Here is a 135,359-nt window from a genome sequence, read left to right as displayed (position 1 = left end):
TGTATAATGATGTGCTAAATAGTCCACCAGTGACAGTGGGAGAGGTTACATTGGTATCTCTTGTTTCTGAAGTGTATGTTGAAGTCGAGTATTTCTAAAGCAGACTGAGCACTCCTCTTGTATTTATGTAAAAGATTTAGGAATGACTTCTTTAAATAAACCTTTGTATGTCTTAATTTTGAAACTGCAGTAACTTGTAATTTTACCACAATAGTGTGTTAGGTGAATATATCATTGTAATTTTCCAAACTGTATACAGGTAGCCCTGTATTTAAATATACTTTATACAGTATTATATAGAGCATGCCCTTCTTTCTACTAATTTCTTTTCATCTAACTTCCCCCTTGTCATATCTCTCTTTTATTTTTATTTTCTTGTGCTCTTCACTTTCTTTGCAAACCACGCTGCCATTTTAGCCCTTAAAGGGTTAGTTCTAGAGGAGATTCAGGGGGGATTTTGTTGCATGGCGACAAATCGCCTCTTCTTCTGGGCAACAATCTCCCCGAACTGCCTCCGCGTGTCTTCCCATCCGCTATAATGAAAAGTCGCCTGCGCTAAAGCACATGCGGCGCTTCGTTTTCCGAAGCCGCCCGAAGTTTCCTCGTGTGAACTAACCAAATGCACAGATGTTGAATACATTTTACAACTGCAGATACCCAAAGAGAAAATAGAGTTGAGTAAATAAGACAAACCTTGACTGCCTTTTCCTTTTTTGTTTTCTGTTCTCAATTTCCATTTTTACATTATCTATTATGTCTATCTATTATGTCTTCCATAGTGATCTAGCCCCTGCTTTTTTCCCCAATTCTCTTTTTGACACTCTTCTTCAATGTTTCTTTTTTTAATCCTCTCCTCTTTTGCTTAATTTCTTTTCTCTTCTTCAACATTTTTACTGTACTTTTTTCTGATTCCTAATTTTTCTACCCCATATCTGCTTTTTTGCACAATAGCAAAAAAAAACCCTGCAATTATTGAGATTAATTTCAAGCTTTATAAACAAAGCGCTAATCAAGTTTTATATTTGCCACAATTGTGGTTTTTGATAGTCCCGAGCTGTTAAAATCGGGACTATCCCGCAGAAAGAGGACATTTGGGAGGAATGCATTTCTTGCCATAGTCTCTATGTACCTTCCCAAGGTTAAGAACACCAAGAAGTAACACCATAACTATGGATGTCTATACAAATGTCTATGGTTTGTGGCAGTGATTACCTGTGATAGACAGTCCTTGGCATTTTGCATTTTTTGCTGCTTAGATTAATGACCTAAATAAAACAAAAAGTCAATGTTGCAGTTTTTCTTACATATATGTCCTGGTAATTGTACTATACATTATATTACATGAAACTTTTTATAATCATATTAAAATCATTATGGGCTAAAGTAAAACTTGGTGTTTTCTGTTATGTTCCTTTGAGGCCTATTTATAAAGGTCAGATTTAGTGGTAGGTTATTAGAAACCACAAAGCATTAAGGGCAGAGACACACGCTGCGATTCGGGGAGATTAGTCGCCCGGGGTGTCTAATCTCCCTGAACTGCCTTCCCGCTGGCTAGAATGTAAATTGCCGACGGGATGGCACTCGGAGCGCTTCGTTTTCCGAAGTCTTCGGAAAAGGAAGCGCTCCGAGTGCCATCCCGCCGGCGATTGAATTTTATGGGTTTGACGAGGTCACCAAATGAGCTGATCTCTCCCCAAAGATCCGACTGGTATTTTAAACCTGCCGATTGACATCTGGATGACTTTGAGCCAGATATCGATTGGGGAAGCCCGTCGGAGGGCCCCATACACTGCCCAATAAGCTCATGACTTAATCTTTTGGCAGTTTATATCTGCTTGTGTATGGGGACTTTAAATGGGTTGTTCACCTTTGAGATAACTGTTAGTATGATGTAGAGAGTGATATTCTGAGACAATTTGCAATTTATTTTCATTTTTTATTATTGAAGGTTTTTGAGTTATTTAGCTTTTTATTCAGCAGCTCTTCAATTTGCATCTTAAGCAATCTGGTTAAAAGGGTCCAAATCACCCTAGCAACCATGAATTGATTTGAATAAGAGACTGAAATGTGAATATAAGAGGGTCTGAATAGAAGGATCAGTGATAAAAATACATTTGTAGCCTTAAAGAGCATTTGTTTTTTTAGTCAGAAGAAAAAGGCAAATAACTATAAAAAAAAAATAATGAAAACCAATGGAAAAGTTGCTTACAATTGCCCGTTCTATAACATAATAAAAGTTACCTTAAAGGTGAACCACCCCTTTAAGTGAAGTGTACATGTAAATTTACTGGTTTTGTAGTAAATATGCATAGCAGATATATATCACACATATGTACTTGCAGGACAAAAGCAGCTGAACATAAAAAACATCAATGTGTAGGGGTCATCCCACCAAGACATTGGGGGACATATTGTAAAGGAAACTTCGAAAAAATGTTCAGTGATTTTTCATTTACATCAATATCATATTTTGTTTGAATATCAGCCAGGAGCAGTTGTCTCCAAAACCACCCCATTCTGTGTTGATGCACATTTTGCCTTCATCTCCATCCACTAACTCAATATTTTTCATTTCTTCCATGTAACAGACATTGCTTCTGGTCCCTAAAAGAAAGAGGAGCCTTCATTTACATCATCACCTGATACCAACCTGTTGTAAATATATTTACTTTATGTAGAATGTTTTAACCAGTGGTGTAGTAACAAAGGAAGCAAATCCTGTGACTGCTGGGGGCAGGGCAGCAGGTATCTTGCTGTCATGCTAAAAACATTTTTCATTACAGTTTCCTTTTAGGGCAGAGACACACGGCAGATTCAGGGAAATCGCCCGGCAACAAAAATCCTCTTCTTCTGGGCAACTAATCTCCCCTGACTGCCTTCCCCCACTTTCCTGCCGTCCAGAATGAAAATCGCTGACGGGATGGCACTCGTGAGGCAACTTCACGCGACATCGGAAAACGAATCGCTCCGTGTGCCATCCCCCTGGATATTTTTTTTCATTCTGGACAGCAGGAAAGCGGGCGAAGGCAGTTTGGGGAGATTGATCGCCATGAAGAAGAGGAGATTTGTCGCCGGGCGACTAATCTCCCCAAATCTGACCATGTGTCCCTGCCCTAAGCAATTCAAAAAGGATTCTGAAATTCAAGACCCACTTTATTTAAGGGACCTGGGTATTGCAGACTTAAAGGAGAAGGAAAGGCTAACATTAAAGGGCACTGATGAATATTGTTTCCAAAGATTAGGAAAACCATAGAATGTTTTTTGCTATGGGAACCAATCCATGCTCCCACAGCAAAAATCACTTCAACTTTGAGAAGAAATTTTGTATAAACATTAATTGAAACTGCTTATTAGTCAGTGCCCCACTGGGTCCCCTAGCAGCCATGACAGATGCATGGCAATGGCACTAGCGGTGCTTTGATTTCTGGAATTGCCCGAAGAAACTTTGGGCGGCTCGGAAATTGAAAAGCCGCGAGTGCATTGGTGCTGGCGCTTTCTCATTATAACAGGCGGAAGGCAGTTCAGGGAGATTATTGCCCCGAAGAAGAGGCGATTAGTCGCCAGGTGACTAAATCTCCCCGAATCTGCCCATGTGCCCCTGTCCTAAGATGACATTCCACACTTCTGGGGTGAGATGAGGGATATCTTGCAACCACTTATCAAACAGCTTTTTAAGTATGGGGTCTTTTGGTGTGTTTAGGAGATCTTGAGGCTGGTTTAGATAGGTAGGGGATTATCAGATACCAGTAATATGATAATCAATTTACATGTACCAAGAAGAGGATACAGTGCATAACGTGGTGCCATTACCTTATCAATTCAATCTTGCTTGCAAGGAAAGGAGAATATGAAACCCAGTGGTAAAGGGGCACCTTTAATTCCCATGTAGTCAAAGAGCTAGAAGACAATAGAGAATATAAGGTGCAATATGTCAAACAAACAAAAAAAAAAACAGACATGCAAGTGAAACTGTCATCACATGAATGATCCTTTTTTATTTATAGTACCATGTGTTTTTTTACACAGGCTTTAATGGTGTTTTTTTTTTTTACAGTCACTAAGGTTTCATTAACATATAAAAGTTCATTGTAACTGTTTACTTTGCTTCAGCTAAGCTTCCTTATCTCTTAAATCAGCCACAGGCTTTCCAAGCAGTATTGTAATAAATGTTAATAAGTCAATAATGTATGTTTGCCTGAAAGCAACTAGAAATACCTGGGTACCAGGAAATGAATTTCTCAGTATAACGCTAGTGTTGCACACAGAGTTTACTACCCCAACATTGGAGCAAATGCTGATCCACTGCCTTCCCAATACATCATTCAGAGCATCCGCCTGTCTTCTCAATAACAATGTTTAAAATTCCAAGTAACCTCTTCACCTGTTCCTTGCATGATTTCCAGGGGAATTGCAAAGATCTTGTTGTACATCCTCACACATTTTCTCCGTCCACTTTGTATTTTCACAAGTAGGACTCGGAAATTGAAGGCCTATTCGATGTACCTTAACTAATCATTGCTGTATCAAAAATGACAAAGTGTTTATACATTCCTAATGTCTCAATTGTACCCTAACCTTTTAGTTTGTAAACCCTATTGTACTCTGTAATCCTTGTCTGTTATCCACCATTTATTCCCTGTTTGCTATAACTGCAGTAAAGCACTGCGTATCTTGACAGCGCTATATAAATAAATGATGATGATGATGATGATGATGATGATGAAATTGGTTCCACCAAGATCGAGGGCCAAGAACTTACCCCATTCTGCAATGCAGGTATTTCATCACTGAAAGGCACTGGGATACCAGTAAAAGTCATATGCTAACAACTATCAATATAAAGCATGTATAATGGAAGAAGGAATAGCTCAGTGGTTAGTATTGCTGCATGGCAGCTCGGGGCTCTTATGTTTCATTCTTCCTTGGGCTGTGTCTGTGCTTCAAACCACTATTACCGCTGCGGAGCACTGATCAAAGCATTTTTGGAGTCTGGTATAATTAATATCAATGTATCGGTTTTATTTATGCGCTTTAAAAATTACAAAGTAATTATTTTTCAAATTAATACACACACAATCATGAGATTGGTATTATATTTAGAAATAATGAGTGTCACTTTTATACAAGTATTAATTTGCATTCTATATATAATTCTATGAATTTGTTTTTTCACTAGAATGTTCTTCATCTTTAAATTACTAATGATATGCACGCATGTCTTATTTAAACACTAATAGTGTGCACTAATCACTCTGATGAAGTGTCAAGTCTTTTGACACGAAACGCGTTAGATGTAAATCCCCTCCTTTGTAATTTGTAAAGGGCATAAATAAAGCCGATACATTGATATTAATTATACCAGACTCCAAGAATGCTTTGATGAGCTCCGCCATTGCCAAATCGCTGTTTCTTGTCTGTATCTGTGCTTGCCTGGGTTTCCTCTGGTTTCCTCTCACCCTCCAAAAACATGCTTATCTGCAACATCAAAAATGTTTTTAAAAAAATTGCAATTTGAAAAAGTTCTGATTCAACTGGGGATTTAGTCAAATATTTTGTGACAAATTCAATATTTTGTGGCTCATTAATCAAGGGCTTGGCACAGGTCCAGGACCAATAAAGCCACACAATGAAATCCCTTGTATTCCAAACACAAAGCACTTATGCAGTATATTCTGCACTTTGCACCAAATTGAAAATCAGAGAGGTGCAAGCAGGCAGTAAGTAAAAGTTTTCCTGAGACCCTTTCCGGGTCGCGGGCTTCCGACTTCCAAGTTGAACTTTTATAGACGCGCACCTGCCCCTTTTGGGAAGTCATTGGCGGGGCGGCACGGGAAAATCCCGACCCGCACATCACTATTCCTGATGCCTTGCATCTCCCAGTGCTCCTGGTTAGCAATATCAGGAATAATGGAAAATATATGGCCATGGCTGGGGTACAGCCATGAGCTGGCCATATCCAACCCCATAACTCCCAAACAGAAAATGGGCTAAAAAGATTTGGGGCATGAAATTTTTGTGGTCACGCCTATTTTTGTGGCCACACCCGCTAATTACCATGTTCATTTTACATAATTTGGCGGGTTATGAACATTTGAACACATTTCTGTGTTTTTTTTTATATGTTATTACAGTTTTGCAAATGAAGGTGAATTGCCCTTTAAGCTGTGAGTCTTAAGTTCTTATCTTATCAAACTGTCACAAAAGTATGTCAAGTATCTATTCTGGGCTGTCTGCCAAGACGCAATTAAGTTAGAAACTTTGTATCTGTTTCTGGCTGTTCAGTGCAGCAGCTCAAAGAGAAACCCAGGACTTATCAGTACAAATCCGGACTGAGAAATAAAATAGGCCCTGCCATTTAAGGTACACAGAGGCCCAAACAGCCCAAACAGAGGCCCAAACAGCCCCCACCAGCCCACTAAATACTGATTTTCTATGGCACCTTATAGCAGCCCCTCTCGCATTTGCCAGAACCCACAGATTGCCAGTCCGGGCCTGGTTGGGAGGTATGCAACCCCTCTATGTGCCATATTGCCAAGAGCAGGCAGAACTGCATGCAGCACAACATGACACCTTAAACCTGTTTCTTTTGCAACTTGCCCTTGGTAAATCAGTCCTGTTGTCTATAAATACAAAATACGGGTCAATCACTGGTATGGTACATGCAGTCTAGTACAGGACATTTAGCAAGTGGTACAACCATTCCGGGCATGTCTGTACATGAATGTCCATTAATATAGGGCGTGTCTTTGTCACATAGTGACCACACCATTTATTCAATATAAATATTTGTTGTATGTGTATTTGTACCTGTTCCATCTGGTGTACCATACACAAATGTTGGCAGCATTTTCACTGTTGCTGAATCACGAGTTTCTTTCTTCAGTCCATTTTTAAGTTCTGTCATCATTCTCCCCTTAATGTAAAAAAGCTTTTCATCAGAGAGCTGAAGCGAAGCCAGGATCTCATCGATTTGCTTGTGCTGTGACAATTGTCTGCATTCCACCGCTGTCACCATAGCTTTTGCCACTGACGCTTTCTGAGAGTAGAAATCGTACAATCACAGTTTGGAACAAGTCTCCTTACAACTTTGTGCAAGCGCTAAAAAAGGTATAATAAATTAAAACTTATACTGTGGCCAAAGCACAAATTCTTTTATAATGCTTTTATTAAAAAAAAGTCTATTAAACTTTACTGGATTCTTAAGTCACCCCCAATCCTGGTATTGATAGCCCTGTGCTCTTAATTGGTGATGTCCTATGGCAGAAGTACACAAAGCATATTCCAAGTATTGTAATCGGGGCACATACCATGTTACTGGCAGGACTCCAGATTTCATTTGATATTTTTGGTTGTATTGGGCTACTGTACATGGGATGTCATAAATCATCTGAATGTTATAAAATAATACTGTCCTTTGTTTAAACAGATCAACATTTTTAAGAGCATAATATTGGGGCAAAAGTTTCAATAAACTGGTAATAGAAGGAGCTAGCGTTCCTTGAAGTGGAGGCAATACAATCTACAATGTGATTTAATATTACATCATGAAGGGCATGATTCCTTGTGCTTAGTACAGAATCCAACATGACTGTTTTTTATAAACAGTTCTATCCATCCCTACTGTAGTCCTCATCCACTGTAACTTCTTATTCTCCCTAAGGGTAGGACTACACAAGCATTTTCGGCGCGATCGGACGCGCTGCACAAAATCGCAGGCATCAAGTCGGATGCGACAGAAATAAGGTAAGTGAATGCGAATGGTGTCGCAGCGTTGATCCGACGCAACACAACTGTCGGATGCAGATGCTGCATGCTGCGTCTGCATCTGACAGTCGTGTCGGATCAACACTGCGACTTCGTCCAACATTTCCATTACTTACCTTATTTCTGTCGCATCTGACGTAACGACTACGTTTTTTGTGCAGCGAGTCAAATCGTGCCAAAAATGCCTGTGTAATCCGACCCTTAGTTGGTTAAGTATTGCAGCAAGTGCAGTTCTGGAATGGAAGGCTGACCGGAATGAGACAATGGTGCAAACATGCTGAACAGCTATGCAGTCGTCTAGTGAAATTAATATCTGATTTGTGTTATACAGACCTTCCCTGTACCTGATTTTGAAAACAAAAAGAAGCTGGTTATATATCCCTCTACAACTGAATGAGCACTCATTTGGGTCTGTAACCAGAGCCACTGTGTTTACTAGAGATGTCGCGAACTGTTCGCCGGCGAACTTGTTCGCGCGAACATCGGGTGTTCGCACTCGCCGGAAGTTCGCGAACGTCGCGCGACGTTCGCCATTTTGGGTTCGCCATTGTTGGCGCTTTTTTTTGCCCTCTCACCCCAGACCAGCAGGTACATGGCAGCCAATCAGGAAGCTCTCCCCTGGACCACTCCCCTTCCCTATAAAAACCGAAGCCCTGCAGCGTTTTTCACTCTGCCTGTGTGTGCTGAAGAGATAGTGTAGGGAGAGAGCTGCTGCCTGTTAGTGATTTCAGGGACAGTTGAAAGTTTGCTGGCTAGTAATCGTTTTGATACTGCTCTGTTATTGGAGGGACAGAAGTCTGCAGGGGTTTGAGGGACATTTTAGCTTAGGTAGCTTTGCTGGCTAGTAATCTACCTTCTACTGCAGTGCTCTGTATGTAGCTGCAGTGGGCAGCTGTCCTGCTTCTGATCTCATCTGCTGACTGCTGCAATAACAGTAGTCCTTGTAAGGACTGCTTTTATTTATTTTTTTGTTGTTTTACTACTACTACTACTACTACTACTATAAGAGCCCAGTGCTATTAGTCTAGCAGTGTTGGGGAGTGGGACTGGTGTGCTAATCTGCTGCTCCTAGTAGTTCAGCAGCACCAACTTTAATTTTTTTTTTTAATATTCATTTTTTTTTATTTTACTTTTTTTATTTTACTACCGCTGTAGTAGTGTATAAGTTGACCTTTTAGGCATTATTTGCCCTGTAGGCATTATTTGCACACTGTTTTCTTCAACCCGCCATCGAGCTGTGTGACCTTGTTCCCATTCTGTCTAAATATCCATAATATTACCGTCTCCAGAAAAAACACCGGAGTCACTTTTTTCAAGCAGCCATAATATATTTTACGTAATCCGTATCCACCGCTGTAGTAGTGTATACGTTGGCCTTGTAGGCATTATTTGCACACTGTTTTCTTCAACCCGCCATCGAGCTGTGTGACCTTGTTCCCATTCTGTCTAAATATCCATAATATTACCGTCTCCAGAAAAAACACCGGAGTCACTTTTTTCAAGCAGCCATAATATATTTTACGTAATCCGTATCCACCGCTGTAGTAGTGTATACGTTGGCCTTGTAGGCATTATTTGCACACTGTTTTCTTCAACCCGCCATCGAGCTGTGTGACCTTGTTCCCATTCTGTCTAAATATCCATAATATTACCGTCTCCAGAAAAAACACCGGAGTCACTTTTTTCAAGCAGCCATAATATATTTTACGTAATCCGTATCCACCGCTGTAGTAGTGTATACGTTGGCCTTGTAGGCATTATTTGCACACTGTTTTCTTCAACCCGCCATCGAGCTGTGTGACCTTGTTCCCATTCTGTCTAAATATCCATAATATTACCGTCTCCAGAAAAAACACCGGAGTCACTTTTTTCAAGCAGCCATAATATATTTTACGTAATCCGTATCCACCGCTGTAGTAGTGTATACGTTGGCCTTGTAGGCATTATTTGCACACTGTTTTCTTCAACCCGCCATCGAGCTGTGTGACCTTGTTCCCATTCTGTCTAAATATCCATAATATTACCGTCTCCAGAAAAAACACCGGAGTCACTTTTTTCAAGCAGCCATAATATATTTTACGTAATCCGTATCCACCGCTGTAGTAGTGTATACGTTGGCCTTGTAGGCATTATTTGCACACTGTTTTCTTCAACCCGCCATCGAGCTGTGTGACCTTGTTCCCATTCTGTCTAAATATCCATAATATTACCGTCTCCAGAAAAAACACCGGAGTCACTTTTTTCAAGCAGCCATAATATATTTTACGTAATCCGTATCCACCGCTGTAGTAGTGTATACGTTGGCCTTGTAGGCATTATTTGCACACTGTTTTCTTCAACCCGCCATCGAGCTGTGTGACCTTGTTCCCATTCTGTCTATATATCCATAATATTACCGTCTCCAGAAAAAACACCGGAGTCACTTTTTTCAAGCAGCCATAATATATTTTACGTAATCCGTATCCACCGCTGTAGTAGTGTATACGTTGGCCTTGTAGGCATTATTTGCACACTGTTTTCTTCAACCCGCCATCGAGCTGTGTGACCTTGTTCCCATTCTGTCTAAATATCCATAATATTACCGTCTCCAGAAAAAACACCGGAGTCACTTTTTTCAAGCAGCCATAATATATTTTACGTAATCCGTATCCACCGCTGTAGTAGTGTATACGTTGGCCTTGTAGGCATTATTTGCACACTGTTTTCTTCAACCCGCCATCGAGCTGTGTGACCTTGTTCCCATTCTGTCTAAATATCCATAATATTACCGTCTCCAGAAAAAACACCGGAGTCACTTTTTTCAAGCAGCCATAATATATTTTACGTAATCCGTATCCACCGCTGTAGTAGTGTATACGTTGGCCTTGTAGGCATTATTTGCACACTGTTTTCTTCAACCCGCCATCGAGCTGTGTGAGCTTGTTCACATTTTGTCTAAATATTGATAATATTATCGTCTCTAGAAAAACCACTTGAGTTACTTTTTTTCAAGCAGCATTCATATATTTTACGTAATCCGTATCCACCGCTGTAGTAGTGTATACGTTGACCTTGTAGGCATTATTTGCACACTGTTTTCTTCAACCCGCCATCGAGCTGTGTGACCTTGTTCACATTTTGTCTAAATATTGATAATATTATCGTCTCTAGAAAAACCACTTGAGTTACTTTTTTTCAAGCAGCATTCATATATTTTACGTAATCCGTATCCACCGCTGTAGTAGTGTATACGTTGACCTTGTAGGCATTATTTGCACAGTGTTTTCTTCAACCCGCCATCGAGCTGTGTGACCTTGTTCACATTTTGTCTAAATATTGATAATATTATCGTCTCTAGAAAAACCACTTGAGTTACTTTTTTTCAAGCAGCATTCATATATTTTACGTAATCCGTATCCACCGCTGTAGTAGTGTATACGTTGACTTTGTAGGCATTATTTGCACAGTGTTTTCTTCAACCCGCCATCTAGCTGTGTGTATTATCGTTTCCAGAAAAACCAACTGAGTTTTTGTTGTTGTTGTTGTTTTTTTAAAAATAATGCCAGGCAAAGGCAGGCCGCCACGCAGAGGCCGTGCTAGGGGCCGTGCTGCTATGCAATCCTGTGGCCCTAGCAAATTGCCCAGTTTTAAAAAGCCAATGACCCTGAACTCCCAAAATGCTGAAGAGGTAGTTGACTGGCTTACACAGCACACCCCATCCTCTACCGTTTCTAACTTTACCACAACATCCTCCTCATCCTCCACTGCTATGGCCACCCCACGTAACACTTCCTCCACCACCGGTGCCCCTTCTTCACTGGGGTCAGAGGAGTTATTTTCCAATGAGTTTCTTGAACTGAGTAATGCGCAACCATTATTGCCAGAAGAAGATGAAGGAGATGAGGACCTTACACCAGATTTAATTCTGGCAGAGAACACGATAGAGATGGACATAATGAGTGATGAGGAGGAGGTCCCCGCTGCTGCTTCCTTCTGTGATGTGTCAGAAGAAATTGATGCATCTGAGGAGAATGATGATGAGGAGATTGATGTTTTGTGGGTGCCTAGTAGAAGAGAGCAAGAGGAGGGTAGTTCAGATGGAGAGACGGAGAGTCAGAGAGGCAGTAGGAGAATAAGACTTAGAAGAAGCAGGGAGGACAGCCCGCAGGGATCAGTAGGGCAACAACATGTATCGGCACCTGTGTTCAGCCGGCCAACGCACCCGCCATTGCCGCCAATACCGCAAACTCCGCCAACTTCTACTGTTACCGCCAGATCGCACACTTCCAAAAAGTCAGCAGTGTGGGATTTTTTTAATGTGTGTGCCTCTGACAAAAGCATTGTAATTTGCAATGAGTGCAGTCAGAAACTGAGCCTTGGTAAGCCCAACAGCCACATAGGTACAACTTCTATGCGAAGGCACATGAGCGGCAAGCACAAAGCACTTTGGGAGCAACACCTCAAAGGCAACAGGCAAACTAAAAGCCACACTCCTTCTGGTCCAGCATCTTACTGCTCTACCTCTGCTCTCCTTGACCCGTCTGAACCACCCTCCACTCCGCCTTCCACCTTGACCACCTGTTCCCATTCCCAGTCATCTGCCACCAGCCAAGTTTCTGTGAAGGCCATGTTTGAGCGTAAGAAGCCAATGTCTGACTGTCACCCCCTTGCCCGGCGTCTGACAGCTGGCTTGTCTGCACTCTTAGCCCGCCAGCTTTTACCATACCAGCTGGTGGACTCTGAGGCCTTCCGCAAATTTGTAGCAATTGGGACACCGCAGTGGAAGGTACCCAGCCGCAATTTTTTTTCTAAAAAGGGAATACCACACCTGTACCAACATGTGCAGAGCCAAGTTACCGCATCTCTGTCACTTAGTGTTGGGCCAAAGGTCCATATGACTACTGACGCATGGTCCTCCAAGCATGGTCAGGGCAGGTATGTCACCTACACTGCCCACTGGGTGAACTTGGTAATGGCTGGGAAGCAGGGAATGGGTAGCTCAACAACAACAGTGGAGTTGGTGTCACCGCCACGGATTGCACGCGGTTCTGCCACCACCTCTACTCCTCCATCGCTCTCTACCTCGTCTTCTTCTTCTTCTTACTCTGCTGCTGGGTCCTCCTTCTCCTCCTCCACACCTGTGCACCCCCAGCTCCCCCTAGGCTATTCGACGTGCCAGGTACGCCGTTGTCACGCTGTCTTGGGGATGACGTGCCTGGAAAGCAAAAACCATACCGGATCTGTACTCCTGTCATCTCTGCAGTCACAGGCCGATCGGTGGCTGACCCCACACCAACTGCAGATCGGAAAAGTGGTGTGTGACAATGGAAGCAATCTGTTGGCAGCGTTGAGACTAGGCAATTTAACACATGTGCCCTGCATGGCACATGTGTTAAATTTAATAGTCCAACGTTTTGTCTCCAAGTACCCAGGATTCCAGGACGTTCTCACCCAGTCCAGAAAGGTGTCGGCCCATTTCAGACGTTCCTACACAGCCATGGCACGCCTTGCTGACATTCAGCAGCGCTACAACATGCCAGTCAGGCGTTTGATTTCTGACAGCCAGACTCGCTGGAATTCAACGCTCCTTATGTTGGAACGTCTGCTGCAACAACAAAGGGCCGTCAACGAGTACCTTTTTGAACTGGGTGGTAGGACTGGATCTGCACAGCTGGGGATTTTTTTCCCCCGTTACTGGGTGCTTATGCGCGATGCCTGCAGGCTCATGCGACCTTTTGAAGAGGTGACAAATATGGTCAGTCGCACCGAAGGCACCATCAGCGACCTAATACCCTTCGCTTTCTTCCTGGAGCGTGCCGTGCGACGAGTGACAGATGAGGCTGTAGACCAGCGTGACGAGGAGCTGGAAGCGCGCGATTTCTGGTCGGAATCACCAGAACGAACCCAGGCACCTGCTGCAACGCAGGGAGAGGTGCCAGAAGTGGAGTCAGAGGAGGAAGGTGGCTTTGTGGAGGAGGAGGAGGAGGACCAACAGGAGCAGGCTTCCCAGGGGGCTAGTGGTGACCTTTTGGGGACCCCTGGTCTTGTACGTGGCTGGGGGGAGGAGACCGTGGATGATGCAGTCCTTGATAATGAGGAAGCGGAGATGGATAGCTCTGCATCCAACCTTGTGAGAATGGGGTCTTTCATGCTGTCATGCCTGTTGAAGGACCCCCGTATCAAGAGGCTTAAGGAGAAGGACCTGTACTGGGTCGCAACGCTACTAGACCCTCGGTACAAGCATAAAGTGTCAGAAATGTTACCAACATACCACAAGTCCGAAAAGATGCGGCATTTACAAACCAGCCTGCAAAACATGTTGTACAATGCTTTTAAGGGTGATGTCACTTCAGGAACTCATCAACATTCCAGGGGCAGAGGTGCCAGTAATCCTGCCACGAGCACACCTGCAAGGACAAAGCCCTTTGGCCAGTCTGTAACGTCAGACATGCAAATGTTTTTCTGTCCAAGGCAGCGCCACAACCCTTCTGGATCCACCCTCAAAGAACGCCTCGACCGGCAGGTAGCGGACTACCTGGCATTAACTGCAGATATCGACACTCTGAGGAGCGATGAACCCCTGGACTACTGGGTGCGCAGGCTTGATCTGTGGCCAGAGCTGTCACAATTTGCCATGAACCTCTTGTCTTGCCCAGCCTCAAGTGTGCTCTCAGAAAGGACCTTCAGTGCAGCAGGAGGGATTGTAACTGAGAAGAGAACTCGCCTAGGTCACAAAAGTGTCGATTACCTGACCTTTATTAAAATGAATGAGGGGTGGATCTCGGAGGGTTACTGCACGCCGGAAGACTTGTTCTGACTTCTATGCAGCTGTCCTTCTCTTCAAGCCTCATGACTCCACACACAGCTGTCCTTTAGCGTCCTCCTCCTCCCTCCGCCACCGTTACAAACTAGGGTGCAAACCCTACTGGTTTAATTTTTTCTGGCCTCTGTGCTTCAGTGGCTGCGACCAAAAAAATGCCTATTTTCTGCATTTATATGACATAATTTTTCTGGCCTCTGTGCTTCAGTGGCTGCAACCAAAAAAATTTATATTTTCAGCATTTATATGGCATAATTTTTCTGTCAACTGTGCTTCAGTGGCTGCGACCAAACAAATGCATATTTTCTGCATTTATATGGCATAATTTTTCTGGCCTCTGTGCTTCAGTGGCTGCAACCAAAAAAATTACTATTTTCAGCATTTATATGGCATATTTTTTCTGGCAACTGTGCTTCAGTGGCTGCGACCAAAAAAATGCATATTTTCTGCATTTATATGGCATAATTTTTCTGGCCTCTGTGCTTCAGTGGCTGCAACCAAAAAAATTTATATTTTCAGCATTTATATGGCATAATTTTTCTGGCAACTGTGCTTCAGTGGCTGCGACCAAAAAAATGACTATTTTCAGCATTTATATGGCATATTTTTTCTGGCCTCTGTGCTTCAGTGGCTGTGGCCAAAAAAACTGGGCAAACAATGCCTACAAGGTCAACGACGTTGACCTTGTAGGCATTGTTTGCCCAGTTTTTTTGGCCACAGCCACTGAAGCACAGAGGCCAGAAAAAATATGCCATATAAATGCTGAAAATAGTCATTTTTTGCCATACGTTGACTCAACGTATATGGCAAAAAATGACTATTTTCAGCATTTATGTGGCATATTTTTTCTGGCAACTGTGCTTCAGTGGCTGCAACCAAAAAAACTGGGCAAACAATGTCTACAAGGTCAACGTATGGCGAAAAATGACTATTTTCAGCATTTATATGGCATATTTTTTCTGGCAACTGTGCTTCAGTGGCTGCGTCCAAAAAAACTGGGCAAACAATGTCTACAAGGTCAACGTATGGCGAAAAATGACTATTTTCAGCATTTATATGGCATATTTTTTCTGGCAACTGTGCTTCAGTGGCTGCGTCCAAAAAAACTGGGCAAACAATGCCTACAAGGTCAACGTATGGCAGTTGTTTAAAGAGAACAGTAGATTACTAGCCAGCAAAGCTACCTAAGCTAAAATGTCCCTCAAATCCCTGCAGACTTCTGTCCCTCCAATACAGAGCAGTATCAAGCAGATTACTAGCCAGCAAACTTACTATCATCTGTCCCTGAAATCACTAACAGCTCTCCCCCTACACTATCTCTTCCAAGCACACACAGGCAGATTTTTCAGATACATTTTTGCCCTTGATCCCCCTCTGGCATGCCACTGTCCAGGTCGTTGCACCCTTTAAACAACTTTAAAATCATTTTTCTGGCCAGAAATGTCTTTTCTAGATGTTAAAGTTCGCCTTCCCATTGAAGTCTATGGGGTTCGCGAACCGTTCGCGAACCGCTCGCATTTTTGCGCAAGTTCGCGAATATGTTCGCGAACTTTTTTTCCGACGTTCGCTACATCCCTAGTGTTTACCTTGGTGCAGGCACATGGAGTGAATTTCTGAACCAAAAATACATGAGCGAAATTCGCCTTGTGTGCCTGCACCCGGCTGACGCGTTGGGTCTGGGTGCAGACACAGAAGAACGCTAATCCAAGCATAGGGGCTGATTCTCATCTGAAATACATATCACATCACGTAAAATAATCTTGTAGATGTATGGTAATGCATTAATTGAATGATTCCTAAGCATATTTATATACAGAAATCATACAGTAGCACATCATTTAACAATATGCATTCCCATATAAAAGCAATAGTAGCATGCAGGAACATGGCACAGTGTATCAAAGCTTTCTAATATTGCATGCACTAATCAAGGCCATTATGAATGAAACATTGTATCTATAATAATCATTATTTTTGAAGTTTTCTTGTGCACAGTTCCCTCTCCATAGATAGATAAATAGATAGAAATAAATGCAACCTTATGCATTCTAACAAAAAACTTTGGAAAGCTGAAGCAATCCGAGTGCCATCCCGCCGGAGATTTACATTCTAGCCGGTGGGAAGGCAGTTCGGGGAGATTAGTCACCCGAAGAAGAAGCGATTTGTCGCTGGGCGACTAATCTCCCAAAATAGCAGTCTGTTTGCCCATAAATATGCTAGAAATCAAGTTTTTAACAACTCAATCCAGTTTAGTCATGATTTATTTTTAGGATCAAAAAAATCAAATTCAAAAACTGGAATAAATTGTTCCCATCCTGTGAATACTACAGTGAACACTGTTATCCACAGCCTTCCAAAATAACTCTTCCTTTTTTGGGTAATTCATTGAGCAAAAAGAGAAAGATGAGTGTGGCCATTCCAAGTACTAACATTAATTATACTCCTTCAACAATGTGTTCCATCATATTTCACAGTTTTTATATTGTTTTTACTCATGATTTAAGTAAAAAAGCTAAAAACAGGAGCAGAATTCATACAATCAAGTGGTCAGTGCCAAGGGCTAAAAAGGTTATATCACACTGTTACACTATTTGGATGGTTATGTTGCTGTTTACAGTATATTTTAATTTAAGTATATGGTGCTGACTCTTTGATTGTATGAATACAGCTGGAGCAATTGGTTGTTGCAGAATATAATATTAGTCTGGGTTGGCATATGTCTGTTACAGATTTTCTGATCTAACAAACTGATTCCAGAAATTTGGGGGGGGGGAGCACTATGAAGAACAATTATGATTTTGCTTAAACCTGGAGCAAAATGTTAGATTTAGGGGCAGATGTATCAAAGGTCGAATTTCGTAGTTATGTGAATAAATACATTCGATAAATAAATAATAATAATTTATAAATAATAAATTCGACTGTACTCACAACTCGAATGGGAGGTTATTTATGAAAAAACTTGAACATCTAATATTCGATCGAATAGGAACAACTTGAAAATTCAAATCAAATTCTAATAAAGTTTTCCTTTGAAAAACTAAATTTTTGCACTTTAATGTTTTTTACTTGCGACAGTTTTTTTCTCTCATTGGAGTCTATGGGGCGTCATTTTTGCAGCAAAGCTTGGCAAAAATTTGGTTCATCACTACTCTTAATATCTTCAAATTCAAGGGACCTCTGCCATTGACTTCTACATGAACTCGGCATGTTTTAGGTGGCATTCGAATTAGACCTGTTTCCAAGGTCGAGATGTCATAAATCTCACATTCGAATTCAAATTCAAGTTGGTGCTTTTAAATTCAAATTTGTGAGTTCTGACCAAATTTTTTTTCCCGAAAATTCAATTTACCATTCGAACCTTAGTAAATCTGCCCCTTAGAAAGCAACTGACATTAAACATGGGTAATATCAAAGATTTGTGAAACAACCTTATTAAACAAGAACAAGCGGGTTGTGCCACATTAACAAGTGCCAGGACTTCCACATTTGTGCACTGATGGAAGAAAAGACAAAATATGCAACAATGACTCTATGGAGATTTCCAGACGCAACTTTCCCAAAATCTGATGATGATTCCGAGATACTTATCTACTGGCAAGTAATTCCCATTCAGGCGAGTTTCACAAATATTTGTGTGACATAAGTCTTGAATCCAATGACCGCTGTTTAGATGTTCCGATAATTTGTCTCACAGCAATAGGATCACTAGGGGGCAGATTTACATAGGGTCGAATATGGAGGGTTAATTAACCCTCCATATTCGACTGCCGAATGAAAATCGAAGGATTTACCGCAAATAGTTTTTCGTTCGATTCGAAGGATTTTAATCCATTGATCGAACGATTTTTCTTTGACCTAAAAATTGATAGAAAGCCTATGAGGACCTTCCCCATAGGCTAACATGGCACCTCGGTAGGTTTTAGGTGGCGAAGTAGGGGGTCGAAGTTTTTTTTAAAGAGACAGTACTTCGACTATCGAATGGTCGAATACTCAAATGATTTTTAGTTCAAATTGTTCGATTCAAAGTTGTAGTTGAAGGTCGAAGTAGCCAAAAATAACCATTCAAAATTCAAAGTTTTTTTTTATTCTATTCCTTCACTCGAACTAAGTAAAAGGGTCCCCAAGTCTCAAAAAATTATTTGAGTCAACAAAGGGAGAAAGCCTGCCATTTTGTTTAAAAATGACTACATTGGGGGAGATAGTTGTGTGTGTATAGTTTTAAAAACTGTAAACAGAAAATCACATTTAAACAAAAAAATAGAAAGCAGCTGAAAAAAGTAAAATCCTCAGTATTATATATTACGAAATATTGCAAATGTTAAATTATTTGTGGTGCGCAAGATGGTGGACAGGATTGTTAGTAGTTTGACAGGACATGTTATACGACTACAAGTATAAATCTGAAGCCAATGTTATATATTTAGACTTTATGAAGGAATTTGATACTAAGAGACCTAATGTGGCCTAGGAGAGAATCTGTGCCGTCTGTGTATGGATAAATAACAAACTGAAGGTCAGAGAACAAAGACTTTTTGTGAACATTTATATATTGCCTGTGTAGCCTTCACCCAGAATAGCGTTCTCAGCATTTGATTACCAAAAGGATATTATGGAAACTGAACCAGTTCTTTAAAGGATAACAGAAGAGCTAGAGAACTAATAAAGAAAGGCTTGCCAGATTAAGTTTGTTTTCAGTAGAAAGAGGCTTTTTTAGGGGAATTGATTAAATATGCGTATTTTCCACTTTCTAAGAGGAACTAGTGACTCTGCCCATTTGATCTGAGACTTGTAGTTTCTAGTTTCTGGTTTCAATTGGGTTGCCGCTTTTTACACTATATGGCACAAAGGTGTATGACTGCTTATATTTTTTTTTTCTTTCATTGGAAGTAGGGGTTTTTGTAGGTCTGAAAACCAGACAGTCTTTTCAGAACTGCCAAAACAGGGCTGTCTGGTTAAAAACAGATAGGTGGTAACTTTAAGCTTAAATGAGAGGGAAGGTGTGTCTCTAAAACAGGGGACCCCAATCTTTTTTTTTTACCTGTAAGCCACATTAAAATGTAAAAAGAGTTGGGGAGCAACACAAACATGAAAAAAGTCCCTGGGGGTGCCAAATAAGTGCTATGATTGGCAATATGGTAACTGTATATCCTCTCCTATAGAAAACTGTAGGAGTGCTACTTAAAGGGGAAGTAAAATCTAAAACATAACATGTACTAACATGAACTTACTGCACCACAAGCCTAATCAAATAAATGATTTATGCTTTCAAAGTTGGCCACAGTGGGTCACCATCTTGTAACTTTGTTAAAAATCTTTGCAAGACCAAGACTGTGCACATGCTCAGTGTGGTCTGGGCTGCTTAGGGATCGTCATAAATGATCAAAACAGCACAAGTCAAATAATATCTGGCAGAAGCCGATACAGCAAGACTGATTATGTAATCTAATGTGGATTTTATAGTTTTGTATTGTTTAATACAAACTTCAACTCTGCAGAACCAGTGGCTGCAGCAAAATAATCTGCCAAATAGAATCCCAGTTGATCGGTTTAAATCTGTCTCCACAATGTTTTTCCCTGCAGTTGGAGTTGGAAACAGTAAAGGGTATAACAGTGCTTTATTATCAGGTTCATGCAGCCATTACACTTCAACAGGAACTTAAACTCTAACACATTTAGCAGTACTTTACCTGCAATTGCAGTGTAGAAAGTACTATGTATGCACAGTATAATTCCTGTACACAGTGACACCTACAGGTCATTTGTATAAACACCACAGTCATGATATCCATCAGGGTTTACAGAAAGACAAATCTATGAGGGCTCATAATTAGAAGCAATGGACACCAAATACTTGTAAGGCAAGAGCAAATCTTCTATGACAACTATTTCATTTTTTTTCATACTTCTATCGGGCTCCAGAAGACCAAGTGGGGTTCTAATGGTAGTTCTGCTTCTGTTATTGGATGAAAGAATAATTAAGGATGTTTGCAATAAGGACATCCAATGGTTTGTCAGTGAAGGTTATATCAAACTGCCTCATTGTCATCAGATATCTGTGACAGTAGACCTGGACTGGAAATCTGTGGGTTCTGGCAAATGCCAGAGGGGCTGCTGTAAGGTCCCATAGACACTCACTATTTAGTGGACTGGTGGAGGACTATTTGGGCCTTTGTGTACTTGGAGTTCCAGGGCCTATTTTGACTATAGAAGATCTGGGTGCGGGTATAGGCGCGGGTCAGCGGTTCTGTGGGTTTGTGGGTTGGGCCGCGGGTCTTCTCAATAGCGATTTTTACTCCTTTTTTCTGATTTTGTTTACTTCCGATGATGTTGTTTACAATGACAGCACTTCCCGTTTTACTACTTTTTTTTCGGATCACGCCTACTTCCGATGATGACAGCACTTCCTGATTCTTGATGGTCAGTGGGTCAAGGGTCCAGGTTGCGGTCCAAGCGGGTAAGAATGACTGTTGCGGGTCTGGGTTGCAGGTGTTGGGTATGGGTTCCTCAAAATGGACCCGCACAGGACTCTACCTCCATCATACACTTTCCTCTGAGTGACAAAGAAGAAAGTACTGCGTATTTTTTTTGTTTGGGTAGGCTAAGTCTAAAGTTACCTCAATTTTCCACTCGCGAATTCAGTTCCATATTATAAGCATTGACAAAAGTTGTAATTCACCTGTCTGAGCACACAGGGAGGATTTTTGTCTGCTCTATAATCTGAAATCTGTGCCATGCATGGGCTGACTTAAAGGACCAGTAACATCAAAAAATTAAACTGTTTTAAAGTCATACAAATATAATGCAGTTTTGCCCTGCACTAGTAAAACTGGTGTGTTTGCTTCAGAAACATTACTATTGTTTATATAAACATGCCTCTGTGTAACCATGGGGGCAGCCATCCAAAGGAGAAAAGGCTCAAGTTACACAGCAGATAGCAGATAAGTTCTGTAGAACATAATGTTATCTGTTATCCACTATTTAACCTGTGCCATATAGCCTTTTTTCAATTTCCGTCATTGCTACTCAGCAGTTTGTTTATATGAACTATAGTAGTGTATATGAAGCAAACAGATCAGTTTTACCATTACATGATATTTTCATTACTTTAAAACACTTTCATTTTTGGTGTTACTGTTCCTTTTAGAGCTACTAACTGATGTTCCCACAGTACAGTTATCACAGTACAGCATATGCATTTAATATGTTTGAGTCCTGTACATTCGTATACATTTTGATTCAGTTATGATTCTGTATCTGTTACCCCTATACCAATTGAACAAGTAGTATGAATAGCTATGCCACTGCTAGCTTGTCATCTCTGACATTAAGGCTCCTCTGTGGCCTCCAGCCAGGTTTGCCACACCAGATCATACAGTGTTGGTCTGGGATGCCAGGGGCCCACCGAAAACCTTAGGCTGATGGCCCACTTTTCAAACTACTATACCTCCTCTCCTCATTCAACCTCTTTATTCTCCTGGTCTCTTTTCTCTAAATACTATACTCTATTCTTCCATAATTAAGCCTCTTTGTTCTCATAAAGAAATATGGAATGACCATGAAATAGGCCAAATCGTTAGAAGCAAGAGGCCCACTTGACCCCTGGGCCCACCAGGAGTTTTTCTGGTATCCCGGTGGGCCAGTCCAACACTGAGATCATATTTCTGGGGACAACCTCTTGCAAGAGAGTTGTATTAGGATTAGGGTAAGTGTTGTTTTCAGCAAGTTTAACCAGCCATTAAATGTGGGGGATTGGGGAGACATCCAATTCAGGAGGATACATTTCCTGGCATAGAATAGTACTGCACAGAAAAGTATTGCAGCTGCCCTTGGGATGACCTCATTTATTACACCAGGAATGTATACCTAGGGGTTATTCGTTTAGGTAGTGCTGTTTTGTCCTGAATATAGTTGATAACCTGGGACCAGAAGACTTGGATTCGGGGGCATGACCAGATGAGGTGTAGGTAAGGTGCCTCTGAGGCCCTGACACTGTGGTGAGTCAAGTCTATTGATACGGAACAGCATAGATGGGGTTTAGTGGAGTCTATGTAGGATTTTGAATTGGACCAGTCTATCTCTAGGTTGAGATGAGGTAGTCATAGGCCCTGTCAGTTGCCTCTTCCCAGTTCCCATCCTCCAGCTCTGGTCTCTACTCCAGGCTGTATACACTGTGTTAAATGCAGGTTTAATGGTAGCTAGGAGAAGTGAGTATAGCCTGGTGACAAGTTTCCTGGTGGTGGGGGCGCTAAGGGCTGATGTCGCCAAGCGAGCGGAACTCTCCCTGAAATGACCACATTGAGGTGGGCAATATCGGGATGATACGATCGTGGGCCAAACAATCTGATCAGAATGGAGGCCATACGGGCGGTCGGATGAAAAAAAAAAACAAGACACCCGGTCCCGATGGCCTCCCGTTGGACTAGTACAAAGTCTCTCTTTTGACTCCCTTATGAAAAAAAAAACAGTGCTGGAGGGCGGTCGGATCGCGGGACCACATCAACAAACAGATGCGACCGCAATCTGACGGGACTTTTTACCCGACCGACTTTTGGCCAGATATCAATCGGGGACGCCCGTCAGATGGCTCCACACACAGGCCAATAAACTGCCGACAGTCTGTAGGCAACTTTTATGGGCCTGTGTATGGGAGCCTTAAAACAATGAGCTCTAATCTGGTATGTAAAACTACCTTGGAGAGCAAAGTTGGACTACAGTCATTATTAAACCTACACTATACCAGCATGTACACCTGTGAGCTGCTGAAAGGCAAGAGATGGCCTCTTTACATGTAATATGGATTAGAGTCAAATTTTTTCCCCCTCCGAGGCAAATTGGAGAGACTTCAGATGGGGTTTTTTGCCTTCCTCTGGATCAACTAGCAGTTAGGCGGTTTAAAAAAGAGTTCAAAGGTTGATCTTGATGGACATTTGTCTTTTTTCAACTAAACTTACTATGTTACTATGGATATGCCAATGCATCCCCTATTACCCGCAAATCATGATAGTTATATGAGGTAGACCAAGAACAGGCAATGATAGATGGGAGGTGGTATAGTGTGATTGAACCTTATTATAATAATCTGCCACAATATTTCTCCCACAAAAGAGTTCATACTCATTTTGCTTACTTTATATGTGCCCTACGCGTTTTAAACTTATACTTTTATGTGAACCTATTTCTGTGACTCTTGTTACAGCGCTTTTATTCTTAAGAGTTTCCATTTTTAGATAATGAGATATTATAGACAATTTTACCGCACCCAATCTTCACAGTCTAGGTTTAAATATGCAAAAGTGCCCTTTTGAACCAAATGAGCTCTGGCAACTACTTTGCACCCAAAAGGTATGTCTGGTGTGCTGCAAAGTTCTGGTAGAAATACTTGTTTTGCCATTTATATTTGTCCCCTTTGTTACCGGTTATATATGGGTAAAAGTGACAAAGCCAGCAAGTATCTGAAGGTGAAAAGATTCCACCAGTGCAGTGTACGAGTGTGTAGGAAGACTGTGTTAGCTGGATTCCAAAGACATTATATTGCTTGTGAACCTGTTGTTAAAAGGAAGTAGTTACCAACACTTTATAGTAAATACTCCTGTTTGGTGGCAGAAAGTAAAACCAACATGACAACACAGAAGAGCTTACAAACACGATTATTATAAATAGACTTTATCGAATAAATGATATTTAACATTTGAAACAATGTTATATTGACATATTCCTTTGTTCTACAGATTTTTCTATTGTCCATTTAAAATATATCTAAATCCACAGGGCTACTTTTTTCTTCTTTTTCCCTTTAAAGCTTGTGGAGAGCTGTGATTCCCGTTGTCGTGTTGCCGTGAATGCCACTCTTTTTCCAGCTGTGCTAGCATGTCTGTCGTAAGAAGTCCTTGTTGTACTAATCTGGAGGCAAGCGGTCCCTTCACATTACCAGGCAATGGCTGGACTAACTGAGACCCTTTGGGTCTTCTCTGTCCCTGGGAGTTTATATTGTGTTTGAGGTTTGGAATGTCTTTTTCATGGGCTCCTTGTGCTTCAGAATGATCAGAGGCAGAAGCAGAGGATTCTGAGGCTCGAATGAGTTTAGTAATGTTATACACTCCCATCTGTATTATAGAATCCAATTCTTTCTGTATCTCCCTTACAAGATTAGCATCTGGAAACATATCCATGAAACGATAGCTGCAAAATACATGTATTAGGCATTATTTTTCTAAGCATGTTATTTACAAGGTACACCTAAAACAAAAGCATAAAAATGATATGAAACTCTACCAAAATTCAACCACACTCACAAATACACTGCTCCTACTAACTATCCCAGCCAATCACATGCAGACATCTGCCCTCTCCATACCTCTGGTTCACAATGCGGCCCATTCTAAAATGTCAACATTGGTCACATAAAGCCCACTACCGTGTTTTCCCCCACTTCACTCTCTACACCGGTGATCCCCAACCAGTAGCTTGTGAGCAACATGTTGCTCTCCAACCCCTTGGATGTTGCTCCCAGTGGCCTCAAAGCAGGATCTTATTTTTTAATTCCAGGCTTGGAGGCAAGTTTTGGTTGTATAAAAAACCAGGTGTACTACCAAACAGAGCCTCAATGTAGGCTGACAATCCACATAGGGGCTACCAAGTGGCCAATCAAAGCACTTATTTGGCACCCCAAGAACATTTTTCATGCTTGTGTTGCTCCCCAACTCCTTTTTCTTCTAAATATTGCTCACGGGTTCAATAGGTTGGGGATCCCTGCTCAACACTATTTATTGTTTACCAGCCTTCTTGTACCCATCTTTCCTTCCTCCAAAATGCACCCTGGCACTTATTGGTCTATGTCTTGCTCAATAACGCTACAATGCTTCAGTACATATTCACTCATGTTGCCCTTCCAGTTCCCATTCTAGTATATTGCTGCCAGTGCCTCCCTCCCTTCCCCCATTCACCAATGTTTCCATATTTTACATTGTATTGTTAGTATAACATAAGGCAGCAAACCACTAGGCAGTAATTTAGTTCTGCAAAGAACATGTTTGTTTTAGAGTTAAAGAATTAGCGGTGTGTTTATAATATTTTACTTTAAAGAGTATCTAAAAATCTCTTTATGACCAGAACCATAGGTCAACTCCTGTAAGCAGAGTTTGAGGTTAGTGAAAGTCTTTAATAAGGACTTAATAATGGGCAATATCACTATATCCAAGAACCCATGAACAATAAATCATCTTCCCCATGGTTTGGGGGAACCCTGTAACTTTCCTTGATCATAATTTTTATTTATAATTTACATTGTTTATATTGCATATAATTCACTCTACCATGTAAAATTTTATTCCTGAACCAACAAGTATTTTTTTTTGTCTTGTAATATTGGTGTGTAGGTGCCATCTCGGGTCATTTTGCCTGGTCATGTGCTTTTAGAAAGAGCCTGCACTTCAGGCAGGCTGTTGTTTCTCCTACACAACGTAAAGTCAAAGTGGGACATGGATTTTTACTATTGATTGCTATTCTCATATCTACCAAGGAGCTGTTATCTGGTTACCTTCCCATTGTTAGGCTTGTGGGGAGGAAAGGGAGAGGGTTGATATCACTCCAACTTGCAGTACAGCAGTAAAGAGTGACTGAAGTGACTTTATCAGAGCACAAGTCACATGACTGGGGGCACTTGGGAAACTGACAATATGTCTAGTCCCATGTCAGATTTCAAAATTAAATGAAATATAAAAAAATCTGTTTGCTCTATTGAAAAATGAATTTCATTGCAGAATTCTGCTGATGGGGTTTGAAAAAAAAACAAAAAAAAATCATGTTTTCCCATGACAGTATGTTCTCAGCCACATATTTTTAACTCGGTCATTTCCTTAACTAAACTCACCTTAACCATAGATAGAGATCCAGGATATCATGAACTGACTCCAAATGCACCAAGTCTTTGATGGTCTTTGGGGAAACAACTGGCCAGTTAACAAGTCTACAAATCCAATCAAATGTCAGGGGCTCATTCCGACTGAACTGTCGAGCAAACTGTAAAAGAACAACACACAAGTGTAACACCTCTGTCTCTCACCACCATCAAACTTAAAATGCTATATGGCTGCTAAGCTGAATCAAATCTGATTAATCTTTGATGCAGTTTTTTTGCAAATCAGGTTGTAGATTTGGGGGAGCAAATCCAATAAATATGGATTCAGCACTTTTACTTATCAGAACAGTCACAACAATGGGTGGGGATTGTATACTGGTAATCTAATATCTACCTCCCAAATTCTAGCTTCTTATCCCAAATGTAGGGTTATAGAAGAAATCTGAAAGATATTTTTAAAGTGTCCTGAAAAGAAAATGCATATTCTCAATGGAAAGCCAGATGAACATTATGAGGCTGACAATGGTGAAAAACACTGAAACGTACCCTCAGTAGTGACGTGCAGACAAATGGCTGTTTGCGGTTGATGGGAGCTGTACAAAATACATATCTCGCCCTCAGGTTTAGTGGAATGTGTTGAATCATATCAGCTACAAACTTGAAGTCATCAATGTTGCACACAAAATAAAGTCCATCAACCTGAGAAAGGCTTACAAATATATCCTGCAAAAGAAGAAACAAATGCATTAGAATACAGTAGGAAACCAATATAGCAACTCTCCTTGATACTGTTTAATGATGGTGAACCTGTAAAAGTTGGTTGCAACCATCATGCTTTATCTGAATTACTGAATGTTCACAAAAATGGACGCAGGAATGTGATGTGTGGGCCGGCCCAATACCAGAGGGTCGGGCAGTTTCGGGCCAACCTCGCATCCCCTTTCCGGTTTGCGGCCGGTTGAGCTCTTTTGACTGCTCCCTCCGCCCGTGACCTTACAAATGCCAGCTTCAGACTTCTAAGTTGAACTTCTATAGATACTCGCCTGCTCACCCCGCCCCTTTTATGACGTCATTGGCAGAGCAGGTCTATAAAAGGAACCCGGAAGTCGGGGTTCAGGCGGGCGGGCGCGCATCACACAAACACCTTGATCTGATAAAGATGAAAATGTACCAGGTTCACGCCAAGCAAATCTGCTCAACAAGAATATTTCACTCAAATTTTTATTTGTAAAGTTTTAAAATAAATATACAAAATTTCAAAATTATACTTAATATTAGGGGGTTATTTACGAAGTCCAATTTAGTCTGGTCTGAGTTTTAAAGGGGACAACATCTAAAAAAGATATTATGATCTGCGCTGAGTTCTGTACGATAATACAAAAAAGTTTGGGGCTATAATCTGAAAAAAAATCTGATTTTTTCATGATTTTATAGTCTTTTCCAGCACCAGATATTATGAGTTCATTTATTGATAAATAAGGTCAAAATGTAGATGGTCAACGTGGTTTTAATAAAATAATTTGAAATATTCTGATTTTAATAAATAACCCCCGAAGTGTGTTATAGAGCAACCTATTTTAAGCAACTTACCGTTATTTATCTTGTATTTTTATTTTTTTTTGTAAATGAATAGCTTTCCTGTTCTGCCTATTTCCAGCCTTTAACAGAAAATGCTGGCTGCTAGGGGCAGAGACCCGAGCAGTCAAAAACACATGGACTGCAAGAATTTACTTTAATTAACTATTCTTATTTTTATTGCTTATCTTTTTTTTTTTTTAGACCCTCTCCTATCCATCTTCCACTCTGACTTCCAAACTTCTGCCTGAATACTAGGGTAATTTAGCCCTAACAACCAGATCATAGTTAAAAATACAGGTTATTAGCGCTGGAGAACAAAGAAATGTAAATAAAATAATAATAATTTTTGAGGTGAACCTTCTGATTATTTGGTATATGACAGCAGTTCCATATTGTTTACACTATTTAAAATACATACAGAAATAATACTCTATGTAGAGCCCACTGGCTGAACATTCATTAGCATGATCTCTTCTGTTCATATACAGTAAGGTCCAATTCTGGTAGATTCCTATACAATGGAACAGTAGCACTTGCTCTCAGAACAGCGGCTTTATACTTACAATAAGATTTGATAATGTTGCATCAGGCAGGTGGTAAGCAAACATCTCTATCTGGTCAGCAGTGGGATGTAACCCAGCAGTCTAAAGAAAAATAAAATGTACACATACCATATGAGCAATAATGTGTGCATATACTCTCCTATTATTATTAAATTGTATGTATATAGCGCCAACATATTGCGTAGCACTGTAATAATAAACACTGGAAAATGTTGTTGTTTTCTCATAATAAAAACAGAGAATGTCAACTGCATTAATACATCTGTTGTCTATTTGCTGTTAAATATAACACAAATGCAACACCTGTGCCCATGATGCAATGCCACAATTGCCAAGAAAAATATTATGCGTGAAAACCAATACATTGGTGAGTTTGTCTTCTGCATTTACAATTTTGATGGCATTACTAAAGAACAATATACTTTCACATATTTGCCATGAATCATAAGGTTGGGCCTTGCACTGTCTCTGACCATGGACTACATCTGTAGCATATGATAGTCCCTTAGCCAATGGCATTTTCTGCCTGGCACCATGGATATCTGACTGAGCCCTTATAGAATATCAAAGGAAGGTGTTGTGGTTTCATGCCTTTGGCTACAAGACTGGCTAGCAGCCAATACCTGCTCAAGTTTGGGCAAAGGAGGAAGCTTGGATAAGCCTCTTACCTCTATGGCAGCAACTGGTTTCCTCATGATCTCTTTGAGCAGGGGCAGGTCATCTCGAAACATTGTGGTAACTTCTCCATCCTTAAACATGCTGCTAAACCTGCCAGCACGACCCGATATCTGCAGCGCCTGAGAGGTGGAGATGGTATCAATCTCTTTCTCTCCTTTTTCATTAATGCTCGGTTTTACCAGGGAATTAAAGATGATCCTTTTAATGCTCCTAGGAATGGGGGGTTTCAAAATCAGGCACGTTAGTTTTTTTGGATGTGGTGGAAGTCAATCCAAACCTAACCATGGGCTATAGTGATCCTAGGCCATCTCTTGGTTTCCTTCCCACATATTTAGTGTATGCAGTATGAATGCATACAAATGGTTTTTAAAAAATATCATTTAATCCCAGCAATTAGATTTTAATGAATAAATGTAATCTGTCACAATCTGCCAAATCATACAGGATATTGTGTTAGCCTCAATTCTGAGCCTAAATCCGTATGGATTGGGTTAGTGCCAATGCCCTAGGCAAGCGACAGGCACCCATGTATTTCCCTCTGAATTTGCAACTCTAGGCACCAGTCCACAACTGCCTATAGAAAAAATATAGCACTGGCTAAAATCCATAGATGTGCCTGCCCTGCCATTCCATTAACAACTTCCATATATACTCCATTCCGAAGTCGCCCAAAGTTTCCTCGTGAGGCAACTTCGGAAAAAGAAGCGTTCCGAGTGCCATCCCACTGGCAATTTACATTCTAGCTGGCGGGAAGGCAGTACAGGGAGATTAGTCACCCAACTAATTCTCCCGCGCAGCGCCGTCTGCGCATTCACAGAGCGTGCAGTTAGCGTTAGGCATGCACCAAATCCACTTTTTTGGATTCGGCCGAACACGATTCGGCCGAATCGTTTGCAAAAGATTCAGCCGAATACTGAACTGAATCCAAAGGGGAAAACATTTTTTACTTCCTTGCTTTGTGACAAAAAAAATCTCGTGATTTCTCTCCCTGCCCCCAATTTACATATGCAAATTAGGATCCAGTTCGGCCGGGCACAAGGATTCAATCGAATCATAATTCTGCTGAAAAAGGCTGAATCCCGAACCGAATACTGGATTCGGTGCATCCCTAGTTTGCGCATGGTGTAGTTTGGCATGCACGCCGAGCGGCGCCCCCAAAGCATCACAGTAGGGGGGCGGGGGGGGAGCCCTGAACAGCAGTCCCGGTGTGCCCCATGCCCCTCAGTCCGACCCTGTGTGTCTCTGCCCTTATTGTGAAAACCAACTGTATTTCTTGATACATGTCCTTTTACCGAACATATTTGTAACTAACCTGACTGAACCATTCTCTGTTGTACTGCTGCATGCATTGCTTTTTAAACATTTACCATCTGAGCATCAGTATTCATATGAGGATATGTTATATACAGCTAAACCTTCTTCTAATTTGGAGCTGTCTGGATCCAGAAAAAAGATCCTATACCTGTGCTTAATTATATTTAATCCATTTATGCAACTACCTTACAGAACCAAATACTAAATACACACAAGCCAGCACCCACATCTGAATTACATATGAAATGTGTCTTTACTCACAGATTAAGCCCCATTCCTATAGCATCTGTAGCAACCAGGATTTTGCAGGGATCAGCAGGATCATTGAATTTCTTTGCCTGGGCAAGTTTAGTCCCTTAAAGAAATGCAAGAATATTTTAGCCTTCCATTATAACCACCCACAATTGTTTGTTCCCTATGTAAACGCAGAACTACTATCACAATAGTAAGATACCTGCTTTGACAGTAAGAACACAGACAAAATGCTATGTAAGTCATTTTAAATGGAAATGGGTGGCAGGCAGGGAAGGATACTCCTAGACAGCCCTGCAGTAGTCAAAAGTGCCATAGACTTAGAATGGACTGTTTTACTTCTCTCTGCTATTATTTTAACTGCTATTGTATCTTTTCACCATCCATGGCTGGTTATAGGTAATTGGGAAGGTGGAAATATGTTATGGGCCAGTGTGGGCATATCTGGAATCCAGCATAGCAACCATCTGCAAGGCTGTTATCAAACAGCTGCAGAAATTCAAGAATAAGATCGAGTTATACGAACCTGGGGGAAGGCTGCCATAAATCACGGCACATTCTAAACCACGTGCTTCAATTTGTCGGCTCACAGAATAGATGTCATTCTTATTGAAACAGACTATGCAGTCGCCAGGGCGGAGATTGTCTAGGGATTCCAAAGCATGGTCAAGAATCTTAAGCGGTGTCAGCCTCTCGTAATTTCTCACCTACAAGTACAACACGGATATCGAAAATACACTTAAAGGCTCATAAAGGTTCTTGTTTTGTTTTTAAATCCATACGTTTTCCCGTAAATGTCTGTTTTATAGTTTCCATGAAGCATCTGTGTATTTACACATACAATATTTGTAGAAGCATTTGTATTGGTCATAACACCGAGGAATCTAGGGTTATAAATGTTGAACTATATAGAAGATAAAACCTCAGAAGATACAAATATGGAAAAATATGCTCTGTTCACACTATAGGGATTAGCATTAATTCCTTATTTGTTACAACAAGGCTCAGGGTAGTAGGCCTGGATATATTTGTCCATGCACTTACTGAAGAAGCAAACATGCTGTCTGATGTGGGTCTCCTAAGCTCTGATGTATAATTGGTTGGACACGTCAAGTAACATGATACCTTTGTATATTTATATTGGCTCCCTGTAAACAGGGCAAATCGGCAGATTTAGCTGCCAAACTTTAAACTGTACCTCTACTTCCTCTCCAGTTGTAAACATAAGCTCAGTCACCAGGTTGATAGCAGCTCCTTCACCACAGATATGGATTTCTTCAGCACAGAGACCTAGGATAAATAATTCAATGAATGAGGCATTTCCACCGAGCCCAGCACAAACACTATTCCCTATTGGTGTTTAGGCAACCATCTCAGTTCATTATAAATGATCCTGTGCCACCACAAGCTCAAAATGTGTAATCATGTACAATGTGTGATTATATGATTTTAGTGTATTACCCCCTGTGGCAAGGTCACATTCCGCTCTGGCAGCTACTGCCTCAACTACTCAATTTTTATCCTTTCTTAAGGTGCCCAAACATTAAAAGTTCCAATCGTTTGGCGATCTTGCCCTTTCCCTCCTGATATGCCCAACAAAATTGGGGTTTATATTGGGCTTTTCAGATTGTTTGGTCCGAGGGCCAAAAGATCAAATTACAACGACAGCTTTCCCCTGTATTTCCTCTGTGAGTCAAGCAAGTTCAAGCAGACAATTTACTTTTTCAGGGCTTGGCATGCCTAACTGTACCCTGGGTCCACCCCATTTGTGACAACATTCCCTCTCGCTTTCATTTACAGACTCGTGCACAACCTGCCCCCTCTAGTGATGTCAGTGATGGGGGGCTAAGTACATGTAGATAACTGATGGCAGCATGGTGGGTCAGGTTGGGTCCAGATTGTGAGGATTTATTACCTTACAGTCCCCATACAAAGGCCGATATATAAGCTGCTGACAGATTAAGTCAACAGTTTACTGGGCAGTGTATGGGGCTTCCCCGATCAATATTTGGACGAATGTCGAGCAGATGTTGATCGGGCAGGTTTAAAAATCCCATCTGAATGAGGACTGCAGCGGTTCATTAAAGAGGTTGTTCACCTTCCAAGCACTTTTTTCAGTTGGATTGTTCACCATAAACAAATAATTTTTTCAATTACTTTCCATCCTTTATTTTTTACAGTTTTTCCCAAATCTAAGTTTAATGTTTGTGTCTGGCAGCTCAGTAATTCAGGTGCAGACTCTAAACTGTTACAATTTTGCAACATTTAGTTGATACATTTCTCAGCAGCTTCTCTGGAGTATTAGCAACTATTATTTCAATTCTAAAAGCTGCCTTTAATGAAACTTAGGGATTCTCAGCAGGGACAAAGATAAGATTGGCCATAGACACAAAGATTCGCTCGCTTGGCGACATCGCCAAACGAGTGGATCTTTCCCCAATATGCCATTAACGAGCATGGCTATATCGGGGGCAATCTGAACGTTCGATCCGATTACGATGCGCAATGGGCTCCGGCGGGATAGGTCAGGTCAAAATCAAACCTGACCCATCAACCAAACGACCGATCTCCGCCGGATGAAAGATGTCGGCACTCACCACACACAATCCGAAAATAGTACGAATCCTCGATTCGTACGATAGGATCTGTGCGTCTATGGCCAGCTTTAGACATGTATCAACTAAATGTATCAATTTAGAAGTTTAAAGGGTCGGCGACCCCTCCTCCCAGAGCTGGTTTAGAAGGTGAAAATGAAACTTTACACTTCATTATTAGAAAAAAGGTTACACATAAAAAGTAGAAAGTAATTGGAAAAAGCCTTTATTTCTGGTGAACTGTCTGATACCAACCTGAAAAATGTGTTTGAAGGTGAACAACCCCTTTAATGCGGTCATTGACCTCCCATATCCTTCTTCATTGTGATCCGATCGCTGGGAAGAGAGCTGCTTGTTTGGCAACCTCGCCAAATGAGAGGATCTCTGTATGTATGGCGAGCTTTGCTGTATACAATGGGCTGTCACTGTATGGTATATGGGGTGTTACTAACCTCACTTCATGTATTTAGGATGTAGGGGTATTCTTTTTGTCACAGTAGCATTATTTACAAATGTATGTATAAGCAAATTCAAAGCCTGAACCTAATGGTATAAGGGACAGTTTACAAAAATGTATTGTAGCTGGCAAAGAAACACGTGAAACCACTTCCTATTACTGTAAATGAAAACTAAAATCAGAATACATGGCTAGGAAGTTCATGAGATTACATCCATAGTCCCAAACAGGAATAAATGAGCAAACTGAAACAATAGCAGGCGTTTCTTTCTATATTCTAAAGAATTGTTACCTAAAAGTGCTCTGGTCCAGGCCCAACCTCTAGAAGGATCTCTAATCATCTGTATTTCATCTATGACAGCCACCTCATCTGAGAGAGAACAAATACAAGGATCACAAAGACAAATCAAATATCTGTAGGAGATGGCAGAGGACAATACTTCTGCAACCACAAACAATTGGATTAAGGATTTTTTTTGTAAAATCACAAGGCATAATGAAAACAATACATTTAAAAAATAACAAACGATAAAACAAAATTAAAATGTATTTGCTTGAAACAATTATAGAAAAATAAAGAAATATACACATACATGGTGCTGTCACACTGCACATTTCAATTGTACAAGCTGCATGGGCTGAAGGCCTGCCTTCTGGATCTACAAACACCAGTTCTTCTCCTGTAATAAGGTCACAAGGCACTCCCTGTAGTATAAAACAACAGATGAGAAAGATGTGGAAGAACCTATAAGAAAATATCTGTAACAGCCAAAATACTGAGAGGGCTGGTTTACTATGATAGGAGTCGCAGCACAACCAATATGAGGCTTTTCTTTCATTTTCCAACTGGTTGAAGAAGACCAATTGGTTGCTATGGGTGCACCTTCGTTAGTCTATAAACCCATAAGATTTTTATTTAAACAACATATCAGCCATAATGTTTAGGGATTAGTATTGAAGAAGTCAGATTAGTAAATGTAAGGGATTTTATTTGGCAGTTCTGCAAGTGGTGCCATGTTTTGCCCAAACTGGCTTTTACTGAGGTATAATGCTTGTCTCTGTAAGGTAGATTTACATGCAACCAGGATATATGCTGCATTTTAAAAAAAACAACCTCCATTTGGAAAATTGCCTCCAGGTTGTTGAAATGCACAACCCACAGACAGACAGACTAAATTATAAGAGAGATGCCCTGGTAAATTATAAGAGAGATGTCTGGTACAAAAACCCAAACAGGAATAGTTCTTGCCTAACAAATACTCTTTTGAAATTTTTGAACATTTCTATAACATATTGAGAATATATTCTATTAACATATGGTAGAATATAACAGACTTAGAAATTACTTTTTCACTGACTATTATAAAATATATTAACTGTGAAATAAATGGAGATCCATGGGTTAATAAAGCTTGCAGCATACTAACCGAATCATTACTCTTTTGGTAGATTTCATGGGCCAGCAATTTCAGAGGACCACAATACACCCCCGATTTTGCAGACAGATACCTCTGGATTGCATGGTATGTTTTTCCACTATTGGTAGGTCCGGAATGGAAAATGATCTTGCGCTGGATGGCTCTGGCCTCAGGATACCTACGTATAAGTTAACATTAAGATTTGCACAATAATAGCTTGATATTCCAATACAAATTGACGATTTGCAATGAGAAAATTAAAATAAATATTCACACTAAAAATTCAGTTTTTCTAACTGAATTTTCCTGTGAACCTATGCCTTTTTCCATAATTTAGTATCGTTGCATATCTGATTTGTAAGAGTTTTCAATGATTTTTAATTGTTTCTTTTTCATGTTTAAGATAGACAATAAATGATAACAATGTCTTTGTAAGTATCTGGAGTCTTTCCAAAAAGAGAGGAAAAGAAGAAGAAGAAGAAGAAGAAGAAGAAGAGAAGAAGGAGAGAAGAAAGAGTGGAGCATTGTCAACTGGGCAGTAGGGCCAAAGAAAGAAGAAAATATAGCAGAAACAATAGTTTAAATCGACGGTTCACCAAGTATTGGTGATATAATGCTAGTCAAGGAGTACAGACTGACAATTCCTGTGAGGTCCCTTTAATATAAAGGAAGAAGGTATTCTAATGGCTAGCAGCTCTGGGAGGACTCTGCAATTAAAGAGCCTTAACATATAGATTGGTTATAGTTTTAGGCTTAGTCCACACCAGGCGATTTGGGGAGATTTAGCGCCTGGCGACTAATCGCCTCTTCTTTGAGGCAACTAATCTCCCGAACCGCTTCCTCTTCTCTTGCGCCGGCTGTAATGAGTCGCCTGCGTTAGGCCACAAGCGGCGCTTCGTTTTCCAAAGTTGCTCGATCGGAAAACATGTTTTTTCAAAACCCATCAGTTAATAGTGCTGCTACAGTAGAATTCTGCGCTGAAATCCATTTCTCAAAAGAGCAAACAGATTTTTTTATATTCAATTTTGAAATCTGACATGGGGCTAGAGACATATTGTCAGTTTCCCAGCTGCCCCCAACAATGCGACTTGTGCAAGCACTTTAGGATGGAACTACTTTCTGGTAGGCTGTTATTTCTCCTACTTAATGTAACTGAATGAGTCTCAGTGGGACTTGGTTTTTACTATTGAGTGCTGTTCTTAGATCTACCAGGCAGCTGTTATTTTGTGTTAGGGAGATGCTATCTGGTTACCTTCCCATTGTTCTGTTGTAAGACTGCTGGGGGAGGGGGTGATATCACTCCAACTTGCTGTACATCAGTAAAAAGTGACAAATAGAATTTCCATGCTGTGATGACCCTGCATTTACCATTACAGGGATATTCATCACACTCATTGACAGTGGTCACAACCTCAGCGCAGAACAAAACACCCATTCCACACGTTCATGTACTTGATCAATTAAAAGTTATCAAAGGCCAGGTTTTGTTACATAACACGTTTGAAGACATATTTCTAGTTATTTGTCTAATACAATCCCTTGGTTTTGAGCCAGACAGTTCTGCTTAACTTTTAAGTTGGTTGCTTTAATTTAAACTTTAGTGATTATGTAAAGTTGATGGCATACAGAAAGTTTTCAATGGTGTATAACTTTCAATGGTGTATAACTATCTTATACGTATATGAATAATAAACATACTTTCTATGATAAATGGGTCTCAGCAACAAACAAGCGAGTGTTCTTGAGTGATTCTCGTCTACCGGCAGGAAAGGGAATGGAAAGGGACACCAGCTTAACTAATATGCAACTATGTATCCTATGCAAGGTTTACCACCACTTAAACGGTTTATACTGTACCAGTTAGGAGGTAGCCTCAAATCGCTAATTTTCCGAAGATCATCCATACAATCTAGCATTGGGAATATCTGTTTTGAGTGTCTCATAAAAAATGGGAACAGGTCATCAACGTGGCCTACAAGGGGGGCAAAAAGATGAGGTCTCTAAAATGGTTTTAAGTATTTATATACTAAAAATCTATTTTTATGTGTAAAATTTCAAATTCAGATAGCACATTTCCACCAGTAACCAATGAGGCTGCCTACCTTTGTAGTGAACAGCAACCACCTAACTCCACTGGTAAGAGGTGGATGCCATTTATGTCGTGACAGGTATTTCTTTTGCACTATTTCTCTGTTGGCATGCTCTATTATGCACTATTTCTCTCTTGGTATGCTCTATAATGCACTATTTCTCTCTTGGTATGCTCTATAATGCACTATTTCTCTCTTGGCATGCTCTATAATGCACTATTTCACTCTTGGTATGCTCTCTTATGCACTATTTCTCACTTGGCATGCTCTGTTATGCACCATTTCTCTTTTGGTATGCTCTATAATGCACCATTTCTCTCTTGGTATGCTCTACAATTCACTATTTCTCTTTTGGCATGCTCTCTTATGAACTATTTCTCTCTTGGTATGCTCTATAATTCACTATTTCTCTCTTGGTATGCTCTATAATTCACTATTTCTCTCTTGGCATGCTCTATTATGTGCTATTTCTCTCTTGGTATACTCTATAATTCACTATTCGTCTCTTGGCATACTCTCTTTTGAACTATTTCTCTCTTGGTATGCCCTAAGTGTTGCAGTCTTTTATAATCTTTTATGTGTAGTGACTCAAGAGTTTGCTTCTCTAAATATGTATGTAAAAACTGTAATACTGTTTCTTGTACCAATTAAAAATATATAATACTTTACAATAAATATCAGACTATGCTTGAAAGACTTGACATGCACATATGTTATACTTACCAACTCCACAGCAAATATCATTCAATATAATGTGCAGGTCCACATGCAAAGGGTCAGTCTCCATAACATATTTTCTAAAGCTTATAAAAGCTTGGTGGAAAAGACGAGCTAGGAATGACACAGAAATGCACATTAACAGATCATCCAGGTATGGCTTGGACAAGAACCAAAAGTGCTTAATATATGCAAGTGGCATTTATGTACGTCTCTCTTACCATCCAGTCCATTTTCGGCTCCCAATTTCTGCATCTCTTTCCTTTTGTAAAACTTGTTTAAAACTTTCAGGACGTCACCTATGGATTTAATATAATGTTTAACAATATTTATTAAGCAGAGGAAATTAGATGTCAAATGGACATTTTTAACTAAGTGCAAAGCTTTCAAAATGTTTTTTTTTTTCAGGAAGCAATTCAAGCATCTTCTAAGTTTCTTTTTTGCCTTTTATTCCAAACAAAAACTTTAAATTAGCATGAGGCTACATTTTATTGTTATTCTTAAAGTATTTACCAAATAGTCTGGTTGCTATGGTTAATAATTTAAAAGCAGAACTAAATAAGTTTGCATTTGCAGGCGGTGTCTCCAGTGGAAATCAGTTCTGCATACTTCATGCCCAGTATCTGGGGGGTTCACAGTCGTAAGCAAAAAGCTGGAGTCTAAAATGGTTTCACTCCTACCCCAGTTCTCCTTCTACTGCCGTTTGGGTCATGACACTTTTTGACACAGGCCTAATGCTCTTACTTTGAGAAAAGTGAGTGACTGCATCTGGTCCATGTCAGAGCATAGCCAGGACCTGGTTAAGAGAGAAACTGTGCTGGAATGGAGGGAAACAGAACAGGGGACAACTGTTAATCCCCCAGGGACTGGATAAGCAATTTGTAGTCACCTAAAAATCAAAATTAAGTCTTAGACAGCTGGCTGAGCTGCAACAGTAGTATAAGACTGTTCATGTTTTAAAGGGGTTGTTTAACTTTAAAGTAATTTTAGTATGATGTAGACAGTGATATTCTGAGACAATTTGCAATTGGTTTTCATTTTTTATTATTTGTGTTTAGGTTATTGGCTTTTTTATTCACCTGCTGTCCAGTTTGCAATTTCAGCAATCTGGTTGCTAGGGTCCAATTTACCCTGGCAGCCATGCATTGATTTGAATACGAGACTGGAATATGTTCATAAAAATATGAACAATAAAAAGTAGCAATAACAATAAATGTGAAGCCTCAAAAATAATTTGTTTTTAGATGGGTCAGTGACTCCCATATGAAAGCTGGAAAAATCTGAAGAAAATGGCAAATATATGAAAAACTATAAAAAATAAATGAGGACAAACTGAAAATGTGCTTAGATCTGGCCATTCTCTAACATACTAAAAGTTAACATAAAGGTGAACCACCTCTTTAGACAACACAAAAATAGAAAAAGAACATAAAAAGTTAATTTAATTTAAAATGAACAACACCTTTCATTGTATGTATATTTTTTAAACTGTCTCTAGAGTAAAATTAATAAGTAGAGTGTTTGGATTCAGCATTCTAATATAAATACTGAGTAAAAAGCTAATTCAATGTGCAGAAGAGGAAACTGAGAGGTTTGAAACACTCCCTGAAGTAGCAAGAGTGTGCAACCCCCAGCAGAACAACATGGAATTCTCACAGCATGAAATATACTGGTGTACATCATATGGTAAAAGTAATTCTTAAGGGGGTGGTTCACCTTTAAGTTAACTTTTATTATATTATAGAATGGTCAGTTCTAAGCAACTTTTCAAATAGTCTTCATTATTTATTTTTTAATTATTTATTTATTTATAATTATTTGCCCTTTTCTTCTGAATCTTTTCGCCTTTCAAACAGGGGGTCACTGACCTCATTTAAAAAAAAAACAAATGTATTGTTATTGTTACTTTGTATTACTTATCTTAGAATTTAAGATAAGAATATAAAAATGTATTCATATTCCTGTCTCTTATTCAAATCAATGCATGGTTGCTAGGGAAATTTGGACCCTAGCAATCAGAATGCTGAAATTACAAACTGGAGAGCTGCTGAATAAAAAGTGAAATAACTGAAAAAAGCACAAATAATAAAACATGAAAACCAATTGCATGTTTAAAGGGGTGGTTTGCTTTGTATGTTATAGTTTTATAATTATTTCCCTTTTTCTGACTCTTTGCAGCTTTCAAATAGGCGTTGCTGACCCCTTCTAAAGAAGCAAATGCTCTGTAAGGCTACAAATGTATTGCTATTTCTAATTTGTATTACTCATCTTTCTATTCAGGCTTACTCCTACTCATATTCCAGTCCCTTAATCAAATCAGTGCATGGTTGCTAGGGTAGTTTGGACCCTAGCTACCAGATTGCTCAAAATGCAAATTGAATAGTTGCTGAATAAAATGCTAAATAACTCAAAAACCACAAATAATAAAAAACAAAAACCAATGGCAAGTTGTCTCAGAATATCACTCTCTACATCATACTAAAAGTTATCTCAATAGTGAACAACCCCTTCAAGGTAGATGCTAATGTGCAGACCTGCAAAACATACAAATGAACCTGCCCCTGCCATGAGCATTTCCAGTTATTCAGGATTGGATCTGATCGACCAGAATGAAAACACTGGTTCATCAAATAACCTCATAGTAATATCTTGGTGGTGATGGAGGTATCACTAAATCACTAACAGGGCGAGGCCCACACTGGTATACTTATTGACAGGCCACGGCTGGCAATCTGTGTGTTCTGACAAATGCAAAAGAGGCTGCTTGTAAGGTCCCATATAGACAGTCAATATTTAGTGGGCTGGTGGAGGACTATTTGGGCCTCTGTATACTTGGAATGCCAGGGCCTATTTTGACTCCCCTGCTTATTGATCAGCCTCCAGTTCTACTTGGCAGGGTACTGCAATCCAGGGCAGCCATCAGGGGGGGAGAGTTGTACGGGGCCCCGAAGGGTAAGGGGGGCCAGCCACGCCACACTTACTTGATTAGCCGGCCCCCCAAATTTCTGAGAGCTGCTGACTTCGGGAAGGCATGGACATTTAAGGGGCCCTGGCCACCAATGTTCTCATGATGTGGGGGGGGCCTGGCCATCAATTTTGGGAACCAATTTTTTTTTCTCATATGGGGTCTTAGCCACCAATATTTTTTAATGGGGGGGCCCTGGCCACAAATGTTTTTTTATGGGGGGCCCTGACCACCAATAACTTTTTATTTTTTATTAACATGTGGGAACCCTAGCCACCAATATTTATTTTGTTTTTTTTACTGTGTGGTGGGGGGGGGGCGGATCTGTGGGGTGGAATAGGGCGGACCTGTAGGTGGGGCGGATCTGTGGGGTGGAATAGGGCGGACCTGTAGGTGGAGGTTGCGGTGGGCGCAGCCCAGGGGGCCCAGGAAATTTTGTCGTATGGGGCCCTGCTGCAATCTGACCATTAGTGAGGTTTAAAAATGCTGGAGGGTAGTTTGTCCAACTCGTGGACCTTCAGCTGTTTTACTGACAATCTATGGATGTGGCATGTCACTGAAAGTTGTAGTTCTGCAGGGCGACAAGCTCAACACTCTTACTCTTATTGAGAGGCTGCGTCAGTTCAGCGCCGATGTCCGTGTCCCCATTCTCTGCGGGTCTGAGCTGAACAGGAACAAACAGCGAGGTGTCTGGGGGTTTGCTTTCTCCTCCGTACAAGGTCCTGCTCTGCGCCCCCAGTCCATGGATCCTAGATCCCGTTACAAGGGCACGGGGCTTTCTATAAATACATGACTGAACGTCCCGAAACACCGGCTGAAGGCAACAGCGAATAACGGGGGGCAAGCGCTTCAGATACATCGCCATAAAGCCACATAGAACCAAGATGTTCTGCAGCTGCACTAGACTTGTCCCAGAACAATCCGCATGCCCACCGAGAGCAGCAGCAGCATGACAACAGCGGGCGCACTCTGATGGCGTCACACGGAAGGACCTAAGGCATTTAGCAGCCGAGCTATTGCCTGTTTGACATTGAAAGTGTGGCCCTCCAGTAACTCACAAAGTACAGGAAATAGGGGGAATTTATTTCTAAAGTACGGGGAAAAAACGCTGGATGTTAATATAAGTGGTATGTGTATATTGCATGAGCTCTAGCATATTATTCACCCTGCCGTGTTCTTCAGGTGCTGTATACACACACAGAGCTGTCATCTACTTACACCAATGTGACTCTCACTGAGGAAACGCATTGCCTCCCAGTGCTCCCACTGTCCCCCAGACAGTTCTTTAGGTGGTGCTGGATTATTGTATCAGGGCTCTGACTAGGGTTGCCACCTTTTCCTGAAAAAAATACCGGCCTTCCTATATATTTTTCTTTTTTCCATATTTATAACATTGGGATCAACTATTATTTTTACCAGCCAGGCCAGAAAAATACCGGCCAGGTGGCAACACTAGTTCCACCTTTTCTGGAAAAAAATACTGGCCTTCCTATAATATTTATCTTTTTTCCCTATTAATAACATTGGGATCAACTATTATTTTTACCAGCCAGGACTGTAAAATACCAGCCAGGTAGCAACTAGGGTTGCCACCTCTCAATAAAATTTGCACCGGCCAGTCTTGGGGGCGGTAAAAATAGGGGGGATGTGATGTCAAAGGGGGCGGTGCAAGACGTCAAAGGGGGCGGCGTGCAATTGGCCAGGCGCCGAAGAAAAGGTAGATTTTGTGCAGATTGGGGCAGACCAAGAGCTTTAGTTAGGGATATTACAAATTTACCAGCAACTACATTGCCGGTAAATCTGTAATACCGGCCCCAGCCTTAGCGGGTGTTTTACCGGCTAGGCTGGTAAAATACTGGCCAGGTGGCAACCCTAGTGGCAACCCAAACTCTGACAGGAGGAGTTATAAGGAACAGCAATTTTAGGGCTGTACAAATAGTTGGTACTCTTATGTTCTCTCTAAGGTGCAGTGCACACTCAAATCTTTAGGCCAGCGCACACAGCGAATTGTGGTGTGCACAAAGAATTGTGTGTGAAAACACCAAATTTTGTGTTAATTCTGACTTAAAGGGGAAGGAAACCTTGTCGGCGTAAACCCTCCACCCCCCCTCCCGTTTGTTGCCCACCCTCCCTCCTCCCCCCTGGCCTACCCGTCCCGCTGGGCAAATGCCCCTAACTTGTTACTTACCCTTCTGCGCAGGTCCAGTCCAGGGAGTTCACAGACGACATCTTCTTCCACGCGATCTTCAGGCTTGAGAAAGGGCAAGACAAGGCCCGAAACGTTGCCTGTTACTGACCAATTGCAATAAATTTTTTCACATTTTGCAAATAAGAGGTGCTGCAGTTTTTCCTTTTTGCTGTATATTTGGCCCATGGCAAGGGCTTATACACTGCTTTGCACTCTGCCCGAAAGGAACCTATGTGAGGTGGTTGAAGCACACACAACTGTATACTCAGAGCATTTAAAACTAACATAGGCTGTGGCGTTAAAGGAACCCACTCCAGGGTATGCATTTAGCAGCTTACCGGTCTGCTGCTACACAGTTCGGTGCTTCGAATGCGAAACCGCTAATTGCACTGCTAAGTCCAGGCAATGCCTGGTAGTGACAGGTTGAAGTCTGATTGACTGCCTTGCCCACTCAGTTGGGTCCCCATAAAGTCCCCCCACTACCAGCACAGTGCCCTCCCAACCGATAATTGGCCATTGTAGCAAGTTCCGACGCCCTGTCTAGTAAATCTAAAATAGAAGAAATTGCGCCGGACACAAGTTTCGCTCAGTACACTCAAGCTTTATCAAAGCAGATTGGGTGCAAAAAACATGAGTACCAACTGATTAAAAAACGCTAAAGAAAGGAACACCTTGACCCAAAGAGTCTACAATCCAAAAAGGCTGATTTAACAAAAGGTGAGATAAGAAAATCATATTTCTTCCATACAATTAAATTTTTTTCTATTTTTCAAGTTAAAAAATGGGCACATCAGCACCAGTTTACATTGAAGTCTTCTCATGACACTTAGTCAATAATGTTTGACTTACCATTAAAGTTGATAGGATTTTTGTACAATGCAAGAAAAAAATCCATGACTGTTTTCTCAGTTGAGAAGCTGACGGAAAATCGATTGCAATCAACATAAACATTCTAAAGAAAAGTGCCCCAAGCCTCCCGGAGCCGAGAGTTTGATATGGCTGTAGGCCGCAGAAAGCGTAGTTCCTGTAGTTGCCTCCTGGTTTCATTTGTACTCCAGCCTATAGAATGATTGATTTGTTTTGACTGTGATTGTAGGAACCAAGTAGAATATGAGATTTTGCATTCTCACAATGAAATCCACTGCCTGAGCTATAGGGCACCAAGGCAAGTACCTCCAGCACAGCTTGCTCCTTCATCACCAGGGAGCATGGGAGTACTCACACGCATTTGTCTTTTATAATATTGTTTCAAGAAGCAGACCCAGAAAACAGAAAGATATATACAAATATTGCTTGAAATTGGATTGTGTAAAATGATTGAGAATGCTTTATTATATACAGTATAGTGTTTTACTTTGTTTCTCATTACACAAAAAATTATTTTTTTCGCACAGAAACCCATTAAAACATTCAATTTGACTTGAAGTGAAACTCCTTAAATTAGATTCCTATCTTTTCAAGATCAGCTGACAACATCTAAATATAAGATTTTTTTTGTCTCTCTGCTTAAGAATATAAATGTATCACTATTATTAATTTCCTATATTCATATAGCATCAGTAGAGCTTTACTACTACTTTATTGGCTGGGAAAAGGGTTAAGTAGACATATTTGAACACCATTAGAAGCTTTATATTCTACAAGCCAATTGGTCCCAGTAGAACTATTAAGGATATCGCTTTCAATTTTACGGTTCCTTGTAAAAAATATATATTTAGTACTGTTTTGTAATAACAATATTAAATACTTTTAAAATGCCCAGACCAACCTCTGTCTATAACAAGGAACGGGTCAATACAATGGTTCATAGACCATGAAATATTGCTACACAGCAGCAGTTGGGAAAGGTTTATATAATTTGTATGTGTGCAACCCTCACTCCTGTGGCTGAACTACTACACCCAGCTTCCTTTAGTTAACTATATGAACTTAATTTGAGATTTCTGTAAATTGTGGGCTTGTGTAATGTTTGTCTTTTCCTTTCTTGCACCAGCTCTATTAAATATAACGTGATAGTGAAAAAGCTTTTGTGTGTTCCTTTTTAGGAGCAATATTGTTATAAGTACTTTTGGGTCTTTCTCCTGTAGTTGTACTACTACATGTACTACCATGTACCCATGTCAACACCAGGCCTAGATTCTCTCCTGAATACACAAAACATTGGGGCCTGAACGTTTGCTACTAAACTGTGTGGCACAACCCTAACACATTATATCACAGTAGCTATGGATACACTATACCCCCAACACTCAAAATGGCTCCATTCATGATACATGTTATGGATATATAACATGCTCAATACATATTATAATGAAAACAAATATCATAACTATATCAATAAACATTTAATAAAATTAAAATTTGTAATTTATAGCCAAGAAAAAATTTCCCAACTTTAACCAATTACTGATGAAGAACAGAAATGATCCAGTACTAAATGACAGGGACTTACTGATGATGCCGTAGAATTTATCTTTTTGGGTTCCTATTTAAGTGCAGTTTGTGCCGGCCATATGGATGGCTGCAACTACATGTTAATCCTTCTAAATAAATAGGTTGGTTTTTTTCACAACATGAAATCTAAGGCTTTGGCAAACCAAAGGTGATCCTCGATCCAAAAATTACTCCTCTCCCCAATAGATGTAGGGCAGAATTTCTTGGTAAGAAGAATCTTTGTGGGTCAAACTTTTGGCATTGCTGTCTGGGGCCAATACTTTGCAAGGGCTCAGAGTTGTGGAATAGGGATGGAAGCAGAGCTGGAGGGGTGAGCATGGAGCTGAGGGAGTAGCAAGGAGGGTGACTATAAGAACCAGCTATGGGCATTACTAAGCTTCTGGTTATGGTTACATTGAGGCACTAACTAGAGAGTAACCTTATAACTGAAAATAACAGGTTGAAGATTATTTTAGGTATGTGGATGATATAAAGATCGGAAACAAAAGGTAAAGGACCGCTACTGCTCACCGCATACACTTATCCAGGTGCTCTGTCTAGCAGTGTCCCCACTGCTAACATTCAATAGACTCAAGACAGGCAGACGGCACTTCTGGAAAAGGTTTATTGGGGTTGCTGCTGTGAAACCTAACGCGTTTCGGGAATAGATCCCTTAATCATAGGTCATGTTATGCTATGATTAAGGGATCTATTCCCGAAACGCGTTAGGTTTCACAGCAGCAACCCCAATAAACCTTTTCCAGAAGTGCCGTCTGCCTGTCTTGAGTCTGTGGATGATATATCCTTGATTTGCAATTCCTTTCAATTTAAAAACAGTTGCATCTATCCATGATACGCAACTCTTGTATAGTACATATAAACCCTGTAAAATACACATGTATGAGTGCAAAATAAATGCATCAAACAGGTCTAGACACAGTAAGGGCTCAAGAATCACACAAAGTGGCCTGGGGGGCCTTCCTCAGAAAGCTCTAATTTCGCATATTTACAGTATTCTGAATACAGCTATAGGGGATCCCCCTCCCAGACATAAATATATGCTACAGTGGGAGAGGGAGCTCTCCATTACGTTGTCCCAGGAACAATGGGAGGACATATGGGAAAACGCCCGCCGAGGTGTCACATGTGTGCGACAAAAAGAGAGTGTCTATAAGGTTATGCTTTCTTGGTATTACACTCCGGAAAAACTCAGTAAAATCTTCCAGGGCACCTCGGCACTGTGTTGGCGAGGATGCGGGCAGGGGGGCTCTCTCTCCCACATAATGTGGTCGTGTCCCAGGTTATCAGAATTCTGGAGAAATATCCGGGGGCTCGTAGCGAAGCTCCTCTTTGTGGAAATACCGATTCAAGCATCTAATGCTCTTTTAGGTCTCCCCCACTTAGACATTTCCACCTCTGAACAGAAACTACTGAATTATATTTATACAGCAGCTAGGCTCTCTATTACCTCTAAGTGGAAATCGATTGAGAGCCCCACCATTACTGAAGTAATTACACGGGTTCGGGAGATGAAACTGATGGAGGAAATGACAGCTAGGCTTCGAGGGAAGATCCCCCAACATGAGAAAACCTGGTCAAAGTGGGATTACTATATTTCTCACAGGGTATAACATGGTGTTGCAGGGCTTAACAGGGTAATAATGTGGTTGCTGAACTAAGGTTAGAGCTAGGTATTGTCTTTTATATATGTGGAGATTATGATTGTATCCTTACCATACAGTGTAAATTTGTTCTTGAGGCTGTGTTTCTCACCTTTCTTCTCCCTCTCTGGTTATTCTTAATTCGAGAGACTAGTACATGTACACTTTGAACACCGTAATGTCATGCAATAATTGTATTACTGTCAATTGTGTAACTATGTAATGCTTGAATTTTTGTATGCTCAAATTTGAATAAAAAATTCTAAGTTGAAAAAAAAAGAGTCACACAAAGTGAATAAATGAAAAAATTCTGCCAATGAAACAACACATCACAGTCACACAGCATTGGTTGAATTAGCACATGTTTATACATGTGAGCAGTAACGCCACGTCAAGGCTTCAACCTTGTTACCGGCACGCCGGGTGTAACGCCTCACACAACAGGACAAACGTGACAAACAAAGACAACAAACGAGGTTTTAACTGCACGTGTCTATGAAGTCCCACCCTTTGCTCATTTAACATAGAAACTTAAGGGACAAGGTAAAAAAAACCCCATCTTACTTCAGATGGGAAAAAACCCTTGCCCTTGTAAAACTATAAAACTATTTACAACTAACAGGGTATAGGATCTATAGACATGATGTGCAGGAAGACAAAGCAGGCTGTGATCTTAAGGTGGCCATACACAGCCAGCTTAAAGCTGCCGATATCAGTCCTTTAGACCGATCTGCCCATGTGTGGGGGCTCCCGACGGGTCCCCCCAATCGATATCAGGCCAAAAATTGGCCAGATATTGGTCAAGTCTGATTTTTCATACAATCCAGGACCGCATCGTCTAGTTGATGCGGTCCTGCGACCCGTCGGAGCCCATTCGTAGTATTGTAATCCGATCGTTTGGCCCCAGGGCCGAACGTTCGGATTCATCTGATATTGCCAAGCCTTTAGTGGGCATATCGGGTTAAGATCCGCTCATTTGGCGACCTTGACAAACGAGCGGATTTTATAGTGTATGGCCACCTTTAGACTCTGCTTTGCCTTCTGTTACACCCTTATCCTTTCATATCTCACGTTCACTCACACATTCGCTCACATATATTTGTACTTACCATACCTACCCTCATGTACCCAGATGAGTGACTGCCCCTCTAGGCCTGATGTTACCCAGCAGTCCCATAAGATGGTATACAAGATGAAGGGAGAGCAGATGGTTTAAACAGTAGAGATGACACAGCCTTGATGCAGCAGGTGGAGTTGTTGAAATCCACAGCTATGCCCAGAGTCCATTGATGTTATATACCTGTGCTAGACTGAATAGCATGTTGTTATTGTTGGCTGGACTACACACCTATCTATACTTACGTCAGCCAGGTGGAACTCTGAAATGAGAAGCCGGCAATGATGTCACTGTCCCCTGATGTAGCTTTATCCTCCTGGGACCCAATGAATGACAGCTTCCCAGTATGCGGCTTGTATAGCTCGGCTGATGGCTGTATTTAAAAGGGAAAAAAGAATTTTAATCAACATGAAGAAAAATATCTATTATGAACAAGAGGATGGTCATTGTAGTATGAAGTTCATATGAAGGGTTTTGATTCTATAAAAATAGCAGTTTGTGTTTCAGTTTGCCATGCATTTCACTATACATTAAAGATTATAATGGCAATATACAACCTTTGTAGATGGAGGTGCTATATTTTTTGCAGGGAAATTTTCCATAGATAGCAATGCTACAACACCCCTAGTGGTCATAAATATTCAGAGCTTTTCCGTTTTCTATGCAAAAACATTCTCGTTTTGTGACATTGTGATTTATTATAGTAATCCAGAAGGTTCGTTGATTTAAATAATCTCATTACTTGTACCCATAGAACATCCCTTCTGCCTTTTGTGTACAGGTTTACCATGGGCTTTTATGGCTGTGTATGGGGACTTTTAATTCTTAAATGCAAGTTCCACAAAGTAAACGTTCTGCTTTCTGATTCACTTATTTCACATGTACTTACTGTTCTCGGCTGGAATGGGGGCTGTAATCCATCCTCTTCCAGCGCCACCCAATCGATGGGTTTATAGAATGGGTGGCTCCTGATGTCTCCTCGAACACCAAGCCGTTGCTTCCGATCTTTTACTAGTAGCTAAAGGATCAATGGACAATGATTAAAAAAAGAATATAAATATATTTGTGATTGTGCCAATACTTCTATCCCACTGTTATTACCCACCTTGCCCAAAAGATGCTGTAGATCTTTGTCCAGCCAGTCAGGTATCTCTGGTTCATGGAACTTGATGGAATCAATGAGCTTCGGGATGTCACTGTCATTAAAGGGTGACATGCCAGTGGCAATTTCGCAGATGGTGACGCCGAATGACCACCAATCTACTGCTGCGTTATATGGGTTTGCCTGCATAAGCTTAAAAAAGAAAAAACAATCATTTACCAAGCTGTAAAATGGCCCAGTTTAAGTATGTATTATGGGAAAATATTGGCAAAAGAGTTGAATGGATTCAGCTGGACATTGAGGGGCACATTTACTATGGGTCGAATATCGAGGGTTAATCAGACTTAAGGTATGAAGATCCACTCAATCACTAAATTACTTGGAAATAGACATACAGTATGTGAACAGTTGGTTGCATGCTGGGGTCCTCTAGTGACCAAATAGAGGTATAGCCTCAATACTTTTTTGGAAGTATTAAGGTATGAACATCCAAATTGCAGAAAGATCCATTATCCAGAAAACCCCAGGTCCCAAGCATTCCGGATAACAGGTCCCATATCTGTATTATATAAGCTGTATAGGTAAAAATTAACTGTGTCTGCAAATATGATGTCTAGCACAACGTGGGTTTCACTGAAGCTCTGTTTATCCCAAATCATGCTCCTATTGCTAAAAAAAATCTAGGGATCTTTCCTACTAAGTGCCCCACTGTCATCTTCTTATTATTAACTGAGCCCCCCTTGCACATTGACTTCCACATGATTTCAACAGGTTTTAGCAGGAGTATTATTGTATTTGAATTTTTAGCAGCCTCAGATCATAATAAATCTCTAAAAAAGTTTATATTTTTCTGTAAATATTCAAGTTTTTCCCCTTTAAAAACTCGACCACAAAAATTTGAGCTTTAATAAATAGGCCCCTAGGAGTCTGAAGAATGCAGGAGGAAGTCTTGGGTAATATAGGTAACATGGAGGCATGGCGCCTAATATTCCCTAATATTTAACAGCAACACTGGTTCAGGGAAAAAGTTATACATTTATTACACTGGGGGTGCCTACCCCTCATGTCCTTATTTGCCTAATACTGGAACTTCTATGTTTTGGAAAGGCATCAACTGGAATTGTAATTCTGTTCTATAGTCCTGTGTCCTCCTTTACTTCTTACATTCATTATAAATAAAACGCAATTGCAGATCTCACCTCCGGCGCCATGTATCCCAAGGTTCCAGCCCAGCCAGTTGTAAGGTCATCTTCAAAGATGCTCTGCTTTGCCAGGCCGAAATCTGAGATTTTAGCATGTCCCTGATGGTCCAACAGAACATTCACAGGTTTTAGGTCTCTGTAAAATAAAGATAAAAGGAGTTAAAAAAAAGAAAAAACTGCTGATTTGCAGAGTAACCTGTGTGTGGCCTCTGACGAATGTTACAGAAATTAATAGATCCATACTGACCGATGGATAATCCCGACGCCATGCAGGTACTGAAGGCCGCAAATCATCTCTGCTGAATGGAACCTTTTAAACAGGGAAATAATGGTTAAATCATGTAGTATGTTAGCTTTCATTTAAGAAAATGAGAAGATAATTGACCAATACATTTGAATATGATGCTGCCTATTGCCAGAATGCCTAAATATTCGGAAGGGGTTTTTTTTTTACAGTGAGAGCTGTGAAGATGTGGAATTGTCTCCCTGAATCAGTTGTACTGGCTGATACATTAGATTTAGCTTTAAGCGGAAGGGGTTGGATGGCTTTTTAACAAGTGAGGGAATACAGAGTTATGGAAGATAGCTCATAGTACAAGTTGATCCAGGGATTGCCATTTTGGAGTCAGGAAAGTATTTTTACCCCTCTGAGGAAAATTGGAGAGGCTTCAGATGGGGTTTTTTTGCCTTCCTCTGGATCAACTAGCAGTTAAGGTGGCCATACATGGATAGATCCGCTCGTTTGGCGATGTCGCCAAACAAGCGGATCTCCCTCCGATATGCCCACCTTGAGGTGGGCAATATCGGGCAGATCCGATCGTGGGCCCTAGGGTCGGATCGCTGGACCACATCAACGAACAGATGCGCCCGCTATCCGACGGGATTTTAATCCCATCCGATCGAGATCTGGCCGACTTTCGGCCAGTTCTCGATCGGGGAAGCCGTCGGGCCCCCATACACGGGCCAATAAGCTGCCAACTTGGTCTGTCGGCAGCTTTTATCGGCCCGTGTATGGCCACCTTTAGGCAGGTTAAAAAAAATGTAAAAGGTTGAACTTGATGGACGTGTGTCTTCTAATTTACTATGTTACTATGTAATGTGCATATTGTATTATCACATCCTTCTTATAGGTGCAATAAGTATAAAGCTATTTATTGATGATATTGTTCCGTGTAATACTTACCGTACTCTGTCCATATCCAAGGTCCCGTGTTTCAGAAGCTCAGTCTCGAGGCTGCCCCCACTCAGGTACTCCATCACGTAAAAGACATGCCGCTGGTTAAACAGACAAATGGAAAGAGTAAAAGGGAGGAAAACATGGTACAACGTATCTTGTAACTTATCTCTGCAGGCAGAATGCAGTTCTGGATATAAAGATCCTGCATGAACATGTAAGGGGAGCAGGTCCGGACTGAGGATTAAAATAGGCCCTGCCATTTCAGGTACAAAGAGGCCCAAACAGCCCCCACCAGCCCAGTAAATACTGACTTTCTATAGCACCTTATAGCAGCCCCTCTGGCATTTGCCAGAACCCACAGATTGCCAGTCAGTGCCTGAAGGGGAGCATAAGGCAAACAGGCCTTATTTAATGTGTATGGAGTTGTACTGTATAATCAGTTTGTTTGTGATAGTCATTTGTAATGACTATACAGGCAGTCCCGGGGTTATGTACGAGATAGGGACTGTAGGTTTGTTGAAAGTTGAAACACATACATTTACTTATTAAATGCAACTAGGGTTGCCACCTGGCTAGTATGTTACCAGCCTAGCTGGTAAAACACCTGCCAAGGCCGGTATTACAAATTTACCAGCAATGTAGCTGCCTGTAAATTTGTAATACCCTTAAAAAGACCCCTCAGCCCGCCCCCAATCCCCTGTAAACGTAACTTTTGTCCTCCGTCTTGAAATCTCCGTGGTCCCGCCCCTGTTTACGGCATGGTCCTGCCCCTTTTGATGTCACACTCTGCCCCTTTTTGTTCCCGCCCCCCACCAGCCGGTAAAACATTTAGGAAAAGTTGGCAACCCTAAATGCAATTTAGACAGATGTCTATCTTAACATAGTATTTATTTTTACCTTTCTGTGCTCCGCAGTAGACAACACACACAAGAGAGGATTGGAGCAGGTGGTTTATTAAAGCTAAATGCTAATGAAAGTCAAGCAAACCATAATATATTACTGTAATAGCCTCTGTATGTAAGTGTTGTATGTAAGTCGGGTATATGTAACTTGAAGACTCCCTATATGTGTGTGTTTGTGTGTGTGTGTATATATATATATATATTTAAAATGTGGGAACAGGTGTATGACTAGAGCTATCATCTAGGGGACACAGGAGAACAGTATTACAAACTAAATGGCAATATGGAGTCAATGTTGTACCTGGGTTTGAAAAGCAGCAAAGCCTTGGCAAAGAAAGGGGCTGTATCTGGCGATGTTCAGCACTTGAGACTCAGTGAGAAGACTGTTGTAATCGGTCTCCTCTGTTTTTTTGATGGTCTTGACAGCCACATATGACTTCTTGTCTCCTAACATAGCCAACCTAACCTGAGAAAGGCAAGAAAAGAGTTATCACTGTGTATTTAAAGCACTAAGTGGGACATTCACTAAGATTCGTTATTGTGCCAGCGTCCGCTTCGCCGCGCTTTGCCACACTTCGCCAGGCGTATTTTCGCCAGCGCTATGCAAATTCACTTAAATCCGAAGTTGCACTCAGGGAAAGCGTAAGGTTGCGAAGTTGCGCTGGCATTAATTCGCCAAGCAAAGCGAAGTTATGCTAGCGATGCTTAATTTGCATACAGCGCCAAATTCAAGTTACAATGGAGGTATATGTAGCAGCACTACACAAGCCTGGGAAACCTTCAAAACAGCAAATAAAAATTTTATTTTGCCCTACACATGTGCCCACTGTATAGTTAAGTTGCCATGAGTTAGGAAATGTAGGGGGGAAGGAGGGTAGCCCTAAAAAAAATTTCGATCTTTTTCAGCCTATCACCTTGGAAAAATGTTTAACTTTTTTTGAAGCAATCCCTATCTACTCTATTGCACTTCGCCTGGTCTGAGGTGGCGAAGGAAGTCTGGCGTAAAAGGTAGCGTTCAGAATAATTTGCGCATTAGTGAATTTGCGTAGTTACGTCCGTTGCGCAAATTCGCCAGGCGTCAGGGTGCGAAGTAACACTAGCGAATTTATGCCAGCGTCCGTTAGTGAATCAGCGAATTAACGAAAATGCGCTACACTGGCGTATTCACGCTAGCGTTAGGCGCTTTGTCGTTTAGTGAATTTGCCCCTAAGATGGAAATAATTTTCAGATCTGCTTTTTGTTTCTTTAACACATCATTGGAACTAGTCCCCACAGCACTGAGGTTTAAATCCTACTAAAAAAGAGCTGCGCCTAATGGGAGCCAGTAACTTACTTTGCCAAACGATCCTGCTCCCAACACAGAGCAGAAGGTATAACTGGTCACACTGAGTGGGTTCAGCCTTGATGATTGAGCCTCAGAGCTCACAGGTCCAGCTCCTCCTAGAGGGGAAAAGAGATTTTTATTTACATATAGTTATTTCTAATAACAGAATAATAAAAGTTAATTATAGCGCTGCCACAGTTAATTTTGATGCTCTCAAATAGTGCACTCATATAGTGCCCCATAAGAATTCTCTTCCCTAACAGCACAGGAGAACATGGTCCCATGGCTAAAAGACTCAGGGGCACCAGTACCAGGAGGCAAGACAAAAAGATGCTCCTACTTAAGTCAGTTCCTAGTAAAGTTCTGAAGGGTAAGCTCTTAGGGGGCAAACACTGCAGTTTGGGCAGAGACAGAGCATACGAGTTTCAGTGTGAATAAATGTTAAGCCATGCAACTCATAATAGAAAAAAATATATGATTTCAGGAGAACAGGTGTGGGAATGGATCAGGCCCGGACTGGCAATCTGTGGGTTCTGGCAAATGCCAGAGGGGCTGCTATAAGGTACCATTGAAAGTCAGTATTTAGTGGGCTGGTGGGGGCTGTTTGAGCCTCTGTGTGGGCTGATTGGGCCTCTGTGTACCTGATATGGCAGGGCCTATTTTAATTCTCAGTCCGGACCTGGAATGGATAATGCTAGTGGGTCACAGTAATATTATATGGTGGCCCCCACTGTACTGATATATACTGGCCCCAATGTACTGATATATACTGGCCATCTTAATTTTCTCTGTGGTTTTAATATAAAATTATATGCCAGGCCAACTATACAGATATATGCTGGGAGTGTCTGCACCATTAGATGCTGTACTGGTATTTACGAACTGTCAAACACAAGCTTATACATCCAGTATATATTATTATTAATAACACATATTTATAAGATGCCAACATTTTCGGCAGCACTGTAAAATAAATGGGAGTCTACATTGGGTGTCTAGCTATCACGTTGGGCCACTCTTTTTTGCAGTTTAGGCATTTTGAGTGATTTCTTTTTACCTTCATCAGTCTCTTCCCTTCTCTGCTTCTTCTCCCTGCAGCACTCATCTGGCAGCTGCTCGTCTGAACTTCTCTCCCTCTTCTTCTGCAACTCTTGATCGTCATCTTCTTGGTGTTCTCCTTTTCTTTTCTTCTCTTTTGAGAGCTGGGGGTCCAAATCCCTGGAATGAGAACGTATTCTCTCCGCTTTGCAGCCCTTATCTTCAAGCTGTTCATCCAAACTCCTCTCTTCCTTCTTCTGCAACGTTTGGTCTTCATTCTCACTCTTCTTCTTCTTCATTTCCTCTACATCATATTCCGTTCTTCTTTTCTTCTCCTTAGAGGGCTGGGAGTTGGACTGTCCCGAATTCATACGTATCCTCTTCATTTTCTTGAGTGGTACTGTCTCCTGCGTCTTCTCTCTCTGAAGTTGTCACATCAACTGTCACTGTCCAACAGTTGAGGTCTCATGCCCTGTGCCACCTGATGACATCATCACCTGGGCACAGGCTTGAAGATACCATTGCAGCACAGAGCCAGGTACATATCCCAACCAGGGCACAGGCTGGAAGATACCATTGCAGCACAGAGCCAGGTATATATCCCAAACAGGGCACAGACTGGAAGATACCATTGCAGCACAGAGCAAGGTACATATCCCAACCAGGGCACAGGCTTGAAGATAGTATTGCAGCACAGAGCAAGGTACATATCCCAACCAGGGCACAGGCTGGAAGATACCATTGCAGCACAGAGCCATGTACATATCCCAACCAGGGCACAGACTGGAAGATACCATTGCAGCACAGAGCTATGTGCATATCCCAACAGGGTCACAGGCTGGAAGATACCATTGCAGCACAGAGCCATATGCATATCTCAACCAGGGCACAGGTTGGAGGATACCATTGCAGCACAGAACCAGGTATATATCCCAACCAGGGAACAGGCTTGAAGATAGTATTGCAGCACAGAGCAAGGTACATATCCCAACAGGGGCACAGGGTGGAAGATACCATTGCAGCACAGAGCCATGTGCATATCTCAACCGGGCACAGGCTGGAAGATACCATTGCAGCACAGAGCCATGTACAAATCCCAACCAGGGCACAGGCTGGAAGATACCATTGCAGCACAGAGCCAGGTACATATCCCAACCAGGACACAGGCTGGAAGATACCATTGCAGCACAGAGCCATGTACAAATCCCAACCAGGGCACAGGCTGGAAGATACCATTGCAGCACAGAGCCAGGTACATATCTCAACCAGGGCATTGGCAGGAAGATAGTATTGCAACACAGAGCTGGGTGCATATAAAATGTTCATTATTAGCTCATGGTGGGTTTCTTGTACATTGGGAGAGATTTATAGAGTGTGAGCTCAATGGAGTTTGGGCATACATACATTTCCATTTAAACCAGAAGGTAATGTGATTATTTACAGAATATCTATAAAAGTAGGAAGTGTAGCTAGCAACCGCCATATACTGGGGGAATACAACGATCATCCATCGTGACTTTTTACGCTGTTTTCCCTAGAGCAACTTCCGGTGGAACTTATTTGCAGCTTGAACTTTCTCCATTGACTTTATTGGATTATGCAAGGTCTGAAGTGGCTTAGATAACGGTGTTGTATCCGTTGTTTGGATGGCGTAAAAAATCTTGATAAATTTGTCATTTATTTCACAAAGTTTTTAATGCAATTTTTTCAGCACGGTTCCTTTTATACAGCATAAAAAATAGGCCCCTTAACATATATATATATATTTCATTCTGTTTGTCCAGCTGTGATCCAAAGCAGTTTCTGAGCTTAAAAGTGAGTCACATCCCACTGTCCTCTTTCCATTTACTAATGAGGGGTCCAATAGTTCTTCATCATCTTAATTGGGCTCTTTAGGGGTATAAAAATAAATATATATACAGATGGGGTAAAGTTGTCTCTTGAATCTCTTTGTTCACATTTCCCCCCCCACCATGTCCCTTTAGATGAGTAATCCCCAACATGTTGCTCACCAGTCCCTTGGATGTTGCTCTCAGTGGCCTCATAGCCGGTGTTTATTTTTGAACTTGAGGCTACCAAATAGTCAATCATAACCCATATTTGGCATCCCCAAGAAATGTTGCCATGCTTGTGTTGCTCCCCAACTCTTTTACATTTGCATGTGACTCGTCGGTACAAAAGTTTGGGGACCCTTGTACTAGATCATTAGGGCATGAGTTTCTACTGAAACAATTGAATTTAATTTTAAATATAATTTTAAGTATATGGGGTTGTTTCTTAAAATTACATTATTATAAAGGGACACATCCAAGGTTGCAAACCCCCTAGTGAACCCTAAAATGACCACAGGTCTCCCCTGGTTACCCCAGAAAACAGCAATTCTATCTGTGTAAGAATATTGGTCACTAGTGAGTGCATTTGAAAAACAAAACAGTGCAAGTATATTAATAAAACAAATCGCATACTATTATACAATAAGAATAAAACATTCTTTGGTGGGAGCTCCCAGCACTTCTAAAAGCCCAGGTCGGGGGTGAAACATGCGCCGGTGGTGTTCGTGCTTAACGCTTACCACAGCAGCACCAGGAATAGACAGAACTTGAATTTGTATCGGCCATCATGGAACTCAGTACAGGGTATATGAAATGTGCCTGCAGGTCCCCGTATGGTATGGAGGTTCAACATGACTAAATAGCCAATTCGTGAGTAAAGTAACAAACTGGCAACAAAAGAACAGTATCATGTAATGGTCATATGACTGGTATTAGGTCTATGTCCAGAATATTGCACACAAAAGTGCTGGGACTGTACAAGTCAGTCATGTCAGTTGAAAGGGAGCGAGTGGTTTAATAAGAGGGTGAATATACAAATGTGAGATGCCCATAAATAATAACATGAATGTGCTTGGTTTGATGTAATTGAGTGGAACTATAAATCAGTCGATTACAAATGAACTTTGGGCTAACATACAATAAGACTTTACATGTAGCCCAGATAGAAACTGAAGAGATAAACTGTGTTATATGAGATGACTGGACGCCATTTGGTGTGTGTGGTGGGAGCTCCCTCTAGAGAATGCTTTATGCTTATTGTATAATAGGATGTCATGTGTTTTATTAATATACTTGCATTGGTTGGTGTTTCAAATGCACTTTATGGACAAATAATGTATTAATGATATCCTGGAGAGTGCTGTAAATAAGGCTCTAATGACCAATTGTGTAGTGTTTGTTGCCTTAGCACCACCCGTATTGCGGTTATACAGGCATGGCCGCCATCAGGGGGGACAATCATCCCAGGCCCAATGGCCTCTATATGTTAAGGTGGGGGGCCCAGCCATGCTGCATTTCCTGGATTAGCTGTGCTTACCTAGAGCTGTCAAAGTAGGAGCCGAGTTGCACTGAAGTAGGAGCCGAGCCTTGCTGAAGTAGGAGCCACCACAAAAGTAGTAGCCAAGCCGCAGAATGGAGCCAAGGAAGAAAAAAGGTAAGTTCCATTGAACACCGATGGTCTTATTTTTTTTTAAACCTTTGGGCACAAATTTTTTTTTTTACTTGTAGGGTGGGGCCCTGGCCACTGATGTTTTTTTTTTAACCTGGGGGGCCCTGGCTACCAATAATTTTTTTTAACTAGGGGGTGCTGGCCACCAAGGGTTTTTTTTACTTGTACAGGTACCTGACCACCAATTTTTTTTTAACTTGTAGTGGGGCCATGCCACCAATGTTTTTTACTTGTAGGGGGGCCCAGAAAATGTTGTACTGGGCCCTGCAAATTCTGATGGTGGCCCTGTATCCAGGTGTTGATAAAAGGGCAGTGCACTTAGTCATATTGTTTATCCTATATGTGTAAGAAAGGTACAATCGTGCCTCACATCTGAATGACTTCAGTTTAGGATTGATGTCTTGCTGCATGACCCACTGTCTCTCGAGATCCAGTTCACAGACAGATGTCTTGACATTTCCTTTAGAATTCTCTGGTAAAGGTATGGGATCTGTTATCCAGAATTCTCGGGACCTGGGGCTTTCGGGATAATGGATCTTTCTATAATTTGGATCTTTATACCTTAAGTCTACTAGAAAATCATGTAAACATTAAATAAACCCAACAGGCTGGTTTTACTTCCAATTAAATTATACCTTAGTTGGGATCAAGTACAAGCTACTGTTTTATTATCACAGAGAAAAAGGAGTTGTTTGAAAATCAGATGATGTTTTAGGTAACATTCATATAAAAATTTAGAGTTTTTTTCACAAATGTTTAAGCACCAATATATATATATAAAGAAAAAAAATGTGTCTTTGTTTAGACTCCATAAACTCATTATTTTAATAAACCGTCCCTCAAGCATGTGCTATGACAAGTAAGTGTCTCTCTTCATAAATAAGAGAGACAGCACAAACCCTTTATAATTTACCTAAACAGAAATATCCCCCAACTGGTCTTCAGGTACAGGTGTCAATATTTGTTGAATATCAAGTAATATCTTGTCTCTAGGGATTTAAACACTGATGTGGGGAAAATTGCATAAGGTGTATGGCATCTGAACGGATTGTAGGTTAAATGCATTTTACTGACTTCTGCAACATTGCTTCAATGCCACACAGTCAGAACCAGCAGTGCAGAGAATAGGAAAGGACAAGCAGATCCTGTTTTCATTTATTGAAAGTTTGCAATTAATGCGTACTGTAAAGCTGTGAAGGATTGGCTTTGAAACATTGGGAGGTCCATTTATCAAAGGTCGAATTTCAGAATTCACGTGAATTTTTTAAAATTTGAATATACTCACAATTCAACTGGGAGGTTATTTAAGGAAAAAATCCGAATGGCTAATATTCGATCAAATTGGAGCCAAATGGCAACACAGAGCCAGCACTTTCACTTTTCCCTAGAGTTCACAAGATGAGCAAAGCTGACAGCAAAGGACAAATCATTTTTAAACAGTAACACCTTATTCTATTTTAGACTTTACATGCCCTTTAATCAGTTTCAGTGGCGGAACTACCGGGGGAGCAGGGGGTGCGAGCGGGCCAGAGCCTGAACCCCCTCAGGGCCCCCCGGCAGTCCGTGAGCCACATACAAATGCGGCCAAATGCAGCCGTACGGAGGGGGGCGGGGCCCGGCTGCGCATCACGCACCAGGGCTCGTCCCCCTCTAGGATCGCCACTGATCAGTTTACTATGCAAAACATAAAGGGTACAAAGTGAATGTATTTCCAGACTGGTACAATAGCCAGGGCACACTAATCTTTCAATCAACTACCAATTAACTGTCTGACAACAATTCTCAACATTCCCTGTAAAGCCCAACACCGCTGCTCCCATGGGCGGAGCCAGAGTCCCCCAGCACACGGCGCCACTCACCCAGAGTGATCTCCTGAGCGAAGACAAGACATATGAGCAGCAAGGGCAGCCCCACGGCAATGCAGGACACGACCTTATCCACCGCCAGCTCCAGTCGCAGCCCCTTGTACTTGGACTCCGGGGCATGTTTGAGCAGGAAGTCAGAGAAGACGTACTCGGTGGCGATATGAGCTATAGCCATGACAGGAGACTGGGGCTGTCATTGGACTCTCATACTACAATCACCGCCACAACAAACTCACTAGCGTGCTGCTAATACGTGCCCGCGCCCTGGGTGGGAGGAACCAGAGTGCACGCGCGGCCACTGGAGACAAAGTATAAGAAGGAGGCGGGACGAGACACTCTCTGTCTGGACATGAGCTGCTAATGCACCTGATAGGGGGGAGTGAATGCAGTGTCACGTGACATTAGTTTGGCCAGATGGAGTATTAGTATTAGGAGTTGCTATGGGTCAGCAGCAGGGTCACATGGGGCATAAAGGGACTCTCTTGTCACGTGCTTTATTCTCATTAGAATAATGACTTGGTTTATTAGATGTATTTCAGCAGCTAATGGCAGACAGTGAGATCTGATTTCTGCTCATAAAATGGTTGAATTACTTCTATGCGGTTGGTCAGTTTTACTAACTGGGTACATTTACTAGGGCAGCAGGGCCGGAACTACTGGGGGTGCATAGGGTTGCACCTTTTTTGGAAAAAAATACCGGCCTTCCTATATATTTATCTGCTAGAAAACATATTGATGGAACCCACTAAGAGAACCAGGGAATTACCAGCAGGACCAGGACCAGGTCATCAGAACTAATATTAAAAGGAAGATGGATATGAGCCAACAGTGGGCTTGGAGGTTATTTGGGATGTCTCCCTATTAAAAAAAACACACAAGAGGTCAATGTAATTTTAAGATGTTTATTGAAGAATGTAAAATATCATTTTGATGTTAATCTTCTAAAGCTGATGTTGTCAATCTTCTAAAGCCGCCATCGGGACCATGTTTTTCTGCGGGGCCCAAAGATGATATTAGGGCCCTGCAATTGTGCCCCCGTCCCTCCCCCGATGGCTGCTATTTCTTCAGTTCTTCATTGCTAAGGAAAGATTGATCAGTGTTAGTCATGGAGAAGCTGTTTGTACAATAATTCTGCCATTTTATCTCTGCTTTATATGTGCTGCGTGTTTTATATCCCATCCCTTTTGCTAATTAATTGGTCAACTACAACTATTTAATAATAACATTTTCTCCCATCTCAATATGTTTGTCTCTCTCATAGATTTGGCCTAGTTCAATGACCTCTGCAGTCTTGGCCTTTATTATTGCATGAATGAGCAGTAGATGGATATAGTGTATACATCAAGTGAATTATAATGAGAATGAGCAGTTCCCTTACCTTAATGCACGTACCACTTGATGGAATCAGTCACACCCCTTTCATTCGAGATATTTGATATAAAGGGGTGTGACAGTAGCTGCTCTGCAGAGGGTCTCCAAGCTGCATTCTTTTGGAGGATTTCTCTGATGAATGCACGAAAGTTGTCACTCCTGGAAAAATAAAAAACAGAGGCAAAATTTAAATTTGGCAGAGCTCACACATGTAAAAGGCTGTGAATAAAACAGCACAGCCATGTGCCCTGTATCCCCCTTAAGCCTCTATTTCACTGACAGTCCTTTTATTAAACATTGATGATGTCACTCTGCACCCAATCACATCACAGGCAGACAGAATCTGTTCAAGAAGCTAATAGAGGACGAGCCCCTTCCCTTATAATGCTTCAACTGATCTGCCTTAAAAAGGGGGGGGTCTATTTGATCCTAGCCACCAGATTCGACCATAATGTTTTGCCAATGTCTTGGCTGCCAGATAATAACCCCATGTTCGCAAGCTAAGCATGAGATTAAGAATCTGTGCATTCAAGAGCTACACATATTACACTTTACCTTCACTTTTACTTCTTTCCCATTTATCCATTCCCATCCATACTTCACCCCAATTCCCAAGTTTACTTGACTCTCTTTCTTTCTTTTCATTTACACACCCCTTTACCCCCTGTCAATCCCCACCCTCTCCCCAATTTCTTTTTCATTTCCCCACCTCTCCTTCTCACTCTCTTTTCCGTTTAAGTACAAACGACTCACCATTTGTCCCATAGTAATGTTGGTGCGGGACCATGCATAACCCTCTTCATTAATTTGTTTTCGGGAAATCTGCTGAATGCTAGGTTGTAAGAAAATACAAAATGAGAATAAGACGACTGACAATCACAACATTTGGGGGGCAATTTACACAAATTTTAACTTTTAAGCTTTTTCATATCTTTAAAAAAAGTCAAATTAACTCAATTGTGTTCCGGGATCGGAAACATAATATTAAATTATTGAATTAAAATTTTCATATAAAAGCCCCTTCGTTTTTCATATTTAGTAATACATATAAATGCCCTCTAACCTTTTGACATACAGTTATTTATGGACTATAGTTCACACATACTGGGGTTTACTTACGATAATATCCTTCTGCCATTTCCAGCGCCGATATTCCCAATGACCATATATCAGCCTAAATATTAAAATTTGGGGAAAAAGGCAATTAGACAAGAATATACACAGGCCACATGAAGAATTCCAATTACAGATAATTCAGGCACTTTTGCTATGTATCTATCCACACCCTGACAGTGATTCTATTTGGAATACACAATATCAAAAGATAGCAGAACCCATTTTTATGTGTTTCAAGGGACCAGAAAAGAAATTGTGTAAACATATAAACTCAAGGAAATTTATGAGATATTTTATAATGTTGGGGTCACAACAGAAATGTGTAGACTGTGGGAAAAACATAAAATCAGTGGTGTGAAATGAAGGTTTCTCTGTATAAAATACAAAGTACGACTTTTGTACTGATATGAAACATTTCAAAGAGTGAAGTGATGTGACTGTCATCTCTAAAGAGTGACCCCAAAGACCCCAGACTGAGTGTGTCTCAATCATAGAAGCCACTTTACAGCTTTATGAGAGGGGTATGTGAAGTGAGTGACGTTACATATAAAGCGAGAGAGAAGACATCACTATACCTTAGAGTTGTAACGGATGGTCTTGGTACTAATGTTGCTGAGTACTTCTGGGGCCATGTATGGAATAGTCCCAGAAGTACTAACACTGCTTATTCCCATGGTGGCAGAGCTGAAGTCGGCTGAAATGATAGGAAAAAAGCGAGAATTTTATTTTAACGTTCATTTATTAATGTGACCCACCAATATACACCATGGAGATAGAAGATACTATCCCTTTGTTCAGATTCCAAGCGTCACTTACTGATCTTTACATCAGCGGATGATGTCACTATGATATTCTGGGGCCTCAGGTCGTGATGGATGACCTCCTGTTTATGAAGATGACACAGGCCCTGGGAAACGAATAAAGAAAAAGTATAAATATTTGTCACACTCTTTAATTAATTAGATTTATCCAAAAGAGTATTGAGGAGATTCACATGAGACATACCTGTAGCACCTCCCTGCAGATATAGGCAATCCAGTCCTCTGACAGGGAGCGTCTGGTGTTGATGAGGTCTTGCACGGATACACCAGACCAACGCTCCATAGAAATCTAGAACACAAACAGAGAATGGTTGATACATAGATGTGTGTGGCCTACAATGTAATTGGAATGTCTGGGGAAAGGGCTACACAAGCATTCTGGATGTAAATACAATATCTGATACAACTGAGAACAAAGTGGTTCACATGCACTGGACACTTTCTTACCAAACTGAATCATATTTGCATCCAAATGCTAGCTTGTATTAGAGCTGCTGATGCATGAAGGTGTAACATATCTGAATTAACACTTCCTTACCCACAGCCCTTCACGTTCCGGCATCTTCACAGAGGCAGGGTGGTAAAATGCCCCGTAAAAGCCGATCACATTTTTGTGGCCCTTCACCGCTTCTAGGATGTCAACTTCTCTCTGGATTGCTTTTTTGTTCTAGTTTCAATCAAAAGAAGCAAAGTTAATACAATGGATAAAATGACCATTTCAAATACCCCAACCTAACTTGTAATTCTGAAAAATAAAAGCGTGTCCCCTACATAAGATTGACTCTATTCTTTTACTTCTTAAATCTCATACTTGTTGACTTATTTTTATAATTACATAAGTAATAGGGGTCAGGATATTACAATGACTGGTGCAGAAATGAGAACATAGCAACAGAGCAAATTCTCCTTCTACTTACCAATCATAATATATGTGTAACAAAAGGCTTATTAGTATCTGGTTCTAGTAATCGTATCAAGACATGTTACCTCAATATCCTTAATGATGGTGATGGCCACTTCTTTTTGCTCTTTACGGTGCCATCCCTGCAACAAAAGTAGAAAAAGAGACTCCAATTATTACTGTGCGGAACATTATGGGAAAGCAAACACATATACTGTGTGGATACGGGAAAGTTTATTGGTAGTTTCAGGAGCACAAGTAGGGACAAAACTCTAAAGGGTACAACCAGTTGGCAGAATAAACAGGATCAACCAAAACATGACATAAAATGTGCCATTTTAACATATCTTACATTATAGTTCTTTCCATAGTTGTCCTCACAACCCGGCTCTAAGAGCTGCAGATATCTCCTGGGCATCTAAAAAAAAAAACATTTTATTAAAAACATGACAAATACAATGACATTGGACAAATGAAAGAAGCACAGGAAGTATAGGGGGAACTGGGAATTGGTGTATTCGGGAGAAGGCTAAGGGTTGGAATATTTAATTCAAACCATTAAAGTTGTGCTTTTGCTTTGTTTAGTGTTCCAAAATACAGTTTAACAGCTGCTTACCGGGTATTTATCTGCAATTTTATGTTGATTCTCCTGGGGAAGACAAAAAAAAGTTTTTTTCAGATCAACTGTTTTTGGAAACCTGCTAAAATTATAATCTGAACGACAGGGATAGGGGTCAGGTCCGGACTTAGAATAAAATAGGCCCTGGCATTTCAGGTACACAGAGGCCCAATCAGCCCACATAGAGGCCCAAACAGCCCCCCACCAGCCCACTAAATACTGACTTTCTATGGCACCTTATAGCAGCCCCTCTGGCATTTGCCAGAACCCATAGGTTGCCAGTCTGGGCCTGATAGGGGGTGTCTATATGTTAGTTAACATAATTAGGTTCACACATATAGGGGGTTATTTATCAAGGTCCGAACTTATCTCAATATTGGCTGCTACAAACTCCGATTTAAGCCGCTCAGGCTTTTAATGCTTATTTATTATTAAAGTTTATTATTATTAAAGTTTGTCAGCTTTGGCCATAAAAATAGTCAAAATTTGAATTTTCACTTTGACCCTTGATAAATCTGCCCATTATAAAGTTAGTTAAATGATCAACTCCCTATAATGCTATAGTTAAATCTCTAAAATAATTTTGGTAAAATTCACACAACTTCAAACAATGTTATGTTTCTTTACTACAATTGGTATTGGTATTGGTTTTGCCAGGAGTTTCTGGTGGTTCCTGGTTAAGAGATAAAAGTCAAGTTATCAAATCAACTCAGCTTTTTAGAGAAGTGTAAATAATTTAAATGTAATATTTAATGATAGGTGTTTTAATTGCAATTATTCTGTACTTACTTGGCAGATGGTATTGGATGGTTCAATCGGAAGTTCCTGGTTCTCAGTGTTTTCTGATGGTTCCTGGTTAAGAGATAAAAGACAAGTTATCAAATCAACTCAGAATTTTAGAGAAACTATGTAAATAATTTAAATGTAATATTTAGGGATGGGTGTTTTATTTACAATTATTCTGTACTTACTTGGCAGATGGTATTGCCAGATTCAATAGGAGCTTCCTGGTTGCCAGTATTTTCTGGTGGTTCCTGGTTAAGAGATAAAAGACAAGTTATTGAATCAACTCAGCATTTTAGAGAAACTATGTAAATAATTTAAATGTAATATTTAGGGATGGGTGTTTTATTTGCAATTATTCTGTACTTACTTGGCAGATAGTATTGCCGCATTCAATAGGAAGTTCCTGGTTGTCAGTGTTTTCTGGTGGTTCCTGGTTAAGAGATAAAAGACAAGTTATTGAATCAACTCAGTATTTTAGAGAAGAAGTGTCAATAATTTAAATGTAATATTTAGGGATGGGTGTTTTATTTGCAATTATTCTGTACTTACTTGGCAGATGGTATTGCCAGATTCACTAGGAGCTTCCTGGTTGCCAGTATTTTCTGGTGGTTCCTGGTTAAGAGATAAAAGACAAGTTATTGAATCAACTCAGCATTTCAGAGAAGAAGTGTAAATAATTTAAATATAATATTTAGGGATGGGTGTTTTATTTGCAATTATTCTGTACTTACTTGGCAGATGGTATTGCCGCATTCAATCGGAAGTTCCTGGTTCTCAGTGTTTTCTGATGGTTCCTGGTTAAGAGATAAAAGACAAGTTATCAAATCAACTCAGCATTTTAGAGAAACTATGTAAATAATTTAAATGTAATATTTAGGGATGGGTGTTTTATTTGCAATTATTCTGTACTTACTTGGCAGATGGTATTGCCGCATTCAATAGGAAGTTCCTGGTTGTCAGTGTTTTCTGGTGGTTCCTGGTTAAGAGATAAAAGACAAGTTATTGAATCAACTCAGTATTTTAGAGAAGAAGTGTCAATAATTTAAATGTAATATTTAGGGATGGGTGTTTTATTTGCAATTATTCTGTACTTACTTGGCAGATGGTATTGCCGGATTCAATAGGAAGTTCCAGGTGGTCAGGGTTTTCTGGTGGTTCCTGGTTAAGAGATAAAAGACAAGTTATCAAATCAACTCAGCATTTTAGAGAAGACATGTAAATAATATAAATGTAATATTTAGGGATGGGTGTTTTATTTACAATTATTCTGTAATTACTTGGCATATGGTATTGCCGGATTCAATAGGTTGTTCCTGGTTAAGAGAGGAAAATAGATCAGAGCCACACACCTTTGCTAAGTGGAGGGGCAGTGGGAATAGCTATTGTATGTACAGATCCATATGTGGATGTGAATCATATTTCTATCACAAATTGTGGGTTAATTGGTTATAGCACCAGATTATCCGGGTTAAGAGCAATGGTATAAGATGTTAGCTCAACGCTCTTCTCTGGAATATGTTGATGTTCTGGGAAGCTAACAGCTCTCGTATTCATATTTTAAAAAATGGTTGAAAAATTGAAAAGGATGCCCCATTAAAAAGTGCTAGGAAACTGACTAAGGGAGCCCAGACCAAAGGAACCAACCCAGTAACCATCAGTTAAAGGGATACTGTTATGGAAAAACATATTTTTTTTCCAAAACATATCAGTGAATAGTGCTGCTCCAGCAGAATTCTGCACTGAAATCCATTTCTCAAAAGAGCAAACAGATTTTTTTATATTCAATTTTGAAATCTGACATGGGGCTAGACATTTTGTCAGTTTCCCAGCTGCCCCAGTCATGTGACTTGTGCCTGCACTTTAGGATGGAACTGGCAGGCTGTTATTTCTCCTATTTAATATAACTGAATCAGTCTCAGTGGGACTTGGCTTTTACTATTAAGTGCTCTTCTTAGATCTTCCAGGGAGCTATTTTCTTGTGTTAGGGAGCTGCTATCTGGTTACCTTCCCATTGTTCTATTGTTAGGCTGATGGGGGGAAAGGGGGGGTGATATCACTCTAACTTGCAGTACAGCAGTAAAGAGTGATTGAAGTTTATCAGAGCACAGGTCACATGACTGATGGGAAACTGACAATATGTCTAGTCCCATGTCAGATTTCGAAATTGAATATAACAAAATCTGATGCATTTGAAAAAAAACATGTTTTCCCATGACAGTATCAGTTTAATAAACAAAAAATTGGTATTAATTGTAATAACAGTAAGAGGTCTGTCAGGAACAATATTACTAAATCAATTAACAGTGAGAGTCAACATAACCTGTAAATATTCATTTCTAGTTTTTACAAGGTAGAAGACTGATAAAAAACAGAGGCTGATTGGTTGGTATGGGCAACTGTTTTTGAGCAATTTAGCAAGTTTCAGTAAATATCAGTATTATGACAATTTAAGGAGATTATTCATGAACCGTGTAGCCTAAAGAAAACCCAAGTTCTTTTAAACACATTGGGACCACTGAACAATTCGTGGTTGGTTACCTCACACGTGTCGAGAAGAGGCTCTACATGTCTTCCGACAGTTTCCTGCTCCTGCACCATTAGTTGTTCCTCCTGGTTAAGATGAAAAAAAGATTTTGAAAAATAAATTACACAGCTCCAAATAACACATAGTTTGGGAAAATGTGGGAGAATATGTACATCGCATTGTACCACAAGAAATGTAACATATGTGTGGATTTAGTTCTGGCCATTTCTGCTTACCTGAGGGAGGTCTTCTGCAGGTTCCTCCTGGTTTTGGGGGAAAAAAATAATCTTATCAGTTCAGTCAATTAAAAATATTCTGAAATAAACTTTGTATACAAAAAAAGTGAGATAATGTCAGTCCATTGTGTGTGTAATTAATCACCATGTTTTTTTTTTTTTGATTTTAGAGTTTTTTTTAGAATTAACAGTGGTCACTTGGGGAACCATAGAGCTACCACCAGCTTGAAGATGGAGGTAGCTCCAGGCTTCTCCTGCACATATACAGGTTCCCCAGTGCTGAAGTTGGTTGTGCCTAACAAAATGCCACACCAAGATGAATCTGGGTTTAATATCCCCTTAATTGTTTTGTATTTTCACCATATATTTTATGCTTACCTGATAGGTGTTAATATCAGGTGTTTCTGGAGTCTCCTGGTTAATAAAGGGAAAGAAAAACATTGTATTATTGCCGTTGTAAAGAAGCTAAACTACAATCTTGCATAAAATAGGTGATCTTTTTAGTCTTCACTACTCTCCCTCTCTTACCTGGCAGTTGGTAGTTTCCAGCTCCAGTTTCTGCTCTGGTTTTTCCTCCTAATTGGGATAAAGTTAGTGATCAAATACTGATAATACTACAGTTCAGTATCTAAAATGTTTTTTGTATAAAGCAAATGCACTCAACTTCACAAAATCAAACCATTATGGGGTAAATTTATCAAAGAGTGAAGTTCCGCCACTTGAGTAAAATTCCGCAGCTCACAATTCATTTCTATGGGATTTTGAAAGGCATATTTATCAATGGGTGAAAGTGAAAGTTCACCCTTTGATAAATACGCGTTTATAAATCCCATAGAAATGAATGGAAAGTGGCGGAATTTCACTCTAGTGGCGGAACTTCACTATTAACTTCACTCTTTGATAAATATTCCCCTATATGTTTCTGTACTACTTTACAGCGCTGCAAAATATGTTGGTGCTATATAAATACATGTTAATAATAATAATAATAATAATAATAAATGCTTACCTGGCAGTTAGTATTAACAGGGGATGCTGGTGGTTCCTGTTTAAAAGATAAAAGTCAAGTTATCAAATCAACTCAGATTTTTATAGAAGTGCAAATAATTGTGTTAATATTTAAGGATTTGAGTTTTGTTTGTAATTATTTTGTGTTTACTTGGCAGATGGCATGAGCAGATCCAGCAAGTTGTACCAGAGATAAACTGTAAAATTTGGGTTTACTCATTGGTACAGGTATAGGATCTGTTATCCAGAAAGCTCCAAATTATTGAAAAGAACACATCAATAGCACAGAATGTAGATGGAGAGAGGATGAGAGTGTTTTATAAAGACAGGGGACCAGTGATAAACTGTAAAATGTTGGTTTTACTCATAATATAGGTATGGGATCTTTTATCCAGAAAGCTCCAAATTATGGGTAAGAACACAGCAGCAGCAGAGAATGTGGATGGAGAGAGAATGAGAGTGTTTTACACAGACAGGGGACCTGCAATAAACTTTAAAATGTTGGTTTTACTCATTATATAGGTATGGGATCTGTTATCCAGAAAGCTCCAAATTATGGGAAGAAACACAGCAGCAGCTTCAGAGAATGTGGATGGAGAGAGAATGAGAGTGTTTTACACAGACAGGGGACCAGCGATAAACTGTAAAATGTGGGGTTTACTCTTTAGTACAGGAATGGGATCTGTTATCCAGAAATCTCCAAATTATGGGTAAGAACACAGCAGCAGCAGAGAATGTGGATGGAGAGAGAATGAGAGTGTTTTACACAGACAGGGGACCTACAATAAACTGTAAAATGTGGGTTTAGTCATTGGTACAGGTATAGGATCTGTTATCCAGAAAGCTCCAAATTATGGGAAGGAACACAGCAGCAGCAGAGAATGTGGATGGAGAGAGAATGAGAGTCTTTTACACAGACAGGGGACCAGTGATAAACTGTAAAATTTGGAGTTTACTCTTTAGTACAGGAATGGGATCTGTTATCCAGAAAGCTCCAAATTATGGGAAGGATCACAGCAGCAGAAGAGAATGTGGATGGAGAGAGAATGAGAGTGTTTTACACAGACAGGGGACCAGCGATAAACTGTAAAATGTGGGGTTTACTCTTTAGTACAGGTATAGGATCTGTTATCCAGAAAGCTCCAAATTATTGAAAAGAACACAGCAATAGCACAGAATGTGGATGAAGAGAGAATGAGAGTGTTTTACACTGACAGGGGACCAGCGATAAACTGTAAAATGTGGGGTTTACTCATTAGTACAGGCAATACGATCTGTTATCCAGAAAGCTCCAAATTATGGGAAGGAACAAAGCAGCAGAGAATGTTGGTGGAAAGAGAATGAGAGTGTTTTTTAAAGACAGGGGACCAGTGATAAACTGCAAAATGTGGGTTTTCTCATTAGTACAGGTATAGGATCTGTTATCCAGAAAGCTCCAAATTATTGAAAAGAACACAGCAATAGCACAGAATGTGGATGAAGAGAGAATGAGAGTGTTTTACACAGACAGGGGACCAGCGATAAACTGTAAAATGTGGGGTTTACTCATTAGTACAGGCAATAAGATCTGTTATCCAGAAAGCTCCAAATTATGGGAAGGAACACAGCAGCAGAGTATGTTGGTGGAAAGAGAATGAGAGTGTTTTTTTAAAGACAGGGGACCAGTGATAAACTGTAAAATGTTGGTTTTACTCATTATATAGGTATGGGATCTGTTATCCAGAAAGCTCCAAATTATGGGTAGGAACACAGCAGCAGCAGAGAATGTGGATGGAGAGAGAATGAGAGTGTTTTACACAGACAGGGGACCTGTAAAATGTGGGTTTAGTCATTGGTACAGGTATAGGATCTGTTATCCAGAAAGCTCCAAATTATGGGAAGGAACACAGCAGCAGCACAGAATGTGAATGGAGAGAGACTGAGAGTGTTTTACACAGACAGGGGACCTTCGATAAACGGTAAAATTTGGGGTTTACTCTTTAGTACAGGAATGGGATCTGTTATCCAGAACGCTCTAAATTATGGGAAGGAACACAGCAGCAGTAGAGAATGTGGATGGATAGAGAATGAGAGTGTTTTATAAAGACAGGGGACCAGTGATAAACTGTAAAATGTGAGTTTTACTCATTATATAGGTATGGGATCTGTTATCTAGAAAGCTCCAAATTATGGGAAGGAACACAGCAGCTTCAGAGAATGTGGATGGAGAGAGATATGAGAGTGTTTTACACAGACAGGGGACCAGCAATAAACTGTAAAATGTGGGTTTACTCATTAGTACAGGTTTGGGATCTGTTATCCAGAAAGCTCCAAATTATGGGAAGGCAGTCTCCCATTGACTACATTTTATCCAAATAATCTTTTTTTTAAATTTTCTCTGTAATAATAAAACAGTAGCTTGTACTTGATCCCAACTAAGATATAATTAATCCTTATAACCAGCCTATTTGGTGGTAATTATTGTTTACATGATTTTCTAGTAGACTTAAGCAATGAAGATCCAAATTACAGAAAGACCCGTTATCTAGAAAACCCAAGATCCCCTTTTAGAGGGTCCCACCTTCTGGAGCCCACTCCCCAAAACTGTATTTTTATTGTGGGACGTCTCTAGAAAGCTACACAAGTATTTGCATTCTGCTAATGGAGGTACAAAGAACCAACACTGAGGGGGGTTATTTATTAAAGTCTGAATACCAAAAACTGGAAACATTTGTGTTTTTTACTATAAAATCCCAAATTTTAGTGAAAAAAAATACCTCAAATTTTTTGGGATGTATTATACCAGAGGATAAAAAATTGTCTGAATCCAAAATTCGGGTATCTCAGAACTGCCGACACTGCATATAAGTCAATGGAAGACGTCCCGAAGTTATCCTGGTCTGCCTGATCCGAAGATTTTGTGGTTTTCGGGCAAAAATTTGAAAAAAATCAGAGTTTTCCGGTAGAAAATCCGAAAAAAATTGAATTTTTTCTGTTTTTTCCGGCACAGGATTTTTTCAGGAAAATGTATTGATAAATAAGGGGAAAAAACTTGTGCCGATTTGGTCGGAGTATTTTTCCGAAAATAATGTGATAAATTCGGACTTTGATAAATGGGCCTCTGAGAGTTGTGGAGAGATGAGAGATGTGTTGTAGAGGCCTGTGCAAGTTTGGGTCATACAATGTACCGAGTTGATTTTCTTTAGTGATCTCACTGGCATGTCTGGGGTTAATGCAATGCAGGGTTATCCATTATCATGATCTTTTTGGCCTGTGTGGGGATAATGTAATGTTCTGAATCCATTTACTGCAGTGATCTCACAGGCATGTCTGGGCTAAATGCAGTACTCAATATTCTGCAGTGATCTTACCAGCTGCAGGCTCGTATTATAAGGAATAATGTACCCCCTACTGTAAATAATAAGGATAATAGACGTTACTGAGGAATTATGTCACTATATACAGACACATGGCTGAGTTATACAGAGAACTCTGAGTATCACTCATGTATTATAAGGGATAATGTACCCCCTACTGTAAATGATAAGGATATAAGAAGTCACTGAGGGGTTCTGTGACCATATTAGGGCACAAGGCTACAGGCTGAGTTATACAGGGAACTTTGAGTATCACTCATGTTTTATAAGGGATAATGTACCCCCTACTGTAAATGATAAGGATATTAGAAGTCACTGAGGGGTTCTGTGACAATATAAAGGTACGAGGCTGCAGGCTGAGTTATACAGGGAACTCTGAGTATCACTCATGTATTATAAGGGATCATGTACCCCCTACTGTAAATGATAAGGATATTAGAAGTCACTGAGGGGTTCTGTGATCATATAAAGGCACAGGGCTGCAGGCTGAATTATTCGGGAATTCTGGGTATCACTCATGTATTATAAGGGATAATGTACCCCCTACTGTAAATGATAAGGATATGAGAACTCACTAAGAGGTTCTGTGGCCGTTTAAAGGCACAAGGCTGCAGGTTGAGTTATACAGGGAACTCTGAGTATCACTCATGTATTATAAGGTTTAATGTAAATACTAACTGTTCTTGAGCCCCCATTTGTTCCCCACACTAGTCCTGTGTCTGGCCATTCAAAAGTTCTGTCTCTTCTGCATACAGGCTTCAGTATAACACCTGAAAATACAGAGGAAAGAAACTCGGTTGGTTCCTAAGGAATGCCCCTAATGTCTTGTAAAGGAACAGGAACACCAAAATCTGAAAGTGTATCAAAGTAATTAAAATATAGTTTAGTGTTATCCTGCACTGTTAAAAGCGTGTGTTTTTGAAAGACTTCTACAGTTTATATAAACAAGCTGCTGTGTAGCCAATGGGGGCATAATGGCTACACTGCAGCTTATTTTGTTAATTTTTTTGGTGTTACTGTTCCTTTAAGCGTGCATGTTAAAAAAACAAAGAGAAACGACATAGAGATATTATAGGAGTCCTAGTAAAAATTTAAATCTTTAGATTTTGTTTCTTTTCATTTTTTATATAGCCATCTCTGGACCCTGGGGTTACCACCTTCTCTGAAAAAAACTACCAGCCTTATTAAATGTATTTTAATTTCTGCTCTATTAATAACATTAGCATCAAAAATTTTGCGAGCAGGTGGCAACCCAACTGGGTCCCCAGAGCCCTTTTGCAAGGTCCAGATTGCAATGTAAAAGAGACCCTGGCATTTCAGGTACAATTAGGTCCGAAGAGGCCAATAGTGACTTATGACATCTTACAGCCGCTCCGGTGGCATTTGCCAGATTCTACAGGTATTGGTTATCAGGAAACCTGTTATCCAGAAAGCTCTGAATTATAGGAAAGCTGTCTCCCGCAGACTCCATTTTATCCAAATAATCCAAATTTTTAAAAATGATTTCCTTTTTCTCTGTAATAATAAAACAGCAGCTTGTACTTGATCCAAACTAAGATATAATTAATCTTTATTGGAAGCAAAACCATCCTATTGGGTTTAATGTTTACATGATTTCCTGTAGACTTAAGATATGAAGATCCAAATTACGGAAACCCCAGGTCCTGAGCATTCTGGATAACAGGTCCCATAACTGTACAAATTGCCGGAGCCTGGGTCTCACTGCTAGACAAGCAAGGATATAGTCCCACAGTCAGTCCCAATGCGTGTGGGCTGGTATTTAGTTACACTGTGGCACAGGCTGGGACTGGCAATCTGTGCGATCTGGCAAATGCCAGAGGGGCTGCTGTAAGATGCCATAAATAGTTTGGGCCTCTGTTTACTTGAAATACCAGTGCCAATTTTGAGGGGGCTCAGCCCAGACCTGTGCTGTTCCCCCAAAAGATGGCACCTGGACATTTGGATTGCTATACTAACAATTTCAAGGAATTGAGATAATGTACCCCAATCTTGGCCACCCCCTGTGCCATAGAATATACACCATTAATTCCTTACCATCACAGGTCCTGAGTCCCCTTTGCTAAGTGAAAAGTTTCTGGGAATTTCTCTCATGGCAGTGCCTCCACCTAGTGGGATCCGGGGATACACCTACGGGTGGTCCCACTATTAACAAATGATTAACCACACACCGTTGCAGTATAACAAATGGAACTTTATATAAGAAGAAAGGGCAGAGTAAAATACAATCACTTCTCCACAACCTCTACCCTGGGGAACCCATGTGGTAGTCCCATCCTGGCACCTTCTTACCAGATGCAGTTCCACACTCCACTCCTGGTGGATAAAGAGAGTCACAGTCCCTTTTCCCCCAAGAGTTCTACCTGCCCAAATACCTCTCCAGATGGACAGAGGCAGTAGCTCCCACGTAGCATCACATGAACAACACCTGTTTATTAAACAGGGGACACACCAGAGCCTATCACTACCCTCCCTCAGAGAGACTCACCCGGGGGCTTACACAGATCTGACACAGGCCTCCACAGTGACTCAATCCTCAGACTGGGCTCCCAAGCTTTCCTAGTCAAGCACACAAAACTTGCTTTAATCTTTAGTGCACGCTCCAACACTACACACAGTGAAAGCACAACAGAGCCCCTTTTACTGGAATCCATCTCCAGTCATCTTATTGGGGTCTTGTTACCCCCGATCCCACACAGGGCATCACCACCTATGTGGTTTCTCCATAGTTGAGCTCACAAAGCTTGGGGCCCTGTACCCGAAGCCCCTTGAATTCTTTAGGCCCCTTACATCTTAGCTACAGTCCTGCACTTCTGACTGGAATGAAATCAGGAAGTAGACTAACTGAACACATGGATCTAAGCTATATGAAGAAATTACGCTACAGTATCACCTTCTGGTCAAAACCAGAATCTGACAGGACACACTGCATTAGGCCACCAGACCTCAGACACTGGATTCTGTTAATCAGATGTTAAAATAAAGATTTACCTTTTATCCATAATCCGTGAGCGTGCGATTCATCAAAGCTACCGAACTGCGCTGCTGCAAAGTGTGGTGGCACACTGCATTAGGGACAAAGGACTCACTCCCCCTCCCATTTCCAACCATGTGGTACTTTTAGGACCATACGGGAACTTAACCCTATGGGTCCCTACAATAATATAATATTTTCTTTTCCCCCAGCTCTCCCTAGTCCATACCCCAAAGCCCGGCCCTAACTGTAATTCTAAAGGCTGAAGTAGTAACACTACGCCGCACTGAATAATGATTCCCCTCAGAGTGGACAGCCCATAACTACGTTCCAAACACGTGATGTTCCCGGCAACCCGTCCCTCAAACTCACTATAGCCGCTGTACTTCCCGCTTCACTTACGGTTGCTAAGGCAACTCGTGCCGCTGTATCTATTCGCTCCGGGGGTAACGTTTTTTACAACTGCAAATCACGGAAACGGTATGTTCGTGGTTTACGCTGGAGTGTATTACGCCGACTGGCAGCAAGATTTATCGATTAAAATACAAAGAGTGGGTGGGTCTAACTGCAGATTGGGTGGGACGGAAGGTGGTATATGAGAAGGTTATCACTGGCGGAGGAGGCAGTCTAACTTTTGAATGGGCAGGGTTGGGGAGTTGTGAATGACAGTTGCTGATAATAAACATTATTACGTTCTGTTAGGGGATAGCTGTTGCCATTGGACAGCAGCTCTTTAACTGGGAGCCGGAGACAAGGTATAAACAGGGAAATGGGATGTGCGTGGGGGACCTTTAATTTGCGACTCTGTCTCAAACAGTTCTGGGTTTGTGGAAAGAATGAATCCTGTATTATAAAATCTTGCATTCTGTCACAAATATCTATTTTGTCATTCAAATCTAGCTTGGCATACTCTAGTTAGTTACACTATTATATGTTATGTCCAAGTTTTTTTTTTTAAATAATTTATTCACAGAAGTGTGTCTGTTACATGGAGGTTATACATTTGTGAGACAGATTACTATGTACAGAATGGAGTTCATCATATAATGACATCCTTTTGTGCACTGACCAAATTTTGTTCTCATTCCTTAATAGAAATAAGTATTTTGTGTATTTTTTTTATCAGTGTATGGTCAGAAATACGTGAGAGACATTAATTCTGTGTATTCGGATAGTTTTGTATACAGAATGTATTTGGGACAAACGGCAGCCCATAATAATCTTACTGTTCAACTGCTTTTATGTTTTTTGTCTGATTTGTGTTTCTCTTCACAGATGTAATTATTCCTGCGCTACTGAAATATCCCCCCCCCATGAAGTGGTCTGTTTTCACTCATTAAAAAGACATTATACGGTTCATAAGATTTTATTTTTCATCAGTATTTCTCTCCCCAACACTGGGGTGTATAAAATACTTTTACAATATAATAAAGCAATTTATATACATTGCAAATTAGAAATGTCTATTTAACCATTATGTCAGAGGGAACAAAAAGAAGAAAAAGAAAAAATATTTCCTTATTTAATTATTCTCTGAATAATAGTTTAGCTCTTTATATTAGCTACGCTGCAAATGTGTTTGTCCCACGGTATATATAAAAAATATTGGAGATTTAACCATTTGGCATACAGACAGAGATTGGCATCTTAGAGATGAAACCACAAGTGTCAGATAAAATCCACACATACAAACAGCTTCTGATGTTTAGTAAAGGCCTCATTTTAAAGGTGAAACCCAAGATCTGGGGACAATTTATCTGCCAAATTCCAAACGTATATAAGAAACAAGTTTAGCCGACACAAACAGTATGAGGGGAAAGGCATTTCATTTTCCATTTACACCAGCCTGACATGCACCAACAAAAAGAAAAGGAAATAGTTTGAGCTTTTAATGTTGTTGTTCACCTTTGAGATAACTTTTAGTATGATGTAGAGAGGGATATTGTGAGACAATTTGCAATTTGTTTTCATTTTTTAATATTTGTGGTTGAGTTATTTAGCTTTTTATTCAGCAGCTCTTCAAACTGCATCTTAAGCAACCTGGTAACTAGGGTCCAAATTAGCCTAGCAACTATGCATTGATTTGAATAAGAGACAGGAATATGAATAGGAGAGGGCCTGAATAGAAGGATCAGTAATAAAAAGTAACAATACATTTGTAGCCTTACAGAGCATTTGTTTTTTTAGAAGGGGACAGTGACGCCCATTTGAAAGCTGCAAAGAGTCAGAAGAAAAAGGAAAATAACTATAAAACTTATAATGAAAACCAATTGAAAAGTTGCTTAGAATTGGTTGTTCTATAACATAATAAAAGTTACTTTAAAAGTGAACCACCCCTTTAATGTATGTGCCATGTCATAACCTGAAAATTAAAATGAAGCGAGTTATAAAACGCTAGTCTGAGAAAGGTCCAGTGTTTTTCAGCAAAAGCACTCGATATTTATATATGTACATGTGGAATTACCTCCAGACCCCCAGAATGTTTAGTGTGGTACATTTATGCAGCAGCGGCAGATGAAGGAAGACTATCTGATGGGAGGTTTGGCCTTTAGATGTCTGCTTTCATCCTTCATCTGCTAATGAAATGTACAATTAGATCTCTGGCTCTTCAGCTGATGCTTGTGGTTCCTGGGGCTCAAACCGTTGATGAAAATTGGTTCTTTTCCTGATCTTTTCGGGAGCTTTTCTCCACAAGATGATTTCCTGTTGGGATAAAATGAAAGACATAAGGGTTAGTTTACTAAAGCGCGGTAAAAATATGTGCACAAAACATAGAATAATAAATTTGTCGCCAAAAATTTTCACCAGTTTACTAACCTGCGGTCAATATAAATTTGCGAATTTTCATGCGCAAAAATGTTTTCGCCGGTTATCGCATTCGCTGAAAATAACGCTACGTACACATTAACGCCAGGTTTACTAAACAGCGAAATGTGCAAAAGACAAAATTTAAGCAAGAATATTCGCAAAATTTCACCGCCACCTATGTAGTGGCTTAAAAGAATTTTTTCGCCAGAAAATTCTCAAGGGGCAGGAAATATCCTATAATATTTTTTTTTTTACCCATCATTCTTTGCTGACAGGAGAGAGAACTGTAGCTATTGCTGACAGGATGTTTTGGCTTCTGCTTCTATCAGTTGCAACAGCAGCAGTTTCAGCTCAGAGGTGTATTATTGGCAGCGGGTATCACAGTCCAAGGATTCGTCAGCCTCTACACTTTTTTGGTTTCATTGTGATTGGCTACATTAAACTGTGCATTTATATGAAGCAAAGAGATTGACTGGTATGATTTCTTGTTCATATGATTCTATTGGCAGAAGGGTTTATATGATGCATAAATGTTTGATTGGTGTTACTCTGGTGATGTTGTTGGATGGTATAATCATCAGTCAATAAAGTTTATGAGTTTTAAAGATGCATTTCTGGCCATAAATGTCGCAGTAAAAATTACCATAATAATCGCCATAAAACAAGACTATTTTATAGCATAAATATTCGCAAAAATGTAATTTGTTGCCAGAAAATTCGCAACTCGCTAAAATTACTGCTAACGTAAGCCGGTTCGTTAACGTAGTTACCGCAAGTGATCACAAAGACTTCTGAGCGCATCGCTATTAGTTGCTGCAAATATTCTGGCGGTAAAATATTTTCAGCGATAACATGCGGAAACTTAAAGGTATATTTACCGCACTTTAGTAAACGGACCCCATAGTTACAATCATTACTGTAGCAGTACAGCTTTGTGGAATACGAAGGCTGGTTAATGTTAACTGGAGGCACCTAAAACTCCTCTAAACCATAATATACCACAAATGCAACTGGACTGGAAAATTGCTTTATTTAACATCTGTACAACAGGGACACCGCACACAATTTTAATTAAAAATAAAAAGAAGGAAAAACTTTGCCATGAGAGTGGGCAGAACTACTATAAAAAAAATAATTAAATTACAGACAGGAAAACTCTACCTGTTGTTTGAAATATCTTCTGTCTTCTTCATCAACGAGAACCAGGTTTAAAAAATATCGGACGGAAAACTTTTTGTTGACGTCTCTCATTGTTGGCGTTGGATCGTACCCCGCGATGAACAGCCGAATTGGAATAGATTCACCTAAACACAAAGAGCAGTGAGCAACAGGCACAACCAATGACAGGGGGGTGTATAGGCTTCAGCAAAATAAATAAGGTTTATAATGAAATTGTGTTCTGGTTCTCTATTTCATCAAAAACATTTATTTATTTTTTTTGCATCAAATCTTTTATATTTGATTTGCCTGATCCAGTTTGACACTTGATAGGAAAGAATTACCCACAAAAATACATTTAGATCACAAGTAAAAAAAAAAAATTGTGGGAATTGCCTTATTTTATTTGTGTTGATCCAAAGGTTAGGCAAGATGGAGGCAGTTAAATAAAAATTGTGACTGTGTGCAGATTTACTGCTATTTTTGTTTAACATTTAGCAATGATTTTCCTCGTCTGCCAGTATTCTTGAAATAGGCTGTTACGTGTGCAGTAGAAATCTTAATAGGGAATAGCCACAACTTAAAAATTTTTGACTGCAATAACTGTTAAACATGGCTTCTCATTTCTATCTGCTGCAAGATTATGTTTTGTACATCCATGATAGCAGTGAAAAATAACTTTGTCTGCATTCTGGGATGTTCTTTAAGGACAAATGAATATGAAACAGATTTTCAGAATTATCTTATAAATGTTACCTTTGACTGGCGCTCCATCCATGATTTCATATTTTGCAACCGTTTCTGTTTCTGTTGTAGTGCTTGGGCCTACCAGATAAATCAGATTTTAGCTACTGCCAGTGAAATACATGTATGGACAGGTATGGGACCTGTTATCCAGAATGCTCGGGACCTGGGGTTTTCCAGATAACAGATCTTTCCGTAATTCGGATCTTCATTCCTCAAGTCTACTAGAAAATCATGTAAACATTATATAAACCCAATAGGCTGGTTTTGCTTCCAATAAGGATTAATTATATCTTAGTTGGGATCAAGTACAAGGTACTGTTTTATTATTACAGAGAAAAAGAAAATCATATATAAAATTCTGGATTATTTGAATAAAATGGAGTCTATGGGAAATGGCCTTTCTGTAATTTCTAGTAGACACGAGGTATGAAGATCTGTTATCTGGAATCCCCAAGTCCCAAGGATGCTGGATAACAGGTCCCATACATGTACTAGCAATTTTCAGTGGGAGTTCTTAAGATGGCAGGCTCAGAGTCCAATCACAATACTGCACAATGGAGCTTAAAGACTCACCTATTCCAGTGATCTCTTTTTTTATTAACTGCAACTCCATGTGCTGGATTTTTATTCTGACCAATAGAAAGTAGATTTTTCCAACAATGACATCTTTTAGGTGGTACCTTTGGAGGAAAGAATAAAGACCATTTAAGCTCCAGATAGAGAGAAATAGAAGTGAAGAAATGGAGATGGAAAAAAAAGCCAATAGTGAGCAGCTGTTACGTGTAAGTAACCAAAATGCAAACAAGTCACAAAAGGATAAATTAAAGGGGTGGTTCACCTTTTAGTATGTTATAGAATGGCTAATTCTAAGCAACTTTTCAATTGGTCTTCACTATTTATTTTTTGTTGTCGTTTTTTTAATTATTTACCTTCTTCGTCTGACTCTTTCCAGCTTTCAGATGGGGGTCACTGACCCCATATAAAAACAAATCCTCTGTAAGGCTACAAATTTATTGTTGTTGCTACTTTTTATTCCTCGTCTTTCTATTCGGCCCTCTCCTATTCATATTCCAGTCCAGTCTCTTATGCAAATCAATGCGTGGTTGCTAAGGGAATTTGGACCCTAGCAATCAGATTGCTGAAATTGCAAAATGGAGAGCTGCTGAATAAAAAGCTAAATAACCCGAAAACCACAAATAATAAAAACCAATAGTAAATTGAATATCACTCTCTACAACATTCAAAAGGCGAACCACCCCTTTTAAGGTAATGTTGTTTATTGTTTTATCGTTTTTCTTTAACAGACAACGTCTCCTGTATACTCACTTTGATTTATTGTATTCGAATTCTATATGCAAGCAATCCTCTATCCCGACTTCCATTTTGATGGAGTTATTTACATCAGGGTAGGAAGCCAGCTGGTGAACGATAAGGTCGTATTCTTTGACCAAATCGGTAAGGCGTCGTACTATTGTCACTTTGAGGAAATACCTATTGGAAAATAATAATGAAATAGTAGATGCAAAAGCTTTACTCAGCAACACTTTAGAATATTATCTGGCCCAAAGGAAAAGTATATTCTTTATCTGCAACACAAATCACAAATTGTGGTATATTGTGGCCTAAGGGAATATTGTGCCTTGAAGCCGCTGATGGGCAATTTAATATCATCCGGGTAACTTACACTATATAAAACTTTATATCAACAGATTTATATTAGGCCTTAAAGGAGAAACAAATAAAATAAATAACATAAAAAACCCCTACCCTATGTAGACCCCCTCCTCCACCAGCAGCAGTTCACGGCAGCCATCTTCATTTCTTCGTTAAACTTCGGAAGCAGATGAAGTTTAATGAAGAAAAGAAGACGGCTGCCGTGAACTGTGGGGGGACAGAATCTGCACGGAGGGGTAAGTAAAAATTTAGGGGCATTTGCCCCGGGTACCACTTAGGCTGGGGGGGAGGAGGGAGGGTGGTCTACAAAGGGTAGGAGGGTAGGGTTTTTATATGTTATGGGTTTGTTTCTCCTTTAAGGGACAAAGCTTGCAAAAACAGCAATTCACTTTATAGTCACGGTACATGGCCATTTTTTTCACCAAGTCTGACTGATACAACTGTGAGATTGGTTTTGAATGGTAGAAAATGCAAGACAACACAAACGACACACTTCATATACACAAATCCATTTGGTGATTGTCTGTTTCTGGTCTACACCAACATCCTCTGATGGCAACCAAAACCCAAGTGCTGCATGCTTCCGTGCCAATAGAAAGAAGCAGCAACAGCATTACTCACTGCCAGCTACAAAAAGAATTCATACAGAACAAAAGCGCATGTTCCAAAGAAAAAAAAATGCTTCAGTGTTATGTTGCCATGCTTTCCTTATACAGGCAGTCCCCAGGTTACGTACAAGATATGGGCTGTATGTTTGTTCTTAAGTTAAATGTGTATGTAATTTGAAACATGAACATTTACTTATTAAATGCAACTTAGACAGATGTTTGTCTTAACATAGTATTTATTTTTACTTTTCTGTGATCTGCAGTAGACAACACACACGAGGGGATTGAGGCTGGTGGTTTATTAAAGCTAAATGCTAATAAAAGTCAAGCAAACCATAGTATGTTAGTGTGAGTTGTTTGTAAGTCGGATGTAAGTAACTCAAGGACTCCCTGTATTTATAAATGGTGTTACTGTCACTTAGCGGCAGATTTATCAAGGGTTGAATTGAAAATTTTAATTTTCAAATTATTTTTTATGGTCAAAACTGTCAAATTTGACTAGGGAGTTATCCAAATTCGATTCAAGCTTTTAAAAAAATTCTAATTCGATTTTCAGCATACTCTGGCCCTTTAAGAATTCAAATTTGACTATTCGCCACCTAAAACCTGCCAAATTGTTGAATTGTAGTCAACAGGAGAGGTCCAGGGATTAAATGGGAGATGTTTGCAGTCTTCCTGACATTCAAGGTTTTTTTCTGGGAAAAAACCCGAATCGAGTTTGATCAAATTCGATTTGGATTTTCGGGTCGTTTCAATTTGTCCGGGTTTGAAAATTTTGATTTAATTAATACATTTTGATTGGTCGAATTTATGGGAGTTATGGGGAGTTTTAAAAAATTTGCCCCTTAGATTCAACAGCACATGGTGGTGAGTAGTCTAATTCGAGTTCTTAAAAGGCCAGATAAATCTCCAGATACGTAATTTTTAAAAAAAAAACTTGAATCGAATTTTAACAATTCCCTAGTCAAATTTGACAGTTTTGGCCATAATAAAAAACTCGAAAGTTCTAATTTTTAAATCAACCCTTGATAAATTTGCCCCTCAGTGTCAAACTGGGCTTCCTACAGACCACTAAAGAATTTGACATTCACAGCCCACTCTCGCAAGAATTAAATGGAGACAATTACAAATGGTAGAGGTTATGTAGGCTTATGGTATTTTTATTTATTTTTTTCTTTCATTTTTCCATTTTTTTCACTTTTCATCTTTTTTCTGTTTTCCCTCCTGTTTTTTTCTTCTATGTACCTGTTTAAACTTTTATTGTTTTCTCCTTTAGGCTAGACTATATTTTCTTATTCCTTTCATTTCTATATTCTATTTTTCTGACCTTAGAATAATACTCGGTGAGACACAGTCTGACGGTCCATTCAGAAGGGAGCCCTTAAAACTTGTTCTATATGTGACCTGTTCCATGCCTGCAGGTTACTGCCTTTTTGTGGGGAACCTATAGATACCCAACGTGCTGCAGGACCACCAATGACCAAGTAAACAGGAGCTATTCATCCATAATCTAAATTACTGGTACTGAATTAATTGACCTATATATACGGTACATGCACTAGGAAGCATAGAGCATTGATTCATGTAATGTGCAGGTCTTTGTATATAGGCAAAAAAAATAGTCTTACCTCAGCCTCACGTTTGCCCCATTGTAGGATTCATACGGCTTCTCAACTTGCATAAATTCAAAATCATAACTTCTACTCTGCGTCAGCTCTCCGGGCAAGGCCAACTCTTTCACTAGGTTGACAAATTCATGTGTGTTGCTTTTGTCATTGAAAAGTTCTAGGAGCGAAAAAAATATTGAACTTCGTGTCATCACAGAGCTTCCAATATGTTTCATCATAAGCAAATGTGTACTGTCTGTAATTCAGGGGTTAATGAAGATCTGTGTTACAGCTGGTTTGTTACACGATGAATAAAGTGTAACTGAATAGGTGTATAAAGGGTAACTAAAAAGTGAACATAGTTTAAAGAGATACGGTCATTATTTTTATTGTGTAGTAGTTTTATTTCGTAATGACATTGTTTATACTGCAAATAATTCATTCTACAATATAAAATTTCATTCCTGAACCAGCAAGTGTATTTTTTTAGTTGTAATATTGGTGTGTAGGCTCCATCTCAGGTCATTTTGCCTGGTTATGTGCTTTCAGAAAGAGCCAGCACTTTAGGATGGAACTGCTTTCTGGCAGGCTGTTGTTCCTCCTACTCAATGTAACTGTGTGTTCCACAGTGGGACCTGGATTTTACTATTGAGTGCTGTTCTTACATCTACCAGGCAGCTGTTATATTGTGTTAGGGAGGTGCTATCTGGTTACCTTCCTATTGTTCTGTTGTTAAGATACTGGGGGAAAGGGAGGAGGTGATATCACTCCAACCTGCAGTGCAGCAGTAAAGAGTTTATCAGAGCACACGTAACATGACTGGGGGCACCTGGGAAACTGACAAAATGTCTAGCCCCATGTCAGATTAAATATAAAAAAACAGATTTCAGTGCAGAATTCTGCCGGAGCCGCACTATTAACAACATTTTCCCGTGACAGAATCCCTTTAAGTATAAAGAGCCAAACACTCTGCAGTGCTCTGGATAAGGGCAACAAAAAAACAAGGTGTATAAGGTATATATAATATTACATATACAGTATAGTGGGCTAGTCCCACAATTGGTCTAGTATTTAATGGGGACACACAGGACAGAAAGTTCAAGAAGCTGCATGGGGGGATAATGATGGAAACAGATGTTTTAAACTTACCAATCTGTCCAACAAACTCAATGCGGATACCATGATGCTCTAATCTTTTTCCGGGCTGCTTGAAGACAATATTGACCTACAAGAACAAGAATTTAATGAATTCAAACATACTGAATTCATATCAACGAACATATGTGAGAGTATGAGAAGATAGAAATGGCTGACATGAAAAGAAAAGTTTTCTTAACATGGAAAGAGAGAGGACTGTGTATGTGTTGTATGGTGCATAACACATTCATGCTGCTAAGGTGTACAGCAAAGCCAATGTATTACACAAGAATACTGTTCCTATAGGATTACTCCAGCTCGGTATGCAATGGCTAAAATCTGCATGTCTGCAAAAAGAGTAATGTGGTTAAACAAACTCTAGTTTCATTGCACCAGTGTTAGTCATCCAAAATGAATGACCCTCGAAAGCACAAGCATTATGTTAATAATGGATGACCAGGAACTAATCCCTGCTGAATCAGTCCAATTATAGCTGTACATGTGATTTTGTCCCGTCACCAGCCACCTTAAACCTAATTGGTTCCTTCGATGTCAATGCCCACTGAAAAATAAGACTTCACACTTTCCTGCATCTTTGTTGCGCTCTGCAACAACTTAAGGGTAGGGACACACTGGGCGATTTGGGGAGATTTAGTCGCCTGGCGACTAATCGCCGCGACTTTCCACGACCAATCTTCCCCGAATGCCTCCCCTCGCTCTGCGCCTGGCTAAAATGAAAAATCGCCTGCGCTAATCACACGCGGCGATTCGTTTTCCGAAGTCGCCCGAAGTTTCCTCGTGAGGCAACTTTGGGCGACTTCGGAAAACGAATCGCCGTGTGTGATTAGCGCCGGCGACTTTTCATTTTATCCAGGCGCAGAGTGAGGGGAGGCATTCCGGAAGAAAAGTCGCTGCGATTAGTCGCCAGGCGACTAAATCTCCCCAAATCGCCCAGTGTGTCCCTACCCTAAAGGGGTTGTTTTCGACTTCAAACACTCTTTCCAGTTCAGTTGGTTTCAGATAGATCACCAGAATGACTTTTTACAAAAACCTTCTATGGGTGACCGTTTTTTTATTATTGAACTGTAAACTTTCATTTTTCACCTTCTTAAGCAGCTCTGGGTAGGCGGTCGCCGACTCTCTCTAACTGTTTAAATCTATACATTTAGTGGATAAATTGGTTATTTTTGTCCCTGCTGAGCAGAATCCCTGAGTCTCATTAAAGGGATAACTTTTAGTATGATGTAGAGAGTGATATTCTGAGATAATTTGCAATTTATTTTAATTTTTTATTATTGAAGGTTTTTGAGTTATTTAGCTTTTTATTCAGCAGCTCTTCTCTTTTTTTTTCTTTTTTTTATTTCAATATTTTTTATTGAGAAAAGCGTGCATAACAACAAATCCGTCAGTATTGTTACTGTTATCTCACAGACATAGACAGACATAGACAGCGATGAAAACATCGCTTTGTTAACAGTGAAGTAGCTAAATCCAAACTGAATAACATACAGAGCAGATGACATGATAGCTGAGCATGTATCAAGTCCACACAGTATAAAGGGTAGACACTGCACGTTTTCCTTTTATACATATAATTCAAGAAGAAAAAGGAGAACTGTAAAGTACAGAACAGAAGAGAAAAAGAAAAAAAAAAAACAACAAAAGGAGAAAATCAAATACTATTAAAGAAAAAGAAAAGATAAAATAAAATAAATAAAGAAAATAAAATAAAATTGAATTCCACTGCCTTAAGAACCTTGACCGTTGCAGGCAAAGACTAGCTTTTCACTATCCTCCTCAATATACTAGTGTTGATCGATTAAATCCGGTCGGATAACGGTAGGTGATCCAGGGGTCCCAAACCTTCGCGAATTGTTCCTGTTTGTCTAATGCTATACTCGTCAACTTTTCCATAATAAACACTCCATCTATCCTGGTTTTTACATCAGAAAAAAACAATTTTGGAGTCAACCAGGCTTTTGCTATCACCTGCTTCGTTGCTGTGAAAAAATGTGTAATTAAGGAGTATTGTGCCCTAGAGATAGTGTCAATTTGTTTGTGTAGGAGAGCATCCTCAGGCCGTTTGGGTAGGTTCACTTGCAATACCGAATAGATCATGTGGTACACCCGGATCCATAGGCGTTGTGCTCTGGTACAATGCCAAAATATATGAGCCATTGTTCCAGCCTCGGAACAACCTCTAAAACAATTAGGGTTGGTTTGGGGATTCCATATAGCTATGCGACTCGGAACTAAGTACCATCTGCTAATAACTTTATATACAGTTTCCTGCGCTAAAACATTGGTGGAAGCACGTTTGGCACATAAAAAAATTTCCTGCCAGTCTTGATCTTGCAATGTTAACGCCAGTTCCATGTTCCACCTTTGTACAAATTTTAAAGAAGCTATAGGCGGAGTATTACCGTAATGCTTTGATGGTAAATATGACTAAGAGAGCCTTTCATACTTGGCCGATGTAGGCATAACAATTCAAAAAAAGTGTTAGGGTGAAAGGAGCATTTTTTCTGCACCGAAGTTAAGTAATGTCGGATTTGATTATACCGATACATTTCCCGATCTGGGACGCTATACCTATCTTTTAAAAACGACCAACTTATTATGTTGCCATGTAGTATGAAATGCCGTACATGTGTGAGGTTATTGTCACTCCACCAACTGACCTGTTGTAGCCCAGGCAAGAAAATCGGATTGTTAAATAAAGGCGCCATCGGTTGGTGTTTAGACATCCAGTTGGGATTAGCTTTAATTTTGTGCCATATAGATAATGTGTGTTTTATCGTTGGATAAGTCTCTGATCTATGGGATTGCCTATGTGTCCAAAGAAAATCTCCCAGAAAGTTACATTGACATATAGCTTGTTCCAATACAACCCACTTGGGAGGTCGAAGTAGAACAAACCAATTAAACATTTGAGCTATCTGAGCTGCCATATAGTATTCACGAAGGTTTGGGACACCCAATCCCCCCATGGTTCTATGCCTATATAGTAGGCTCCGAGCAAGTCGTGGCCTTCTATTATTCCAAATAAACCGGAGACATGAATTTTGCAACCGAGACAACCAGTCTGCTGGTGGCACTAAAGGAAGGGTGCGAAACAAATAGAGAATCCGAGGTAATATACTCATTTATATATACTCATTTTTATGATATTAACCCTGTCAAACCACGAAACTGAAAAACTTTCCCAGGATCATCCATCAGGTGCTTAATGAAATTTTTATAATTAGTTTCACATAACGTGCCATAAGAATCTGTTAGGTGGATTCCCAAATACTTAATAGATGTATTCGCCCAGGCGAAATCGAAGTTGAGCTTCAACAATCTTATCATACTAGGGGACATATTAAGGGGTAATGCTTCAGATTTTGACACATTAATCTTCAGACCTGAAATCCCGTAAAATTTATCCAGAACATTAAACAGGTTTGGCAAAGAGATCAGAGGTTTCGATAAAGTCAACAGCAAATCGTCAGCATATAAAAAACATTATTCCACTGACATCCTGATTTTGTCGAATCAATGCTGCCAAGTATTCCATTGCCATCACAAATAAAATTGGTGACATTGGGCACCCCTGTCTTGTGCCCCTTTCAATTATAGTGGGGGTAGTAAGAAATCCATGATGTTTTATTTGAGCCGTGGGGTAATCGTATAGAGCCTGGATATAAGACAGAAAAGTCCCTGGAAACCCATATCGAAGCAGGACATACTTAAGAAAATCCCAGGACAGTGAATCAAAGGCTTTCTCTATATCCAGCGAGAGGAGCACTGCAGGAGTGCCCCTCTCACTGGCCCAAGAGATCAAATCAATTGCCCTGCGGATGTTATCAGAGGGTTGTCTGTTAGGGACAAAGCCGGCCTGATCACTATCAAGGAGATCAGACAGAAACGTATTAATCCGTTTAGCTAATATTTTCCCAATCAACTTCATATCATGATTCAATAAAGTGATCGGTCTGTGATTTTCAACTAAATTACTATCCTTATTAGGTTTGGGAATAGCCGTTATAAAAGCTCTAAGAGTATCTGGAACAAACCGGTCTCCTGCTCTTATTGAATTAAATAGATTCATGATATGTGGGGTCAATTCTTTAGTGAAAGCCTTGTAATATGGGCCTGTGATCCCGTCAGGTCCCGGGGCTTTTTGTGCCTTCAACGATTTAATAGCCCATTGTACTTCCTCCGCGGTAATAGCTTGATCCATAAGAGCCTTTTGTTCCAAAGTTAAAGTGGGAAGCCCTATATCTCGGAACAATAAATCTGCTTTACATTTATCAAAATTCGTATAGTGCTTATACAGTTGCGAATAGAAGTCCTGAAATGACTCCGCTATTTTCTGGGAGCTCTTCTCTTTTAAGCAATCTGGTAACTAGGGCCAAAATGACCCTAGCAACCATGCATTGATTTGAATAAGAGACTGGAATATGACTGGAATATGAATAGGAGAGAGCCTGAATAGACGGATCAGTAATAATAAGTAACAATAACAATACATTTGTTTTTTTGATTGGGTTTGCGACGCCTATTTGAAAGCTGCAAAGAGTCAGAAGAAAAAGGAAAATAACTATAAAGCTATAAAAAATAAATAATGAAAACCAATTGAAAAGTTGCTTAGAAATGGTCATTTTATAACATAATAAAAGTTAACTTAAAGGTTTAATGCATGTGTACACACTGCTTTCTCCTGGAGATGAGCAGCCTATGCACTGCAATTTAAGGAGAATAAGAGCTGCATCTGTAAAAACCCTTAGGTAATGTGGGGCTGCTGGCTGTGGGGAGCACCATAGTGGTCTGTAAAGAATAAAATCCTTTCTGACTTTGTCTTTTAATGACGATGATGATGCATTAAAAGGAGCAAAAAAAAAGTGTGGAACAAATGAGTAAACTTCTAGTCAGGAGGAAGTGGCTAAAAGTCCCATGACTGACTAAAGGAATATCATGATTAAGCTGAAATAACCTATAAATGTAAGAAATAAGTGCCAAAGCCCTGCAAATAGCCTGATGGCAACCACATCTGTTGTACTTGATCATCCTTATTGGAATCAAAACAATCCTATTGAGTTTAACTCATTTTGAAATTACTTAATGTATGAAGATCCAAATGATAGAACAACCCCTTATCCAGAAAAGCCTAGGTCCAGAGTATTCTGGATAGCAGGCCCCATAAAATCTAGGTAAATTCGAAAGTTTTCACGAAAAAATCTTCCAATTCAAACGTTTGCAAGAAAATACGTGAAAATCGGAAATTTACGCCGGCGAATTTTCACAGGAGATTCACCAATTTATTTGGCGTCGGCGAAACGCGGAAATTCGCCACTAATTCATGCCAGGCAAATGTATTCGCCCATCACTAATGATCAAGTACAAGGAACAATTTTATTATTACAGAGCAAAAAAAAAAAAGCTAATGATTTGTAAAAACTAGGGTTGCACCGAATCCACTATTTTGGATTTGGCCGAACCCCCGAATCCTTCACGAACGATTCGGCCGACTACCGAACTGATTCTTAATTTGCATATGCAAATTAGGGTGGGAAGGGGAAAACATTTTTTACTTCCTTGTTTTGTGCCAAAAAGTCACGCAATTTCCCTACCCGCCCCTAATTTGCATGTGCAAATATGCATATGCAAATTAGGATTCGGATTCCGTTCAGCTGGGCAGAAGGATTCGCCCGAAACCAAATCCTGCTGAAAAAGGCAGAATCCTGCCCGAATCCCAAACTGAATCCTGGATTCGGTGCATCCCTAGTAAAAACTTGAATTATTTGATTAAAGTTAAAATTGAGTCTATGGGGAGATGGCCTTCCTGTAATTCATTTGGGTTTCCGGATAAGGGATCCCATACCAGGTCTTCTGCTACTCTGTGTTAGGTAAGAGGTTCATGTATATGTACAATGCATCGGTTTACATTGCCTCCTTGTCTTTTCCAGTATTAATGTTAAGACCAGCCGCAGGTATGCCAAGCAGCAGTGAAGTAAATGTTAATCAGCCATGCAGATGAAAGGTATTGAATTCTACTCTGTTTTGTGGGACAGTGTCCCTTATCCGAAGCATATATCGATAAACGCAGTCATCAAATAAACTAGGCTTTTACTGTTTGATAGAAAGGAAACCACGCAGTTTAAAATTACCAGTGTAAAAACAGTATAAAATAAATGGACAACTTATAAATAGGGATCGTTTCATCTAAAAATTTGCTGCGGACGAAATGTTGCAGACACCCATTAAAGTCTATGGGCGTCAAAAAAAATTTGTTGCGTGGCGAAATTGTTTTGACGCACGTCTTTTTTTTTGACGCACGCCGCCATACAAGTCTATGGGGGTAATTTTTTCGGCGAAACGAGCCGAAAAAATTAGCCCATCCCTATTTATAAAGTTATGTATTTTCTTTTATTCGGCTCAATTCCTGTATTTTATGTGTTTTTTGTATGCCGTTACATCTATGGTATAGCCCACATAGTCAATGGGATAAAACTATGTGTCAAGTAAATTCCCACAGTACAGCAGAAACCCATTATCTAGAAAGTTCAGAATTACGGAAAGCCTATCTCCCATAGACTCCATTATAATTAAATAATCAAAATTTTAAAAAATTATTTCCTTTATATCAGTAAAAATAAAACAGTACCTTGTGTGACCAGTTATCCAGAAAGCTCAGGACATGGGGGTTTTCCGGACGGGTCTTTCTGTAATGTGGATTTCTATACCTTAAGTCTACTAGAAAATCATGTAAACATTACATAAACCCAATAGGCTGGTTTTGCTTCCAATAAGGATTAATTATATCTTAGTTGGGATCAAGTACAATGTACTATTTTATTATTACAGAGAACAAGGACATCATTTTTAAAAAATTTGGATTATTTTGATAAAATTGAGTCTATGGCAGATGGCCTTTCCGTATTTCAGAGCATTCCAGATAACGGGTTTCCGATAATGGATCCCATACCTTTACTTGATTCAAACTAAGATATAATTAATCATTATTGGAAGCAGAACCAACGTACTGGGTTTATTAAAAATGTTTAAATGTTTTTCTAGTAGACTTAAGGTACGAAGATCCAAATTATGAAAAGAACTGAAAAACCCCAGGTGCCGAGCATTCTGATTAACAGATCCCATACCTGTACAAATACAAGAGAATTGCTGTTTTTCACACAGTGTTTTCAGGCAGCTGCTGCTTCTTTAACAGAAAATGTTTACCCTGAAATGCAGAAAAAGCTTAATAAATACCCAATTTTCACTAGGTTGATGCTAAGCGATGAGATGGTGATCTGTGGTATATATAGTAGCTGGGAGTCCATAGAGTACATGGAAACAGCTCCTCTCTATGCAAGAACAATACATACCAGTAACTAATTTAATAGAGAGAAATTTTATTGTGAATTTTCTGGCAATTACACCTGGAAATGTTGTAGAAATGGAGAGTAACACTAACTACACATAGGTGTTTTGTGCCATTACCCTTATATACCAGCATAAAAAACCCTTTCAAAGTGCAACACTTTTTCAAAGTAGAAGTAAACACTTCATATTGTGACACTTCCCATTTAAAAAAAAACAAAATTTCTCCCTTGATCACTTTCACTATTTTCTTGACATTGTTTAAAATATGTTTTTGAGAAAGAGGGCCATCTTTTGTTTCTCTCGGACGACTATTGCAGCAATCGCACTAGGGGTTATTTTACTATATAGGAGCCCGACCTCAAATAAAAAGACTCCAGCATAGCAAGCATTCCCTTGATATCAGTACATTGTGCTAGGCTCAGGAAGGACTGAGCAGTGTCTCCAAATTAGAAAATGCAGACCCCTGCCCATAACAGCTGTCAAAACAATGTGGTGGGCTCAAAGACAAAGCAGTTTCTCCAGAGCAGTGGTTCCTAAATCAGCCATACTAATCCTTTATGAACATGTATTAAAACAATGGAACTGTGATTTTGTTGTGCTTTAATGTACATGATGCCTAAGGATAATAAAACAGAGGGCAATTCCAAGAGTTTTGTCAACCCAAGGGTTTTCCAGATTTGAAACACTCGGGATAGCCCTCCATAAATTGCTATAGAAATAGTTCCACCCAAAAGCCAAGCGATTATCATGCAGAAAGGTAAGCCAGTTAATTTTTGAGGGATAATTGATTGACCTGCATGCTCACCCGCGTATACAAGAAATTCCCCCAAAAATTAATGGGGGCAATTCCTAGTGTTTTGTCCACCGCCAGACGAACTGGAAAATGCTTGTAATCATCCAATGTGCTATTACTCTAAGGCACACGGTAAGATTCGGGGGAGATTAGTTGCCAGCGACAAATCTCTTCTTTGGGCGACTAATCTCCCCGTACTGCCTTCCCTTGGCAACGAATCACCCACGGGGTGGCATAAGTATTGCTTCGTTTTCTGAAGTTGCCCCAGGAGGAATGTTCGGACGACTTTGGAAACCCGAAGCACAAAGGGTGCTGGAGGACAAGTTTCAAGCACAAATTAACAATATGATGGAAACAAATCAGTATAAAGGTGGCCATAGACACACAGATCCTATCGTACGAATCGAGGATTCGTACGATTTTCGGATCATGTGTGGCGTGTGCCGACAACTTTCGTCCGGCGGAGATCGGTCGTTTGGTCGATCAGTCAGGGTTGATTTTGACACAACCGATCCCGCCGGAGCCCATTGCGCATCGTAATCGGATCGTTCGACCATACGGCCAAACGATCAGATTACCCCCGATATAGCCATGCTCGTTAATGGCATATCGGGGAAAGATGTTGCCAAACGAGCAGATCTTTGCGTCTATGGCCACCTTAACATTGGATTATCTGGCTAAAAGTTCCATTCATATGAATAAACATAAATAGGAAGAATAATAATGCTCCCTATGCAGAAAATATAGTGGTTGAGAAAACCATTCCACACGTGTAGAGTAAAATTAAATATCCAGCTTATTGGGGTGATTAAAACAACAAACAGGCATCCATTACATATGTAATCCTACCCTAGGACATGTTAGGTCACCTGACGCGTTTCATGCCTCTTTCTGGCACTTCATCAGAGAAAGAGGCATGAAACGCGTCAGGTGACCTAACATGTCGTACGATTTTACTCTACACGTGTGGAATGGTTTTCTCAACCACTACATATGATGTCTACTGGAATGGAGACCAGCATGAGGAAACCTGCACACCATCGGGAGTAGGCACAATGGAGAAGTGGCCATAGCACGGGCATGTGAGTTTTTCTTTTAATCCCTATGCAGAAAACCCAAAGCCCATATGATTGCTGAGAATAGACAAAGTGTATGTTTTCGCTTTAACCCTTCTACTAGAAAGAGGATTTCTTAATGAGCATGCATTACCTTTCCAGCTACTGACTCGCCATCGTAGAACAAGAAGTGTTTCTCTACTTTGCCTTCTTCGGTTTTAATCTCTGACACTTTCCTGGTATCCGCGTCATTCAGCGCAACTTCTATCTCGCAAATGGGACCAAATAAACCACTCAGAAAACTCTGAAACAGAACAAAGTACATGCAAATGTCAATGAAGACATATCTGTATTATAATACACAAAAGCCATGAATATCCTGTAAATTATATCCTTATAAACGGTGAGTTCTGATGTCATCAGTTATAAACGGTGAGTAGTGATGTCATTTCTGTCACATGACTCACTGAAACTTGTGTATTATAATAAATAAAGTACCCCCAGTTGTAAAATATGAGGATAATAGAAGTTACCTCGGAGTTCCATGACCTGTATAAAAACACACGGCCTTCGGCCACGTGTTTTTATATGGTCATGAAACTCCTCGGTAACTTATAATATCCTTATATTTTACAAGAGGGGGTACTTTATTCACTATATAATTAAACTCAAAGTTCTGCTCTCATTGCAGGATGGCAGCTACCAGTGTATGTGGTGTAGCCTGGATGCCTGTAACATGGATGGACAGTCAGTAATGCATTATTAAATTAGGTGTCATTTCAGGATGTGTTTAATTGCATGTTCTATTGAGGGGAACATATGCCAAGTCTATAAATAGTGCTTAGCAACCATTGGTCTTTCCTGAAATAGACGGCTATGTTAGAGGGCATAGTCTGTGTGTGTGCAGAAAACTACCAGAATACATTTGAATTAGTGCTGCCCTAATACTTGTATTAGCATAATCATTACACTGCAGTTGGGACATTCATTGAAAAAGTCAATTAGCTATAAAATATTATGCTATGCTCTCTATTTAGATTTCCTCTGCGGAAGCAATCAATAGGTAGCTTGCTCTCTTAAGTATAATAAAGTATACAGAGAAGGAATGTGCCATATATCAAAACCTAGATCTAAAAAGTTACAGTCTTTAGTGGTTGCTTCAAGCCCCCCTTGAAGGTCTATCATTTGGTTTGGGCCTTAACTTACAACAAGGTTAAAGGGGTTGTTCACCTTCCAAACACTTTTTTCAATTCAGTTGTTTTTAGATTGTTCCCCAGAAATAAAGACTTTTTTCAAATTCTTTCCATTATTTATTTATTTAAGTTTTTTCCAAAATCTAAGTGTAATGTTGAATGTTTGTGTCTGTGGTGTTTGAGTCTGGCAGCTCAGTAATTCAGGTGCAGACTCTGAACTGTTACAATTTTGCAACATTGAGTTGATACATTTCTCAGCAGCATCTCTGGAGTATTAGCAACAATTGTATCAAGTCTAACAGCTGCCTGTAATGAAACTCAGAGATTCTGCTCAGCAGGGACAAAGATAAGAAATGTATCAATTAAATGTATCCATTTAGAACAGTTTAGGGTAAGGCCACACTAGGCGATAGCACCGCGATTTGACTCGCGGCGACTTTTCGCCGCGACTTTTAAGCCGCAATCGCTGGGGAAACTTTTGCGCTGGCGTCTATGGGGAATCGCGAAAAATCGCCAGCGTAAAAACACACGCGGCGATCTTTTCTCTACTGTCGCTCGAAATTGCCTCGCTAGGCGATTTCGAGCGACAATAGAAAAAAGATCGCCGCGTGTGTTTTTACGCTGGCGATTCCCCATAGACGCCAGCGCAAAAGTTTCCCCAGCGATTGCGGCTTAAAAGTCGCGGCGAAAAGTAGCCGCGAGTCAAATCGCGGCGCTATCGCCTAGTGTGGCCTTAGCCTTACAGGATCGGCGACCCCCCCTCCCAGAGCTGCTTCAGAAGGAGAGAAATGACAATTTACACTTCAATATTAGAAAAACCGTCACACATAGAAAATAGAAAGTCATTGGAAAAAGTCGTTATTTCTGGTGATCTATCTGAAACCAACTAGTTGTTTGAAGGTGAACAACCCCTTTAAATATATAGAAAAACAGTGGTGTATTAAATATGTATGCATAATTCTAGGGTAGCAATTAGGTTCTCACCACAAAACTCACCCTGACTGGCTTTTATGCTGGGCACTAGGTGTGTCTAACAGAGAAAAATGTCATTCTTCCCAAATCTTGCCCAATCTGAGAGACACACACACACACACACACCACACACTTCCAAATCCCATGCCTCGGTATCTGTACAGTTTGGGGACCACTAGTGTGTATCCTCTAAATAACCATTAGAGACAGTGGGGGTTATTTATAAACACTGGGCAGATTTGTAAATGGGCAGTAACCCCTGGAAACCAATCAGATGATTGCTTTCAGTGTTCAACTTGCAGCTGGCTGATAAAAGCTGATCACTGATTGGTTGCTATGGGATACTGCACAGGGGCAAATTTGGCCAGTGTTTATAAATGAGCCCCGGTGACTCCTATATGAAGCATCCTTGTGAAATACAGACCATTGCTATAATTGTATGCATATTTGTCTTGAGACTTCTGGGAGTATAATATTCTATATATTTACCTATATTAGGGTACTTAAAAGGATATTGTCAGCAACAGCAGCTCATAAACACTAGGGAAAGATTGTCACAGAAAAGCTTTTGTGTTGGAATAATTCCATAAATATTTGGAGCCTTTGGTATATAGCTCAGATTTGGTTTGTACAGGGCAAAAGATTTAAACATGATTTTAAGTGTATGGTCAGAACAATGCCAGGAATGCAAGCGTGTGTGAGATTTATGAATAAGTGTGTGTGTGTGTGTGTGTGTGATCAGCGGAGAGCTTAGATATAGTGGGTATGAAACATTTATGAATATACATTACAAACTGTTGTAGGCCTCTTACAGTGCTATTCGGCTACAGTTGTGAACTATTGCCCACCTAATGATATCAGAATGAGGAACAAAGGGGAAACAGACATTTATAACTAAGTGTAAAGACTTCTCTGAATTAGCTTTGTCTCTCTCTCTCTCCCACTGTCAGGCTGCTAATCCTCTGGGCTTTATACGTGTAAGGCTGTAAAAGATTATAAAACATCACAATTTTGTGTATGGTTTGAATTTACTGACCTAAAATTTCAGGGCAAAACTACCAATCAAAAATAATGTATGCTAAGAGATGTTATGGAAGAAGGTTATAAGCCCACTTGCTACCACTAGCCAGATTTGCCTCTGTACATTTACCCATGGCCAAATAAATGCAATTATTGGCTTTTAAGGTGCAGTAAAAGCCAATCATATAAAAAAATAGGGATGCACCGAATCCACTATTTGGGATTCGGCCGAATCCCCGATTCCTTGGTGAAAGTTTCGGCCAAATACCGAACCGAATCCTAATTTGCATATGCAAATATGCAAAGGAAAATGTGGAAAAAATTCTTCTTTTGTGACGATATAGCACACAATTTCCCTACCCTGATTTACATATGCAAATTAGGATTCGTTCGGCCAGGCACAAGGATTCGTCCGAATCCAAATCTTGCTGAAAAAGGCCGATTCCTGGCCGAATCCCAAACCTAATCTTGGATTTGGTGCATCCCTAATAAAAAATCTTTACCTCTTCTTTTCACTGGGGTAAGAAACTGTCCCTTCATTCTGACTATTGTAGGAATCTTTAGACTGCTTGCACAGAATAAAGTGCACAGGTATGGGACCTGTTATCCAGAATACTCGGGACTTGGGGTTTTCCGGATAACGGATCTTTCTGTAATTTGGATCGTCATACATAATATTTACTAGAAAACTATTTAAACATTAAATAAACCCAATAGGCTGATCTTGCTTCCAATAAGGGTTAGTTAGAAATTAGTTTTGATCAAGTACAAGGTACTGTGTTATTTTTGTCTCATTCATCAAGGTCATGGACTTATTTCTACAGATGTACGGTTTTATTATTACAGTGAAAAAGGAAATAATATTTATAATATAATAAATATATAAAAATTTGACTTGGTTAAAATGGAGTCTATGGGAGATGGCCTTTCCATAATTCGGAGCTTTTTGGATAATGGGTCCCATACTTGTATCAGAGTTCAGCCTCACAGTGATGTAGAATACCTCCTTTTAGGCTTCTGACTGAACATGGTCACCCACTTGTCACTGACTAGAACAGAAATCTGCGCTGCCACAGGAGGGTTTTGGATGAAATCATCCCATGTGAGTGATATTGAGACAAAAATTCACTTGCTTTGTTGTTGTCAAGATGAATTTCCATTTTAGTCATTGACAGGTGGGTGACTGGTTTTAGTCATTTTTACTCCAGCAGAGAAAATACCACTTGAATTCCAACACTGCGCAGGACAACCAACAGGCATTCCCTTGGCAGAGAAAGACATGAATGAACAGAATCAACACATTCCCCATAGTATAGCAACTGTCAGCTCTGTGTCTGGCCAATACTCTGGCACTACCCATTACAATATGTAAATCAGGGATTAGTGTAGGACTGCACCTGCCACTAAATTGCTGCAAATTCTTCTGGCTCAATATGTAGCTCATAAGTGCTGTTACATTTGTGGGTTGAAACACAACTCGATAACTAAATAAACAAGGAGAAATGACAGCATGTGGATGGCACAATTTCAGCACACCTCCTCAGAGGGACAAACTGCAGCAATTGTTTTTGTCGCATGAAGGTCCCAAAAACTGCTACAGTTATGGCTGCCTGTGTGATTTGTAGGGATGTACCGAATCCACTATTTGGGATTCGGCCGAATCCTTGGTGAAAGATTTGTCCGAATACCGAACCAAATCCTAATATGCATATGCAAATTAGGGTCAGAAAAGGAAAAAGTGGAAAAATTCTTCTTTTGTGACGAAAAGTCACATGATTTTCCTACCCGCCCCTAGTTTACATATGCAAATTCGGATTCAGTTCTGCCAGGCACAAGGATTCGGCCGAATCCTGCTTTAAAAGGCCGAATCCCGAACCGAATCCTGGATTCGGTGCATCCCTAGTGATTTGTCCCATCAGGAATAATAATAATAAAACCCTACACCAGTGACAGCGATGGAGACAAATGGTTGTTATGAACTTTATAAGAACTTTCCCGTGCCTTTGGCGCTAGCTTTGTATTTAGATATTGAGATTTGGACTCGAAGGGATACAAGTCCAAGCTGGACAAGGATTGTGAACTTATCTGAACCTTGGGACCAGGACTGGACTGGGATTCAAAATAGGCCCTGCCATTCCTAGTAAACAGAGGCCCAAACAGAGCCCAACAGCCCACTTAATAGTCACTTTCTATGGCATCTTACAGCAGCCCCTCTGGCATTTGCCAGAACCCACAGATTGCCAGTCTGGACCTGCTTGAGACCTTTTTTTTTTTTAACTTTATAAGCACAACTGTCATAGAGGTCCCCCTAGTAGTGAGTCAAACTGTCAGGCTGGCCGGACACCTTCCCCTCATTCTGTACGTGTGCTGCAATCACTGGCTCTGTCACTCTCAATTATTGTGTAAATCAGGGGTCTCCAACCACCGGGCCATGGATAGTCCTGAACTGGGCCGCTGAACAATTAATTTGGTGCGCCGAATTGGACACCGACCCCCTTGACCACCTCCCCTGGTGTAAATGATACATTCTGCAGTGTTGCGCTTTCCTCTCTTGTTATTGTCACTCAGATCATGCAGGTTTGTTGTATACATTGTAGGGCCGCTGCTGTATCTGCATAGTCATGTCATATAAATAAATAGCAAAAATGAAGCCCTGATGTAGAATCAATGTGGCTCTGACTCTAGCCCAGCCCTGGTGCCCCCTCGCCTGTGGGGAATCTATGAGTAAAAGACAACTAGGGACACCCAGCTGATTATAACAGGGGGCTCAAGCCTTTAGCCCGAGCACAGCCACTAATGAAAGACTATGTGTCTGCATGTGAACAAGAGAAAGTGACTATTAACATAATGACAGGATGTGACGTGGTGAGTAGAGAACAAGCACAGGGCTCACACACACCTGCACAGGAGGTGGGGAGAGTGCAAGTTGCAGTTCAGCATTAGATGCAGCGCCGCTGCCCGGCATACTACAACTTATTGGAACGGTGACAGCTCAGGCCATGGCTCGAACTCACACTGCAGCGCCAGGGTCCCAACCCTCGGAACTATGAAACTAGAACATTAAGCGCTTCCATTTTGTAATAAAGTACAACTACCAGCAGCACCCCGGGGCATGTGACTTGTCATGCAAAGCCTAAGGCCGGAGAGCTCCCGCTCACTGTTATCGAAAGACTGTAACTGACCCCGACTTACCATTTTCTTTACCACACACTAGACGGGGACCCTCAGCACCGACCTAGCGCGACTTCACCGTCACGTGACTTCGAAGGCCGCACCCACCTGACGTCAGGAGGATTCTCCGCGTAACCCGTCAGCTGACCTGAGTGTGGGCGCAGAGGGAAGTGTGTCATGGCTACAGGCTTGGGAGTTGGGGCGGCAGTCAGTGTGCTGCCAGTGCTTATGTCTCACTATAGGGAGCGTCATGTTGTGATCATAGTCATTATACAGCACTGTAGTATGCGGCGGCGACCTGCTTAAAGGGGTTGTTCACCTTTAAACGAAGTTTTAAGATGATGTAGAGAGTCATTCTGAGGCAATTGGTTTGAATTTGGTAACTTTATTCATTAGCTCTCCAGTTTGCAAATTCAGTGATTTGCATACCTCCCAACATTTTGGAAGTAAAAAGAGGGACAAAAATTTTTTTTCCGCACGTAGCGCAGCAATTTTTGACCACACCCCTTTCTGTGGCCACACCCCCTAATTACCATGTTTGTTTTACAAAATTTGGGCAGGTTATGAAAGTTTGAAAATATTTCTCCTTATCTAAACTGTTTTTGTGTCTTAAAATTGTTACAAAGTATCTTATTTGCACCTGTTAGCTGTTCTGGGCTCTCTGCTAAAAGCCAATTATGTGAGAAACTTTGTTTCTTTTTCTGGCTGTTCAGTACAGAGAAAAGAGGGACTTTCCAGTACAAATGAGGGACTGCGGGTTGAGCTGTCAAAAGAGGGACTGTCCCTCCGAAAAAGGGACAGTTGGGAGGTATGGATTTGGTTGCTAGGATCCAAATGACCCTAGCAACAAGGGTTGCCACCTAGTAGCGGCTAGTTCCTATTCTAGGAAAGGACCTGAAGTCACGGTCATGTAGAGTTGCCCCCGGCCCCAGTAAAATACCTGCCAAGGCCGGGGCTGGTTTTACAAATTTACTGGCAATGCAGTTGCCAGTAATTTGTATACTCTGAGGAAGTACCATGAGGTACGAAACCGGTCAGTAGTAATGACAATGTGCACTGTGTCAAAGCTGACATGCGATTAATATCACAATAAATAAAGAAGCTTTTATTGTTTCACGAAAAAGGAGCCATGGAAATCCATTTTTGAAACCTTTAAAAAAAAAAAAGCCCCTGGCCTGCCCCCAATTGGCACAGAACTTACCTTTTTTCCAGCGCTGTGGACATCTCTGCGATGTTGCTCCGCCCCTTTTGTGGCACACCACATAGCTCCGCCCCCTTTTTGCATCTCGGCCCGTCCCCCACTGGCCGGTAATATTTTTTAGTAAAGGTGGGAACCCTACGGTCATGTGATCCTACCATGTGACCGCTCCGCTGCGGCTTACCTATTCGTGAGCGGCAAATTCAAACATGGGAAAGTGGTAATGGGTTCTAGTGGCGGTAGGGTTGCCACCCGGCCGGTATTTTACCGGCCTAGCCGGTAAAATACCTGCCAAGGCCGGGGCCGGTATTACAAATTTACCGGCAATGTAGCTGCCGGTAAATTTGTAATACGATCAAAAGGAGCCCTCAGCCTGCCCCCAATCCCCTGAAACTTACCGTTTTTTTTGCCTCTTCTAGCAGCCGCGGGTCTCCATTGTGTGGCCCCGCCCCTTTGGACATTACGGCACGCCCCTTTTGACTCCACGCCCATTTGAGGCCCCACCCCCAGCAGCCGGTAAAAAAATGTATAAAAGGTGGCAACCCTAAGTGGCGGGCTCTTGACAGGACCTGCAACTAAATTCCCAGGGTTGCCAACTTGTATTGTAGGTTTAGTACAGGTTGCAACCTCTACCTCAGGCTTTGGGGCAGTTCATTGTGTTGCTGGATGTTTGTAGGGATTGAAGGGATCACTGCCTCTGAATTTCTGTGGGGTGAGGGAGGATCACAGTAAATTAAATATTTACACACCCAAATGCAGCTACAATATTGTTGGAGCTGGGTTTTTTTTTTACCATTACTCTCGCACAATTACGGCGCAACAATGACAAGATAAAAATGAAAGGCAAGACATACTGACACAGCTATAATAATATTATATTCATTAACCATAAACACGTTTGCTTTTCTGCCATGCACTGAAAGTCTCCCTTAATGGAGAACTTGGGAACAATAAATTGTATCGAAACTGTTGCCTTGGTGTTTCATGAGCTGACGGAAAATGTGGAGCGTCTAGTCAAGTAATAGAACATGGGATAACGGTCATGAGAGGGACTTCTATTTAAGGAGAGGATAGTTGCCCCTAAACCTTTTTAAAGGACCAGTGACACCAAGTTAGCTTAACACTCAATTCCCCCCAAACTTCTATATAAGTCAGGCTTACTCTCCCCTTTGGTTTTCTTTTTAAATCATGAGCTTCAATCTGACTTCCAAAGTGCTTCATAACAGAATGTGAAAAGGTGACGGCCGCTTGAATTCCTCTGTGTGCTGAACCAGAAGTCAGCTTCACATGGATGACCTAAAGCACCTAAGGTTTTTTTTTTTTTTTAAGCATCTGCAGTTCAAATGTCTGTTTCTTTTCCTTCAGACAGCTTTGGGGGTAATATTGTGAGCATATATATTAAAGGAACAGTTCAGAGTAAAATTAAAACACTGGGTAAATAGACTGTGCAAGTTAAGGTGGCCAAACACCTAATCTCTTATTATTTCTCCCCAAAAAGTGAAATATTATGAGCATTTTTGAGAGACCGATTTGAGAGAGAAAGCGATTGTGAGAGAGACAGCAAAAGAAGAAGAGAGAAAGAAGCAAAGAGAAGATTGAAGACAAAGAAGAAAGAAGACCTTGAGTGACCCCCTGCCAGAGATTAATAACATCTTTACCTCTGGACAAAGGTACTGGTCCTGTATTTCGCCCTCTATAATATGCGCTTGCAACAGTAAGGTTAGCTTATCCCTTGGCTGTAGGAGTTGCCATGCTGCTCATTATAGATGTAGCTATAGCTGTTCTTCTTTAGCCTTACCTTTGTGAGTTGGGGGATTTATCTTTAGTATGTCCCTGCAGTCCCTCTTGGTTGGTCCCAACCCATTATTGTCCCTAAAATTCAGTCCCCACCCCAGCAATGTACTTTATCCCACTAGTATAAACTGGACTGTATGTTTTTTCTATGCCAGGGCACCCCTAACATGGGACTCCCTTGGAAAATTTCCAGGGTGGGGCAAATTATGTATTATGTAATTTAAGGCAGGTGGGCAGACAATCGGAGCATTTGAATAGTTCCAATTCAACAGGTTCAGTAGAAGCACAAAAAAAAGGGGCATAATATCATGGCAGATAAATCATATTAGTAAACGTGCTTGTTCCTATGTGCTGTCCCTATACATATGGCACCTCTCCACATTAACTCTAACCTTCCCAAATCTCTATTTTATATAACAGGGTTTAGTTTAGTGTTTGTCCTGAGCGTTACATTTCCCATATTTAGAGTTAGAACTTACTAGTGAGAGTTGCCATGTTATTTGCTCTGTCTGTAGAGATCATAGTTACATAGTATACATAGTTACATAGTTAAATCTGGTTGAAAAAAGACAAAGTCCATCAAGTTCAACCCCTCCAAATGAAAACTCAGCATCCATACACACACCCCTCCATACTTTCACATAAATTCTATATACCCATATCTATACTAACTATAGAGTTTAGTATCACAATAGCCTTTGATATTATGTCTGTCCAAAACATCATCCAAGCCATTCTTAAAGGCATTAACTGAATCAGCCATCACATCACCCAGCAGTGCATTCCACAACCTCACTGTTCTTTTCTTCTAGTCTAAAGGGGTGGCCTCTGGTACGGTGATCCACTTTATGGGTAAAAAGGTCCCCTGCTTTTTGTCTATAATGTCCTCTAATGTACTTGTAAAGTGTAATCATGTCCCCTCGCAAGCACCTTTTTTTCCAGAGAAAACAACCCCAACCTTGACAGTCTACCCTCATAATTTAAGTCTTCCATCCCTCTAACCAATTTACTTGCGCGTCTCTACACTCTCTCCAGCTCATTTATATCCCTCTTAAGGACTGGAGTCCAAAACTGCACTGCATACTCCAGATGAGGCCTTACCAGGGACCTATAAAGAGACATTATTATGTTTTCATCCCTTGAGTTAATGCCCTTTTTTATGCAAGACAGAACTGTATTTGCTTTAGTAGCAACAGAATGACCCTGCCCAGAATTAGACAACTTGTCATCTACAAAAATCCCTAGATCCTTCTCATTTATAGAAACTCCCAACACACTGCCATTTAGTGTATAACTTGCATTTATATTATTTTGCATAACCTTGCAATTATTAACATTGAACCTCATTTTCCAGTTTGCTGCCCAGTTTCACAACTTAGACAAATCACTCTGCAAAGTGGCAGCATCCTGCATGGAACCTATAGTTCTGCACAATTTAGTATCATCAAAAATAATCAATGCCCACCTCCAGGTCATTAATAAACAAGTTGAAAAGCAGGGGACCTAGTACAGAGCCCTGCGGTACTCCACTAACAACACTGGTCCAATTAGAAAATGTTCCATTTACCACCATTCTTTGTAGTCTATCTTTTAGCCAGTTCTCTAGCCAGGTACAAATACTATGTTCCAGGCCAACATTCCTTTAATTAACCAGTAACCTTTTGTGTGGCACTGTATCAAATGCTTTAGCAAAGCCTAAGTAAATCATATCCACTGCCACCCCAGAATCGAGGTCCCTGCTTACCTTCTCATAAAAATTTTTTTTTACCTCTAGTAAGCAGATTGTCCCAAGCTTGCCAGAGGTTTTTTTTGCCTTCCTCTGGATCAAATAGCGCAGTTTATCTAATTATTATCAATAAAACTGTGACTTACACAGATTTAACATCAGGTTGCTTTGTGTGTGTCTTTATTCTGGGTATTGGTCACATTTGGGTGTGGTAACATATAGATGGGGTGGGTGGGTGAGAATGGAACAAATAAGAAACACTAAAAAGTTAAAAAAGAATGAAAGTGAAATCTACTCATGTTCTTGTTTTATAAGAAACCCAATCCGTGGAAACCAAGTGAGCTTCAAAGCAGGAAGTAGTTTTCTGTTCTGTTAAACATGCAGTCACTCCAGCCTTTTACATTAAATTGTAACTAACTAACCATGTTAGAAACATGTTTTTTTGCACAGCCTATCTATTTACCCAGTTTTTATTTTTATACTGAACAATTCCTTTAAGCTCAGCATAGCATAGAAATTCAAGCTGCCGTCACCTTTCTGCTATGGAGCACTTTGGAAGTCAGATTCAAGCTCAAGATTTAAAAAAATAAATAAATTAGCGTAAACCTGACCTGGTACTATAGCTATTTGAGGATGAATTGAGTGTTTCAGTTCCTTTAAAGATAAGTTCTGTCATCCCAGTGTCTTTACTATAGAGACTTGACAGGGCTTGTAAACACTTGCAGGCTGCAGCTACATTTATATGCAAAATGTATTTCAATAAGTGGGGAGAAGTTATTGTGGAAAGGGTTACTACACAGGACAGGATATGGTTACAATTTAGCTACATAAGGGAGATGAAGGAAATTATAGACTAAGAAAACTGAAGGGAATGTTCAATGACTGTTCCATTAAAAGAGGCTAGTATGTGTATAGGATATATTTCATTCTTTAGGCTAATCAAAAGGCTGAAGAATTTGTTGCAATTTCTCATTTAAATTGGAAGCTTGTGGTCTAGGGCACTACCAGACGTGTTCTTCACACTGCTGCTACTTCATCTACTTATCTAAGAGAGCTGCAAAAATTAGAAAGTGGCTCATCTTTTAGGCCAAACTGCTTGGCAACTTCCTGCATTAGAAACTGATTGGTGGTCAAATTATTCCCATTCCAACTGAGTTTGAGGGCATGGGAGCTGTAGTATGAAGGGATGTTACAGAGAGTCATGAGCAATTAGTCCATGAAAACTATTCGCATGAAAGAAGGATACTACCTCCAGGTTATGGTCCTCCAAGCTCTGAAATACCTGGAATGCAGAAATGGAGTTTCAGTAAACATATTCAATACATGTTATTATATTTTAAGACTAGAAAGTAGTCTCTGACCCTCTCCCTACTCAAGACATAAGCCTTCATGCATGATTGACACCTTTCACAGAAAGCACCAGCGGCCCTGTACAAGTGGAGAATGTGGAGCTTGGGTGGCACCAAGGAACCAAGGGAAAGGCTGGTCAAGATAAGACATATGGAGCTTCACAAGGAAACATGGGCCTTTACTGCATTAGGGCTGCTGTGTATCTGAACTGGTAACAGTGTCGGACTGGCCCACCGGGATACCAGGAAAAGTCCCGGTCAGTGGGCCCTTGTGCTGCTAAACATTTGGTCTATTTCATGACCATTCCCTATTTTTATGAGAACAAAGAGGCTAAATAGATGGAAAAATAGATTATAGTATGTAAAGAATAGAGACTAGAGGTTGAGTGAGGAGAGGAAGAATAACAGTACTGAGAGTGGGCCCCTGGTCTAAGATTAATTGGTGGGCCCCTGGTCAATGGTTTTCGGGTGGGCCCCTGGTGTCCCAGTCTGACACTGACTGGTAACAATACCCCTAGCACGAGAAACATTATTTCCAACACTTTTTTATCCATAATACATCATTTAAAACCTGCTTACCAGGTGCAAACTTCAAAATGTATCAGTACTGAGATTAACTGGCCACTGCACAGATTACACTTCAAATTCAGATTGTAAAATCCTGCATAGTTCACACCTCTTATCCCCCCTGCACTGTTCACACCTGTAACCCCTCTATTGTTCACACCCCTAAAGACCTTTACTGTTCACATCTCAGACTGAAAGTGCCCACACTCTTCACACCTAATGCAAACTGCTGGAGGGGCACCAGCATTGTGTCACTGTATGTAGCGCAGTATGAACTGCCAGGGCTGGATTTATAATGCAGGTGCCCCTGGGCCTACTGCCACTCACCCCCATCCCCTACCCTTCCTTTGTGTACATGCGGAAATTTTCAGCATCGGGTCTGGAGTACTAGTGATTGGTGCACATGGCATTTTATAAACTATTGTATCTCCTGCAAATTCCTAGTGCTTCCGAACTGCATGCCACCCCCCAAAATTCTACCGCCCTAGGCCCAGGCCTTTCTGGCCTTTCCACAAATCCGGGCCTGTGAACTGCTCATATTAGAGTCGTCCTGATAGGTTTCCCTGTCTCCAGCTGTCGTCTGCCTTCCCTATGTTCCCTGTATGTGCCATACTCTGCCTGCCCTATGCCTCCTGTGTGTGCAATTCTCTGCTTTCCTTCTGCTCCCTGTGTGTGCCAAACACTGCCTGCTCTATGCTCCCTGTATGTGCCATACTCTGCCTGCCCTATGCTCCTTGTGTGTGCCATACTCTGCCTTCCGTATGCTCCCTGAGTGTGCCATACTCTGCCTGCTCTATGCCTCCTGTGTGTGCCATACTCTGCCTGCCCTATGCGTGTCGGAGCTGTGTGTCATACTCCTCTTGTAATGTTCCCACACTAAATATTGTATGTAGGGGGAAGCACTTGCTCTGCGGGTATAGTTTTTAAAAAAATATGCATAGGGCCCACAGGAATACAGAGGGTTGTACCGGGTATTCTACTCGGGAGGCCATATTCATGGTTACAAGGTACAGCTGCTAGTGAGAGACTACAGAGAAACAGAATATCTATGTTTTACCTTTAGCACAAAGCAGCACTCAGGTGCCGGATTTGTGGTCGTCTCTCATGCATGAAATTGGCCCATAAAACATGTTTTTAATGCCTAAATCTATAAGATGGTCACAATAATGTGCTTTAAGGGGCAGATTTATAAAGGGTCGAATTTCTAAGTGTAAAATACTTCGAAATTTTTGAATTCGAATATTGAAGTCAACGTATTTTTCACCGAATTTGGCCATCAAACGATCGAAATCGTGCGATTAAATTGTTCTAATCGACCGATTCGAACAATTTCAGCGATCCATTGAATGATTTTACTTCGACCTCTAAAAATGTTGTAGAAGTTCCCCATATGCTAACATAGCACTTCGGCAGGTTTGATTTGGCAAGTATTGAAGACAACGTTTTTTTAAAGAGACAGTACTTCGATTATCGAATGGTCGAATATTTGAACGATTTTTAATTCAAAACGAAGTCTAAGTAGTATCCTATTCGAATTTTTTTACTTCTAAAATTCCCTCGAATTTACTTCGACCCTTGATAAATCTGCCCCTAATAGTTTTTTATATGACACGTAGGATAAGTCGAGCTGCAAGATGCTGGCCTGGTTAGAAAAAGCAGGGATTATGAAATGAATAAAGGGGAAATAAAATATAATATAAAATATGTGGAGCAGAGCACATTTCATTTCATTTGGGGGCTTATTGAAAAAATAAGTGTTAGCAAATAGATCCGCTACACAAGACAAGGGCAACAGCACATACATAACAATGCCAAGTGCAGATTGGTCACTAAAAAATTATGATTAACCCTTCCCCAATCAACTCTTACAGAACTACAACTCAAAACTGAAGAGGGTTGCAGCAAGGCTGACAGGCCCCAACTTTGAGTCTCTGCAGAGCATGAGGACAGCAACAACAGAATAAGAGGTTGCCAGATCAATTACAAGCAGGCCTTACTAGAACCCAGTATGCCCTGCCGTGGTTATAAACGGTGCACAGAATTGATCTGGTAGCCCATTTCTGGCCCCAGGTGTTGTTCACCTTTAAATTAATTATTAGTATGATGAAGAGAGTTATTCTGAGACAATTTGCATTTGGTTTTCATTTTTTATGATTTATGGGGGGTTTTTTTTAGTTATTTTGATTTTTCAATTTTGATTGAAAAAAAAAAGAAAGCGGCAAATAAATCAAAAACTATATAAAAGAATAAATGAAAGCCAAATGAAATGTTGCTTAGAATTAGGGATGCACCGAATCCAGGATTCGGTTCTGGATTCGGCCAGGATTCGGCCTTTTTAAGCAGGATTCGTATTTGGCCGAATCCTTCAGCTAGGCCGAACCGAATCCTAATTTGCATATGTTAATTAGGGGCAGGGAAGGAAATAACGTGACTTTATGTCACAAAACAAGGAAGTAAAAAAAAAATTCCCCTTCACACCCCTAATTTGCATATGCAAATTAGGGTTTGGATTCGGTTCGGTATTCGGCTGAATCTTTCACAAAGGATTCGGGGGTTCGGCCAAATCCAAATAAGTGGATTCGGTGCATCCCTACTTAGAATTAGCCATTCCATAATGTACTTAAAGTTAATTTAAAGGTGAACCACCCCTTGGAAGACACCACTGTGCAGAAGTTGCTTGCTTCTTATAGACGATCCTGTGAGATTTGTCAATACAATATTGCAGCCAGGGCCTGGCAATAGTCAGTCATGACAGGGGGCAGATCTATGGTTTTTCCCTTTCCCCGACGGACCTATGAGCCCCTACATGTTACCCAGCACGGCCTCCCTCTATAATGAATGGCTAATGAATCATACTCCGGTAACATCCGGGGCTCATCGTTACCAGTAAAGGGACCTATGGGGAGGGTGGTGGTGGGCTCCCAAGTGCTCCAGGGGGCTTGCATGTGCGCTCACACCGAAGGGGGGTATGTGGGCGCTAGGACTGCGCGGCCAGGCACCAGGACCGCCCGCCCACTAAATCCAGTGCTAGGGAACCCCTGGGCCCTGTGCTGTTGTCTGTTAGGGTGTTAGGGTGAAAAGTTTTAGTGACCATGACCATGAATGGTGTGTGAAGTGGTCAGGGAGAGCATAGATTTGGGCAACATTCCCAAAGGAATGAAGCCAGTGATAGGTGGACTGTTAGGTATTCAGACTACTGGACTATATTTATATATTCATATTACAAAAGCCAGCAGAACATGGGAATTCAGATGAAAGTATTCAGAATTACTCTTTTTCTTTCAAAAGTACAAACAATTCCACATGGTGCAAGGAAATATCATTTAGAATATTCATGGGCAAATAAAAATGCAGATCACCAAGGCAGATCCGTTGCGGGGTGGAGACAGGAATAAAATGTTACTTAAAATTTGAAGCAAAGTGAGCTGATAAAATTAATTCAGTAGAACCACTAAGGATGAAGGAGGCCTGGAGCCTTAAAAGTTTTTTTTATGAAAGACTTGTGGCTAATAATATATATATCCTTTACAGACTGAAACATGAACCAATCCTTGAACAATGGACACTGGTTCTATTGGACTGTATCTTTCTAGGTTTGGTGAGGAATACTTTCTATTTGTTATTTGCAATGTGACATTATGGTGTATTTGTGGGTAGGATGAACAATAGTATCCTGATATGTTATTTTATGTATTTATTTTTTCCTCTGGCCACTAGATGGAGACGGGGATACATTGTGGGTATTCGATGGCTGTTAAAAGAAAGGTTACAGTATCAGATTGCTTTTAACTTGCACCTGAGGATGGTGGTCCGAAACATGTAGAAAAATCTAAACTGAATTGCACTGAGAGGCTCTCTAGTTTGCTTTTCCTACGAATGCCACAGATGTGGAAGTGGCTACTCCATAAACTGTTGAGGAGCCTGCACGAATGCACTTGACTAGAGGAGGATCAATGGGACAAAAAACTAATGATGGGAATTCAGGCTACAGGACAACAGTTACACTGTATATTCATAGAAATGAGAAAATCAGAATGAATCTCTTTTCAAGTAGCTTTGTGCAAATACTTACACATGGGGCATGGAAATATAGTTTAGAATATTCATGGACAAATAAAAATACAGATCACCAAGCTTCCTCCAGCTTATCAGTTATGGGCTGGTATAGGAAAGCTTTCTACTCCAGATGATCCAGCATCAAAACACTATCAGCAGAGATGTCTAATCTAAAATGGGCATACTATAAGAAATTGCTGGCTCTAATCTCTCTTAAGACCAATTCATAAGGCCATTATCAAAAAAAGCATCGAAGTATAATCTTGCTCAAAAAACATTCTGTGACAAAAAACAGCCACTAGGTAATTCTCACCGAGTAGAAAGAATGACCTGGGTGTCCAAACCCCAGGTCCGTCACTTTAGAGATAACCAATTAAACTTCAATGTTGAAAAAGGTCAGCAGAGCTTACACTCACCAAATTGGCCAGGTGGCCAGGGTGCCGTCCCCCGAACCCGTAGCTTAGGCAATATAAATCATCTGAAATAATTGTGCACGCACTCCTGCAGCCAAGGCAATTGAGGTTAAAGCATGTTGCTTTATTCCATCATGTTAAAAGATATGCGTCCTAATGCGTTTCGTATCAAACGATACATAATCATAGGCACTTGTTAACAAACAGCCGTTACAGATATTTAAACTTAATTGAAGGAAATGACGTCCAAATTGACCTTACATAAGGTTCTTTTCTACGGACATGTCTTTAAAGCAGTACCCATTGGGCAATTTCAGCGTCTGAGAAGAAACTGTAGTACAGAAACAGAGTTTCTGTCAAAATCAATAGAACTAAGAGATCGATTCTTGGCCCGCGGTTATTCTTTACCTCTTCTGGAAACAGCTTTTGTTAGAGCACTGAGAGAGAATAGAAATACACTGTTAAACAGAACGAAAACTCTTGAAAAATCTGCACAATGTACCTCACCCATGTTCATCACTACCTATAGTAGGCAATTTTACAAGATTATGAAACTAGTGCAAAAATATTTACCAGTTTTGAATGGAGATGATAAATTGTGGAAAGTGATGGAGAATGGGTGTAGGGTTGTAACTCGGCGTACTAGAACACTCGGGAATATTTTGTCACCCAGCGATGTATGTGAAAAAGTAAATAGTCCCAGAACTTGGTTAAATATAGTTGGAACCTATCGTTGTGGGGCGACCCGTTGTGTAACATGTTACCATATGGAGAAATCTTCTGAGTTTGTTAGCAACAGCACGACTACTATATATCACAACAAATGTTACATTAATTGCAACACCACTTATGTGGTGTATTTGTTAGCGTGCAAGAAATGTAACATTCAATATGTGGGGAGTACGTCTAGAAACTTAAAATGTAGGGTGCGTGAACATATTCATAGCATAGAGTCTCGTAGTAACAGCACAACTGTATCAAGGCATTTTTTAGAATGCAACGATTGTGACATTAACAATCTTAAGATCCAGGGAATTGAGAAGATTTAGCAAACATCAAGAGGTGGCGATAAGATCTCAAAGCTTCGGTATAGAGAAGCATACTGGATTTTTACACTGGACACCAGGCAACCGAGAGGGTTAAACCTCCGGTTTGATATTGCGTGCTATACTTGACACGCAAATTATTAAGTAATTGAATAGTCGTATTAATACAATGGTGAGTGGGATACTGAGACCGTTTTAGTCATTCCAATTTTGAATCTTCAATTAATATTGTTTGATCTCCCCTGGCTGGCAATTGACTCAGTCTGATGTATCTATGAGTCGCTCAGATAAGAACATAAAATAAACTTTTTACGCCCATACGCTGATGTTTTGAGGGCTACAGTAGCTCAACATTCTTATGAGTCCACACTAGATGGAAACAATGTCATTTACGTATAAATAGCAACTCTTTCCGAGTGAATCGTGTAATTCTGAGTACCAAATACGTGTCGTTTTTTACATTTTATATTATATTAAATTTGTATTTATGTAAAAAGTGTAACTTTTATTATAACAGACAAGTACCAGTCAATTGACGTAAACTTGATGTATCTGAAAATTACAATATTATTAAGATAAAAATATTTTGTAGTGATAGCTTTTACTATTTTCTATTTCCTGATTGTTAAGGGTTAATTGTTTTACTTTTGAGTCCGTAGAAAGAATTTACGTCTTATGTAAGGTCAATTCGGACGTCATTTCCTTCAATTAAGTTTAAATATCTGTAACGGCTGTTTGTTAGCAAGTGCCTATGATTACGTATCGTTTGATACGAAACGCGTTAGGACGCATATCTTTTAACATGATGGAATAAAGCAACAAGTTTTAACCTCAATTGCCTTGGCTGCAGGAGTGCGTTCACAATTATTTCGGATAATCTAAAATGAGTCCTAGAAAAAGATAGGACAGAAGCAGACTGCAATTTCTTGGGGACGGGTGGATCAGGTGTGGAGCCACAGTGGATCAGTTTTAGGATCTCAAGTTTAAAGGGCCCAGTCATTTCTAGTTACACCACTGGACAAAGGAAGATGACTGGTACATATTCATTGGGCTGTTTATCATTCTGCAGAAAGGTAAAACAAATCCTGAGATGTCTGATTTTTTTTTACCTGAAAGATGGGAAATATATATATAAAATATTGGAGCAGAAAGAAGATGAAAGCAGGTGAAGGAAATAAGCAAAGCCAAAATCTGGAGATAAAAGCAAGTCGGTAAAGTTGCTCTTCTTCGGCACAATTTAGTAAGATGCGCATCTTGCTCAGCTGATTCCTATCACTATAATCTGTACTTTGCAAGCAAACTTCCTCCATATCGCCATAAAAACAAGTTCCTCTTTCATGCGGTTTCTTTTCAGAAAACGGTGGTTACTGTAGTATGCCTTTACATTTAAATCGAGGTCATTTCACATTAGAGAATGCTACAAAGAGCATTAAATTTAACCTCCAATACATTCCATTTGCAAAGAAGATTGTTCTGTTTTTTTTTTTTTAAATTGAAATGCATTTTTAACTATTTCTATGATATAAATGTAAGCTCTGCTTTTAGAATGTAAATTCTTGTGTGCAGAGATCGCTTTGTCTCTTCATGCCATGGTGTTTCTGTGCAATCTATCACCTTACAGTTAGTGATGGGCGAATTTATTCAGCAGGTGTGAATTCATTGCGAATTTCCGCCTTACGCTGCCGGTGAATAAATTCACAAAATTGACGCGAAAATTCACTAGCAAATTTTCGCCAGCCTGAAAAGTATTTTGATGCCTGCTACAATTCCGGAGCTGGCCACAATTTATAGGCGCCCATTGATTTTAATGCACGCATGCGTCAAATTAATGTTGACGCTGGCGTATAAATTCACGTTTCTTGAATTTGACGCCGTTTCGCGAATTTTTGGAGAATTTGCCCATCACGGCCCCTCTAGTTACGTTACTGATCACGAAATAACGTTTGACATATTAACGCAAAGTATGGCTAAGATTTCCAAAGCAAAAATTCTGGTGTAAGTAAAATCTGCCCCTACTAGGGTTGCTACCTGGCCGGTAAAAATAATGCATGATGCCAATGAAATTAATAGGAAAAAATGGCAAGAATATAGGAAGGCCGGTATTTTTTTCCAGAAAAGGTGGCAACCCTAGCCCCTACATAAGGATCTTTTGCATCCTGTTTCTATAGCATTTTGTGGGATATTTCATAAACAAAAACTATGGTCAAATTTATGGGAGCGATTATCCAGAATGCTCTGGACCTGATGCTTTCCGAATAATGGACCTTTCCGTAATTTGGATCTTCATACCTTTAGTCTACTAAAAATAAAACCATGTAAACATTAAATAAACCCAATAGGCTGGTTTTGCTTCCAATAAGGAATAATTATATCTTAGTTTGGATCAAGTACAAGCTGCTGTTTTATTATTACAGAGAAAAAGGGAATAATTTTTAAAAATGTTGATTATTTGGATAAAATGGAGACTATGGAGGAAGGCTTTTACATAATTCTGAGCTTTCTGGATAATGGGTATCCAGATATTGGATACCATACAAACAACAATGGAAATAAAAACAACCTACAAGTCTAACAAATTTGTGCTTTACTAAATCCTTGGGATATATTAGGGGTTTCCACTCACTTTTTAATCTATAAATGCTGCAGTAAAGAGGTACAGATAGTGAATGAATTAAGTGCACTTACACCAAAAATTAGTATCAGGGTTTAGCTGACAGGTCTGCTTTGTGCATGGTACATTTTGCATCAATTAAATGTTAAGGGGCTGTACCCCTGCATCAAAGATTTTGGTGGGAGAGATGTCATCCTTAGGTCCAAGGATTTTGAAATACATATGTGTCAGTACCTCTTTAAGGAGCACATTTACTTAGGGGCGAATATCGAGGGTTAATTAACCCTCGATATTCAACCATCGAAGTAAAATCCTTCGACTTCGAAGTGGAAGGATTTACCGCATTTCCATCGTTCGTACGATTCGAACAATTCAAAGGATTTTAATCCATCGATCGAACGATTTTCCTTCGATCAAAAAAAAGCTAGGAAAGCCTATGGGGACCTTCGCCATAGGCTAACATTGATGCGCGGTAGGTTTTAGGTGGCGAAGTAGGTGGTCGAAGTTTTTTTTAAAGAGACAGTACTTAGACTATCGAATGGTCGAATAGTCGGACGATTTTTAGTTGGAATCGTTTGATTCGAAATCGTAGTCGAAGTAGCCAAAAAAAAACCTTCGAAATTCGAAGTATTTTTTATTCTATTCCTTCACTCGAGCTAAGTAAATGTGCCAAAAAGTATTCATTAGTATTGCAACTGATTTATTAGTATCACAGAGGGTGTTGTAAAGGGTGTTGTAAAGGCCAAGTAGTACAGAAAGCCCTCCTAGACGAAAATAACTACAGTTTCCAACCACACAAGAGGCTGGTGTAACCACACAAAGGCTCACTTTGAAGAAAAGTGTGTGTTTGTTGAACTAATCTACAGCTAAGATATTATCCTTATACAGAGAACTAGAACAGAACAAGTAGGTCACAGTGTTATAAAAAGATACCTGTCATGCCCAGTTCTTTTTCTGTTCATATGTGGAATAAGAAAGCAAATTTAGTAAGTAACCCCTTCAAGGGTGTTTGCAATATCATAAATAAAAAGAAGTTGTGGGCCTGGCATTGTGCTCATCGGCGATTGTGTTGGTCATTAGTATATTACAGAATTCATTGAGTTTTCATAATATTGTACTGCTTTGACTAAATCCCCATTTTTATGCAGACAACTATTTTGACATCTCCCAGATGGAACATTTTTGAAACTTCAAACAACAGCATCAATGGAATTGGTGAAGGACTTTAACTGAGGAGTTTTGTTGGCCCCTGTACTCATGCCTTTGTGGTGAAGCTGGAATGATGAAGATATGGGCAGATGTCTTGTAAGTAACCTGTGGCCCTCCAACTGCTGAAGACCTGCAGCTCCATGAATCTTCTCTGAGTGTTAAGGGCAGAGACACACATGGAGATTTGGGGAGATTAGTCGCCCGACGACAAACCGCCTCTTCCTAGGCGACCAATCTCCCTGAAGTGCCTTCCCATCGGCTAGAATATAAATCGTTTGAGCGGGATGTCACTCGGAGCGCTTAGTTTTCCGAAGTCGGCCAAAGTTGCCACATGAGGAAACTTCGGGCAGCTTCAGACCTCAGACCAGGTGAAGTGCATTAGAGTAGATAGGACTTCCTCGAACTTTAGTCACAGAAAACGCTGGCGTCTTTTACTTTTTTCAGGGTGATAAGCTGCAAAAGAGTGTACATATTTTTTGGGATACCTGGCTTCCCCCCTACATTTCCTAACATATGGCACATAATCTATACACTGGGCTCATGTGTAGGGCAATATAACAACTCTATTTTATTTATTAAGCTTCCCTGGGCTTGTGTAGTGTAATGTATTTGCTGCAACATATACGTCCGTTCAACTTTAACTTCCCGCCATATGCAAATTAGCCAACGTTAGCGAAACTTCGCTCTACTTGCTGAATTAACGCTAGAGCAACTTTGCCAGCGTTCGGCGCCCTGGACACAACTTTGCATGTAAGTGAATTAGCGTTGTCTGAGCGAATTTTCGCTTGCCGAAGTGTTGCGCTGCCTGCAAAGCCGTCACTGGCGAATTTTCGACGCTTAGTAAATTTGCCCCCGAGCATTGAACAACATGTAGAACAACCACAGGATAAAGACACAAACGTACTTATGGAATTATTGCTAATACAAAGGAATAAACTGAAGCACCTTCACTATCACCTTATATTTAATAGAGCTGGTGCAAGAAAAAGATAAACGTTACACAAGCCAACAGAGAGCAGATAATGCTGATAACTTACAGAAATCTCAAACGGAGTTCAAATCGTTAACTAAAGGATGCTGGGAGTAGTAGTTCAGCTACAGTTAAAGGGCTGTGGGTTGCACACATAAAATGTATATAAACCTCTCCTAATCGCTGCTGTGTAACAATATTTCATGGTCTATGAACCATTCTATTGACTCATTTCTTGTTATAGACAGAGGTTGGTCTGGGCATTTTAAAAGCATTTAATATTGTTATTACATCTTAACCGCGGTTTCAGTGGTATAAAACTTCCAATAAACCAAAAGCAGCAGAACAAAACAGTACTAAATATATTGTTTTTTAAAAGAACAGTCAAATTGTAAGTGATATTCTTAATAGTTGTACTGGGACCAACTAACTTGTAGAATATAATGCGTCTAATGTTATAAGGTGATTTAACCCTTTCCCGGCCAATAAAGTACATTGTCCGAAAGGGGGTTAACATCCAGCCGGCAACATAAAATGTACATTTCCAGGTATAAGTCAAGAGACAAGGGGCATTGCTCAGCATTCAGCAACATGCTGTTCCCAGGACAGGGCTGTGATTCTTCACTGCAGGGAAAGAGTTAAACTATTTAAACTGAGCTCTCTTCTGAATAAACAAGATAAGGAACATGAAACATACAGTATGTGTGCAGAAAGCCAGAGAAGTGAACCTGGAACCAGTCCACATGTTGCGAGCTACAACCTTAGTTACCAAATTGCAGTTTGAATTATGTGGAGGGAGGCAAGCCTTCTATACCTGGCACATTATATGAGATATGGACGAATGTACTAAGGAAGCAATAATTTGTACTAATAATAATAATAATAATGTGCTTATCCTGAAATCAGTGGCCTTAAATCTCATTTTGCTGAAATCACTTCTTGTTAAATCTCTTCAAGTTAATCCTTTTTTTCCCAGATTCCTTCTTGTTGGACGCCTTTAGCTCTTGTAAATGCTGAGCATCAGTTTCTCCACCAGATCCTACATCGGTTTCATAGCCTGAGCCAGACTCATCAGTACCAAGTGGTTCATTGTCAAAAGGAAGGTCGTATAGGAGGGATGTCATCATCCTAAAGAGACAAGCATAGAGAACATATTCAATACTAAGGGGCTTATTTATCAAAGTCCGACTTTATCTAAATTTTTTCTTAAAAAAAAAACAGACCAAATTCCCACCGTTTTTTTGACCTTATTTAATAATGTACTTTTCCAAAAATTTTGTTTGCAGGGGGAGAAAAACTGAAAAAATCGTGAAAAATATGTATCGTACAAATTTTTCGGATTTTCCACCAGAAAACTCAGTTTTTTTTTTGCCCAAAAACCCTGATATCTTTGGGTTATTGCACGAAACCCAGCACAGATCAAAACTCTCATCGACTTACATGCAACCTCGGCAGGCCTGAGATGCCAGATTTTTAGATTCAGACTTTTTTCCATCCTCTGAGTATAATAAATTCCTAAAAATTTGTGGGTTTTTTTCCACTAAAAATTCAGATTTTTATACTAAAAAAAAAACACACACATTTTTCGGGTTTTTGGCATTCTGAGCAGTACCGTAACTAGAGGGGATGGGCCCTGGTGTGTGACGCGCAGCCGGGCCCCGCCCCCCTCCGTACGGCCCGCATTTCAGTGGCGCGCGGGCTGCCGGGGGCCCTGAGGGGGTGCGGGCCCTGGCCCCACTGATTCTGAGTTTAGTAAATAACCCCCTAAATGTCAGTTCAGCTAATGTAAAGGGAAACTATAAAATACAACTTGAAAATAAATATGTGAAATTGTGATAACTGAATATGTATGATGTGGGCCATTTCAGTGGTATTGGGGATCAGTTCTCAGCGGGCCTGTTCATGGGGTGGGCAGTGTGCAGGAAGATATGCAGTCAATCAGAAAACTCTCAACAGGGATAATAGTGCAGACACAACAAAAAGGTACATTACTACCAACACTCATTTTTTAAAATGTGTTGCCTACAAGTGGCACAAATTATAAATATTTAAAATAACAATTTGGGCAAGCTTGTTATTTGGCCATATGAGCAGAAATAATAGCTGGGCATGTGGATTAAAGGGGTGGTTCACCTATAAGTTAACTTTTAGTATACTATAGAATGTCCCTTTCCTAGCAACTTTGCAATTGGTCTTCATGATTTATTTTTTAAAGATTTTGAATTATTATTCTACATCTCTCCTGCTTTCAAATAGAGGTCACTGACCCCAAACAGCTATTGTGCACCATTGCTGCAGGGAAATATGTGTGGCATTCAAGCTGGTTATACAGTGTGTGTTAATAGAATACTAATTTTTGAGAAAATTTTCATTTTCATGGAACCTCCATTCCCCTGAGCTGGTAGAGGTAAACCCTTTGCCTAGCTATAACATTTCTCAACCAATACGTTTTTGGTCTTTGCCAATGTGGAAAAGCAGCCATCTTGCAATCAATGCATCAATGCAAGATTATATTTTTTAAAAGCCCAACAAATTCAGATGATCTGGTATCCCATAAATGAGTCAGTCCAACAAGATCCCATTTTTAAATTCAGTGGAACCTTAATTTTACATCCCCTGATTTTAAGTTTTCTCTTATTTTACATTATTGTTTTGTGGTCCCAATTATATATTATGCAAAATACATTTCCCTGATTTAAAATTTTCCTGGATTTTACACCATTTTTTTCTGGTCTCCTGAAAAATGTAAAATGGGGTTCTACTGTATATCATTATTTCCAAACTGATGCAGATTTTTAGAAGTGCAAAATACGCATAAATTCCTAATATTTATCCTTACAGAGCAGCAGCACGGTTTAGGGCATTGGTGGGTCAAGGACTAAGATATCATTTGTCCACAACAAATCTGTGGAGGGGGTTCTATTCCCTACTTAATACCATATACATTTGTAATGCTGTAGTAAGGCATAATCTATGGGGCAGATTTATCAAGGGTCAAAATATTTTTGTGTACTTTGACTAGGGAATAGTCCAAATTCTATTAAAATTTGAAAAAAATTTGAATATCGAAATGTATCATGTACTGTCTCTTTAAAAATTTGACTTCGACCATTCACCATCTAAAACCTGCCGAATTGCTGTTTTAGCCCATGGGGGACCTCCTAGAAGCTATTAGTGGACTTTGAAAAATCTAAGTTTTTTTGTTTTGAAAATACTTCAAATCAAATACGATCTTAATTCAATTTGAACGATCGAATACAGCCTATTCACCTGCAGAAAAAAAACTTTTATTAATACATTTCGGTTGGTCTTTTTTTATTTGAAGTTATGGGAGTTCAAAAAAACTCCCATTACTTTGAAATTCGACCCTTAATAAATCTACCCCAATGTGTAAGGGATTAACTGAATGTATAAAAACACCCGAAGTTCCTTTAAAAATATCTTATAGTTTGTGCCAGGGTCGAGCCAGGGCAGCCGGGCACGCTAGACAACCCAGCCGGCAAAGGAGCTGAGAGCAAGAATGGATTGTTTTGAAGTTCTATTACAGGAAATATACTTCCCCTTAAAAAGTTATGTTGTAGGGACATAAAGTCTGCAGGGCCTGAATGGCTACCCAGTTCTCTTTCACCAGGAAGAGGATGCAACAACCTTCTTAACTTGTGCTCAGAGAAATAAACACTATTCGAAATATTTTACTTACTTTGCTTTGGATGTCTTTAGCTTTGTATTACTAAGTGGTACTTTGTTTTCCACACAGTTTTTGTCTTCTGGTTGGCATTTTCCTTTAATTTTTCTCTCTTTTCTCACTGATACACCTAGAAGAATATACATGGACTCATAAATGCTTTTTAATACTCATGTAAGGGGAATTAATGTATGGGTCAAGGATGAATGGGACTCTCCAAAATTACAATTCTCAGCATTTTCAGTCAGCTGAGTAGGCAAGTTAGCTGAGGTTCTTAGTTGTGGTATAGTAAAGCATCATTTCTGTAGTGTCATATCATGCAACTGCCACAGATCCCCATCTAATCAAATCTATTATCTGCTCTATGCATGTTTGAATACATTTATTTTGTTAGGTAGCAACCAATACAGCTCAGAAGCAGCAGCACTGAGCACTAAAATGTATCTGAATTATACCTGAATCTGAATACTAATTAATTCATTCATTTCTGGTGGTGGGCAGATTGCTACCCTTGGCTTGGATGCCAAAGCTTTCTGGACCAATTCTGATACAGCATGGGATTCTAGGATACGCCCGATAATTTTAATTTTAGGGTAAGCAATAGAGACCCCAGACCAGCTGCTCTTGGGAAGCCCAGAATTTCAGATGCACAGTTATGTAATTTCACAGCAGAAGTTCTGTGGGGTGAAGGGGCTCTAAAAAAGTCTAGTAAGTAACACTTGTGCTGCTGTTCATGGACAAGAACTGAAAAATAACCCTCCTGTGCTACAGATACATTTCATTGGGGTTAATTCAAGTTAATTTGTGTCCTATATACAGTATCATACCACACACTATACCACAAAAATATATTAGGAGCAGCAATAGGACAATAAAGGCTTAGGTTGAAATTGCACTTATTTAAATTTTCCCTGAAATCACTTCTCCTCCATTCCTCCCTAAGGGCAGAGACACACGCTGTAATTCGGGGAGATTAGTCGTCTGGAGACTTCGGAAAACAAAGCGCTCTGAGTGTCATCCCGCTGGGATTTTCATTCTAGCCGGCGGGGAGGCAGGGGAGGCAGTTCGGGAAAATTTCCTAAAGCTTCTAAGCAAGTCAGGTCTGGAAGTTCATGTCCAAAAAGGTGTCAAATTCACAAAAAATGGTTTGTGCAAATGTTAAAGGAAAAATGTTGTTTTCATTTAGTAGTCTCTTAATATTCAAATATTAAAAAATTGCATTTGCCCAATATAATTCATAATAATCAGTTCCAATGTAACAGCAGAGACAACCAGGCAGGGATGTAGGGCAGCAACTAATAATACAAAGGCTTTACAATGTAAATAGTCATGGCTGCCAAATCCATATACATATTTTATTTGCAACTAATAGAGAGACACTTAAAACCTAAATAGGTTGATGTTACTGGACCTTTAGGGGAAGTAACATGGGATGAGTTGATTAAAGATAATAGAAATAATGAGTACACAGTGATTAAAAGGAGCAGACAACATGAGAATAAGTCATTTTCTTTCATATGCGTCATCAGTTGAGTCAGCTTTCCGTTGTTCTCCCCCATAGAAACCCATGGTTTAACTTGAAATAATATAGCAAGCATGCATTTCCTAAAAAACCTGACTATAGTTGGGAAGGGTGGGGGCTACAACATGGAGCTGGTCACTGCTCCTGTATAAACTATAACAAACAAGGAAAAGTTGTGCTCACCACTAATTTTTAAAACCATTAGGCGGGGGTGCAATGAGGCTGTGCCCACAAAATGCTTATAGACAAATACAAGAGTCCTCTGCACTCAACCCATTATCAATATATTTAAGACAGAGACATTTTGTGCATACTGCTACTAAAAATGTCTTACCCTTTAAACCAGCTCCATGTTGTAGCCCTTCCCAACTATAGTCTGGTGATCCCACTGGTATCTTATAAAAGGGCAGCCAAGTTTGGGAGTTTTACTTTGAAAGCAGCAAGTAATTTGCAGGTAAAATTTAGTCCCTTTGTAAAATGTATAATGAAGCAATAGAATTCTTAATAAATCAGATGAAAATTGAGCGTAGGACTGGCCAGATATGGGATGACTTTGACGTAGTTGGCCAGCTTAAATATATTGCAATATATGGATAAACAATCACGCATTTATGGGAAAAATTATGAATTGAGTGAACATGTATGTACAACTAACGTTTTGTTCCCTGCTTGGGACCTTTCTCAATGTACAGATACACAGGTGCTAACATCTTATGTAACTCCCTCCCACCACATCATTGTGACATCATAAAGTGCTTTTTAACTCTGTCTCCACTTATCACAATTTGTGTATATAGTTGTATAAAGTCATTCACAAAAAAAGGAATTTGGCTTAGAGAGAATAATAAGCTGATCTCACCTTCAGCGAGAGCTCCAATAAAAATTACCATTAAGGCTCCCAGCAAGATGTACTTGATAGAGGCACCGCTCATGATGCTGGAGCTGTTGTTGCCGTCTTCTGAATAAGATACAGTAATGTCACAAGCAAGTTCCTCTGCCAAATTTATTTTCTAACAGCAAGCACCAACCCACAGCTTGTCATAACTTCCTGCATGAATGTGTGAAACAGAGCTATGTACACACCTAAGGTGCAAATGTGGAGGAAACAAGTTTAGAGAAATAACACAAATGGCACTTTCTGTCTTTTTTTTTGCTTCCTATATATTTTTTCTTTGTTTGTATGAGAAATGAGTATACTCTGGGACAGAGAAATAAAACAAGAGCTGAGAATGTTCAAAATGAGTTTTAAGGGCATTTCCTTGTCCCCCTGCCATAGCACTAGAGTTGTTTAAGGGATGTCCAAATGGGACATGGGTAATTTGGGCAAAATAGATCATTTTCCTAAGGGTTTTAGATAGGTATGCACCGAATCCAGGATTCGGCCAGGATTCGGGCTTTCTGAGCAGGATTCAGATTCGGCTGAATCCTTCTGCCCGGCCGAACCGAGTCATGTGACTTTTTGTCACAAAACAGGGAAGTAAAAAATGTTTTCCTCTTTCCACCCCTAATTTGCATATGCAAATTAGGATTCCGTTCAGTATTCGGCCAAATCTTTCGTGAAAGATTCTGGGGTTCGGCCGAATCCAAGATAGTGGATTCGGTGCATCCCTAGGCATTTCTTGTCCAATAATGTAATATTTTAAAATGTACTAGATTATTTGGTGGGTTCTTTCGGCACGTACAGTACATTTTGTGCTCACAATTACACAGCTGATGTCAAATAGCTATGCAGAATAATGTATTTTCTTATTTTGACATACATATATAGGTATGGACTTCGTTATCAGGAGACCTGTTATCGATAAAGCTCTGAATTATGGAAAGGCCATAGATAAAGATAATAAAACAGTACCTTGTACTTGATCCTAATTTAGATATAAATAATCCGTATTTTCAGCAAAACAACCCTATTGGGTTTATTTATGGTTTAGCTGATTTTTTTTAGTACACAAAGTACAGGAAGCCAAATTATGGAAAGCTCTCTTATTCAGAAAACCACAGGTCCCGCTCATTCTGGATAACTGGTCCCAAACCTGTAGTTAGAAAGCACATTCTGCTCTATTTTCTTTCTACAAAAAATATGGTTATGATATATCAGCCAGATGCTAAACCAGAGGCAGGATCTAAATTGTATCCAAATGCTGGAGCAAATAGTGTATTTTTTTTTTTAAGTTTTTATTTTCCAAATTTTGCATAATAATATAAAGGATGAATGAAAGGTAAGGAGATAAGAGATGAGAAGGAAGAGGTAAAGAGGAAAATGAGCCAGGAGAACAACATCAACAGTCTTACGTTCAGACATTAAGGTGTACAATAGAACAAAAAGCAGCCATGTTCTTAATAACAACCAAGTATCCCAGATGGCATGACATTGTTTGGGGCAGCCTTTAGCAATACATGCTTGTTTTTGATAGCAAGTTATCAATCATTTTCTCTATAAAGTGAACGTGGGACCAGAGGTCTGTTTCTAGTGCTAATGGATCAACTTTTTGGTGTAATAAACAGTTAAGCTAGCTTTCATGTAGAACCTCTGTATGATGGGACAGTCCCAGAACACATGCAAAAGGTAACACATTTAGGACAAAGAAATACTGTAACTTGGATAAGTCGTATGGAATGAGGTAGGCTCTGTTTAAGAATTTGATTCTTGATCTTTAAGGGAAATGGTAAGTTCAGGCAGGAACAAGGGCCCAGAGGGTATTTCCAAGTGTCATTTTTCAGGTCAGGAATATCTAAGGGGCTGAGATTAGCTTGAAAGCAGTATTGCATAGCACCAGGATAGGGGCTTACATAAATCAGGTCTAAGGAGATATCCCTCCGGTGTTGTTACACCCAGTTCAAATGTTCCCCTAGGAAAATGGTATTTAAATGCATGTCACAATTGTAAATAGCTAAAAAGCATCCTGGAGGGGAGCTGGAAGTCTTGCTGTAGAGATCATCAAATGTCACTATGTCTTGCATAGTTTTTTTTTTTACCCTAGCCAAGGCACATACAGTAATTATTGAATGGTCTGGAAATGCAGTAATTTGTTATTGCCCTAAAGTGGGGTCCACACACGTCAAGCCATCTGTGAGGCCTGCATGGACCCAAAGCTTTTAGAAATAAATGTATGAGCATTGGAATGATCAGTGTCGGACTGGGACACCAGGGGCCCACCCAAAAATCTTAGACCAGGGGCCCACCAAAAGACCTTAGATCAGGGGCCCACTCTCAGTACTATTACAATTCGTCTCATCACACAACCTCTATTCTGCTAGTCTCTTTTCTTTACATGCAATACTATTATTCAATCTATTTAGTCTCTTTGTTCTCATAGAAATAGGTAATGGGCATGAAATATGCCAAATGTTTTGAAGTAGGAGGGCCCTCTGACATCTGAGCCCACCGGGAGTTTTCCTGGTATCCCTGTGGGCCAGTCCGACACTGGGAATGGTGGTACTGTAAAAGACCAAGGTGCCTCTGTAAAGTAATCAGGGCAGGGACCCAAATGATCCCATGACAGTGCACTCTAGGATTACAGCTTGGTCATCTGCAAACCACCACTGTACATAAACTGACTGACGGGGAAGTAGTGCTTAAAATTAGGCAGTGTGAGGCTCCCTGCTGTCAGGGTGGCCTGCAAGGTTTTGAGGCCAAACAATGTCTCTCAACTGCCCACAAAAAGTTGCGCATTATGGTATGCAATTGTGAAGAAATCATTGTGGCTGTGGGATAACTAGAGAGTTGTGCAGCACATACAAAAGAAAAGGCAACTACTAGATTTAAGTTGAGTTTCTCATAGCTGTCCAATTTTTTGTTTAAAGCAGTGGATTTAATTTGCTCCTTGGTGCATGGAAATGCATAAGTTCCAAAGACTTTTATACTAACAACTTGAATTTCCAGTTTATGGGGCGGATTTTTAAATAAAATCTGATTTGGTCAGATGTGATGAGCAAGTTTTAATGCATAATCTCTGACCTTTGATAACTAAAAATAAGACATGTACGTTTTCTTTACTATGAATGCATCAAGTCTATAATTAGGTCGCAGTGTATGCTTTACATGCATATTCCTGAAAGCAACAAAAGATTGTTTAGATTGTACAAAAAGAATGCTATTTGTTGTTATTATATTCCCTTCATGAGTTATCCATTTATGTGTGCTCTTGCACTGGCACCCCGGTGTTTTTTTTAACGGTGCGTTACCTATTCTCCCTTTACAACTCACACAGATCTGGCAGCTGCGAGCAGCCCCGACTTACTAGTTCAGACAGCAAGAGAGGATCATGGAAACACAGAGCACAGCAGACAGATCTGTACAGGTAGTAAAACCAGAGGGGAGAAGAGTCGACACCATATAAAAAAATAATGTCTTTTATAAAAATCGTGCTGAATTTTTTAACATACTGTAAAAATATTTTAGAAATGCTTCATTTTTCACTGGAAAAAAAAAAGAAATGTACATCTTTTTACAACATATCATCTTGACAGTATGCCTTAAATATTTCCCTTCTAATGTATTGCTTTCTTGGAACTCATTTATCAGTCATTTAAATGAAGCTGCTCAAAGAGAATCATGTATTTGGCACATGGGGGTATAGACTCAAGTAATTCCCGCATTTCACTTGATGCGTTGCACATATTTCTCAAGTTCTCTTTTGGCTATGTGTTAGAGTTCCTCATACTTATTTTTAATATGTATTGATAGAGCACCAACATATTGCGCAGCTTGCAGTACATGCACATATTGATGGCAAATGTAGATATCTAAATGAGTGAATAACCAAGGTACCGGCACACAGTAGAAATTGTATCTAGGCATGGGTGAATTTTTTTGGCTTGTTTCGCCGTGAAATTGAAGCCCATAGACTTGTATGGCGTTGTGCGACAAAAAAAAAATGTTTTGGCGCCCATAGACTTTAATGAGCGTCGGCGACATTTCAGCAGCGGCAAATTTTTGGTGAAATGAAACGGGTCAAATTTTCCCATCCCTTATTGTATCCGAAAGGCCCTCCCACCAAGGAAAGATTGTGGCCCTGTAGGACTCAGACCTCCCAGTCAGACACTTTTGTCCCTGTCCCTATAGGACAAAGAAAGGAGTTTAAGATAGGGAAAGAGCTCTATACTGTAAAATTTCTTAAAGGAGCAGTAACACCAAAAAATTAAAGTGTTTTAAAGCAATGAAAATATCATGTAGTGCTGCCCTGCACTGGTAAAACGGACCTGCTTGCTTTAGAAACACTACTATCGTTCATATAAACAAGCTGCTGAGTAGCAATGGCGGAAATTGAAAAAAAGGGGCTATATGCCACAGGATAAATAATGGATAACAGATAAGATTATGTTCTAGAGCAGGGATCCCCAACCAGTAGCTCGCGAGCAACATGTTGCTCCCCAACCCCTTGGATGTTGCTCCCAGTGCCCTCAAAGCTGGAGCTGATTTTTGAATTCCAGGCTTGGAGGCAAGTTTTGGTTGTATAAAAACCAGCTGTACTGCCGAACAGAACCTCAAGTAGGCTGCCAGTCCACATAGGGGCTACCGATAGCCAATCACAGCCCTTATTTGGCAGTGCACCCCCAGGAACTTATGCTTGTGTTGCTCCCCAATTATTTTTACATCTGAATGCTGCTCACGGGTGAAAAAGGTTGGGGACCCCTGTTCTAGAGCTTATCTGCTGTGTAACCTGAGCCTTTTCTCCTTTGAATGGCTGCCCCCATGGCTACACAGCGGCTTGTTTATATAAACAATAGTCGTGTTTCTGAAGCAGTTTTACTAGTGCAGGGCAACACTGCATTATATTTTTATTACTTTAAAACAATTTCATTTTTTGATGTTACTGGTCCTTTAAGCTATGGAACTCTTTTCCTGAGGCTGTTGCATTGGCAGATGTATTAAATAATTTTAAGACAAAAGTTACCTTTTTAGAAAGTGAGAAAATATCAAGTTATTGAAATTAACTCTAGGACAAATAGAGTTGCCACCTTTTTGAAAAATCTTTACCGGCCAGGGAAGGGGACGGGTCCACGAGGTGGAGGATCGTTCTAAAAATGGGCGGGGATGTGATGTCACGGGGTGGCATAGCGCTGTCACTGGGGGCATGGCCATGACGTCAAGGGGCGGGCCAGAGTCGTGGATCGTGGAATAGGTAAGTATTTGGGAAGAAAAGGGTGGGCTGAGGGTGCATCGGTGGCAGGTCGGGAGCAGTTTGAATGGTGATCACAAATTTACCGGCAGCTACATTGCTGGTAAATTTGTAATAACGGCCCCGGCCTGGGCTGGTATTTTACCGGCTAGGCCGGTGAAATACCGGCCAGGTGGCAACCTTAAAGGGATACTGTCATCGGAAATTTTTTTTTTTCAAAATGAATCAGTTAATAGTGCTGCTCCAGCAGAATTCTGCACTGAAATCCATTTCTCAAAAGAGCAAACAGATTTTTTTATATTCAGTTTTGAAATCTGACATGGGGCTAGACATTTTGTCAACTTCCCAGCTGCCCCTGGTCATGTGACTTGTGCCTGCACTTTAGGAGAGAAATGCTTTCTGGCAGGCTGCTGTTTTTCCTTCTCAATGTAACTGAATGTGTCTTAGTGGGACATGGGTTTTTACTATTGAGTGTTGTTCTTAGATCTAGCAGGCAGCTGTTATCTTGTGTTAGGGAGCTGTTATCTGGTTACCTTACCATTGTTGTTTTGTTTGGCTGCTGGGGGAGGGGAAAAGGAGGGGGTGATATCATTGCAACTTGCAGTACAGCAGTAAAGAGTGATTGAAGTTTATCAGAGCACAAGTCACATGACTTGGGGAAGCTGGGAAATTGACAATATGTCTAGCCCCATGTCAGATTTCAAAATTGAATATAAAAAATCTGTTTGCTCTTTTGAGAAATGGATTTCAGTGCAGAATTCTGCTGGAGCAGCACTATTAACTCATTCATTTTGAAAAAACATTTTTTTCCCATGACAGTATCCCTTTAAGTACAAAGTTGATCCAGGGACTTATCCGATTGCCCTCTTGGGAAGGATGCAGGGGGTTTTACTGTATGTCTGTCCTTGGAATACCTGGGAAAGGTAAAGTAAGATGGCAGCACCGCACCATCAACTGAACCAAATAGGAGATTCTGTAACATAAAATTTATGTAAAATTTGAATTAACATAATTTCCTCTAATGGCCTTTGAAGGTACTGTATGTCTGGGTAATTACAGTAGCTGCTAAAATAAAATAAAAACACAAAGCATTAGCAAAAGACAGACACTGTAAGGTGCCAGCGTGTTGCTAATTTTTTCCCTGAAACCAGGTTAATGACTTGCTAGCTCATTTAGACCTGCACATTTTTTACAAACAAGGGTATATGGAAAGTAACCCCACACACACAGGGAGAAAATTCAAATTCCTGTGAATAATGATCCCTAAATTGTTGCACTGGGACCCGGTTGTCTAGTTTTGCTTGTGACTCCAAAAGCAGAAGCATTTGCTCTTATAAAGATAATAACTTATCTAAAGTATTACATTACATATCACATTGGCCAGTACTGTATGGTTACAGATGAAACACTTACAAGCAACTGATACTCTATTATCTAATAAAATCTTGATAATGATAACACATCACTGAACGGATGTTCGTTTCGTTTAGATAGTTAACAGACATCTAAAAATTAAAAATTGCACATAAACATACCATACAGGGCAAGAAAGCAACCCTGGCACTCTATATTATTCTCTCTGGCTTATGATGCACATAGGGGATCTGATGCCATGGAACTGGGCTGGGATTTTTAATGCATGCAGAGCTTTTGGATCTATTGCCTGGGCACCATAATGCAATGCTATAAGTTATCATGTGCCTCTTGCCAGGCTAACAGAATAACAGATGAATGGAGAAAGGCCAGTGTGTTTGTGCAACAAGTAAATTGACAATAGACCTAATATTACTTTAAGAAATCAATCATAACCCATACCTTATGAAATATAATCATTGGTATTATAATTAAGCAATATTTAGGCTTAGAATTGTACCAGAGGAAACTACAGACATTGAACAAGTCATTAGACGCTGCAACTGAGCGTTTTTATGATTTGCTCACTGCGTTGTCTAAATTGCCGCAGAGACCCACCACCCTGCTTAGAATACTGTCTAGAACATAGTTCCTACTGCATTAGTCAGCGCTGTATTGATGAGGGGGGAGGCACTAAAGGTGGCCATAGACGTTCAGATCTGCTTGTTTGGTGATGAACGGATCTCTCCCCGAAATGCCCACGATATGCCCTAGGTCCCAACTTTCGGCCAGATAGCCTTCGGATGGCTCCACACACGAGCCACAGTCTGTCGGCAGCTTTTATCGGCACATGTATGGGGGGGCCTTAAGACATAACATTCAAACAGCATTCATAGAATGTTTTATCATAAATATATTACTATTCGTACTATTCATTTTATCTTTTTAAATAATAAATAAGGTCAAATCATGAATTCTAGTTTGGTCGGAATTATAAAATAAAATATCAGAAAAATTCAGATATCTGTATACAGGTATGGGATCCATTATCTGGAAACCCGTTATCCGGAAAGTTCAGAATTACGGAAAGGCCATCTCCCATAGACTCCATTATAATAAAAGAATTAAAATTTTTAAAAACTAATTTCTTTTTCTCTGTAATAATAAAACAGTAGCTTGTACTTGATCTAAACTAAGTTATAAGTAATCCTTATTGGAAGCAAAACCAGCCTATTGGGTTTATTTAACATGATTTTCTAGTAGTCTTAAGGTATGAAGATCCAAATGACAGAAAGTCCCATTATCCAGAAAGCCCCAGGTCCCGAGCATTCTGGATAATAGGTCCCATACCTGTAATATCTTTTGTCTACTTATAAGCCAACATTTGTTTGTCAAGCAACCAGCTGCTGCTAATTTTTGGGGTCCCCAACAGCTGGTCTAAGGGGACTACAAAGGTCGTGGCTGATATGCCAGGCAGTGAATACAGGTTTATCTCAACACCCTATTTATTAAAAAAAATCTATATATGTATACTACCACTCAAATACATCCTTCCGCACAAATCGTTTTTTATCCGTAAATTGGTGCCCCCTGATTAGATCTGTTAAAATAAGATCACTTCTAAATATAACTTAACCCTTGAACAAACAGGTCAGGTAATAGCGTTCACCCTTTCACTAAGGTAAATACAGATAAAATATATTCTCTTACTTATCACCCACTCAGGAAATATTTAGTATTTAGGTGAACATGTGATAGGATATTTCTTTTATTTACCAACTTGTTTCAGTTGTTTCTAAATGCATTTTACAACAGACACACAATCGACATTTCCTTTGATTACCACATCCTCTGCTATTCGCGTGTGTCATTTTCCAAATATACACGTACATTTCCATTAATATATTCATACTCTACCCCCCAGTTGAAAAAAAAACCCAAAACAAAATACATCGAGTTTTTCATTAATATGATGATTGCATCGTTTGTCACTAGATCTCAACATAAAATTCCTTGAATACTTAAAGGCAGGACTACGCGGCCGATTCCACCACCATCCGACGTGCTGCGCAAAATCGCAGGCGTCATTTCGGATGCGGCGGAAATAAGGTAAGTAATGGCAGCGTCGGCATCCGACAGTCATGTTGCGTCGCATCAACGCTGCGACATGATCTGACAATTACCTTATTTCCGTTGCATCCGTGACACCTGCAATTTTGCGCATCGCGGCAGAATCAGCCGTGTAGCCCTGCCCTTTAGGGGTGGTTGACCTGTATGTTAAATTTTAGTATGTTATAAAATAGCCCATTGTAACCAACTTTTCACTTGGTCTTCAATATTTATTTTGTATAGTTTTTTTTAATTAGTTGCCTTTTTCTTCTGACTCTGCAGCTTTCAAACGGGGGTCGCTGACCACATCTAAAAAACAAATGCTCTGTAAAGCTACACATGTATTGTTATTACTACTTTTTATTGCTAATCTTTTTATTCAACCCCTCTTCTATTCATATTCCAGTCTCTTATTCAAATCAATGCATGGTTGCTAGGTTTATTTGGACCCTAGCAACCTGTAGAGCTGCTAAAGAGAAAGCTAAATAACTCGAAAACAACAAATAATAAAAGACTATCATACTAAAAGTTAACCCAAAGATGATCAACCCCTTTATAGTAGAGATTGGCAATTTCCATGTAATTCCGCGCGTGGCAGTTGTCGCAAACCGTTAACTGCTCCAACTGCGCATGCGATGAAATACCGATCTCCCAGTCAACTTACAGAGGACCCGGAAGATGGATGCATGGAACTCCGCGCTGAGGGGTAAGTATAAAGGGGCATTTCCCTGGGGGGGGGCAGTTAGCCTGGGGGAGGTCTACCTGGGGTGGGGGGTACTCGGTTTTTTGTTCATTTACTTCTTTATGCAAATCCAAATCGAAACACAGGTATAGGATCCATTATTCAGAAACCCGTTATCCAGAAAGCTCTGAATTACGGAAAAGGTTGTCTCCCATAGACATTGGGGCAAATTTACTTAAGGGCGAAGTGACTAACGCGGGCATAAATTCGCCAGCGTGATGTCATTTCAGTACTTCACCAATTTACTAACGGTCGCCGTCGTTACTTCACTAGTGAAGGAAATAGACTCTAGCGGTGCTCCCTAACGCCTGGCGAATTTGGCAAATGGACGTAACTAAGCAAATTCACTAAGATGCAGATTTTTCTGAACGTTACCTCTTGCGCCAGACTTGCCTTCGCCACCTCAGACCAGGTGAAGCGCAATAGAGTAGATAGGACTTCCTCAAAAAATAGTTGAACATTTTTCTAAGTCCCAAAAAACGCTAGTGTCTTTTCCTTTTTCAGGGTGATAGGCTGAAAAATAGCGTAATTTTTTGTTGGGGGTAACCAGCTTCCCCCCTACATTTCCTAACATATGGCACATAAACTATACACTGGGCTCATGTGTAGGGCAATATAACAACTCTATTTTATTTCATTAAGATTCCCTGGGCTTGTGTAGAATAATTTATTCTCTGCAAAATATACGTCCATTCAACTTTTTCCCGCTGTATGCAAATTATGCAACGCTAGCGCAACTCCTCTAGATAAAAAAACAAAAACAAAAAAAAACACACATTGATGTTCAGTGGAACATACCGTAGGCTCTTTTCGTGGCTTTGTGTCTTTTTGCGGCTTTTGGGCTTCAGCTTCGTCTCCTTTTGTGGCTTTTTCACGACTTCGGCCCCGTTAGGGGCTACGGATCTTCGTCGATTTGGGTCTTTTCGCTGCTTCAGCTCCGTTTGCAGCTTCGGGTTTTCAGCGGTTCAGCGCTGTCAAAGAGGGCCCGGCTAATTTGAAAAGTACAGCACAGCCCCCCTGATGGAAGCCCGTGTGTCAGTTAATATTATCTAGCATAATATGTGCTTTACAAGGCATGCCAAGGGAAACAGCAACCAATCCCAATTAATTCTTGATATGCCAGCTCCCAAAAAAAGTCTAAAAGTTTTAGCAGATTCAAAACAACTTCCCATCAGTAGCACCTCTCATCATGTTTTAGTGACACTGACCACATGATTCCTTCCTTCAGTTCCCCTTTTCTTTTGCTGCTCATTTTATCATCACATTTAATCTGCTGTTTTTGACACA

General features: G+C 40.2%; 4 protein-coding genes and 1 long non-coding RNA gene across 9 annotated transcripts; 1 reads left to right on the top strand and 4 right to left on the bottom strand.

Annotated features, from left to right (window-relative positions):
* Nucleotides 1–24,213: 24,213 nt before the first annotated feature.
* On the bottom strand, nucleotides 24,214–42,061 carry supv3l1.S (Suv3 like RNA helicase S homeolog). Its single transcript, XM_018227475.2, has 15 exons — nucleotides 41,650–42,061; nucleotides 38,306–38,383; nucleotides 38,091–38,198; nucleotides 37,135–37,249; nucleotides 35,287–35,455; nucleotides 34,453–34,564; nucleotides 34,152–34,229; nucleotides 32,007–32,098; nucleotides 31,335–31,515; nucleotides 30,818–30,911; nucleotides 29,233–29,452; nucleotides 28,565–28,645; nucleotides 26,970–27,146; nucleotides 26,436–26,584; nucleotides 24,214–24,745 (listed from the first exon to the last, which is right to left on the bottom strand). The coding sequence occupies exons 1-15, from the start codon at nucleotides 41,912–41,914 to the stop codon at nucleotides 24,337–24,339; spliced, it is 2,328 nt and encodes a 775-aa protein (XP_018082964.1). The 5' UTR covers nucleotides 41,915–42,061; the 3' UTR covers nucleotides 24,214–24,336.
* LOC121396228 lies at nucleotides 42,039–45,160 on the top strand. Its single transcript, XR_005962895.1, has 2 exons — nucleotides 42,039–42,176; nucleotides 43,250–45,160. It is a non-coding gene; the product is annotated as an uncharacterized LOC121396228 (long non-coding RNA).
* A 16,287-nt stretch (nucleotides 45,161–61,447) lies between these two features.
* Nucleotides 61,448–66,761, bottom strand: LOC108697442 (serine/threonine-protein kinase mig-15). 2 transcript variants are annotated; one of them, XM_041570994.1, is made up of 8 exons: nucleotides 65,121–66,761; nucleotides 64,855–64,911; nucleotides 64,406–64,534; nucleotides 64,052–64,156; nucleotides 63,050–63,953; nucleotides 62,684–62,762; nucleotides 61,938–62,089; nucleotides 61,448–61,637 (listed from the first exon to the last, which is right to left on the bottom strand). In XM_041570994.1, exons 1-5 carry the CDS (start codon nucleotides 65,184–65,186, stop codon nucleotides 63,855–63,857), a joined length of 456 nt encoding a protein of 151 aa, XP_041426928.1. In that variant the 5' UTR covers nucleotides 65,187–66,761; the 3' UTR covers nucleotides 61,448–61,637; nucleotides 61,938–62,089; nucleotides 62,684–62,762; nucleotides 63,050–63,854. The 2 variants fall into 2 exon arrangements, with proteins under 2 accessions (XP_041426928.1, XP_041426927.1); XM_041570993.1 differs by having other exon boundaries at nucleotides 61,448–62,089.
* Nucleotides 66,762–77,639: 10,878 nt separating this feature from the next.
* On the bottom strand, nucleotides 77,640–101,768 carry vps26a.S (VPS26 retromer complex component A S homeolog). 3 transcript variants are annotated; one of them, NM_001093623.1, is given in 9 exon segments: nucleotides 77,640–78,992; nucleotides 80,259–80,401; nucleotides 81,012–81,080; nucleotides 81,576–81,682; nucleotides 82,329–82,493; nucleotides 84,913–85,069; nucleotides 86,041–86,116; nucleotides 95,399–95,548; nucleotides 101,622–101,645. In NM_001093623.1, coding segments are annotated over 9 exon segments (981 nt in total). In that variant the 5' UTR covers nucleotides 101,625–101,645; the 3' UTR covers nucleotides 77,640–78,881.
* A 16,747-nt stretch (nucleotides 101,769–118,515) lies between these two features.
* On the bottom strand, nucleotides 118,516–124,727 carry LOC108697440. 2 transcript variants are annotated; one of them, XR_001932431.2, is made up of 4 exons: nucleotides 124,606–124,727; nucleotides 122,240–122,354; nucleotides 119,076–119,667; nucleotides 118,516–118,993 (listed from the first exon to the last, which is right to left on the bottom strand). XR_001932431.2 is itself a non-coding variant. In XM_018227473.2 (3 exons), the coding sequence occupies exons 1-3, from the start codon at nucleotides 124,676–124,678 to the stop codon at nucleotides 119,472–119,474; spliced, it is 384 nt and encodes a 127-aa protein (XP_018082962.1). In that variant the 5' UTR covers nucleotides 124,679–124,727; the 3' UTR covers nucleotides 118,516–119,471. The 2 variants fall into 2 exon arrangements, 1 of the variants encoding a protein (XP_018082962.1); XM_018227473.2 differs by having other exon boundaries at nucleotides 118,516–119,667.
* Nucleotides 124,728–135,359: the final 10,632 nt, after the last annotated feature.

The sequence above is a fragment of the Xenopus laevis genome, chromosome 7S (assembly GCF_017654675.1).
Source record: "Xenopus laevis strain J_2021 chromosome 7S, Xenopus_laevis_v10.1, whole genome shotgun sequence".
Taxonomy (NCBI): Eukaryota; Metazoa; Chordata; class Amphibia; order Anura; family Pipidae; genus Xenopus; species Xenopus laevis.
Note: the sequence above shows the minus strand (reverse complement) of the source record. Positions and strands in the feature narration are given on the sequence as shown.

Bases quoted from the DNA above. Each gene is read 5' to 3' on its own strand.
- supv3l1.S (XM_018227475.2), bottom strand. From the start codon at position 41,914: ATGGCGATGTATCTGAAGCGCTTGCCCCCCGTTATTCGCTGTTGCCTT. The intron at 35,456-37,134 runs GTACAGTATAAA...ACTTATACGTAG, and splicing joins TTGAGGCTACCTCCTAACTG to GTATCCTGAGGCCAGAGCCA. The intron at 27,147-28,564 runs GTAAGTATAAAG...CTTCTTTTGCAG, and splicing joins CAACATTATCAAATCTTATT to GATATATTTGTAAGCCTTTC.
- LOC108697442 (XM_041570993.1), bottom strand. From the start codon at position 65,186: ATGCCCAGGAGATATCTGCAGCTCTTAGAGCCGGGTTGTGAGGACAAC. The intron at 64,157-64,405 runs GTAAGGAAGTGT...TTTGTGTTCTAG, and splicing joins CGGAACGTGAAGGGCTGTGG to ATTTCTATGGAGCGTTGGTC. The intron at 63,954-64,051 runs GTATGTCTCATG...TTCGTTTCCCAG, and splicing joins TCTGCAGGGAGGTGCTACAG to GGCCTGTGTCATCTTCATAA.
- vps26a.S (XM_041570511.1), bottom strand. The intron at 85,070-86,040 runs GTAAGTTTAAAA...TTTCGCTCCTAG, and splicing joins TGAGTTTGTTGGACAGATTG to AACTTTTCAATGACAAAAGC. The intron at 80,402-81,575 runs GTGAGTCTTTAA...CTTTGTGTTTAG, and splicing joins AAAAGAGATCACTGGAATAG to GTGAATCTATTCCAATTCGG.
- LOC108697440 (XM_018227473.2), bottom strand. From the start codon at position 124,678: ATGAGCGGTGCCTCTATCAAGTACATCTTGCTGGGAGCCTTAATGGTA. The intron at 122,355-124,605 runs GTGAGATCAGCT...ATATTCTTCTAG, and splicing joins TATTGGAGCTCTCGCTGAAG to GTGTATCAGTGAGAAAAGAG. The intron at 119,668-122,239 runs GTAAGTAAAATA...TTGTCTCTTTAG, and splicing joins CTAAAGACATCCAAAGCAAA to GATGATGACATCCCTCCTAT.